Below are 121,896 nucleotides of genomic sequence, written 5' to 3'. Positions count from 1 at the left end.
TTCCTGATGAGATGAGCCACAGACCCTGTGTATTGAATCAGTCAATACATCCTTCTTCTAAAATCAATGATGGAAAATTATTTTATTTCCTCACTGTCCCTGATTGATGCTGCTAAAAGAATTTCTCATTAAGTTTCAACAGTTACATTGATAAAGGAAGAACATCAATGCTTGGCCAGGTGTGGTGACACATTCCTTTAATCCTAGCTTTTGGGAAGCAGAGGTTGATGGATCTCTGTGAGTTTGAGGCCAGACTGGTTTACATAACAAGTTCCAGGCCAGCCCAGGCTACATAGTGTGACCCTGCCAAAAATACTAAAAGAGTATCAATGCTTAGTGCTAAGGTGCTGTAAGTGTTTGAGAACAATGTCTATCTTCCTGAACAATGGGTGACCAATAAATGACAATCACAGTTACTATGATTAGTATGAAACTGAATAAATATATGTGTGCTACCATGCAATCATGAGCTTTATATAATCAACCTTCAGAGGGCAAAAGTATTTTTCCAATATATGAAAGCCTTTAATATTTAACCACTTGGGGAAGAGTCTTGTTACATTCTGATTTACATATATCTAGCAATTAGTAGCAATGAACATCTTCTTATGTGATATCAGCTCTTTGTCTTCTCTGGAGAAATATTCATTTATATATCTTGTCTGTTTTTGAACCATTTTGGATCTATTTTAGAAATTATCTACATGTTTTACATATTAATTCCTTCTGTTCAGATGTATGGGTTATAAAAATTTTTCTATTTTGTTGTTTGTCTTTTTACTTTACTGACAATGTCTTTTGGGGGCATATTTTAAAGACTTTCAAAGGGGTTGGTGAGGTGGTTCAGTGGACAGAGCACTTTCTGCACCAGCATAAACACCAGAGTTCAGATCTCCAGAATCCACACAAAAATGGAAAGGCATGAATTCAAGATGGGGTCTCTCCATCCAACTGGCAAGCAAAAGTAGCTGGAGTCAGTCAGATTCTGGCTTAGTGAGAAACCTTTCCTCTATAAATAAGCTGTAGAGTGATCAAGGGAACACTTCCTATATCAACTGCAGGTCTCAATGTGTGTGCACAGATGTACATATATATACCACACACAAAACAAAGAAGTAACTAATTAAATACGTAAATGACTATTTTTAGGAAACTCCATGATGCTCATGAGAAGGTAGGACTTTGCAGTGATGAAGCTATTTGGTGGCCACTCATATTCCTATTAGTACCTCCCCACCTGTCTCTATAAGAAGGCCCAGGAAGCTCATGGGTCTCACTACGAAACAATTCCTGCCAACCCAAACTTATCCATCTTCTTGGCTGCCTATGTTTTTCTGCTTCAGGTCTTGATCATTTGTGAGGTAATTTGTACATGGGTTTAGATGTGGTTTAAGCTCTTTCTTGTATGTATGGATATCTAATTTCTATGAGGTCGTTTGTGTAAAAGATCACACTTCTCCCATGTCATGTTCATATTGCTTTTTTATATTTTCTCTGTATTTTCTATTCCATTAGTCCATGTCTGTCTCTATGACAATAGCATACCATTATGATTATTCTAGTCTTTTTTGGTGAGGTTTTAAAACAAGAATCAGAGTTCTAGCTTTGTCTCTCCTTTCCAAGATTAGTTGTCTATTTGGGAATCTCTTCATAATGTTTTACATCCTGAAAATTGGGATTTTTTTGAGAGAGCATCTATGTCATTTTGAGGAACACAGTGACATCTTCGCAAATTAAATCTAGTGACAGAGGATGCATCTTATCTTTAACTTATTTCAAATATGCCTTCTGGTGGCCATTGTACAAAGCTTTCAGTTATTTGGATAAATATACTCTGGATTTTTTGATCACATTTTCAAAGTTTTTCATATTGTTCACTACTAGTGAATTTTGGTACCCTGATCCTCTACTGATGTCTTTTACTAGGTATTTCTTCTTTCTTTTGTGTGGCATACTGGGGCTTTCAGGCGTACAATCACATCGCCTCTTGCTAGAGAAGCAGATAATGTTACTTCTTCCTTCCCATCTTGACTGCCTTTCATTCCCCCCCCCCCCCGCCACTTGTCTAATTTATCTAGTTTCTCTGCTTAGAATGTTCTAGCACTATGTTGAGGATCAGTGACAAGCAAGAGCATCCCTGTTTTGTTCCTGAACCTACAGAATATCTCTTCAGTCTGCCATGTCACTACTTTCACTGAATCCCATACATTTTTAATATCTGTGTTTACAAACTTGTCTCTGAATTTTTAAACCTCTCTTTGTCTTTTTTCCCTTTGATTCAGTTTTTTTTTGGGGGGGGGGCGGCGGGTGATTAATATATGCAAATTTGTGTTTGTCACAGTTTTCCCTCTGTTTAAAATTTCATCTCATCATGGTTTATATGATTCTTTGTGTAAGAATTGTCTGATAATTCCTGTTGAGACTTAATTTGTGGCTTCAACAACCTGGAAAACACCCTTAGTCTTTCTTCTCAGGAATGTGTATGCAGTTGTTTCTGGATGGTGCATTCTAAATGCACATTAGAGCTGTTGGTTTATGTTATTGTTTAAATACCCTGAACTTCCCATTGTTTATCAGGTTCTGTTCAGCTTTGAGAGTGAGGTTTGAAGTTTTTCACTGTTTTAGTGGAACTCCCTTCCTTCCTTCCTTCCTTCCTTCCTTCCTTCCTTCCTTCCTTCCTTCCTTCCTTCCTCCCTCCCTCCCTCCCTCCCTCCCTCCCTCCCTCCCTCCCTCCCTCCCTCCCTCCCTCCCTCCCTCCCTCCCTCCCTCCCTTCCTTCCTTCCTTCCTTCCTTCCTTCCTTCCTTCCTTCCTTCCTTCCTTCCTTCCTTCTGTTCTTCTGTTATTTTTTCATTAATTATTATTTTTTAAATTTTCATACTTGTCTGTATTTTATGGTAACCATACTTCTTAATCCCTCCTCACATCTTGTGCTGGTTTAGTGGTATCAATGTTTATCTGTTTCATTGTTTAATTTTAAATTTTTATTTATTTCTCTCTCTCTGTCTCTCTCTCTCTCTCTGTGTGTCTCTCTCTCTGTGTAGTGTGTGTGTGTTTGCATGCTTGTGTGCACGTGCATGCTATGTTTGTGCACATGAATGCTGGTATGTCAGAAGAGTCAATAAAAGGCATCAGATCTGGAGTTACAGACAGTTGTGGATCTGCTCAGTGTAGGTGCTGGGAACTGATTTGGTGTCCTCTCAAAGAACAGCAAGTGCTCTTAAATACAGAGCCATTATTATTATTATTATTATTATTATTATTATTATTATCATTATCATTATTTTGGCCCATGAAGTGAATTGAAAAAAAAAAAAGTTGTGTGTGTGTTTCCTTTGTGACTGTGATCATATGTATGTAGAGGTTAGAGGACAACTTTGTTGAGTTGCATCTCTCCTTTCACCCTTATAGGGGGTTCCAGGATTGAATTAAATAAAATAAAATTGTCAGATAACCATTGATACCACTAGTTATATAGAAAACTCTCTAGATGCTGAGAAATCTTGCCAACCCCACAATTTTATTAATATATAATGTTTTGCTATGTATCTTATGTATGTTTTGGATATATAGTCTTCATTTTTGTCAGATAAGATCATAGCTACAATCCCTGTACTATGTTATTAATTCCATGAAAACTAGTCTTCCACTCTGTGCATTTGTTTTAAATATAACTCTAAATCTAAAGTATCTGATACCATATACTTGAGTTGTATGTTTATTTATTCTGCAGTATACTGATTGTAGAGTTTAACATAGTTAGATTTGTAATGATCTCTTGTTAGATATGGACGCCTTTCATTTCCTGTACGCCTGGATGTCTTCGTCCTCCTTTCCTGTATTCTGTCTTTTGTGTAATTGATTGAGGTTCTTATTATAGCAAAAGTTTTATATTCACCTCTCATTTCTGTTTGCACATATTCTACACATGTTCACTTTGTGGCTGCTGTGAGATCATACTTAATGTCATGAAGTTGAAATTGAAATTCATACCAACATGATATAAACTTGTGAGAATCATGATCCTGTAACAACTTTTGTTTCACTTGCATATATCTCAAAAAGGTATTTATAGACAGTGAATTCTCTAAATAATTCCTTTAAATGCCTTAGTCTCTTAAATTACATAGAAAAAAAAACCCTGTGATTTACAACTCAAAGTTTAAAAAGTGCATAAGTTTTAAAAATCAATTTCTTGAGTAAATAGTAAATGAAAATGGGCTGGCTCTTAAAATCATGTATGTACTTATGTTTATTAACCTCTTTACAAAAAGTGATATTACATGAATGTATATCTGTGCACTATACATGTGCCTGGTGCACACAGAGGCTGGTGTGTACCAGAAAGCATTGGCTACCATAAAATTAGATTTATTAAATAGTTGTGAGCCCTCATCTGTGTGCTAGGTATTTAACCTAGGTCTTCTGGAAGAGCAGACAGTGCTCTTAAATGCTGACCCATATCTTTAGCTTGATATTTTCAGCTCTCATTGATTGGAAAGCTTTGAGTGTCTGTCTATTGTCTCTTGAGCATTTCATCTAGGGAAAGGCTAAAGACAATGCACTTGTGCAGTACCTGTCTTCGAAGGAATGTTCTCATTTCTTGTATACACTTGAGGGACAGGTTTGCTGGATATAAAATTTATGGTTGACAGTTTCTTTTTTCCCCTTAGAACTTTGACTCTTTCAGTCTCTGACCTCTGCCCACCAGGTCTCTAGAAATCCATTGGTAATCTTATTGAGGGTTCCTTGGGTTTTACAAGTTGTTCCACTCCTGTTTCTAAGAAGATTCTCTCAGTCTTTGAGAAGGCTAGTTATAATGTGTCTTCAGTAGCTTGTAGTTTCTTAAGCTTCACAAATTTTTATATTCTCTCTTTGATTAGTTTCTAACAGCCTTAGTCATTACTCCCTCTGACACCCTACACCCACCTTTTCTCTTTTCCTTCTAAAGTTATATCATGCATAAATTGGAGTACCTGTTGGTGTCTCCTAAGTTCCTTAAGCCATGTTTATTTTCTAAAAATATTTTTCTCTGTTTCTTAAAAGAACATTTTTTTTCTAAGTTTAAGGTCTTTCTTGTCACTGCTTGAATCTGCCTTTGAATCATTCTCATGCATTTTTTCAACTCAGTGACTGTATTTTTCAGCTCTGTAATATTTGTTTCTTTTTATGTTTTACCCTATTATATTTCCATTTTAATAAATAAATTTTCATTTTATCCATGCCCTCCTTTTGTCCTTTAAGCATCTTTAATCTGTAAGTCTGCCATCAACTCTTTTTCAGAGACACTTCACAATGGTCTTTTGGTTTGTTTGCTTGTTTGACTGGGCCGAGATTGCCTGCTTGTGTGGTTGGGAATTCTGGTTACAAATATGACATTTATAATTGCAAATAAGAATTATGGCATCTTTAGTTTTTCTTTTTTTGCTGAGCAAATGTAACTCAGGATTTCAAGACATTCTCTTCCTTACCTTTGAGCACACACACACACATATATATATATATATATATATATATATATATATATATATATATATGTATATATATATATATACATACATATTTTTTATTACGTATTTTCCTCAATTACATTTCCAATGCTATCCAAAAAGTCCCCCATACCCTCTCCCCCACCCCCCTACCCACCCAATCCCACTTTTTGGCACTGGCGTTCCCCTGTACTGGGGCATATAAAGTTTGCGTGTCCAATGGGCCTCTCTTTCCAGTGATGGCTTACTAGGCCATCTTTTGATACATATGCAGCTAGAATCAAGAGCTCCGGGGTACTGGTTAGTTCATATTGTTGTTCCACCTATAGGGTTGCAGTTCCCTATAGCTCCTTGGGTAATTTCTCTAGCTCCTCCATTAGGAGCCGTGTGACCCATCCAATAACTGACTGTGATCATCCACTTCTGTGTTGCTAGGTCTCTGCATAGTCTCACAAGAGAGAGCTATAACTGGGTCCTTTCAGCGAAATCTTGCTAGTGTATGCAATTTCATAAATTCATTCTTTTTAATAGCTGAGTAGTACTCCATTGTGTAAATGTACCACATTTTTTCTATCCATTCCTCTGTTGAGGGGCATCTGGGTTCTTTCCAGCTTCTGGATATTATAAATAAGGCTGCTATGAATATAGTGGAGCATGTGTCCTTCTTACCGGTTGGGACATCTTCTGGATATATGCCCAGGAGAGGTATTGCTGGATCCTCCTGTAGTACTATGTCCAATTATCTGAGGAACCGCCAGACTGATTTCCAGAGTGGTTGTACAAGCTTGCAATCCCACCAACAATGAAGGAGTGTTCCTCTTTCACCACATCCTCGCCAGCATCTGCTGTCACCTGATTTATTGATCTTAGCCATTCTGAGTGGTGTGAGATGGAATCTCAGGGTTGTTTTGATTTGCATTTCTCTGATGATTAAGGATGCTGAGCATTTTTTCAGGTGCTTCTCAGCCATTCAGTATTCCTCAGATGAGAATTCTTTGTTTAGTTTTGAGCCCCATTTTTTAATGGGGTTATTTGATTTTCTGGAGTCCACCTTCTTGAGTTCTTTATATATATATTGGATATTAGTCCCCTATCTGATTTAGGATAGGTAAAGATCCTTTCCCAATCTGTTGGTAGCCTTTTTGTCTTATTGATGGTGTCTTTTGCTTTGCCGAAGCTTTGCAGTTTCATGAGGTCCCATTTGTCAATTCTCGATCTTACAGCACAAGCAATTGCTGTTCTATTCAGGAATTTTTTCCCCTATGCCCATATCTTCAAGACTTTTCCCCACTTTCTCCTCTATAAGTTTCAGTGTCTCTGGTTTTATGTGGAGTTCCTTGATCTACTTAGATTTGACCTTAGTACAAGGAGATAGGAATGGATCAATTCACATTCTTCTACATGATAACCACCAGTTGTGCCAGCACCATTTGTTGAAAATCCTGTCTTTCTTCCACTGGATGGTTTTAGCTCCCTTGTCAAAGATCAAGTGACCATAGGTGTGTGGGTTCATCTCTGGGTCTTCAATTCTATTCCATTGGTCTACTTGTCTGTCTCTATACCAGTACCATGCAGTTTTGATCACAATTGCTCTGTAGTACAGTTTTAGGTATGGCATGGTGATTCCACCACAGGTTCTTTTATCCTTGAGAAGATATTTTGCTATCCTAGGTTTTTTGTTATTCCAGATGAATCTGCCGATTGCCCTTTCTAATTCGTTGAAGAATTGAGTTGGAATTTTGATGGGGATTGCATTGAATCTGTAGATTGCTTTTGGCAAGATAGCCATTTTTACAATGTTGATCCTGCCAATCCATGAGAATGGGAGATCTTTCCATCTTCTGAGATCTTCTTTAATTTCTTTCTTTAGAGACTTGAAGTTTTTATCATACAGATCTTTCACTTCCTTAGTTAGAGTCACGCCAAGGTATTTTATATTATTTGTGACTATTGAGAAGGGTGTTGTTTCCCTAATTTCTTTCTCAGCCTGTTTATCCTTTGTATACAGAAAGGCCATTGACTTGTGTGAGATAATTTTATATCCAGCTACTTCATTGGAGCTGTTTATCAGGCTTAGGAGTTCTCTGGTTGAATTTTTAGGATCACTTATATATACTATCATATCATCTGCAAAAAGTGATATTTTGACTTCTTCCTTTCCAATTTGTATCCCCTTGATCTCCTTTTGTTGTCTAATTGCTCTGGCTAGGACTTCAAGTACAATGTTGAATAGGTAGGGCGAGAGTGGACAGCCTTGTCTAGTCCCTGATTTTAGTGGGATTGCTTCCAGCTTCTCACTCACCATTTACTTTGATGTTGGCTACTGGTTTGCTGTAGATTGCTTTTATCATGTTTAGGTATGGGCCTTGAATTCCTGACCATTCCAAGACTTTTATCATGAATGGGTGTTGGATTTTGTCAAATGCTTTCTCAGCATCTAACGAGATGAACATGTGGTTTTTGTCTTTGAGTTTGTTTATATACTGGATTTCCGTATATTAAACCATCCCTGCATCCCTGGGATGAAACCTACTTGGTCAGGATGGGTGATTGTTTTGATGTGTTCTTGGATTCGGTTAGCAAGAACTTTATTGAGGATTTTTGCTTCGATATTCATAAGGGAAATTGGTCTGAAGTTCTCTATCTTTGTTGGGTCTTTTTGTGGTTTAGGTATCAGAGTAATTGTGGCTTCATAGAATGAGTTGTGTAGAGTACCTTCCGTTTCTATTTTGTGGAATAGTTTGTGAAGAACTGGAATTAGGTCTTCTTTGAAGGTCTGATAGAACTCTGCACTAAACCCGTCTGGTCCTGGGCTTTTTTTGGCTGGGAGACTATTAATAACTGCTTCTATTTCTTTAGGGGATAAGGGACTGTTTAGATGGTCAACTTGGTCCTGATTCAACTTTGGTACCTGGTATCTGTCCAGAAATTTGTCCATTTTGTCCAGGTTTTCCAGTTTTGTTGAGTGTAGCCTTTTGTAGAAGGATCTGATGGTGTTTTGGATTTCTTCAGGATCTGTTGTTATGTCTCCCTTTTCATTTCTGATTTTGTTAATTAGGATTTTGTCCCTGTGCCCTCTAGTGAGTCTAGCTAAGGGTTTATCTATCTTGTTGATTTTCTCAAAGAACCAACTTCTCGTTTGGTTAATTCTTTGAATAGTTTTTCTTGTTTCCACTTGGTTGATTTCACCCCTGAGTTTGATTATTTCCTGCCTTCTACTCCTCTTGGGTGAATTTGCTTCCTTTTCTTCTAGACCTTTTCGGTGTGTTGTCAAGCTGCTAATGTGTGCTCTCTCTAGTTTCTTTTTGGAGGCACTCAGAGCTATGAGTTTTCCTCTTAGGAATGCTTTCATTGTGTCCCATAAGTTTGGGTATGTTGTGGCTTCATTTTCATTAAACTCCAAAAAGTCCTTAATTTCTTTCTTTATTCCTTCCTTGACCAAGGTATCATTGAGAAGAGTGTTGTTCAGTTTCCACGTGAATGTTGGCTTTCTATTATTTATTTTGTTATTGAAGATCAGCCTTAGTCCATGGTGATCTGATAGGATGCATGGGACAATTTCAATATTTTTGTATATGTTGAGGCTTGTTTTGTGACCAATTATGTGGTCAATTTTAGAGAAGGTACCATGAGGTGCTGAGAAGAAGGTATATCCTTTTGTTTTAGGATAAAATGTTCTGTAGATATCTGTCAGGTCCATTTGTTTCATAACTTCTATTAGTTTCACTGTGTCTCTGTTTAGTTTCTGTTTCCATGATCTGTCCATTGGTGAAAGTGGTGTGTTGAAGTCTCCCACTATTATTGTGTGAGGTGCAATGTGTGCTTTGAGCTTTACTAAAGTTTCTTTAATGAATGTGGCTGCCCTTGTATTTGGAGCATAGATATTCAGAATTGAGAGTTCCTCTTGGAGGATTTTACCTTTGATGAGTATGAAGTGCCCCTCCTTGTCTTTTTTGATGACTTTGGGTTGGAAGTCAATCTTATCAGATATTAGAATGGCTACTCCAGCTTGTTTCTTCATACCATTTGCTTGGAAAATTATTTTCCAGCTTTTCATTCTGAAGTAGTGTCTATCTTTTTCTCTATGATGAGTTTCCTGTAAGCAGCAAAATGTTGGGTCTTGTTTGTGTAGCCAGTTTGTTAGTCTATGTGTTTTTATTGGGGAGTTGAGACCATTGATATTAAGAGATATTAAGGAAAAGTAATTGTTGCTTCCTGTTATTTTTGTTGTTAAAGTTGGCATTCTGTTCTTGTGGCTGTTTTCTTTTAGTTTTGTTGATGGATTATCTTCTTGTTTTTTCTAGGGTGTGGTTCCCGTCCTTGTATTGGTTTTTTTCTGTTATTATCCTTTGAAGGGCTGGATTCGTGGAGAGATAATGGGTGAATTTAGTTTTGTCGTGAAATACTTTGGTTTCTCCATCTATGGTAATTGAGAGTTTGGCTGGTTATAGTAGCCTGGGCTGGAATTTGTGTTCTCTTAGTGTCTGTATAACATCTGTCCAGGCTCTTCTGGCTTTCATAGTCTCTGGTGAAAAATCTGGTGTAATTCTGCTACGCTTGCCTTTATATGTTACTTGACCTTTTTCCCTTACTCCTTTTAGTATTCTATCTTTATTTAGTGCATTTGATGTTCTGATTATCATGTGTCGAGAGGAATTTCTTTTCTGGTCCAGTCTATTTGGATTTCTGTAGGCTTCTTGTATGTTCATGGGCATCTCTTTCTTTAGATTTGGGAAGTTTTCTTCAATAATTTTGTTGAAGATGTTTGCTGGTCCTTTGAGTTGAAAATCTTCATTCTCATCCACTCCTATTATCCATAGGTTTGGTCTTCTCATTGTGTCCTGGATTTCCTGGATGTTTTGAGTTAGGATCTTTTTGCATTTTCCATTTTCTTTGATTGTTGTGCCGATGTTCTCTATGGAATCTTCTGCACCTGAGATTCTCTCTTCCATCTCTTGTATTCTGTTGCTGATGCTGGCATCTATGATTCCAGATTTCTTTCCTAGGGTTTCTATCTCCAGCGTTGCCTCACTTTGGGTTTTCTTTATTGTGTCTACTTCCCTTTTTAGGGCTAGTATGGTTTTGTTCATTTCCATCACCTGTTTGGATGTGTTTTCCTGTTTTTCTATAAGGACTTCTACCTGTTTGGTTGTGTTTTCCTGTTTTTCTTTAAGGACTTGTAACTCTTTAGCAGTGTTCTCCTGTATTTCTTTAAGTGAGTTATTTAAGTCCTTCTTGATGTCCTCTACCATCATCATGAGAAATGCTTTTAAATCCAGGTCTACCTTTTCAGCTGTGTTAGGGTGCCCTGGACTGGGCGAAGTGGGCGTTCTGGGTTCTGATGATGGTGAGTGGTCCTGGTTTCTGTTAGTAGGATTCTTACGTTTACCTTTTGCCATCTGGCAATCTCTGGAGTTAGTTGTTATAGTTGTCTTTGTTTAGAGATTGTTCCTCTGTTGATTTTGTTACTCTCTATTAGCAGATGTGGGAGACTAGCTCTCTCCTCTGAGTTTCAGTGGTCAGAGCAGTCTCTGTAGGCAAGCTCTCCTCTTTCACTGAAGATGCACAGTTATCTGGTGTTTGGACCTCCTCCTGGCTGAAGATGAAGGCCCAAAACAGGATCTTTCCCAGAAGCTGTGTTGCTTTGGCCAGGAAGGTGGCCGGTTGTCTGGAGGCGAAGATGGTGCCGCCTCAGAAGCTCTCTGGCTCTCGCCTGTCCCAGAAATGGCTGGCCTCTGTATTCCACATCGTCACCCGTGCAGCCTGCCCTCCGAGGAGTCCCGGAGCCAAGGAGGCTCCCGCCGGGGCCTGAGGCACAAACCTCTCGGGCCGGGCTGTGCTCTCCCATGTCATTCTTTAGGTTTGGGAAGTTTTCTTCTATAATTTTGTTGAAGATATTTTCTGGCCCTTTAAGTTGAAAATCTTCATTCTCATCAACTCCTATTATCCGTAGGTTTGGTCTTCTCATTGTGTCCTGGATTTCCTGGATGTTTTGAGTTAGGATCTTTTCGTGTTTTGTATTTTCTTTGATTGTTGTGTTGATGTTCTCTATGGAATCTTCTGTACCTGAGATTCTCTCTTCCATCTCTTGTATTCTGTTGCTGATGCTCGCATCTATGGTTCCAGATTTCTCTCCTAGGGTTTCTATCTCCAGCGTTGCCTCTCTTTGTTTTTTTTTTTTTTATTGTGTCTACTTCCCTTTTTATGTCTTGGATGGTTTTATTCAATTCCATCACCTGTTTGGTCGTGTTTTCCTGCAATTCTTAAAGGAATTTTTGTGTTTCCTCTTTAAGGTCTTCTACCTGTTTAGCTGTGTTCTCCTGTATTTCTTTAAGTGAGTTATTAAAGTACTTCTTGATGTCCTCTACCATCATCATCAGATATGCTTTTAAATCTGGGTGTTGCTTTTCGGGTGTGTTGGGGTGCCCAGGACTAGGTGGGGTGGGAGTGCTGTGTTATGATGATGGTGAGTGGTCTTGATTTCTGTTAGTAGGAGTCTTACTTTTGCCTTTCGCCATCTGGTAATCTCTGAAGCTAGTTGTTATAGTTGTCTCTTGTGAGAGCTTGTTCCTCAGGTGACTCTGTTAGCTTCTATCAGTAGACCTGGGAGACTAGCTCTCTCCTTAACTTCAGTGGTCAGTGTATTCTCTGCAGGCAAGCTCTCTACTTGAATGGAAGGTGCCCAGATATCTGGTGTTTGAACCTGCCTCATGGCAGAGGTTCTGTTCCACTTACCAGAGGTCTTAAGATCCCGTGGAGGGTCCTGTGAGGACCTTGGGGATATCCGGAAACTCCATGCACAAGGAACCCTGGTGATGGAGTGGACCAGAAGGCACTTGTGCCCCTGATCAGGCCGGGTTATCTGTTTCTCTAGTTAATGCAGTTTGAGGTCCCGTGCGATTGGATTGGAGCAGAAGCTGTGTTCCACTCACCAGAGGTCTTAGGATTCTGTGGGTGATCCTGTGTTGGTCCTTGTGGGTGTCCGGAGACTCCATGGGTAAGGCACCCCGGTGCTGGAGTGGACCGGAAGGGCCTTTCAGCACATTCTATTTGTATTTTTCATTCCCATTTTTTCTAAGGATTAGTTAGAGTTGTGAATATGTGTGTATTAAATATCTATTTCTGTACAGTCCATGATGTGAAGAGGAAAACTCAGTTTCTATCCCTTGTAAGAACTGTGAAATCGGCAGTAGAGTCTTAGGGTTACCAGGAGGATGCTGAGAAAGCATAAATAGATTGTTATCTCCCTTTGCTGATGGTTCTGCTTACTTTCTTACAAAGTACTTTTCTGTTTTTGGCCTCTACTAATATCATGAAAATGTTAATGGAATTGCTATTGGAAGCTGTAATGCCATGATACACAAGAGTTGAGACTATTGGGAACAGTTTGGAGCCACAACGTTCTAACTCTGTTGTGTCCGGCCAGCAGACCACAACCTGGGTTCTAGCCTGGAAAGGCATTTTGGAAACCTGGAAGAGAAGAGGGGCTAGGTGTCGAGAGAAAGAGATGTAGCCAAGACAGTTACTCTGATCAAAGCTCAAATTTTACTGTTGTGACACTCAGTTATGAAGGAAGGGGGAGGGGACCCGATTCCCGCCGAATAATCTCTGGTCCAGTAGAAAGGTGCACGTGTGTGGCTCCGCAGGTTCCAGCAGTGGGCATGGCAGAATGAATGAGCAGGAAGCTCCACCCCTGAGCAAGCAGGTTTCAGGCTGGGGGAGGGGAGACTACATAACTCCTTCAACTTGACTTTTCTTTAGATAGTGATGAGAAAGTCCGAGAATTAATAGAAGAGCAAGAGAGTTGGAGAGGCTTGGAATCTCATCATTTACTGTTTTGTCTTTGCACAAATATACTTTCAATATCTTTGTGTCTAAAAAGAATAAAGAGAGTCTCAAGTCAGAAATAGCTCTTCCCGTCAGTACTTGGTATTTTATTTCTTAGCTCTTTCAGAGTTTCTCAAGGGATTTTAACTATATTTACCCCTCCTTCCACCCCTCCCAGATCCATTCCCCACTTTTGACATTCCTAATTTTGTTGGTATTTTTTTTTAACTCCCAATACCACTTTTTGATGCCCACATTCTTGGATGTGTGGTCTTTCATTGAATCGTGGTTGACTTACCAAGAGCTATATACTCTTATAGGAAACTCTTCCCCCTTCCCAAATTATAAAATTTGGCAATATCTTGTCAGGTATAGGGAGAATTTGGTATCCATCTCCCCTGCCCATGCTGGTATTTGGTTTGGCTTGGATTTGCACATGACTCTTGCACCCTGTCACAACAGCTGTGAGTTCATGTGTACAGCTGCCCTGCTGTGTCTAGAGGGTAATCATTGCCTCTAGCTTTTACATTCTTCCTGACCATTCTTCAACAATAATTGCTGAGCCTTAGGGGGAGGTGGTAGTATATATGTATTAGGGCTGAAAATTCTTCTGTCTCTTATTTGTATCTTGGTCAATTGTGGGTCACATGTTAATTGTTACCTCTTCATTGAACTTTTCTAAGCCCCAGATCCTCTTGTGTAAAAAAGCAGTCTGCCATCTTCATATCTTTCAAACTGTTGTCTTTATAAGGTTTTGATAATGCATGCAAACTGTTGGATATATTTGACTATATCATTTTATTCATTTAATTCAAAATCTTTGAAATCTTTTCTGGTCTAAACCACTCAGACAAGGGAAGGGTTGAGGTTTTTAAATTTACTATCCATGTACATAAATATACCAGGACGGCAGAGGATTCATAATTTCCCTTAGCTTTCCATTATTAAGTTAGAGTCACCCACAGTCCTTTCTTAAAGTCATTTAAATCTGAACCCGTCAAACAATAACTTTAACATATTTCTGCCCATTTTTCTTGTATTTGGTTTGTGGGACACCATACATGAAAAGCAGCCTGGTGATGTAGTAGTTTTGCTGAATTTCTTAACTTCTTTCTTTCTTTCTTTCTTTCTTTCTTTCTTTCTTTCTTTCTTTCTTCCTTTCTTTCTTTTCTCTCTTTCCTTTCTTTCTTTTCTTTCTTTTCTTTCTTGGTTTACAGATTTATTTATGTGGATTTTTTATTAGATATTTTCTTTATTTACACTTCAAATGTTATCCACTTTTCTAGTTTCCTCGCTGAAAATCCCCATCCTCTCTCCCCTCCCCCTGCTTCCCAACTCATCCACTCCCACTTCCTAGTCCTGGCATTCCCTTATACTGGGGCATAGAATCTTCCCAAGACCAAGGGCCTCTCCTCCCATTGATGGCCAACTAGGCCATCCTCTGCTACATAATGAGCTAGAGACACGAGTCCCACCATGTGTTTTCTTTGATTGGTGGTTTAGTCCCAGGGAGCTCTGGGGGTACTTGTTAGTGCATATTGTTGTTCTTCCTATAGGGCTGCAGACCCTTTCAGCTCCTTGGATACTTTCTCTAGCCTTCATTGGAGACCCTGTGCTCTGTCCAATGGATGATTGTGAGCATCCACTTCTGTATTTGCCAGGTACTGGCTGAGCCTCACTGGAGACAGCTATATCAGTCTCCTGTCAGCAAAATCTTGTTGAAGCCCAAATGGAAATCCAGTCTGGACCTTATAAAATATACTATCTAATTTCTATTGGCTATGATTTTTCTAGACCTTTCTAGTACCTCTTGTCATGGTCTTATCCTTTAATCACATGGTCATGTTGACATTGACATATGCAAACTCAGACACAAGTCATATGGGTTTTCATTGGTTGCCACTGTTTGTGAAATCTATTTACAAAATCACAAGTAACTGTTCTAGTCAGATTTCACCAGGAGATGATCAGCTGATCAATCTGAAGCATGTGTACTGCTGTGCTCCAAGCCCCCACTTTCTGGCTTTGTCACACTGAGGTTCCTTAGGGCTGTCTTTCCAGGGAGATGACACTGAAAGACTAGACACATTTGTGAAGCACCATGGAAATTAACAATGAAAAGAATGTGCTCCCCCTTTGTGTAATTGGAAATACCCGTTAGCTATGCAAAAGTAGGGAAAAGAAAGGCAGCCTTGGCTCTAATCTTTGTTGTTACTTCAGTTGGGAGGGAAGCAGGGAGATTCACTGCCCTACCGGTTTAACAGAGAGACTGGAACTCTGTCCATCACCTGCGGGATCCTTTCTTGTCTTGGCTTGTTTTGGAGCTGGAACAAGGACTGAGAGTCTTAACCCTGTTTAATTTATGTAGCTTCAGAAAGAAAGGTTGTCAGGGCCCACTTGATGAGGAAAGGGGAAGAACGGCAAATGAGACTGGGGACATGTCTGAACTTCCTCAAGCTGCGCTGTCACCCTGTTCATCAGGTAAGAAGAAAAACAGATTAAAGCGAGGCCTTTGTTTCCAAATTCCAGCCTTGCAAAGGATGTATTATGATACTCATTTCAAAATATGGTTACATCTTGAAAGCATTTTTGTTAGAGAGGCATATTATCTTTAACAATGAAGCAAGGAAAAAAGCTTGGTTCTTTACAGTAGACTCTTAAAATACCTTTGCACACACACACAGATATATATATATATATATATATATATCTTTTTACATTAGCATTCAGAAATTCTTGGCAGGAACAATAGGCATGGTTCAAAGTTCACCTCATAATCATAAGCAGACTTTTTCGTCTCCCCCTTTAGTTTTTTTTTCTGTGTTTGGAGGGGGTGGAATGAGGGGAAAAAGGGGGTTACGTTTAAACATCATTCCCCCAGGATGAGGCCTAATTTCATAATAGGATAGTTTTATTCAGAGTTAACTACTTTGGTTTGGGCTCCGAATGATAATGGTAGAAAATATAAAGTAACATTTTAAAAGCTCAGACTGAAACGCATAGCGCAGCTTAGTGAAAGCATATGTTGCTGGTGGGACCTCACAACCGCACTCCATCGCGCTCTTGCCAAATCACGCTAGTTTCTGGAGCTCCTATTTAAATTCCCCCAACAAGGCTTACAGTACAGGCTCTAGGTTTCTGCTTCACAGTATTGAAAAGGTCCTTAGAAAGCTTGCCCCTGAAGAACCAACTTCTCCTTGTCTATGTAAAAATTCAAATTAAGGCTAGTATTCAGTTACAGAGTTCAGGACTTCATGCCACCGACAAGAACAGAAAAGAACATCTGCTCTTGGCACTGCTCTGGGTGGTGACAATGGCCATAGTTCTGTGCATGCGCACACAGGCTGCATGCCTGCCAAAAGAAGAGTTAGGCTTGATGGCAGTCAGCCTTTGCAGGACCCTGAGATGCCACATGATCAAAACCCAGTTTCACAGAAAGACATTGTTCAAATTACTTCGCCTGTGGCTCCTTTTCTCTAAAAGACTGAAAATACTGCGTTACTGTTTCAGTGCTCCATAAAACCTGGATCCAGGAAAGACACCCTGAACCCGAGTGTTGCCATTATGTGTGACAGTGGTCACTTAGGAAAATGGCTTCTTTGTAGTCTTCTAATATGTTTAGTAATGGATTGATTGTTTTGTTTTGTTTTTTTACTGTTGTTATTTTTTCTTCTTTTCAGGCTTTGTTGAAATTACTGTTTATGATTTTGATAGTTCTCTCCTGGCACCTCTGAATTCTTTACAGTTTAATTATCATATCTATCACTACACTGAATAAGGTAATTATTCTACCACACACAGGCCTTTGATACTGTTTACCTATCCACATTTAAAAGCAGACTGCACTGAATAGTAGGCTTGCAGTAAGCTTGGAACTAAAATGACTTAGAAATCTTTCTGCATCTGCAGAACTACAGAAAATAGAGATATGACCTGGATCCATGCCTCAGAGCCATGCATACACAAAGTTCCCATGTCTAAACTCCATGGATGCACACACACACACACACACACACACACACACACACACACACACCCCACACTCTTTTCCTGTCCCATACTCTGTTGCTGCATACACACTTTCATCAGCTGTTGTTCTATAGCTCTAGGGTTTGGCTAGTGGAAGTATCTATCTCTGAAAAGAATGGAATCGCAATGTAGCATTTGACTCTGAGAAATGGATTTCTATAGGGTAATAGAATCCACCCTATGACCCAGAGTGCTGCATACTGAAACACCGCTCTACATAAGCACAGTGTGTTTAGTTGTACATGATCCTGATATTTATTTCTAAGTTTTCACACCACAGCTGCCTTAAACTTTATCACCCATGAGCTTGTTTGTTTGTTTGTTTGTTTGTTTACAATTACTGGAGATAGGAGGATGGCGATTTCCCCCCATGTATACCTCCCTTCTTCATTTGGGATCTACTGATCCTGTAACCTCTTTACCTTGTTTTTGTTTTGTTTTTTTCTTTCTGCTTATGTCATCAGATCTCTCATATTTTGCTTGAATTTTCCATAAAGTCTAAACACTCTTTGGACCAGTAGGTTAACTCTGTGCTCATGGGCACAAGCTGCCTAGGGGGATGCGCCGGATCTGCGGTTTGAAGTGACCCACTTCGCTCTTCAGTTTCTGTTCTTCATCGACAAAACTGGGATAAGAGTCATGCCTGAGAACCCAGCAAGTCCCTGCACATGGGCATAGAAGGACATTCCCACGGCAACTCTTACTACTCTACTGCACACCGTGCTTCTGCTAGCTACACAGCCTGAAGCTGTGTCTCCTTAGCCAAGTGCTCTGTGCTCTATGCCTTTCAGTTCTGCCTACTAGGTTCCTGGTCCTCTGCTACAGGAATGAAAGGTGATGGGTTCTTGTTCCTCTTGCTAGGAAGAGTGCAGATTTGTTTTCAAGTTGAACTTGTCTTTTAAGAGGCAAAAAAATGGTAAGTTATCTTTTTTCCCCCTGTGGATGACAAATGTCATCTGATTCCTATTATTGGAGCCTTTCCCTACTCTGGTGAGGCACACTGTACTTAAAACAAGCCATACTTGTGAAAACATTTTTCAAATATTGAATTTCCTGAACTGTCTTTGTCATTGTAATGCAGAGATATGATGTCTATATCATTTTCACAGGAGACAGAAGGAGACCGTTTTAACATTTAATGTGTAAAAGGAAAAAAAAAAATCCTGAAAAATCCCAGGCCAGGAAGCACCACTTGCAAGGCCCTATGTACTCAGCAGTGCCTCTAAGGACCTCTGTACACTGCCCCTATAGTAAGCAGTTGTACTTAGCATGCAACTGAAGTGAATGTTGCTAGTAGCCAGAGGTGTGCAGCATACCACAGTTGCAGAAAAGACACCTAGTATCTTTGATTGGGCTGGGTGTGTATAACTTACTGAGCTGCAACAAAAGATCAATAGGTTCATCAAAAGAAAGAAAGCATGGATTCATTATCTTTACAGGGTAACATTTGTTTTCCTTCGAGTTTTGTCTTCTAAGTACTGACAAACTCCTCTTTCTCTTCTATTCCAAAATAGCGATTAAATTCTAGATTCTAGGAGAGCGGGCTCTGCAACCACAATGCTTGGGCATGCATCCTGGTGCTTCTGCCGGACCGCATTGGATGTTTGTGTAGGTTCCTAACTCCTTTAGTCTTTAGATTTCTTACTTGTGCTCTGAGTCAATAGTAATAGCTTACTGGGCAGTGTCACGGTAGTGAAACAAAACTGTATGCTGCTGTGATTCAACTAGAGATTACCAAAGCAGTCACTGTTATTAAACATGGACAACATTGATCATCATCTCTAACCGTTAGTTTACTCTTTAGTCTACAAACTACTGGCACGTGTTCCTTCAATACTGCAGGGTACTGAATGTTTGAATGGCCTCTTCCTCCCCCAAATTTACCTCTCTTCTTACCTCGGTTTATTCTGTTACCAGGTGTCTTAATATAAATAGAATTCTGGTCTCTTCAGCTGTTGAGAGCTTTTGGCTTTAAGATATGCAGGGGCCCCTTGGTGTTTCTCACGAGTTTGTTCTAGAAACATTCTATAGATAGCAACTGTGGAGTCTCTTATATAATCTGGCATACCAGTCACAAAATCCCCCCATGTCTTGCTCAAATCTTAAAATCCTGTCTACATTACTTTAATACTCCACACAGTGTAAATGCCAGTGAATGACTGTACACGAAGCAGAACAAAGTCCATGTATATTCAGTTCGAATGTTTTTTTTTTTCTTCACATATTGTCATTCCCAGCTAGTTAGAGCTGTGAACATAGTAACAGCCCACGGTGTGAAGAACTGATGCACTTTTCAAAATCCTCTCTGTGTTGAGACAACTTCAGGAAAACTTTGATTCTTCTTTTTAAATATTTTTATTAGGTATTTTCCTCATTTACATTTCCAATGCTATCCCAAAAGTCCCCCATACCCTCCCCCCAACCCCCCTGTCCACCCACTACCACTTTTTGGCCCTGGCGTTCCCCTGCACTGAGGCATATAAAGTTTGCATGACCAAGGGGCCTCTCTTTCCACTGGTGGCTGACTAGGCCATCTTTTGATACATATGCAGCTAGAGACAAGAGCTCCAGGGGGTACTGGTTTGTTCATATTGTTGTTCCACTTATAGGGTTGCAGATCCGTTTAGCTCCTTGGGTACTTTATCTAGCTCCACCATTGGGGGTCCTATGTTCCATCCAATAGCTGACTGTGAGCATCCACTTCTGTGTTTGCTAGGCCCTGGCCTAGTCTCACAAGAGACAGCTATATCAGGGTCCTTTCAGCAAAATCTTGCTAGTGTATGCAATGGTGTCAGCGTTTGGAGGCTGATTATGGGATGGATCCATGGATATGGCAGTCTCTAGATGGTCCATTCTTTTAAGAACTTTGAATTCTTATGTGTGCTGATCCGTGATTACAGTCCCACTGAAAACTCAGGTGACGTCTAGCTCCCCACGTGCAGAGCTGAAGATTGGCAAGAAAACGGGGTCAGTTTGGCCAGACCATGACTCAGTTAAAGAGCTTGGCTTGTAAGAAGGTGAACTGTCATCTGAGCTTGGATGTCGTCCGTGAGGGTGAAATGCTTACCCTTCAGAATTATGTTGCAACCACAGGTGTGCACTGCAGATATTGTGGGTAAAACTGGGTAAATGGCCATCCTGTGAGTTTGTATTACTGGTATCTCAAATGTTTCTAAAGATGTATTTATTTTATGTTATATGTATGGATGTTTTGCCTGCATGCATGTGTGTGTATCACATGTGTGCCTGGTACCCTTAGAGGCCAGAAGAGGATATTGTACCACCTGGAACTGGAGTTATGGATGGTTGTGGGTTCTGGGAATTGAACTGGAGTCCACTATAAGAGCAATATGTGCTCTTAAATGCTGAGCCAGCCCCATTTTCTGGTATTTTTAATGTAATAAATCTCCCCAAATATAGCACTAAAAATCATTTTAGTACCATTGTGCTTTTGTGAGAGTTCAAGGACAGCACATTTGTCACTAAACTTGACTCCATGGTACCTGGATCTTGGCTGGAGATAGTGGGATAACTTGACTGGGGCAACAGTTCTGGTGGTCAGCTGAGCTCATCAGTTATTTAGCAACTGACATTTGCTTTGGTTAGAATGACACATCTCTAATCATCAACACAGGGAAAAAACACTGCGGAAAATGTATACACATACACATATCAATAAAAAGTGGGAGCCAATAAGAGCAAATGTAAAAATACTAAGCCAGTAATAAAGTATGCCCCCAATCACGTGATGGTGTGAGGATAATTAAAAATTGAAAAATACTCCAATTATAAATAATGATAAAATTCCCAACACAATGCCTAAATTCCCAACACAATACTTAAAATGAGCTCCAACTGAGACATTTTCTTGACCAAAACATTACTAGTTCTGCATAGAGCTACAAAGTTAAAACTGTGAGGTAAAGAGAGGGCTAACCTTGCAGTCCCTGTATATGTCACTGTAAGAGATGTGGCCATCACAGCACCGGAGAGCTGGATTTGTAGTTAGCCTGTGAGCCTCAGGCGTCTCTGGAAGCTGAGGCTCTGGATAACAAGGAGATGAAGCATACCAGAGACACCACCAAACACTGAAGAGGAAGGACCCAGGCCTTCTCATGCCTTTAGCATGAGATATTCCATGACCTTGTCCTCGACTCTTGTTCAGACTACTTTTCTTTGTCCTCCCTTCTCTCCCCTTTTCTGTTGCCTCTCATGTCTAAAACGTTGTTTAATTTTAAAGCCCCTGAGGTATAGCTTGGCTGCTGCTCAGAAGGAAAAGCCTCTTCCATTTAACAGGAATACAGGTGTCTAACAGCAACAATCATTTTCTACAGACTGCTCTCAGAGTTAAAATGAATATTTACAACAAGGACTCAAGAGGAGGAGTGCTTGACTTTTAAGACGTTTTCTCTGTCAGGCCTGGTGGATCAAGCCTTAGTGCTAGCGCCTGGAGAGCAGAGGAGATGGAGCCCTGTGAGTTCAAGGTCAGCATGGTCTCCATAGAGTCTTTCAGATCAGCCACTAAAGTAGAATGAGAACTTACCTCAAAACAAGCAAACAAACAAGCAAATGAGAGGCAATACATGGTCTGCATGCACATGTTAACCATAAAGCTGCTTTTCTGAAAAAATGGACATTAGGAGAAAGAATCGTTTTCTTTCTTTCGTTGTTTAGTTTGTCTTTGTTCTTTTTTTGTTTGCTTGTTTTTAGACAGTCTTTGCTTCACATTTTATTTTCATGAATATTAGGAGTCTGACATGGCCTCAAGTTACATAAACTCTCTGAGCTTCAGCCTTGTCCTATGTTGCCCAATCGATACTCACTCTTTCTTCCTTAGTTGTTAAGCACATATAGGACCCACAGCAGAGGACCTCTGATGGCTTCCTGTTCAAGGACATTGGTGACCATCCCTTTCTTTCCTACTCTAATGGAGACTGAGATGGTGGGAGATTACATGTATGTATTTGCATGTTACACACAACAATTACATATATGTATGTGTATATATGTATTTACATCTGTATACTTGTATTACCATATGTAAATAATCAGATAAATCAATGTAAACTCAAAATACTGGAAATAATAAGAAAACAATCTTCCAAAATTCCTATCAAATTAGAAATAAAACCTTAGTTCTGGGAATTCAGGAATGAATCCAAACAATCAAAAACATAAGGGGAAAGCAACAAGACACATGCAATGTTTCTTGGCAGATGTGCCCCCATTTCTCCTCACAGAACCCATATGAAGACAGTGTTCTCTTTAAGAGTGTGCAAGTGTCTTGGTGACTGCAGAGGGTTTGCCCTCATGCTAGTGTTGTCAAAGGTCTTGGTCTTTTCCCTTTTCAAGTCTATCCGATAAATCTTCCCCTTTCTTTCTCTTACTTCCTCCCAAATCCTCAGTGACAGGGACAGCTGCAGTCCCTTCCTCCCCCTCTAGCACTCAGTGTGGAAGGCTGTTGCCATTGGAGACCTCCCCAGCTCCCACAAGCTCTTTCTGTCCAAGAACCTAGGTGGTGGACTTAAAGTAGTAGAAAACAGTCAATAATTAGGAAAACAGATTTTTCAGCCAAACTAAGTAACTAAAGCTTGGATTTCATATCTGAAATATTGGTTGTGCTAATTAATTAGCACAAAAATAATGGTCTGTAGGGAAACATGGCTGTACAAACTTTTGGCTGGACCTAGCAAAAATGAACAATAGGCCCAGGAAAATGTTAATAGCAAAGAGAGGCATTCTAACAAAGTTTTACAGTATGTGGTTTAGGGTCCTCGGGGCGAACATATGCATTACACATCTAACCCCATACTGAGAAAATAATCTCTAATGCTGGTTCCTCAGCTACTCCTATTAAAAATTCTCCAAAATAGAAAGCCTGCCAATTTCAGACTAAGAATAAATGGCTCATGGTTCCTTCTGAAACAGCATCCAAGATTCATGTTCTCAGCACTGCACACAAAATCACTGGGGGAGGAACTGCTCTGGTTTCTGGGGAGCCAGAAAAAGCTCACATGTCAAGGCAGCTCCATTTCTTTCAGGCAGGGCACCCGAAGGTCCCTGTTTGTTCATGAAGGTTTCGGTCTTGATTTGATATTAAAAGAGGCCAGGATCCAGCTTTGCTTTTGTTAATATGCAGCCAATATCTATTTAGAATTCATGATGGAGGGGCTATAAAATGTATTCTGAACTTGGTAGGCTGTCACTTTGCAGAATCTACATGAAGAAAGGAAGAACCCAGTCCATTTTTCCCCCAAGACAGGGTTTCTCTGTGTAGCCCCAGCTGTCCTGGAACTCATTCTGTAGACCAGGCTGGCCTCGAACTCAGAAATCTGCCTGCTCTGCCTCCCAAACCCAGGCTATGTATGTGTGACCATGGTGGGTTTTATGGAGCACCGTGATGCTCTATTAATGGACCTGAAATTTGGATGAGTGGAGAGTTTCTTTACATAAATTATTGTATAGTTAAATAGATATTGGTACATGAAATGATATTGGTGAACATATGTGAGGAAAGACATGGGAAAAATTTTAAATTGTTTCAAACCTTTGTATTGTGATGTGTGATGTGTACGTGTGAGTGTGTGTGTGTGTGTGTGTAATGACTGAAGAAAACATTTGAAATGTGAAATTATATATCAAAGTCTTCAGCTACAATCTCAGCTCCCAGCTGTGACAGTCTGATTGTTCCTCTAGCTTTCTCATGCCTGGGTGTTCCTATTAGTAATGATGAACTCTTTATCTCTGTCCATACTACAGGGAAGTGAGGACCAGGCTGAAGGGACAATAGACCACTCTCAGACCTAAATTCTTAAATACATATATCCCTTGGCTTTTAGTGGCTAAAATAGAAGGTGATGTTAAAATATTGCCATGTGTCAGTTATTTAATTTCTTAATTTGGGAGTCTGATTCTGCAAATACTTGACATTGACTGGTTCTCCAAGGCTCTGAGAGGCTCTAAGTACCATCTCTCATGGAGACACTCGTGATCTCTGATCCCAGGCTGGTGGAGCTCTGTGTTAGGAGTCCACACCTGCCTAGTGTTGAGCTGCTTGTTGTTACATCTGGGCAGGTCTCACTTGTATTTGACACTGTGAAGACAAGTAGACAGAACAAGACTCTCATTTCCCAAGTTTCTGACCTGTTCACTCAACCTGAGAAGTAGACGGCAGTCCTATACACATCAATAACTTTCAAATTATGAGTCCCACATTCAGAGTGACCTTGATTTCAAGGCTCTCTTAGGCATCCTGTTATTCCTGCTGGCTCCTGGATGTTTCTGTACATGACCTACAGCTTGTATGACCCTGTCCCTTTGAGGCAGCCTCTGTTCTCAGAAGTTAGAACATTTAGGCATGTTCCCAAAACTCCTTTGCCTTGGGATTTGGCCTACAGAGAGAAACACTTTTCTTTCTCTTTTGGCTGCTTCCAAACCTGTGTGTGACTGCATAGTGTTATGTCTGCTGAGTGTGAGCGTAGAAAGGACAGGCCTCCATTTCCAAGAATCAACAATTATGCTCACAGAGACAATCCATGAGATTTCTTTGGATGTGCTTCAAGAGGCCATGCCCGTACAAACACTATCCAGTATTTTCATTGAGTCTGAATTGGCCATTGAAAGTGTCATTTCACAAGGACCCTATTCTAAGTCAAGTTCCTTACAATATGACAGCATTCCTTTTTATTTCTAAGCCTGGCCTGTTTTATACCTTTGACCCCTTTTATGTGTGGCAAAGGGAATTACAATTCAGTTGTGTTTCACATGCTGACAATTTTGACTTCATGTCCTTGGAATTTTGCCTGGCAGATGAACGAAGGGCTGACATTAGGTTGCGTATATGCTGTGCTCTACAATTAGAAGAGGCACAGAGCTGCTCCATGGGCTGTAATGGTATTTCATCACCCCCCACCTTGTTCTAAGTAAGGATCTGATTCTCAACAATTACATATGCTGTGGTAGTCTATTCATAATAGTATTTCAAGATCAGACTAATATCTACCTACACACCTCAGTTTTTTAGCCAGCACAAGACTGAGAGAATACAATGAGTAGCCCATAGCTGTATTAGTATTATTCTTCCTTACATACTTTGTGGGTGTGTTGTCTTAAAGACTCTGACTTAAGGAGGCAAAGACATCCTTGATGAATGTCACATAGGACTCTCCAAGTACTAGCTGGTGGGCTACTGTGTGTGACCGAGATACTACTGAATCTCACTGGAACTCCTCTTGATTGGTCCTATATGCACAATTTTCTGCAAAGAGTCATCTCCTTACTCCCATTGATTATTACAATGTCCATATAAGGACAGGGAGATAGGCTAATCTATATAATAATGGAAAGCTGGAGGACCACTGTAGTAAATATGCAGTTTATGTTCATTTGCCATGCTTTAGAGAGCCCTATGAATATAAGGAAAGTCATGGCATCAGATGAGGCCGAACTAGCAAAAATAAAGTGCAATATCACTAGACAACGATCTTTATTCTCGGTCCAAGACAAAGAGAATTTAAGGCAAAGGAGACGTGGTGTGGCTTTATGGGCACATCCAATAACAAAGTGATGCAACATAACTTTGACCCAGATGCAATCTTTCCCTCTGTTCCAAATTACAAACAAGCTACTCTGCAGGGACCAGTACAGTGGGAAGCAGATAAGAGCATTTCGTCACCATCACCTGAGAAGGGTTAAGGGCACAGCAATGAAGCCACACAGTAGTCTGCCAACTTGGTGCTTATGGCCATTATGGAAACTGTAAGAAATAACAAACAGGTAGACTTTTGCTTTCTTCCTAAGGGATTTATAATCCAATGGATCTGAGATGAAGAAAGAGGAATTCTTTGAGCTTTTTGGAGTGACTATATTAATGAATGTGATTTGGAGGCCATTTGTCTAATGAAGTTGAACTGAGTGAAGTCTACTATGAGAACCAGAAAATGTCATTTCAGTCTTCTACAGTAATGCTATAGTAGGCCCCTTTCTTTTATTCTTCATACGGTATTTTGTCAATCTCTTTGTAACCTTAGTTGTGAAAAACTAGATTATGAAGAAATACAAAAATATTTTTATTCTGGGAGACTATACAAATTAAAAATACTGTCACTAAATGTTTGAAGCTTTAATACCTCTTAAAAATATTCCAACATGACAACCACAGTCCTACTAAGCTATCACTTCTATGAACCAAAACAAGGACAAGTGTGTCAAGATAAACTTTGGGGTGCAATAGTGGCACAGATACAGTGGCAGTAATCAACAATTATCTAATTTGCCTGCTTAACAAGAAGGAAGCATGCCTACTGCCAGAAACTTAGGCAACTACTTCGTGCTAGTGAATTCATCGATCTTGTAAGAGAAACTTTAACCACCACTTTACTAAACCAGTATAATCCATAACTGCATCCAAGTATTCATCCTTATATCCACATATAAGTATAGTCAAGTCAACATAGTTTTGCAAGAGCAGGTGACTATTACAGAAAAACACACAATGAAAATACAGAGTTGTGGAGTCTAGTCCTAACTGATACTTCTAGAAAACATTGGTACAACCAAGATTCAGGGAACATTAGGAAGAAGGGAGGTGAAGATTGTAAGAGACAGAGGACTGAGGAGTTTCTGTGAGATTGTGTCCCCTAGTAGATGTCAAATCTAAACCTATACAGTCTTACCAGCAAGACTGCCTAAACATTTGCTGAGCAAGGGTAACATGGACATGCCAAAGTGGAAGGAAAGAGGAGGCAAAAAGAATGCAAGATCCAGAATGTTGACTTGTGTTCCTTACCAGCACCCTTGAAGGTGGGGGTAAGAAGTTGCAGAGTCAACAACACAGACTCCGGGAGTCAGTCAAGTGGCAAAGCAGACTCAATTCATATTGCAAGGAACTGGACAAACCTTCAGACCCTAATCCCACCATCTCACTCTTTCAAGTAGCCTGAAGTTGTGCTGTCTCTTTCTCGTTGGCTCACTCCATCACCTGATTCAATGTCAGCAGTCTCTAGCCATGCCAGCAGATTCTAGGTCGGCTTTGGGAGGAAGTATCAGCTATGCATGCAACAGCATTGCAACTGAGCCTGCTTGGCTAAGTGCCTCCTACAACAGAGAGGATGAAGGACACCAAGGAAAGAAAGCCTCCATTAGTAGGATTGATGCCCATATGAACTCACAAAGGTTGAGGCAGCAAGCACAGGGGTTGCAGGCATAGAGCTGAAAGAAGCGAGGAGCTACCTCCAATGCTAACCACTTGCAAATAGAAATTTAGTTTACCTCAAGTCTCACTGGAGATACAATTTGCTCTTACCGGTCAGCTGCCTGTTCAGAGATGTTGCACAGAAAACAAACCCAATGGCATTTTTGAAGGTTCCTTGTCTCATAATGTTTTGTCAAGGTTTGTTGTTGTTGTTGTTGTTTCTTTTTAAAATTTTATTTTTAGTTTAACACATCCCTCCCTGTTCCCCCTCTTCTCTCCCCCCTCCCTCCCCCTCCTCTTCTATAGACCATTTGTGCATCTATCATGGCTTCTGGTTTGGTGTTTTCCTGGGGTTCTTGAATCTGTGAATGAATGACTTTCTGCATCTCTATGTTTCTTGTGCCTTTAGGGCCTCTTCTATCTTTTGTATTGACCTTTAATTATCTGTTAGTTTCTGTTTTATCTTATTATATTTCTTTTTTTTAAATTATCACTTAGAAGCCTATTTGTTTTCTAATGAGAGACACAGAGCGATTGGATCCAGATGGGAGGGAGGTAGGGAGAAACTAGAGGAGTAGGTGGGTGACTGTAATCAGGACTTATATTATGAGGAAAAAAATCTATTTTCAATAAAAGGAAAATGAGAAATAAAAAAGTTAAAAATGTTTCCCATATAAACTAGATAAAGCACAAGAATGTTGTTAGGGTGAAAAAGCACTCCACAGCTCTACTGGATGCAGAATAATGTTTGGTTTCAAATATGTGAAGGTAGCCGATCATGGTGACACCGTCGTGGTCCCAGGACTTGGCAGTCAAAGGCAGGCAGATCTCAGTGAGTTTGAGGCTAGCCTAGTCTACATACTGAATTTCAGAATAACTAGGGCTACACAGAAACAACTTACTACAAAAAGTAAATTGAAGCATTCTGCTCAAATATTAAGTAGACCAAAGGCATGCTCAGAGAAGCAGTATCTCAAAGGTCTCACTCCAGTGTCTCTCCCTTAGCCACTAGACTGTTCTTCCCATGAAAATAAGAGTAGTGTGAGCAAGATAATGAAGAGAGAACCAGGGTTGATACAAATCAGAAGAAAGGGGAAATTTTAAATGAAACTGCTAAGCTAACAAAAGTGACCCAGCAAGAAGCACGTGGACTGGAATAGAACTAGTAGTCATTAAAAGGAGGAGAAGAAGGTGATGAAGGAGCCAATGAACTTGGCCATGTGAAAAGTTTAATCTGAATTGGTTTTAAAATGTAGACAAGGGAAACTCAACTTGAAATTTAAATTGTATGTATGTGTATGAGTAATTTGCCTGCACATATATCACACACACGAAAAGTGCCTAAGTTTGACAGAAGAAGACATCTGAACCCCAAGGAACTGGAGTTACAGATGATCTTGAGCCACCAGGTAGATGGTAGGAGCTTAACCTGGGTCCTCCAAGAACAACAAGTGCTTCTGACTGCTGAGACATCTTCCAGCTCCCAGAAGTTTGTTTTGTTTTGTTTTTTAAATGATAGCTTTGTTATCTCCAGGAAACATAAAGAGGTGCCCAAGGGAAAAGGTATATATGCATAGTACTGAAAAATATTCATATAATCTACTAATGAAAGAAGACTGTGACAAAAGCAGATGGAAGCAGGAGCCCAGCAGAGCCAAGATCCTCTTTGAGTAAAATGGATTGGTAATGAAAGTCTAAGCACCGGACACACCATAGTATCTGGGAGATGTATGTGTTCTTAAAATGGAGAAAAGATTTTAAGGAAACAATTTTAAAAGTTAATAGTGGCTCCTTTACAGGGGAGATGGATGTTAGAAAGGAATCAGAGACACTGAGTGATGTCTCAAACTTACCGCCACATTTTCTAGAGTTTTCTTTTTCTTTTTAAAGTAACCCTATAATCTTTATTTTTATGAAACCTCATATGGTTTAAAACTTAAGTTTCAACTAGTGTTTGTAAAGAAGGGTCAAGAAATCAAAGCAGTTCCCTGAATTTTATCTTTGACCAGCATGGGGGTAAGTTAAGGGTTGGTATGTAAATTTTTTTTGTTTGCCTCGACCCTTTTAAAATACCTTCCTAGGACTGGATATTTCAGGTCTACTCTGAGGCTGCATTTCACAAAGGAAATTTACCTACTAAAGCTGACTTCCTACAGGAAGGTGTAAGTGAAAGGTGGCTTTGCATGTTTTGGAATTGTAAAATGAAGACCTTTGACTGAAGGGATCTCGGATATAACAAATTGATTTATACCACTATGTGAGATGCATTTGGTAGGAGCTAGTGAAGAATACACTCAACAGAAGCTTACGTGACTATTTAGAATTTAAAAATGTTAATATTCCCAGAAATAGGCAGCCATTCATTCGTCCTTCCAATATTTATTTAAGCATGTTTTGGTTTCAGATACATACTTGGAGTTGTTGAGGGCATGTTGTATTCATTTGTTATGGAAATAAGACAATGGTGTCTCGTATGAGTGAATCATAGCACAGTATCCCAGGGGCTATATAGAAGAGTTACGGGAGCAGAGAGCTTCTGCCTAGTAGTCTATGTGAGCCTGAAATCATCTGAACTTGGTCTGAGCATCCTTCATCCTAAGTACAAATCCCACATCTGCCCCTTGTAAGAGTTATAAACCGTATGAACTTTCCCTCTCCTAGGTGCAGCTAACAAACAACCCTGCAAGCTTACCTGTCTTCAAGCATAGAAAATGTTGACTACAGTAAGCCCTCCAAAGGGGTTCATTCCTTTTATGTTTTCCCTTGGAACAAATAATAGTTCTGTTTGTAGCTTGTCTACACAGCACCGTGGTGGTCAGAAACCTAGAATTGACTTTAAATCCCCGACTAAAATCCTCAGCCTGACTAGGGGTACAGGTGTTTGTTTCATTTGGGGATTATTTGGTATCACTACATTATATATTATTCATTCACTTTTGTTTGTGTGAGGATAGTTAATTCATTCTGAAGACTCATGGAGATGATGCATTTAAAGTACCTGCCTAATATGTCCAGATGTATTAATATGTTGAAGTAGATCATTACATATATTCTTTCACTCAGAATAAGTGTATTCTGACAGTAGTTAGGGGAGTAGATTTTTGCATGTGAGAAGAACAGTGTCAGAGAGACAAATGACATCCAGGTACATCTCTGAAATATCTAACCCTGTCAAAAAAATAAGTCAGACTATGGACTGAAGAGGGTTCCATTGTCCAAAGGATCCAAATTGAGCAGGGTCACTTTTTAAACTTTTTGCAACCAATGGCCAGTTTGTTTTCCTTCGGAGAGGTGGTTATCCATTTTTTTTATGTCTAGGGTTAGTCTCCACAGCTATGAACGAGACACTAATCCTGTCGCCTAAGTACTGTTAAGAACTTGGCCGAAAGGAGACCTTTGTAAGCCAATCACTTCATGGGAAATTAGAGCAAAGGTAACACTTACTGACTATTCCAAGCTTGGGTTAAAAGATACTAAAATAGAACATGACACTGAAATTTGTAATAAACTACCCATAACATAATAGCAGTTTGTATCGCTTCATCCCAGAGGGTGGCGAAGTGTGGCCAGTTGCAGCCATTCCACCTTCCCTGCCAGTTTCTCCAAGGAAGAAGTAGCTGCTCTAAAAACGCCTGTAAAGATGAAGGCTAGAACAGCAAGGAGACAGCCAGGCTGCTGCAGTGGCTTTGTTTCAAGCTGAGAGGATATGGGATTGTACCCTACATTTGTGCCAAAAGAGCTGGCATTTAGCCACTCCTTCCATCTTATGTCCACAAACAGAAATGCCTGAATATATGTTCCTCATGCATATGTTAAAATTCTAATTCACAGGGTCAAAATGTCGGGAAGTAGAGTCTCTGGATTTATGATCATGATTTCAGTCATGGATTCGGTGCTTAGTGTCCTTATCAAATGAGGCTTATCCCTTTGCCCACAAAGAACAGAGCTAGGAGACATCTCAGTGGACAATGAAGTGAATGCCCCTCAGTGACTAACCTGTTAGTGTCCCAACCTTGGCCTTTCCAGCCCCAGAGGATTGAGGTGTGAATTTCCATCTTTTGATAAACTCCTCAGTTTGTAGCATTTTGCTATATCACTCTGAATGGACTAAGATAGAGACAGGTGCTCCTAGCACAGCCCCATTCATGATGAAGTGGCCTACTGCTTGGGAAGTGGATTAGCTCTGGAAATTTCCCAGGAGGCCAGGATGAACTTCAGAGGAGGACCTGGAAGCCTTGGGCATCCTTTAGCTTTTACAAGAAGGCAGGTAATGACGGTGCTTCCCTCTGCTTCTTTGTCAACTTCTACTTTATAAACATGATACCAAACCAGTTTGCTCAACTTGTCTTTGAAGAAAAGAATGGAGGCAGACATTCCATTTCAAATCATAGAAAACACACACACACACACACACACACACACACACACACACACACACACGTAGCCTTACTATAGCCTGGTTAAAGGAATTTCCATCATATTGTTTCTGCTTCTTGTGACCAAGAAACATGATCTCAGTTGCCTGACCAGTACTGATTTTCCTGCTTTGAAAAAAAAAAAAGAAAAAAAAAAGGTAGTTAATGAGCCTTACTTTCAAAATTACTATGAAAAGAAAACTCAACAGAAATTAAACCGCAGTAAACCTAGCCTGAGGCTGGTATGACTGGACTGACATCTATCTACACAGAAGGTGACAATAGTCATTGGTTTATTTTAGATTTCATTGTATTTTCTTACCATTGCTACAATGGTAAATAATCTGCTGCTAACCAGAATAAGAGAAGCCAGACAGATAGGAGAGGGAGGAAGCAAAAAAGTGTCAGAAGAAAACAAGACAAATGAAACATTTCATAAACTTCTGATTTCTTAGAGGGTCATCACTTGAGTAAGTTCCTGGAAGCCAGAATTGTGTTTTTTTGAGTACTTGACACAGGATTGTCTCCTCTTAACAGAGAGTGGATATATGTTAACTGACTTAGAAATGAGTTGAATACGCAAATTTTATTTAATCTGTACTTAGTTCACATATACTGTTGGATTGTTTTCCAGAACAAAATTAATCATAGTTTGAAAATGGAAGATCTAAAAAATAAAGTTTTGAGTCATGTAGATTTAAGATTGAGGCTTGATTGCTGGGCTCAGACTCGGGGTATACATGAGCAATGAGTACTGCTCTATGTACTCAGATGCGAAAGCTATAGTGGATAGGTAAGTATAGGACTGACTTCAAAGGGATAAATGAATAGGAAGAAGTGAATTACTCTTTCTTAAATATGTAGAATGATGTCCGGCATACTTTGTACACTAAGTAAGTGTTAGCTGTTATTATTTTAAACTTTCAATTCTGACATTCCACTCAATACTCATTTTAATGAAACAGCTATGCATTTCCCCCATAAACTATTCTTTCAAATAGTAAAGTCATAGAGTAATAGGTCAAATTAATAATCTTCCCAGTAAAATTTGTGTATAAATTCATGAACTAACTTGTATGTGAATTAATGAGTAGACCTCAAGTGTCAGTTTTCTAGGTTTTACATGAAGCAAGAAGTCAGCTTGAAAATGATCCCCGATTCCTGCTAATCAGAGAAAAATACAGTTCCAAAATTTAATCATTTAATTATTGCATTTCCTCCACTGCAAAGTATGATTATAAAGCCACTTTCTACACTTTTCATTCAATTTGATTACTCTGTCTGTCTCTCTGTCTCTCTGTCTCTCTCTGTCTCTCTCTGTCTCTGTCTCTCTGTCTCTGTCTCTGTCTCTGTCTCTCTCTCTCTCTCTCTCTCTCTCTCTCTCTCTCTCTGTGTGTGTGTGTGTGTGTGAGATCTGACTCTCTTCTTGGATAGATCCTAAGTTCTAGTTCTGGGTCACATGTTCAAAACAAGTTCTTTAACCCAGCATTTGCTGTAATAAGACTGATGGTTGAGAAAATGTAGCTGTGACAGAGACAGAAGTATGCCTCGCACACAGACTTCCAAGCTGAAAGTCATGTTGGGAATTGGAGAGAAATGTATGAGAAGGCCAAGTTCATCTTGGAAAGGACTTTCCATTCCTTGTGTGACATCTGGGAAATAAAAGGGGACAAACATTCTTCAAGGTTGTTATTTTGGAATTTGCCTGGAAGGCACTCATCTAGAATAGGAAAATAGGGTGATAGACTACTGAAGCCCTAGGACCCTGAATCTATGACCACTGATTTCGTTGATTACTGAGAGAAAAAAAAAATTCTAAGGGCTGCGCAAAGGACTGTTGATCAAGCAGATAGACAGGAAAGGCTCAAGGGTCCTTAGAGAGAGTCTTTGGCATCTTCCCTGAGGAGAAGGCTGGTGTCCATTTCTTGATTATTATTAGTCACAGGCTTTGGAAAGAAATAATTTTGCAACCCAACTTGGAAAATTATAATAAAGAGGATAATAAAACCCATGTGATGTGAAGATCAGGGATGGGTGGTGAGCACTGGGGCTGATCATCTCAGTAAAGGTGATGTCAGGAAGGTAGGGAAAGGGGCAGATTAATCAAAATGATAGACACATGGAGAAACCATATGAGTGCCACAAGTTTGTAAGACAACAAATTATTTTGCAATGGAATCTGAGGCTTGAGAACTAGTTCAAGTGCTTTCTCTTCTTACAGAGGACCTGGATTAACTTCTCAGCATCCATGGTCAGGGGTGTCACAACTTCCTCAGAGTCTAGTTCTAGAGGATCTAGTGCCTTTTTTTGGTCTCCAGTAGCACCCAAACACATGAGAATGTACACACACACACACACACACACACACACACACACAGGTTTTAAAAATAAGTTTGAACAGTAGCATCTAAAAATGGGTCAAAAATGCTGTTTGGATTATTGAATCAAAATCTCAGTGACAAGCATGGGTTAGCTCCCTACTTGTTGGTCATAGAAGCTCCACAGTTACCCAAATCAATATAAGCTACTGTTATCAGTTGTCCACCATGATTAGATGGCAAGAGATTACTGCTGAAGATGCCACAAGATGTCACTTGACTTTTATACAAAATATTAGGGATATAGCTCTCTATCTTCTGTGTTCAGCTAATAAAATATTTAGACCTAGTCCTGGCTAGCCCCTTACTCAAAAGTATTAAGGGGGGATTCCTTGTTATCCTATGCCATGTGATAGTGGGATGTGCAAAATGTGGACTATACAACTTTTTGTTTTGTTTTGTTTCTTGATAAAAAAATTATTTTGCAGTTCCAAGCTCCATTCTCCTATCCTTTGTTCCAAAAAAGACTCAGTTTGTTGGCTTACATGCTGTTTAAAAGCCAGGATAAGCTGGCTATGGCATTCATCAACTCCACTAGCTGCGCCTTTGTACAGTACTTTCTGTACCTGAGACTCAGCTCCCTTCTCAGACAATGAGAATATTAACACTGATGAGTTACTTTATGAAATCTATGCAGCACCTAGTAAACTGATCAGTGGATATCATCGTTCTGTAGATATTATCAACTGGAGACTTGAGATCAGGTGACATTTTCATGCGCAACTTATGACATGATTCCGAACCTTTTGGGACCATGAAACCCTAGGCATCTACGATTTTTCTGTGAGACTACTGGACAAAACACTCTCCTGAGCTGCCCTCCAGGCTGGCACAGAGCCTTGGCCTGAAACCATTGTTTTTTTTTCTTAATAAGCACTTGGCCTCTGGGCTCAACTGTGGTAGGGCAGACAGTGATTCTATGGTTAATGTGCGTGAGGGTGACTTCTACTGCTGGCGTCTAAAGTCATATACTGGGTGAAGAGAAAATGTCAGTCTGCCCCCTTGTCACCAGCCCATGGCTGGCTGCCTACCTCACTCCCACCTTCCCTCACACCTTTATTTAAACTCCTCGCTCTTTGTCTTCTGGTTTCCAATCTTTTCTGCTTTCACTGTGTTACTGTTGATAAGAACATATGAGCCATTATTTATATGGTAATGATCCTCAGAAACCTTGGTAGCTAGTAATTAAATATTGCTAACTGCAGGGTTCCATGACACTCTCAGTGCCTGGTAGAAAGACCTGTGAACAATACTAACCTAGACATTCCAATACCTGTCTCTGGACCTAGAGTTTACTGTCTGTCTGTCCTGGTTTAGAAATTATAGGCCACCTGTCTGACTACAGAGTCATTCTACTTAGGATTGTTTTGTTTGAGAGAAAAGCTCGCCACAATCTTGGCTCTTTCTGCTAAAGAAAGTCACTGGTGAGTCGGGATAGCCCACCTGTGAGGAAGCTGCAGTAGCTGTCTCTCAGTCAGAAATCATTTTGTGTACCAAATTTCTGAAGCTCTTCTCTGTTTCCTAAAATGTCTCCAAAGATGCATGTTGAAAGCCCACCAGTTTTGGGGATATGTTATATGGATAGTTTTCATTCATGCAGTTCTGGAACCTCATGAAACTGGTTGTAGACTCTAGTTCAAATCTTTAGCTCTTCTCTGAGCAAGTCACACAAGCCTGGACACATTATCTATCATCTCTGAATTATTTTTATTGAACTTTTTAGGTTGTTGTTACCAGTACTTGGTTAAACTGATTGTTAAGTCAGCCAATATACATGTAGCATCTAAAAGCTGTTTTCTTCATTACTGAGAAAATTATTTTTATTTATTTTTGCTTTATAAAGTATACACACATGCACAGGCATGTATGTACACACACCCACACACACACCCACACACCCACCCCACAGAGAGAGAGAGAGAGAGAGAGAGAGAGAGAGAGAGAGAGAGAGAGAGAGAGAGAGAGAAAGAGAGAGAGAGAGTCATATAAGCCACAAAGATGAAACAATTTACCCAAAATATCCCAGAGAACTAAAGGGTGCTATCCCGAAGGTCACTGTTTTTCTGGAAAAGAACAAATGGCTGTATAAAGTGCTTTGCTACTGAAAGAAGGGACAGGTGTTTATTGTTTCTGGCTTATACAAATTAGTGGAGTCAGAATTGGAGCAAATGGATGCAGTGGCAATTAGGGAAAGAAATGATTCTAGTCATAACAACACCCTTTGGCCTTTTCAGACCAGATGCTGTGCCTTGGGGATATAGCCTACAGGTCAGTGAGACTCTCTTGCAAAAATTATCTCCCATGAGGTGTGAGGGCCGTCACATGTTTTCAGAAGATGACTGGGATATAGGTCATTATTAACTCAAGAGTGTGATTCTGAACCCTACATGGGACAAGAACACCTTTTATACTCAAATCTCAGAAGAAGCAGGTAGGGTGGTATTGCTTCAGTGTCCACAGAATCTCACTCATTACATTTCCTGACATATATGAAGTTATACACTGATCTTGCAGGACACTTTTAGAGATATATTATAACATACAGCAAACAAAGACAGCCAGTCTAGCCAACTCAGTTTTCTTCTCTAGCTTAAGAAGGACTCCTGGAGCCTCATGTCTTCACAAGGAGGCGGCCTTCAGTGGGACTTCTCTATATTCTCAACCTACATTCTCATCATGTTTCTTTCTTAGCAACAGTAAGTTGTCCCTAGGAAAACTGCTGCTTGGTTGATGGCACTGAGTCTTTCCTATTTCTGATCTGGTTTTACTGTTAGCACTTTGCGCTTGGGGAACTGGCAGTGAAGGATGGACTTGTGTTCCATGGGCAAGGGGATACACAGACAGCAAGCTTCCATTCAATATTTTCAACAGTGGCCTGGTGGTTCCTTTAGTAGCAAAGCAGTTAAACATTTTATAAATGATAAATACTTTCAAGGGTGAATGTTACTTTTTTTTGAAGACAAGGCCGTATAACCATGTGGTCAGAACAATGTTCTTTTCTTACTCAGGTCTAGGTCTAGAGGGGTATTTGGTTTGTTCCTCCTAACTTGGGTGGTCTAATATTATATAAGAGAGTTAGTTTACAGGCTAGTCTCAAGTTGATCGAGGTCTGAAGTTAGTTTCTTTTTTTTTTTTTTTTAAAGAATAACAGCATTATTATGCTCTTTAATATACAAAACACACAACCACTTTAAGATTACTTAGCTAGGCTTCATTGAATACCATATGTGAATCCTACAAAAATACTTCAAAATAATTCTGAAGTTCATGTGCATAGTTTCTATTAGGATATTTTGATGAATATGTGTCCTATGATATTGAATACCACCAATACTTGGTTCCAGTAAAATGTTAATGTTTGTATTTGATGTGTCATCTCTTAATTAAAATAGTGATCATCTTCTAAGATGTGAGTGTAGATAAAAATGTGATTTTTTTCAAAGGTGATAAATACAAGACAAAACCAAAATCCAACCATATTACTCACTATTATTATATATTGCATTATTCAATAAAAATGATAAGTATAGGGTGCAGTGATTTAAGAGTACCCCATTCTTGTTTTCTATAATGTAGAAAAATAGAATTGATAGTAATAAGACCTCATATTATCTTTTAATATTTTCTATGTACTCATATTCATTTACGTTCTCAGTAGCTATCTGGAGAGACAGTATGATATAGCAGATTGATACTTGGATAGGTCCAACATCATTTCATATCTTGATCTCGATATTTATAGCTTCTTTAGATAATTTACAAGACTTGATGTTTTCATTGTCAAAATGGAAATTAAAATAACAAGAAATTTGGTATACAGTATTCAGCCCAGAGAGTAGCATATGTCTGTGTTGTGGTTTGAATACTCTTGGCCCATAGGAAATGGCTCTATTAGTGGGTATGGCCTTGTTGGAGAAAGTGTGGCACTCTGGGGATAGGCTTTGAGACCCTTCTCCTAGTTGCTTGTGAGATAGTGTACTTTTGGCTTACTTTTGATGAAGTTGTAGAACTCTTGGCTCCTCCAGCACATGGTCGGCCTTCATGCTGCTGTTCTTCCTGCCATAAAGACAATGGACTGAACTTATGAAAGTATAAGCCAGCACAAATGAAATGCTGTCCTTTATAAGAGTTGCCTTGGTCATGGTGTCTCTTCACAGCAATGGAAGCCCTAACTAAGTAGTCTATGTATAATGAATGGTGCATACAAATATACTTCTTAAAAGATATAGTTCATTGCATATAAAGTCATTCAAATAAAATATACTTAATGGCTCCTTGAAATCTAGTCCTCTAGCCTCATTCCAATCTCTATAACTAACTACCTGTTGCATCCTTACCTTCCTCTATGTCCCCATCTTCAGTGGGGTCTTCTCCTACAGTCTTCCTTACCTCTGCATCCCTTTGTCTCAGCCTCCGACTCCTGCTGCCATTCCCTAGGAACCCAAGTGCCACTGCTCCCAGGAAGCATGTAGGTGATATTCAGATCTTCACTTTCCCTCCTTCTCTAAATATAACCCCTCAATCTCTGTAGCAGACTACCATCTGTGACCTCTCTTCCCTCTCTGACTACATTCCCAGGGGGCTTAACAGATCTTGGTGGCAAATCCCTTATATCCTCTGCCCTGTATACTCTCTCATCAGTCCCTTTCTAGTTAATCTCCATCTCCAAGTGTCACTGGCACAGGAAAAGCTTTCTTAACAGACCACCACTAGCACAGGCCCTGGGATTATTATTTAACAATTCCTAAATGGAACCTGAAGAAACTAACGAGGTTTAGTAAGGCAAAGAACGCCATGATTTAGACAAAGCAGCAGATACAGAATGGGAAAAGCTTTATACTAACTACATCTAGATGAACTATCCTACAACTCATGCAGGATAATATCCAAAATATATGAAGAACTAATAAAAATGTGGATATCGAGAAAATAAATGACTTAAATTAAAATGTGGAGTACAAATCCAAACAGGATTCTCAGCAGGAGAAACTCAAACTGCTGAGAAATACAGAAAAGTTCAACATCCTTAGTCATCACTACTCTGAGATTTCACCTTACACCAGTTAGAATAGCCGAGACCAAAAAAACAGATGACAGCTCATGCTATCACATCGGGGAATGATGGAAACACCCACCTCCTGCTCCTGTGAGTGCAAACTTGTTCAGCAACTATGAAACTCAGTGTGGTAGTTCCTTGGAAAGATAGGAATCAGTCTACCTCAGACATAACTATACCACTCAGGCATATACACAAAAGACACTTCACCTTACTGCAGAGACACTTGCTCAACCATATTTGCTGGTTCTCTATTCATAATAGTCAGAAGCAGAAAAACCACCAAGATATCTGTCATCAGATGAATGGATAAAGAATATGTAGTATATTTACACAATAAAATAGTATCTGGGTGGGGGGCTTTTGGGATAGCATTGGAAATGGGAATTAAATAAATACCTAATTAAAAAAATAGTATCCAACTGTTAAAAGTAATAAAATCATGAAATCCAGAAGAAATGGATCTGAAGACTAGAAAAAAAATATCATCCTCAGTGAAGTTGACTCAGCTACAGAAAGATAAATGAGGTGTGTTTATTCACTTATATAAAGGTGATAGTTGTTAAGTCATTGACCACAGTGCTATAAACCATATAATCACAGGTTAGGTAGAGAATATGGAGAAATAGAATAAATAGTTACAGATGGAAAGAGGTTGTGAGGAGGAAGAAGCACACTTGCAATAGGAGGATCAAACAGGAAGCAGAAGGGACAGGCATCAAAGAAGAGAATACAGGGAGGGACAGTAAAAATCAAGGGTTATTTGAAGTCTTGTAGTGCAACCTAATATAGTAGATATTTCATATAATACATATGTGTATGAAAGTGATCTAAATATCACCAAACAACAAAGAAGACAGAGCTCCAACTGAACTTCTCAGACCACCAAATGAAGCATCTAGTCCTGGGGATGTGCTACATCTAGTTGGTCAAATGAGTCTCATGAGCACCTCAAAACAACCCAGGATACTGCCAAAGCTACAGTGGCTCTTCTCAAATGGATGATGAAATCAACTCTACAAGAACTTATTGAGCACAGATCAGTCAAGATAGTGGCATCTAGAGACTTTACTTGTATACTAGTGTTCATAGTATTAGAAGGTACTCTGCATATTACCAAAGGAGAAAGGTAAATATCATCGTAGTCACAAATCCTTCATTCTACAAGAGTATTCTCCCTGCAAGATATGCTGGGGCCACACTAGCAGTAAGCTTGCTGGAGAAACCATCCAATATTTGATTTGAATTAAGCCCATTCTATGAAGTAGAACCTATATCCAATACTGCTTAGGTGGTCAATAACCTGATGCTAAATAGGTCAGGGATCTAGGGTAAAACCAAATACCATTGTTCTGCTAAAGGAACTTAGCAATAAAATGATGAGTAGTGACATTCTGCTATCCCTGTAGATCAGTACTTTTGCCAGTCATCACTGGAGACGCTTCCTCCCACGGGAGCTTGAAACATATACACATACACACAGCCAGACAACATGCAGGCAGTGAAAGACCTCAGAACACTCTAACAGGATCTGTCCAGTAATCCCTCCTCTCAGGGCTCAGGGAACCCCACGCAAGAGGAGGCAGAACGATTGAAGGAGGTAAAAGGGATGGAGGACACCAAGAAAAAAAAGGTCTTTGACAACAGGCCTGGAATACATGTGAATGCACAGAGAGGCAGAGTGAATGGGGCCCCCCAGGGGTCTGCACCACATGGGGTTCCTGAGCTGCAAGGGAAACTGGACACATGCCCTCACCCTCACCTAGAAGCTAAGTCCAATTGATAGCCACTTGCAAATTTAATTTTCTCAGAGGGAGTCTCACTAGGGAAACTAACCTTGAGGGCAGAATGCATGACCAGTACTGGATGGCCAACAGAAAATGAACTGTAGGGCATCTTTGGAGGTTCCTTGTCTCATGATGTCATATCAGGGCTTTTGAAAAACTTTAAGTGTATGTGTGTGTGTGTGTGTGTGTGTGTGTGTGTGTGTGTGTCTGTATGTTTCTGTTTTTTTATACCTGTTGTTTGGTTCTTTGTCATCTGTTTGTTTGTTTTGTTCTATTCTGATGTGTTAGTTTCTTGTTTTATCTTATCATATTTCCTTTTATTATTACCCCTTAGAAACGGACTTGTTTTCTAATGAAAGACAGAAAGAGGGTGAATCCAGATGGGAGAGGAGGAATGGGGAAGAAATAGGAGAAACAGTAACAAGGATTTAGCATGTAATAAAAAAAAATCTATTTTCAATAAAATGAAAACCAAACAAACAAAGAAAAAAAGAAAAAGCAAACTTGTCTTTGGAAGTTTCCTATCTCTTTATGTTAAGTCAGAACATTAAAAAATACACTTTGTCTTTTTAATTTTTTTTTGTAACAGTACAGGTTCTTTGGTATAAGCTTCCCATTTTCTGCTTTTATTGGATCCCTGTGTATGTGAGTGGGTGTGTTTCAGTGCTTATATATGATTTTTGTGCTTTTTTGGGCTCATTTTCTCGTTAGGTTGTTTTGTTATATTCTGCTTTGCTTATTTATTTATTTATTTATTTATTTATTTATCTATCTATTTATTTATTTGTTTACTTATTTATTTATTTATTTTACTGTTATCCCTTAGTTGCCTTAGTTTCCAGGGTGTGGATCTGGATGGGAGGAAAGGTTGGTTGGATCTGGGAGGATTTGGGGGAGGGGAAACTGTAATCAGGATATAGTGTATGAAAAATCTATTTTCAATAAAAGATAAAAAGGCATATAGATGTCATGTGATTTTAAAAACTGCTTTTATCCTCAAATGCTTCCTAAGTCAGACAGATCTTACTGCAATTGTAGCTCTGGGCATAACACTCTCCGCAAAAAGCATTTCTCACTGAGAAATAAACTTAGGTACACACAGGCTACTTTCTGTCATAGGGTATCTTTGGAGGTTGCCTATGTAAACAAGATCTGAAGTTTCATTAAAAAAAAAAAAAAAAGGCCGAGGGAGACAACTCATTGGCGGACTTCTGGCATCCAGAGCAATCTTTGCAATGATGTTTATAGTGTGGCAAACTTGGAAGACAGAAATCACATCTCTCTCCTGAGTGACAGGCAGGTTGTCATATAATCAGGCATGTCAAAAGTCATGTTCATTCCACAGCAAAGAGCCATTATCCCTACAGCCTATTATCATAGACATGGCTTCTCCAAGCACAGGATTCTCTTCTACAGTATAATGACTGAATGCCTGTGTGTTGGTCTTATGACAGTTTGGGACAAGAATATCTTTAACAAATATATTGCTCTGCCAAGCTCCAAATAATAAAATTGTATTCACCCACCCAGTATTCATATCTTCTGTTGACTTCCATGAAAGCATGGAAGGCTAACTGGTTACTTTGCAAGAGCATCAAAGTCTACAAACAAATGATATTACAACAACTACTACTTTCCCTTGAGTGAAACTTGAAGTACTACATCCTGCATAAGGAGACTACCATAATGTTCTTACCCATTGTAAAACCATCATGCCACAGAAATCTGTGTGAATATAACTGATGAGTGAAAGGTGTCAAAGTGGTTAGAGGCCAAATGCATAGGTTTTCCCTTTGCTTTTCCAGACTGTAGTTCAATCCAGGGCAAACAGTTAGAGGCAGTGCCCATTCGTCTAGGCTCCTCTGCTTCAGATGTACAAATTAGGATGTTAAGAATTCAGGTAGGACTGGAAAGATCTAAAAAAATTTTCTGATTTCTAGACATATATCAATTATCAACAAGATATAGATTGCACATGTATGTGACAAGATGCTGGTTAACCAAGCCAGAGCCATTCCAAGCTTCTGAAAATGAGAAAGGTGTGCCTATGGCTTAGTTTCAAGATCCATTAGGTCCTGGAACATTCCAGGGGGGCATGCCATTATGGAGTAAAGACATTCCCAAGGAAAGATAAATGGAGCACGGGGCAGCAGTAAAATCATGAGATTTAAATTAAGAGTGAAATGTAAAGCTACAGGAAATTAGCTTACATCCAGCACTGTGATACCGTCTGGCAGCATCTTTGTGCCATGCTTGAAGAACACTTAGCATCTCCCTCAGCATGAAAACTTCTTGCCATCATCTGCATAAGCAGTGGTATGTCTATGCTATACCTGTAAAGATTTGGACTGTGAATGGCATTTTTTATTTCATTGTCAGTATTTTTGTTTATTTCAGACAATGAGTGCAGCTTGACTCTTCTGATTGTTCCAGTAAATCCAAGTAGAGATGCAAGAGGCCACACAGGTTGACAGAGGAAAATGAAGGTTAGCAGAAAGGGAAATGAACTCTTAAGACTGAGGACAATTTTCCTCGAAAATGGAAGAACATTTGTTTGGGGACAGCTATATTAGATTTAGGATTATGACTGTCATTTTTACAATATTGCCAGTTAGAATCACTCTGAAGAGTTTCTCTCACAGGACAGAACAATTGAAAGATTCTCTCCTTCTCTCCAGATCTGTGATCTTCACCTCCACAGAGAAGGTTGCCTCAGTTGGAGACAAATAAAGGACTCTAATTAGGGCTCTTGGGAGGCACAGCAATTGTTTGAGACTGTTACTCAACCCCATGAACTCATTAACAAGCGTCTTTCTGTTTGCATAGGCAGAGAAAGAGCGGCAAGTTCATTTTGGCCAAGCAAGCATGGGCCTGAGAGAATTCATACTTTATAGGGGAGGATTATTATTTCAGAGAGGAATCCAGGCAACAAACAGACACGGGTAGCTGGTAAAAAACAGAAGGAACAAGAGAGGAGGAAGCAGAGAAGGGAAAGAAACTGGGATTGAAGAAGAGGCCCAACATGAAGTACAGTCTTTAGAAAGGAGGAACAAAGAAAGCCTCCCGAAGGCCTGGGCGTGGCATTAGAATGGAGCAACACTGGCTATTTCTAATCTCTGTGACACTTTGTTTCAAGATTCAAATTCAAGAAGGGAGAACTGGTCACCTAAGTGTGAAAAACGTTCTTGTTGGTCAAGAGGACATGGAGATTTGAGAGTCCCACCAGGCCTTATTCAATAAGCTACTTCCTCAATGGGATATCACAGTTACTAATGTGAGAGAGGAGTTCTGTGCTCATGAAAACAATAGCTTGCTATGTCTAAACGGGAGATACCAACCATCCCAGGAGGTTTGGATCATTTTGTATATTTGTTGCTTCCTTCATAGAGCTGAGCACTGTTAGGGTCCCTAACTTGACTTAACCTACAATATCCTTGCAATACCAAAAATGGATCCACAAAGAGCTAATATTATAGTATAAATAGTTAAATCAGCTACCATTAAAAAAAAAAAAACAACCCTCTCCATTATTGAAATTAAAGAAAAAAAAAACCTACGCATGTGCATTTGAGTGTGCGTGTGTGTATGTGTGTGCGTGTGTGTGTGTGTGTGTTTGTGTGTGTGTACTAACACCATGCTTTTCTCAGTGTAGGCTATAAATGCATGGGTTAGGTTAGACAGCTTCACATAGCTGTAGCATGAACTCTCCCAAATATTCTAAGAATGTGAGGTATGTATTTCTTAGACTGACATGTGACTCTGGACTTTTACTTGGAAAGTTTGATATATGTACACACTGAGCAATGATTGCATTAAGCTCAGTGACCATGTCCACCACTTCAGATACTGATTATTTTTTATCATGAGTACATGCAAAATCCATTCTCTCAGCATCAAAATAGGCAAGGTCCTATTGAATATGGTTCCCATGATACGCCATAGAGCATCCTGAATAATAAAATTTTGCAAGCTTTGTCTTATCTCTTTTCCCCACTGCCTCATTCCTGGCATCTGTCAACTGTCATTCTACAAGTTTGATTTCAATGCTTTTGTAAATTCAACATTTTTAGCTTTTACAAGTAGGTCTTCCTATGCCTGCTTTTGCACTTAGTACCACCCCTTGGGTTAACCCATGTTTCCACAAACATTTTTTCTTCTTTGGAAGAGAATTCTATTCTATTGTGTGAATATGCCATAATCTTTTTCTTCATTCACCCATGGAAGGCACTTAAAATTGCTTCAGAATCTTTGTTACTGTGGATAATCCTGCAGAGTGCAGCTATCTCTTCAACAGATTTAGGTTTCATTGGATAAAACTCTCCAAGGTAGGATATCTGGACCACATGGCAGTTATAATTTCAGCTTATTGATGATTCACCATTGCACGTTCTATCCTGGATACCCTTGCACTCCTATCAGCATCAGCGTTCCCTCTCTTCCATAAGCACACCAACATTTGCAAGTGTGTTGGGGCACATTATACTGTGATTGCATTTTCTTGATGATTCCTGATACTGGATAGTTTTTCATGTGCCTTTTGAGCAGCTTGACTCATGAGGCATATCTGTTCAAGTCTTTTCTTTGTTTTCCCCACTGGGCTGTTTTTCTCCTAACATTGAGTCAAGTTCTGCCTATATTCTGATGTTATTAGTCCTTTATCAAATGTATGGCTTGCAAACAATTTCTCCCATCTTGGTCTGCCAATTTGCTGTGCTCTGAGTTTCCTTTGTGAACAAGCTTTGTAGTTTGCTAGAGCCCCGTTAATTTTTTTTTCATTTTCTGCTAGTATCTGTGGTCTTATATTCACAAACTCATGCACATAGAGTATTATGGTTTCTTATATTTCCAGTATCATCATAGTTTCAGCCTTATGTTTATGTCTTTATCCATGTTTGTTGACTTGTACATGTAATGAGAAACAAGAATCCAATTTTATTTACTTTTTGTGCATACCTTTTATCAACACTGCTCATTAAAGAGGCTTTTTTTCCTTCATTGTGTGTCTTGGGCCTTTGTCAAACATCAGTAAACTATGAATGTGCAGGTTATTTCTGTGCTCTGTCACCTGCTACATTTGTCATTTTGTCTGCTGAGGGTAGTATTATGTTGTTTTGACTCCTACGGTTTTGTAATATATTCTAAAGGCAGATGACACAATGCTTACAGTTTTATATTGGTTGTTTGTATTCTTTTTAGGCTCTAAATAGAGTCTAAGATTGTTCCTATTGTTTCTGGGGGAAATATCACTGGAATTTCAATGGCATTGTACTGAATGTGCACATAACTTTGGGTAGCACAGATATTGTACAAGTATTAATTCAAATTCAAAGTGGGAATACCTACGCACTTTTGTCTTCTTCAACTTCTTTCAATAGTATCTTATAGTTTTCAGCATAAAAATCTATCAGGGCCTCCAATAACTTTATTCCTAGGTATTTTATGATTTTACTTCACTTTACTGAATTTTATTTCGTTTGTATGTGTAATATATGTATACAGTTTTGAGTGTGTGCACCTGTGCATATGCATGCTCAGGTTACACGTTAATGTCAATGTCTTCATAGGTTGCTATGAAGATTATGAAGATTATGAAGATTTAGGTTGCACTTAAATCTTCTTTTTGAGGAGTTTTACACATGATCTTGTAGCTCATCAATTTAGCTAGGCTAATTGGCCAGTTTGCTCTATGGATATTCCAGTCTCTTTCTCTGCAGTGTTGAGAGTAAAGATGTGTGTTAATGTGTGGCAGCACCCAGCTTTTCTCACTTGGGTTCTGAGAATTTGAATTGCAGTCTTTATACTTGTAGGCCATACAGTTCGCCCACTGAGTCATATCTTCACCTCTCTTGTTTAATCATTTTAATGCCATTTGAGATGGTGGCAGTGCCACTGATTGTCACATTTACTTTAGGTGCTACAAGCTTACTGAGTGAGGTTGTCAGTTCTTACCGTGTTTAGAACACTCTAGAGTTATGTTTCTGACCATGTCATCAGCGAGCAATATTATTTCTCCCTCTCCTGTTTATATGTTATTTATTTTTCTTAAATACTCTGACTAAGGCTCATAGACATTTTATTTAGCATAAGAGTTCATAAACTTCAAGCAATGACATTTAATTTTTCTTGTAACCCACATTTTATAAGCATTAGAACTCTATCATCTATCTATCTATCTATCTATCATCTATCTATCTATCTATCTATCTATCTATCTATCTATCTATCTATCTATCTATCCATTTTCATCACTGAAGCTAGGAAAAACCAGTTGGATATAGTAAAACCAATATAGCAAACAGAAATGCTTCAAATGGCCAGAGAAGCTTGTCACCACCTGTCCTGCCATGGCTGTCTGTGATAGGAAACAGGCACAATGGCACATCAATGCTTGGTTTTCTGGATATTGCCAAGACACTCATAGAGGTCACTATGCTGCTGTCAGAGTTAAAGCTGCAGGGCTAAGCAAACTTCAGCGTATTAGAAAGCAGCAACAGACGGCCTTATCTGGTATCAATGGGAGGAGAGGCCCTTGGTCCAACGAAGGCTCAATGCCCCAGTATAGAGGAATCCCAGGGCAGTGAGGTGGGAGTGGGTGGACAGGGGAGCACTCTCATAGAAGCAGGGGGAGGGGGATGGGATGGGGGATTTGTGGAGGAAAAACTGGGAAAGGGGATAACATTTGAAATGCAAATAAATAAAATATCTAATAAAAAAAGAATTGATTAAAGAGAAAGCAGCAACAGAGAAACGCTTCACTTCTTAGTCCCCTCTTGGTAGCAAGCACTCCTTCAGGATACAAGACCCTCAGCGCTCACAATAACCACTTAAGCAAATGGAGCCATGAGAAGGGATTCTGTGACCGAAGAACTGACTTTCCATGTTTATTTCATCTTAATTATTTTAAATTTAAAACACTTATACTTGATTCAGATTTTAGGAAATATTTAAGTACTTTTGGCACAACTTGTGTATGTGAATCTATTTTTTTTCAACTGCAAGTCTTGACAAAGCTAAATATAAAGTGAGTATTTCTTATGAAAGTGCACTGTCTCAGTGTGTAAAATCCACATTGGCTTTTAGAGACTTAGTAGGAAAGAAAATAAATGTAAAATATTCCATTAACATAGATTTGGTGACTAGGTCTTGAAATGATAATATTTTGGATACATCAGATTAAAGAAAATGTGTTATTATAATTAATTTCCCCAGCTTCTTCTCTGCCTTTTGGAAGTGTGGCTACTTGCAAGTCTAAATTACAGACATGGCTTGCATTACATTTCTGTTGGACAGCATGAATTGGGAGGTCTTTTGAAAATCTCGGCCATGTCACTGAATTGTTAAAATACTCCAAGACAGTAGCCCCTGCCTCCAACCCCCTTTGTAGGAAGGGTAATGGAGTGAATTTTTAAAAAAGTTTTAGCAAACTAGAGAGATGGTTCAGTGGTTAAGAGCACTGATTGCTCTTCCAGAGGTCCTGAGTTCAATTCCCAGCAACCACATGGTGACACACAACCATCTGTAATAGGATCAGATGCCCTCTTCCGGTGTGTCTGAAGACAGCTACAGTGTACTCACATACATAAAATAAATAAAATCTTAAAAAAAATAGTTTTAGCCTTTGAGGAATTATGGAGCGAATGAGGTGAAGCCAGGAAGGAGTACAGGCCAGGTTGGGAAGGCTCTCTTCCCCTCTCCTCTTGGCTGTGTAACTCTGTGCAGCTTTCTCTCAAAGAGGTGGAGAGCTGGCATGCTTTGTCTCTTGAGGCTTCATAACAAAGTTTATAATCAACGATTAAAACTCAATTTATAATCAACGATAGAGAGAACAAGAATACCTTCTCTCCAAATGGCAGCTAGTGGAGTACTGCAGTTTGTAAAAGGAATGAGCAACAAACCCATTTATGTGAACAAAGGGAGTTATAACAATGAAGGCTAAGATGTACTGGTAAAGGAGAGAGAGAGAGAGAGAGAGAGAGAGAGAGAGAGAGAGAGAGAGAGAGAGAGAGAGAGAGAGAGAGAGAGAGAGAAATTAGATCTCCCAAAGGGCTCTGAGTATGATTAGCAGAAGCAAGAGTTATCTAACAGGACTAACGCAGGCTTAGGAATTCTCAGAATTGCATCCACCCTATTAATACTATTTCATATACGGACATCACAAAGAATGAAAATCTTCCCCCTCCAAGCACATTTTTGATGTTATTAATCTCAAATCAGCCAGTTCCCCGTCTTCTCCTTATGTCCCCATCTTCTTCCTTCTCTCCCCGTCTTCTCCGCGCAGTGGGGCACAGAGTCACCAAGCCTTTCTTCATCCCTGCATCATCAAAAGCAAAGCATGGCTAGAGTAGATGCAAGTGAACCATCCGCATTGGCACGCTCTCCTGTGAGGGAAAGACTCACAGAGAGCAAGACGGGCAGTTAGCACATCATTTCGTCCACAGAGATAGGTGCCAGCTGCATGTCTTGAAAAGCTCAGCTATCTGCTCTGTGACTTGGTCTGCCTTTGCCTCTTTCAGATTCAAGCACTTGGGGTTGGCGGCGCTCAGTACTTCAGTAGTGCCTAGGACAAAAACAAAGAGAACAAAAATTGTGCCCGGAGGACAGCATACCCGCTTTTCCCAGGGGAATCCTGAAACCACTTCCTCGGATGTATTTTCTGTGTCATCGCAGGAGACAGGGGAGAAGGTATCCCTGCCAAAGCCACATGATGGGCATTCTGTGGCCCAGCTTTCTGGCTCTCCCCAAGTCCTACCTTCCCCATTCTGACCTTCCACTGTGCAGAGAACAGACCTGCCAGAGAGCCTTGCTATTTTTACTTCACTGCGAGGGGATCTCAGGTTACAAATTATATACGGATGAGGTAAGTTCCAGGTAGGCAGACTCATGTTTCCAATTTAGCTTGGCACTGATTTTGAACATTAAACAGTCCCGCCCCAGCCCTCCCTGTTTCCACTCTCCTCCCTTCTTTGGCATCTCATTTCATCCCCGCTTCTTAGGGTCACTTTCTTTTCCTGCTGTGTCCCTCAGCTTTCAGGCTGCGTGAGGGCAGGTGAGGGCTACCAGGGAGAGTTAAGTTCTGGACAGATAAGATTGACTCCTACTTCCGATTACTGAGCTGTAGCAGCAGTGCACCCACCTTCTTTTGCTATGGTGGATATTTGTAGTAAAGTTTAGAAGTTTTCCATCATTTTCCTTCGTGCAGTCACAGTTAAGCCCCGAGACAGCTTGAAGAGGTTGGGATTGCTGTAATTATCTACGGGTTGCAGAATGAAAAAAAAAAAAAAAAAAGCCAGACTCAGAGAAAGCTAGTGTTTTGACTGGAGTACATAGGCAAGATAAAGAGCAGAAATAAAAAGCAGGAATAAGACCCTTCTGGGCGGTCGACCTCCTTTAAAACCCCGGGTCTCTTGAAGAAGAACACAACTTTCCTCCTCTCTAAATTTCCCTTTCCTTCCATTATTCTTCAGTCTCAACTCGGTTGGACTTCAGTTGAAGTCTCCTTAAGTCTCCTCAAAGTTACTTGCAAGACAAACACAGTGGGTCTTTCCTGCATTCCTTCTGATGAATGTAAAATGTTGATGTGAATTTAATTAGAATGGAAGTTTTCGGAATGGGAGCCACTAAATTTAGGCTAAAATAAACAAGGGTTATTAAGAGTCAGAACTCAAATGCTTGTTAATTTTGCTCCTAATGCTAAAGGTATCCATTAAATGGTATGCTCATCTTCAGGGAGTTTATAGTATAATATGTACGGAAAATTTTAAAAATAAAACAACATTATTCCCAACCAGAATCTTGCAATGAAGGAGAAAACTTGAATTGCTCCTAGGGAAAGAAATAGCTTTAATTTAAAAAGAATACAGCTTTGAATTTTGGGACATCGTGCATACTTGTTAGAGATGTAGACATTTGCACATATCCATGAACCCAGTGTAGTGTTTAACCCTTCTCTTGGCTTATTGGGGTACCTGTTTAAGACTCCTTGACTGTAGTATTGGAGTCCCTTTAGAGGTGGGTGTAGTTTCTTGTTCATGAGCTTCTTCATTCTCTTACATGTGTAGTATAGACAGTTCACAATATAATAAAGTGAGCATGGAATGAGGCAGGGTCTGAGCAATTTTTTTCAGTGTATCTGTGTCCCTGTTTCCTCATTTATAAATTTGGAATGACAAGTAAGGCTACATTAAAAGTCTATGGACAGCATTGCATGGTTAATCTCTAAAAAGCACTTAGAATGACTTTAGTAAATAATGTTTGATAAAGACAGACAGGGAAAGCTACAAAACCTGTGACTTGGAACAGAGATCCACCTCCAAGATAGACTGATGCAGTAGTGACTCAAATGGCATGAGAGGAACCAATAACTTTTTAAATTGTGGGAGAATTGAGGGGAGGGGAAAAGAGGAAACATGATCAGATATGGGGGGCAGGAGAGAAGCCCTGAGAGTCAGCAGAATGAATGGAAATATGCAATCTCTGGAGGTGGGAAGTGGGGAGACCCTCTAGAAAGTATCAGAGACTTAGTATGTGAGACTATCAGGACTCAAAGGGAGGGACCTTAGATGAAATGCTCTACAGTGGGAGAGGGACTATATAGAGTCCATCTCCAGTAGAAAGACAGGGCATCAAGTGGAGAGATGAGGATGTCATCAGACAGTCAAAAACTCTGACCCAGAACTGTCCCTGTCTAAAAGAACTGTAGGGACAAAAATGGAGAAGAAACTGAGGGAAAGGTGGTCCAGTGACAAGCTCAATTTGGGATCTATCTCAAGGGGAAACTCTAGCTCTGACACTATTACTGATGCTATGGTGTGCTTACAGACAAGAGCCTAGCATGGCAGTCCTCTGAGAGGCCCAACAAGCAGCTGACTGAAACAGGCACAGATGCCTAAGCCAACTGAAGCCAGGGACTCCTGTGGTTGAATTAGGGAAAGGCTTGAAGAAGCTGAGGAAGATGACCCCATAGGAAGACCAGCAGTCTCAACTAACCTGGACCCCTGAGATCTCTCAGACACTGAGCCACCAGCCAGGCAGCATACACAAGCTGGTCCGAGATGCATATGCAGCAGAGGTCTGCAGTTGCAGGATTTTCCTTGTCCAATCACATCAGGGCAATGGGAGGCCTGTGATTGGACAAGAAAAAGGAAGGTGGATTTAAGAGTTGCAGAGTCAGGGAGTATCTCAGGGTAGGAGAAGAAGGAAGATGGCTGATGATGTGAACCTGCGTGGTGTTTTCGAGCCACAAGTAATTATGATTTCACAAGGTTAGAACTACTGGGATAGAGCTTTTATTATTATCAATTGCTCTGAAATTATTGTATTTACATTTTGTAAACTGTGATATTATTGATACATAAATCTGACTGGTTAATTAAGCTTTGGGAGTCTCGATTCTACCTGGTAATTGGGTATTAAGATGGCTGACAGTGGGGTGTGTGGTTGTCGTTTCACATGGATGAAGCAATGATTTCATAGACATGAGAGAGCTCCAGTGGTATTTATCATCTCTGGTCTCCTTTCTAGCATAGATCAGGCAATGTTTGGGGAAGGGAGTAGGTTCTGTGTTGGAGAACAGCAGAGAATGTGATGAAACCCCATGAGATTAGCAAGGTAAGTAGTGCCAATGGGAGAGACATTCACAAGCTACTGAATTCCTCGGACTATGTCGCCCCTCTCCTTTCCTCTGAATCACTTGCAATCCTGGAAGGGAATTTTAGGTGTGATAACCTCAGTTTGTCCTCTCGTTGTGCTGGGTCCTGGCATATATCATTGTTGATGACAGCCTCTTCCAGACTGACTCATTGATTCCTTGGAAAAAGAAGGAATGGGAGGGGTGCCTGCTAATCCATTCATTCAATTGTTTTTCCGTACGATAGAAAAGCAAAACATGTCTTCTAATCTGAGTGTTTTAGTATTGAGATCATCTTATTATCTTTTTTTTTTTTTTGGTGCATTTTCTTAATGCATTGAGGTATAACTTATGTAGAATAATTAGTCCCATTTTAAACAACAGTTTGATGATTCTGGCAATTATATATAGCCATGTAACCAATATCACTGTCAAGTTCTCTTATATTTTCAGAATGGCCTCTGTTACCCCACATCCCTGAAGTTGGTCACCTCTGTGAGGTACTATCTTTAGTCTTCCTGAGTTCAGCTGATGTCCTACAGTATGGTGCTTTGGAGAATTATCCCTGTTCATTGCTTTTTATAGCTGGATATTTTGCAGAGTTGATGACCATACAGTTTCTTTACATAGCAGACTATGTAAAGATGCCTGTATGCTTCAAGGGCTGCTATTAGTAATGCTGCCCTCATAAGCCTTCCAGCACATGAGTCATTTTGAAATACATGTTTATTTAATTTAAATCACTATCAACAAAATGGGTAATGGGGTAAGCATGTATTCACCATCATAATTGTCTGGTTGTTTTCCCAATTACTTCACCACTGGTCAGTGAAACCAGCAAGGTATGCCAGTACCACTAGCTCTGCCGTTACCTTATTTTCCTAACATTTACTGATGCTCCATACTCCACAGCTGGTCATCTGTTTGCCAGGTGCTCGTCTATCTTGTTTGATGAAAGTTGATTAAATGTTTTGCTTACAAATCACTTCTTAGAGTTGCATTCTTACTAAACTATGTATACTGTATTCTAGACACAAAGGTTCTACCTAATACAAGCTTTGCATTTTCTGCCAGTCTGTCTCTGTGTCACTCTTCTCCATTATTGTATATGCAATTCATTTATTGTATTTTTCTTTTTTCTTTTTGCTTTTGTATCTGCATTCTTTCTGATCTGCTTAGGATAACAGTTATTTCATTTACAAAGATGTTTTTGCTAACTTTGCAGCTTGAGATCTCATTTTCAACTCATATTTTCTATAGTATACTTTAGTTTTGTTTCTGTTTTGTATATATCTTATTTAATTTTTTCTCATGAGAAAAAAATTATCACCATGTTTTTTAAAAAATATTCATTTTTGGTTGAATCATCTTGGGAAATCTTTGATTTAAAAAAAATGTAGTCGATGGTGTGTTTGATCTTACTCCTGAGTCTTGCACATTGGTCTGTGGGTCTGTACTTAGTGTAGCTTTTTAATAAGTCCTAGAGAAAGATTTAGTAAGTATCCCAACTTGTTCCATTTTTTCAACAGTATTTTTCCTGTACTATTTTATTTTAATTTCTGAACACAATTCAAGACCAGCTTATCAACTTCCTTCATAAAGTTTAGGGTAATTGGTGTGTTTAGTCTATTAAAATGTAATGTGATTATCAATGTCCTTGAGTTTGAGCCTGCCTTTTTATTGTTCAGTTTCTATTAATCTATTTTATTATCTTCCCATAGTCCCTCTTTCCAGATCTTTGGAGATTTTTGAATACTTTCTTGGCATTTAATTTATTGTTTTTGGCTGTTTTGAGTGTTTGGATGTTAGTGTCCTGGTTGTGATATCTTAGTTTAGCCATTCAAGATATTTCCATTGGGCTGGAGAGATGGCTCAGCCGTTAAAGGCTAGGCTCACAACCAAAAATATAAGATATTTCCATTGGGGGAAAATCATCACAAAACAAAACCTTTAAAAGACACTATTAAAAATAAATGATAGAAAATAGATTACAGGAAAACATCTATAAAATGTGTGTCTGGCAAAGAAATTATAATATAAGATTTATATTAAAAATAAAGCATCAAAACTCCTACATTTTAGGAAAAGACAAATGACCTAATATGGAGTTGGCAAATTATTTGGACAGACAGTTCCCAAAGTGCATATGTGAATGGCCAAAAGACATGGAAATATATTGAATACCACTGTATTAGTCAGGGTTCTTTAGAGGAACAGACTTACTACAATAACACATATTAAAAGAGAGTTTATTAGGTTGGCTTATGTGATACTGTCTGGAAAGTCCAACAATGACTGCTTCACACCAGATCGACCAAGCACTCTAGTTGCTCACTCCATAAGCCGAATGCTTTAAGAGTCTCAATATGGAATTAAGGGTATTGAAGATTCCTGTAGAGCTGCTAATTTTCAATCCAGATTGGAAACCTAAAACTGAGTACAATTATCCATGGAAGAATGCAGCCATGGCAACAGCAGATTAGATGACCTTGCCAACAAAAGTGAAAGGAAGCAGGCAAAAACAAAACTTTCTTCTTCCATCTTATATCCAGACTCCCACTGGAAGGGGCTGATCACATTCAGGATGGATCTTCCCACATAAAATATTCTGGTTAAGAAAACCCCTCATAGGAGTACCCAGTGGCTTGTCTTTTTAGTTGGTTGCAGATCGAGGCCAGTTGACCAACAAGATTAATCATCAAGGAAGGAGACTAGAAAGTCAACATCACAGTAAAGCACCATCACCATTGTTTACCCAGTAAAGCTAAGCTAAAGAGATTGACAAGGTTGAAGCATGGCAAGGGTATAGAATAACCATAATTATGACCACAATTGATGAGAATGTAACATGATGCATCCACCTAAGAAAAAGCAATGGTTAGTTATTATAAACTAAAGAAACAACTAACTGGTATTCTAAAATGCCTCAATCAAGTCTTCTCAAGATAAGTAAAAATATGTATCTATAAAATGTACAAATCTTTTTGGAAGAACATGTTTCATAATGGCCAGAAACAGACATGCCTCAGTAGACCACGAAGAGAGTGGCTAAACAAACTGAGGTTATCCACTCCTCAGGATACTGATCATCAATGACAAGGAACAAGTCATACACAGCAGGGATGAATCTCAGAATCATGCCAAGCTAAAGCATTGTCATTGTAAGATTCCACTCACGATGTTCCAGAACAGCCAATACACACTTGTGGTAGAAAAATCACAATTGTGGTTGCCAATGTAGTGGGTGCAAGGTGAGAAGAAACTGGGGAATGGCATAATGAACTTTCAATAGAGATGATCTCTGTCCAGGTGGGGATTTGAACTACACAGGTGTCTAGTGGCACTTGAAGGTCTTATTGTGGTTCATGATTCCAGAAAGTTAACATCCATAAGGCAGGGAAGACTTGGCATGGTGGCTGGTCCAGGTTGTGTCTGTGCTTTCACATATAGGATTTCCAAGGAATTTGGAAGGGGAGAGATTATTATTTTATTTATGAATTGAAAGATAAAAGGATATTGAATTAGTATTAAGAGGCTGACTGATCACATTTTCACTCATGCACAGGAAGTAGAGGGAGTGAGCAAGGAGTAGGATGAGACTATAAACTCTGAAAGCCTTCCTTCAGTGGCTTATTTTCCTCCAGCAAGGCAGTACCTTCCAAAGGCTCCATAATCTTCCAAGCAGCACCACCAACTGGGAAACGAGAATTCAACTACAGGAGCCCATGGAGGACATTTCTCATTCAAACTGCCACAAAAGTTATAGGCAAAGTCTTTCCTCAAAAATATAAAGAATTGTTAACATAATTTAGTTAAATTAATATTTTATGATATAAGAAATATCTGCTAATCTCTGATTACTGTTAATAATATCCTCAATTTTTTTAATGCATTTGAAGCAACTATAAAACATTAGTGGCCTGTGGCAACAGGCATTCATTTTGTGGTCCTTAATTGACTCTAAGCTTCAGATTCAAGATGCCTCTTTTTAAAAAAATTCTTAGACGTACGCTTTTCTTAGGGATATCAGGGACATTTGAGTGTAAGGGGAGTCATGTAACTCATCCCTCAAAGCATTGTCTGTATCATGTCTTCTAACATCCCTTTGGTGACAATAATTCACACGGTAGAAGTCAGAATTAAGAGGGAGGAAAGTGCTTGATGATAAGGCAATGTGTGGGTGACTAACTACTGGGGTGACACATGAAGAACGATGTCCAGGATGGGGCTGTGGTTTCACGAGAGAGAATTGCCAAGGAATTTTGATGGGGGAGAGATTATTATTCATGGATTAAAAGATAGATTGAGCTGGGTGGTGGTGGCACACACCTTTAATCCCAGCACTTTGGAGGTAGAGGCAGGCAGATTTCTGAGTTTGAGGCCAGCCTGGTCTACAAAGTGAGTTCCAGGACAGCCAGAGCTACACAGAAAAACCCTGTCTCAAGAAAAACCAAAGGGGGGGGGGGGAAGAAAAGAAATATCCTGAATTAGTACTAAGATAATGTGAAAGAGAGAGAGAAGTGGGTCGAGGTATAGAAAAAAAATATTGGCCAGAAGTATGTAACGGTTGAAATGAGACATGGATACAAGGAGTCTGTTACACGATCATTGTTCTCTTGAATTTGCTTGAAATTTTCTATAACAAAATGTTGCAAATAAGACAGAAATCATACATTGAATTTATCACTTTTATATATGGGGAAACAGAAGTTCTGAGATGGTGTGTTGTTTGTTCTGTGATGAGATATCTATTTATTGGCCAAATAGAGCCAGGATCCAGGCCAATGTTTTCTACTTGATGTGGCTGTCAGTTGCTTATTTGGTAATTCCTCAAATATTTATTTAATGCTAGGTTCTACACAAGTTATGGATGAAAGAGAAAGAGTTTCTATTGTCTCAAGTCCTCTATTTTAGTGTGTCAATAAGAGATTGCAAAGATGAAAGCATGCTACATTATAATGGAGTTCTATGCAAGATCTATTGGGGAATAGGAAAAGAATCCCTTAACATGATTGAGGTGATTGCACAGAGCATTCGAGGAAGGAGGTAGTGGGAATGGCGTGTGAAGGACACTGATATGTAGGAAGCCAAAACATAATGTTATTTTGTGGAGATTTATGTGACCCCCTAGTGCTGAAAGATAGCTCAGTAGGTAAGAGCACTGGTTGCATGGGGAACTGAGTTCAAATCCCCAGCACCCATATAAAAGACATGCATGGCCTTAAATGCTTATAACTTTGGAAGTAGAAGCAGATCCTGGAGGCTCACTGGACAGCTGACCCATCCAAAGTCATGGGCTTGTAGATCTCAGAAGAGAAGTACGGATGCTCTACAAAACGTTGGGATTTAACACTATGAAGCAGATTGCTCAAATACAAAAACTGTCTTGCATACTCAGTAAGGCACAAGACCTTAGTTCCTAGTTCTGACCGAGTGAATCAGAGGTGAGATACGTTTGAGAAAGACCATGTGGAAGCTACAGGAAAACTCTGAGCAGAGGAATGACTCCCGTGTCAGAAGGCTACCCAGCAGAGGGATAAGATCAGTATAAAAAGTTGAGCTGGAAAGATCCCTCAAGAGGGCTGTTTGCAGAGCCATAGAATGTATAACGAGTTCCCAGACCATCATAGCAGCTACAGGACTGATGAAAAGGGGTGTGACTGGACTGAGACCCATATGCTCCTGTTAGTCTGACTGTATGGAAAGAAGGTGGTCCTTTCAGAGTGTTGGCCTTGAGTGGGTGTGGTGATATCACTGTTCTCATGCAGGCAGGGACACAGGGATTTAGAATGAGAACGCTCATGAGGGCAAACATGAGCTCACTTTAAGTTTTGGGTAGCATGGGTACTTTCTGGCACTCTGGGAGGAGTGTCCAGAAGGCAGGTCCGAAGCTCAAGAACAAGAACTTAGCTAGAGATATAGAAAGTGAAAGCTTGTATTCAATCTCTTAGGTAGACTGTATAATTTTAAAATATTAGAATTCAGGGTCCATAGAAGTGGCAGCATTGAGGACACAGTTAGAAGGGGGACCAGGAGGGAGGGAACAAGAGAAGGGAACTTGGAAGAAGAAGGTGAGCACAATCACAGCTGAGGTCAAAAATGCTTTCTAGTGACTGAACAAAACACCAGCTATGGTTGGCATTTGCTGGGATGGTGCCAGTGGGGCACTGGAGGAGAACCATGGCTTTGGATTGTAAGTTGAATGGGATCAGGGGAGATGGAAGGAATGTAGGTAACACTGGAAAGTTTTTCTGGGAACAAAGCTCGCTTTATTTTTAGGAAAGGAGAAAAGAGAACACACACACACACACACACACACACACACACACACACACACACACACAGAGGTATCCACTACATAATAATTAAGCACCCTGGCAAATGCTATGCTTTTTGATAGGTAGGAAGCTCCTCTCATCTGCATTGGCAATAACTGATATGAATTTCACATTCCTTTTGTTAGAAATGCATCGGCCAGTCTTTCCTTGTTAATTTATGGCATAGATAAATAATTTGAAGTAAGTTTATATAAGAGAATTTAGGTGCAACAGCAGTGTGTTTAAAATAATAAATATTAATTTTACTTTCTGAATATCCAAGTAACCATGGTGAGTATCCATGTTCATGTCAGAGGCATCCCTGTGGGCTTATGGGCATCAAAAGAAATCGTCTTGTGAGTATGTACACAATTTTAAGCTCACAGGATACAGTCAAGTTATCAGATCTTTCTTCCAAAGTTTTCAAAATCAAAACTTTAAGAGGATATTGACAGACTACTAAATGTGAATTTTAAGACAAGCTGTCAAGAAAACCATATGGTAATACTAATTTTTTCCATGATTAATTTTTTTCTCCAACAACTCATGGGGTTTTGAGAACAGGTTTTAGAATGCTTATATGATTATTTTAAAGTCCTGTTTTATATTTTATCTGTTTATATCATAACTCAAGTACTCCTCTTTGAACTCTACACTTGGTTCCATATTGCGTTCTATTTCAGTCTAACTGAGAGAGCATCTATTACATTTCTTCAAGCCCTTGTAACTTAGCTGACTTGAAGAAGGGTTTTTAAAAAGAGCTTGTTCTTAACTTCTATTCTGAAACTTGCTGACACCACCACCCTACCCCCTTTCTCTCCCATTTTCATCTGTGAATTTGAGAACATTTTTAGGCTGACAAGAATCATGGGAAATAAATGAAATGCAGATGAGTTTTATAGCTATGCCACAGCCAAAATTTATATTTTTCTGAGTAAAGAAAATGTTTTAGGTAAGGGCAGGAGGAATGTCTCCAGACAGAATGTGGGACCCTTTAGAGGGGAAATGAAGGACTGGCCTACTCCAGCAATGTGTTCCACCTTGGGAACTTTCTTCCCTATATCCATGACTTCTGTGTGTGTGTCGGACTCCTAACTCCTAAGGAGATGATATGGTGGGGACTTTGACACTGGTGGCTTGGCTCTTCCATCATGAATAGGATTAGTACACTCACAGAAGGAACCCCTTTGAGTAATCTTTCCAGGGCCCAACAACAAGGTGCCGAGATGAACAAGGAAGTTATCTTTCACTGGGCACTCTATCTTTTTCTCTCCTCACTATTGAATACTTCAGTCTCCAGGATTATGGGAAATAAATTTCTGATGTTTGAAAGTTCAACTGTATATGCTGTTTGTAGCAAACCAACTCCAGTGAACTGTGATGCTTAAACTTTGGCAAGAGAGTTTGCCTTGCTCTGATGCTGAATGCTAAATTCATGGCTTGCCTGTGGAAATCCTGCGAAGCTAAGGCTGTGTTTCCATATCTAGCCTAGGTCACTTCTGTTTCAGATCATATACTGAGATTCCAAGACCCCAGAGTTTCAAAACTTGGTCTTCATCACACTTCCTGGGCAACTGTGGTTCTTATCTCTGAATGTACCCTTGTGAGTGTACACTCCATGACTGGAGATAGATGGAGGGGTGGTAGAAGCATGGCTCTTTACCAGGGACTGTGATTGGCATGTCAATGTCTTGGACTAGGTTTTAGCACATCATCACATAAATCCCACTGCTAGGCCTGGCAGAGCTGTAGGGAGAAGGGTTGGACCAGAACCATATGCCCCATGTCCCACTAGGAGGAGTCTGAGGGTTCTTTATGGATACTAAAGCTCATGGGTCATCCTGAATGTGTTTCCTCAAAAAAAAAAATATGAACTATATTCTATGAAACAGCTCTTAGCTTTATTTTTAAGGCTTCATCATTTTGTAAGGGGCTTCAGTTTACATTTCTTCCTGGAACTGTGTGTCAGATATGACACCAGGCAATGTCCTGTTCATGGAGGCACCACTCTACACTTAATTTCAAGAGGTGAAAGCCCATGTAAGTAACCACATTGGAGACCATTTCTGTGCTGCACTAACCTGCTTTGGATACTAGACTGGCAACCTTGGAAATCTGACCAAGTCTGATTGTCCCCTCCCCTAACACCTACCTCCTACCTCCACTTTCCTGAGCTTTTGCTGACTGTTATTTAATTGTATATGTAATATTTATTATATATTATATAATTTTATTATATAGGAATTTATAATATATTCAAGATGTTGAGACCTTCCTAACTAAGCAATAGTGGTGCCTTGATTTTTTTTTTTCAGTGCCGTATATGGGCCAGTTATATCTCCAAGTCCTCTGTGAATATTAATTATAGTCCTTTATGATATTAGACAGAGCATTTACTGTTTGGGCATAAGGAAACAGAGTCTCCGGTGAGTTCACTTACCTAAGGATAGACAGTATATGAGGAGCTAGGATTTGGAGCCCAGACATATCCGGCTCAGATTCCTAGCTCCACCACTTGGGTCCATTGTCTCACATGCTGCGCATGGAAGTAGGCAGCTGTGCTGAGAATTGGTGGGCTGTGGTCCACCTTGAGACACAGCCTTGTTCTTGCACTAATCCTCCCACTCTGTTATATTCTAGGGTTGGTCTTACTGTCCATTGGCTCAGAGATGAGCTCTGCATTGTCTTGTGGCTTAGGTTAAGATAATGTTTTCTGGCTGAAATGGAAAGTTATCAGTCTCAGCCAGAAAATTTACCACAAAGTACAATAGTTTCCTATAGGTTATTTTTTTTTTTTTTGGATGGACAACCAGACACAGTTAATATATCAGCACAGAAAAAAAAAATCGTGGCATATTTCTAAAAATCTGTGAATGTAACTCTTATCTTATTTTTTTATTAAAAAATTAGAAATGGATCACTACTATTTCACAATCTTTACTGAGCCAGTCACTGTCATGAGATTCAGCATCAGTCTGAAAGCAATGGAGCTCAGTTTCCGACTGACTGATCTCTGACTACCACTCAGAATTGCTTACTCCTCTGCCTAACTTAGCTCAGCTGATTAGGAAATTGTGTCCATTAAAGAAATGCCAGAGATTGATAACTGTGATGGCAAGCTAATTTTCCCTCTCATTTTCTTTTTTTTTCCTTTACACAAATGCAAAGCTTTATCCATCCTTGGGGCTGGGGTGAGGCTCACTGGTGCCTCCCTCTACCATGCTGTCATCCCCGGCTTCTTGATTTTTTTTCCAGTTATGATAGCTTACCCACTCTCCTTTTTCCTCCATTGCTTCCCATCCTTTCCCCCTCTATGTTTTAGGTAAGTGTAGCACTTTCCTGGATAGGTCATGCCAAGCATGAGGGCAGAGTATCACAGTACCTACTGGTCTTGATGAGCATCCAAAGCACCCTTTTGTCTATGACGTTTGCGCCAGGAGTTACAAGTTAATTTTTTTTTTCACCCAGAATCTTTATAGGAAGACAGAACCAGCCAGCTGGGCTGGTTTTACTTTACAGTTATGTACTGTCTATGGCAAGTGAAAAGGAAAATAAGGAACCTGGACTGGGGCGTCAAACTCAGACCTACCTGATGCAGATTAGAATTTTATTCATTTCTTCAGTGGGTCATCATCTAATTTAATCAGTAAACACGTAGACTGGCCCTTCTGACTGGCTGAGTAGGGTTTTGTATATGGTATTACATAATTCTCATGACAATTTCAGTTACCTCTTTCAGCCTCAGTGACTGAAAAAAATCCTAAGACTATTGTTCTGAAAAAAGTTGAAGCAGAATTCAAGGGCAGGTTCTATCTTTAAGAACTTTTTTTTTTCTTATACTGTGAGACTGTCTTTGTGATGGCTATCCCCCCACCAAGTAATTTATTTATTTATGATTGGATATTTTCTTTGTTTACATTTCAAATGTTTTCCCCTTTCCAGGTCTCCCCTTCGGAAGCTCCCTATTTCATCTCCCTTCCGTCTGCCTCTATGGGGGTACTCCCCAACCCACCCACTCCCATTCTCCAGCCCTGGCATTTCTTGCTTGTCTACTGACTACATCTGGATTGAGCTTCAATGCAGAAATGGAGGGCACATCTGAAAGTGATTGCTCGCTTGGTTTTAAGTGGGTAAATTCACTTCTAGTCCAGATCTTTGAGGTAATATAATATATATACCTTTGACTCAGATCTTGATGCTGGAAGACACAGCTTCAATCTAGGCCACATCTTCTACTGTAAGTCCATATAAGGACATAGAAGAAGGAAGGTTTTGTTCTTTGCTTGCTTGCTGGCACCTTGGTAACAGATCCATTCTTTCACTGGCATTGAAACCCACTTCTTCAGGATTCCCAAGTCCTAGGAAATTTGGCTGGAAAGACACACGCAAAGTCATCGAGTGCTCTTTCTGTTGTCATGCATGACATTTTTTTTTGCATTTTATCTGTACCCAATTTAGCATTATAGGTCTAAATTCATCATCAATAGTTATCTTCCTTATGAAAAAAATTTAAAGTATAGAAATGTATGTGTATAGATAGACTCTTTGTAAAAATCTATATACGCTGATTTTAAAGTTTCTGAAAGAATGACAAGCATAAAAATGCTGAAAATTACAATAACCAGAGGCTACTATATGGAACAGGTATTAAATCTATTATAAATCTACAATAGTTACAATGCCATCGTCCTAGAATATGATATAGATAAATCAATAAAGAAATAGTAAAAGCTATAAAGGCAGATACATAAAATAATTTACTGTATAATAAATGTGGCATTGGGCACTCTGGCTTAGCTGATAAATGGTACTGAGGCAACTAGGTAGCCAGGTCACATAAAGGAAATTTGTGTGGTTCTTCATCCTATGAAAAAGTGACCAACTTCACACATAAATGAAGTGCAAAGGAAAACTGTAGTAAAATATTATTCCTTCACCCATCAACATATATATATGTATATATATATATATATACACACACACACACATATATATGTTTATGTTTACCTGTGTATATGTGTATCTGTAGGTCTGTAGGTATACCACATGTATGTAGGTGCCCTTCCAAGTTGAAAGAGGGTATGAGGGTCTCTGGACCTGGAATTGCAGGCAGTTGTGAGTCTACCACTATAGGTAGTGGATGGGCACTGATCTCAGGTTCTCTGCAAGAGCAGCAAGTCCCCTTAAAGACTGAGCCATCTCTCCAGCTCCTTGGACAAGGCTTTGAAGAACCAGCTTTTCCAAGTACTGATGGAAGTAATATGGATGAGTGCAGCTTCTGTGCAAAGCTTATTCAAAATGTCCAAGTTCATCCCTATATCTGGGCGAGTAGACTATTTACCCAGGAAGTTCATAAAACTGACAGAAAGTGGGTGAGATTACTACTTAATTCCATATGTACCCTTTTATGCCTTCTGAATTTTGCATGTAGTCATATGCCTAAAATTCAATTTAAAAAGAAAAATGGTAGTGCCCATAACTTATTTTTTCCACTCATTTAATTTTTAGTCAGATACAAATTCAGCACATAAAATTTCAGTTCTCTACTTTATTTCTTATTTCTTTTTTTAATGTAGGTAATTATTAATTGATTACAGGATTGTTATAAATTGGCATACAAAATAGTCAAGTTTAAGCATCTTTGCAGAAACCACAGATTCCATTTTTCTTGTAGTAACTTCTAAAGATTTGGTTCTATGCTTTTAGTTGTGTGAAGTCATGTCTGAGCTTTTACTGATTCCCAATAGCAAGATGAGTAGCAACAGCCATGGTGTGGTGAAGATGATGTGTTTTACGTGGTAAAGGTTCTCGGTTCTTTCTATGTGCTACTCTTTTTTTTTTTGTTGTTCAATTTTTTATTAGATATTTTCTTCATTTACACTTGAAATGCTATCCCAAAAGTCCCCTATACCCTCTCCCCGCCCTGATCTAATGATTTTAGGTCAGGCTTTCAAATTTCCAACAAACTTTTTCAAGTGTTGTTTAGGTTGTTGCCATTTTCATTTCTTTTTTTTTTAATAAAAATTTTTTATTTACTTAGAAGCATTCAGATTGTCAACAAAACAGCTGAATTTTGTTGTTGTTGTTGCAATTACAGAGTGGTATTCAGTTATCAGAGCAACAATTATCTTCATATAAGCTGCAACAGAGACAACTGAAGACAAAAAAAAAAAAATAAAACCCAAAAATAAAACCAAAAGAAAAACAAAACAAAAAAACAAAAACTACTGTCCCCATATAACTAATTTGTGCTGTGTACCAACTAGAACCTGCTTTAAATTTCCATGCCAATTTACAACCCCCAGACTGTACCAGGCAAGGTTAGTGGCTATTGAAAATACCACCAGGACAGGGCTATCTAAAGACACATTCAGTAGCGTGTTAACTATACAAAAAAGACACTGTGCAGTTTAAAAGCAAACCCATTTTCATTTCTTATGGGTTACTATTACTTCTGACTCTCGATTTACTTTGGGAGCCAATCCATGAAGAAACTGCAAGACATTCCCGTGTGGTAGATACAGACCTACATCACTGGCAAAGCAAGATCGAAAATTACAGAATGGCCTCAGCTTCAGAATGGCCAAGTCACATGACAATGCCTCTATAAGATAGCATGACTTATTAGGAAAGTCATATAATAACGTGTTCTTTCTTCCCAGAAGCCTTCCCATAACTCCTTTCCTTTATGATCTGTGAGCAAAGAGATGCTTTGGAGTAGATGAAGATGGTGATAAGATACTAGATACCAAATACGTACAACTTACAGAATCCTGGCAGCATCCAACATGTTTCAGCAAACCAGATCCTGCATAAAGGCCAGGCAGGAGATTAGTGTGAAGCCTAATCTTCAACCTCTAAGGTGAGAGAGGATCTTGTTTACAGTTGGGATAAAAAACCCAGTGATTTGAGAGGTTGTCTTTATCTTTATGTTGCTTTGATAGTACACTTTTCTTAGGGTTTCTATTGCTGTGAAGAGACACACCATGATCACAGCAACTCTTAAAAAGGAAAGATTTAATTGTGGCTGATTTACAGTTCAGAGGTTTAGTCCATTATTTTTCATGGCAAGAAGCATGGCGGGCAGGCAGACATGGTGCTGGAGAGGGAGCTGAGAGTTCTACATCTGGATCCTGAGGCGGCAGGAAGAAATTCTGAGCCACTAGCCTAGCTAATGTCTCAAAGCCTGCCCCCAGTGACATACTTTCTTGAATAACACTACACCTACTCCACCAAGGCCATAAGTCGTAATATAGTCCCTCCCTAATGACCAAGCATTTAAACGCATGAGTCTCTGGGGGCCATTCCTATTTAAGCCACCACAAGACAACTCAGGGGAGGGTTTGTTTGGCTTACTTCTTATTGCCTGTAATCAAGGGAAGCCAGGATAGGAACTCAAGGCAGGAACTGGAGCAGAGACCATAGAGGAATGTTGCTCACTGACTTTTTTCGTTACTTTTCATATACAACTCTGGCTAACCTGATCAGGAGTAGTGCCACTCACAATGCACTGAGTTCTCCCATATCAATCAGAAATCAAGAAAATGCCCCCAGGACATCCTCACATGCCAATCTCCACAATTTCACAGTGGAGAGAGTCTCTTTCTCTCAGGTTTGTGTAAGTCCATGTCAAGTTGACAATGACTAACTATGATAGTTTCTATAAATAGAAGAAACATTATCAGAGTTTGATAAAACAACATTTCTTTAAGGTTTTATAATTTGGATAACTCAGAGTAAGGGTGTTAGAGTTATTTACGGCCCTGGAAAATTAAGAAAATAGAACAGCTTAAAGAATTAACTGTTTCATTCAGCAAGCACTAACAGAATGTCTGCTTCTCACTAGGCTTCAGGCTATGTCAGCATTCACTCCAGGAAGACATGTCCCTGCCTATCAAAGAGCACTGGCATTTGTTTAATCCTTGTACTTTCTCAGTGCATTGCCAGGTAGGTGGATAGAATGACTACGGGTATTTGTGAGGACTTTCACACAGAGCCCTGGGACCTTCAAAGACTTCAGCTTTGGAGAAGAGCTTAAGGAAAGTTTTTGTTTTGTTTTGTTTTTGTTTTTAACCAGCAAATGGTGAAGTTTATTCTTACAGCTCCCTCTGTATCCTGTGCCATTAAGATGCCAATTGATTGCTAATTGCTCTGCATTATCCATAAGCCAGCTACAAACATGTTTAATGGCATGCTCTTTGTTGTAATTTAGGAGCAGGGACTGCTGTCTGTCTCTTTGTTCTTCAGAACTTTTTTTTTTTTCCCTGAGCCTACAAAGTGTTTGGCATGCAAGGGCCTGAGGAAGCTTAAGCAGAAACCAGGTCCCAGGAGGCATAATCCTGCCACACCCTAAAGTGGATAGAAGGCTGTGCCTTGCATGTGGAAGATGTGTCAGCCAGATTTGTGAGAAGTGCCACCACACTGCAAGCTAGCTCTGCCAGAGGAGAACGCCACTTGCTGAGGACGAACCTGGAAATGGCCAAGAAAATCATGTTTTCCCTGGGTCTACTCTGGTTGCAAGCATGAAGTGAAGCTGACAGGTCATTTAGGACATCCTTTCCTGCTGCTTAGTGGGGCATTTTAACTTCAGGATTTCCCTCCCCCCACCCCCCACATCGGGCACTAGTATCTGATAATTGAGTCTAAAGCAAAATCTTTTTTTTTTTTTTTTTTTTTTTTTTTTTTTTTTTTCCATTTTTTATTAGGTATTTAGCTCATTTACATTTCCAATGCTATACCAAAAGTCCCCCTTACCCACCCACCCCCACTCCCCTACCCACCCACTCCCCCCCTTTGGCCCTGGCGTTCCCCTGTACCGGGGCACACAAAGTCTGCGTGTCCAATGGGCCTCTCTTTCCAGTGATGGCCGACTAGGCCATCTTTTGATACATATGCAGCTAGAGTCAAGAGCTCAGGGGTACTGGTTAGTTCATAATGTTGTTCCACCTATAGGGTTGAAGATCCCTTTAGCTCCTTGGATACTTTCTCTAGCTCCTCCATTGGGAGCCCTGTGATCCATCCATTAGCTGACTGTGAGCATCCACTTCTGTGTTTGCTAGGCCCCGGCATAGTCTCACAAGCAACAGCTACATCTGGGTCCTTTCGATAAAATCTTGCTAGTATATGCAATGGTGTCAGCGTTTGGATGCTGATTATGGGGTGGATCCCTGGATATGGCAGTCTCTACATGGTCCATCCTTTCATCTCAGCTCCAAACTTTGTTTCTGTAACTCCTTCCATGGGTGTTTTGTTCCCACTTCTAAGGAGGGGCATAGTGTCCACACTTCAGTCTTCATTTTTCTTGAGTTTCATGTGTTTAGGAAATTGTATCTTATATCGTGGGTATCCTAGGTTTTGGGCTAGTATCCACTTATCAGTGAGTACATATTGTGTGAGTTCCTTTGTGATTGTGTTACCTCACTCAGGATGATGCTCTCCAGGTCCATCCATTTGGCTAGGAATTTCATAAATTCATTCTTTTTAATAGCTGAGTAGTACTCCATTGTGTAGATGTACCACATTTTCTGTATCCATTCCTCTGTTGAGGGGCATCTGGGTTCTTTCCAGTTTCTGGCTATTATAAATAAGGCTGCTATGAACATAGTGGAGCATGTGTCCTTCTTACCAGTTGGGGCTTCTTCTGGATATATGCCTAGGAGAGGTATTGCTGGATCCTCCGGTAGTACTATGTCCAATTTTCTGAGGAACCGCCAGACTGATTTCCAGAGTGGTTGTACAAGCCTGCAATCCCACCAACAATGGAGGAGTGTTCCTCTTTCTCCACATCCTCGCCAGCATCTGCTGTCACCTGAATTTTTGATCTTAGCCATTCTCACTGGTGTGAGGTGGAATCTCAGGGTTGTTTTGATTTGCATTTCCCTGATGATTAAGGATGTTGAACATTTTTTCAGGTGCTTCTCTGCCATTCGGTATTCCTCAGGTGAGAATTCTTTGTTCAGTTCTGAGCCCCATTTTTTAAGGGGGTTATTTGATTTTCTGAGGTCCACCTTCTTGAGTTCTTTATATATGTTGGATATTAGTCCCCTATCTGATTTAGGATAGGTAAAGATCCTTTCCCAGTCTGTTGGTGGTCTTTTTGTCTTATAGACAGTGTCTTTTGCCTTGCAGAAACTTTGGAGTTTCATTAGGTCCCATTTGTCAATTCTCGATCTTACAGCACAAGCCATTGCTGTTCTGTTCAGGAATTTTTCCCCTGTGCCCATATCTTCAAGGCTTTTCCCCACTTTCTCCTCTATAAGTTTCAGTGTCTCTGGTTTTATGTGAAGTTCCTTGATCCACTTAGATTTGACCTTAGTACAAGGAGATAAGTATGGATCGATTCGCATTCTTCTACATGATAACAACCAGTTGTGCCAGCACCAATTGTTGAAAATGCTGTCTTTCTTCCACTGGATGGTTTTGGCTCCCTTGTCGAAGATCAAGTGACCATAGGTGTGTGGGTTCATTTCTGGGTCTTCAATTCTATTCCATTGGTCCACTTGTCTGTCTCTATACCAGTACCATGCAGTTTTTATCACAATTGCTCTGTAGTAAAGCTTTAGGTCAGGCATGGTGATTCCACCAGAGGTTCTTTTATCCTTGAGAAGAGTTTTTGCTATCCTCGGTTTTTTGTTATTCCAGATGAATTTGCAAATTGCTCCTTCTAATTCGTTGAAGAATTGAGTTGGAATTTTAATGGGGATTGCATTGAATCTGTAGATTGCTTTTGGCAAGATAGCCATTTTTACAATGTTGGTCCTGCCAATCCATGAGCATGGGAGATCTTTCCATCTTCTGAGATCTTCTTTAATTTCTTTCTTCAGGGACTTGAAGTTTTTATCATACAGATCTTTCACTTCCTTCGTTAGAGTCACGCCGAGATATTTTATATTATTTGTGGCTATTGAGAAGGGTGTTGTTTCCCTAATTTCTTTCTCAGCCTGTTTATTCTTTGTGTAGAGAAAGGCCATTGACTTGTTTGAGTTAATTTTATATCCAGCTACTTCACCGAAGCTGTTTATCAGGTTTAGGAGTTCTCTGTTGGAATTTTTAGGGTCACTTATATATACTATCATATCATCTGCAAAAAGTGATATTTTGACTTCCTCTTTTCCAATTTGTATCCCCTTGATCTCCTTTTGTTGTCGAATTGCTCTGGCTAATACTTCAAGTACTATGTTGAAAAGGTAGGGAGAAAGTGGGCAGCCTTGTCTAGTCCCTGATTTTAGTGGGATTGCTTCCAGCTTCTCTCCATTTACTTTGATGTTGGCTACTGGTTTGCTGTAGATTGCTTTTATCATGTTTAGGTATTGGCCTTGAATTCCTGATCTTTCCAGAACTTTTATCATGAATGGGTGTTGGATCTTGTCAAATGCTTTTTCTGCATCTAACGAGATGATCATGTGGTTTTTGTCTTTGAGTTTGTTTATATAATGGATTACATTGATGGATTTTCGTATATTAAACCATCCCTGCATCCCTGGAATAAAACCTACTTGGTCAGGATGGATGATTGCTTTAATGTGTTCTTGGATTCGGTTAGCGAGAATTTTATTAAGGATTTTTGCATCGATGTTCATAAGAGAAATTGGTCTGAAGTTCTCTATCTTTGTTGGATCTTTCTGTGGTTTAGGTATCAGAGTAATAGTGGCTTCATAAAATGAGTTGGGTAGAATACCTTCTACTTCTATCTTGTGAAAAAGTTTGTGCAGAACTGGAGTTAGATCTTCTTTGAAGGTCTGATAGAACTCTGCACTAAACCCGTCTGGTCCTGGGCTTTTTTTGGCTGGGAGACTATTAATAACTGCTTCTATTTCTTTAGGGGATATGGGACTGTTTAGAAGGTCAACTTGATCCTGATTCAACTTTGGTACCTGGTATCTGTCCAGAAATTTGTCCATTTCGTCCAGGTTTTCCAGTTTTGTTGAGTATAGCCTTTTGTAGAAGGATCTGATGGTGTTTTGGATTTCTTCAGGATCTGTTGTTATGTCTCCCTTTTCATTTCTGATTTTGTTAATTAGGATTTTGTCCCTGTGCCCTTTAGTGAGTCTAGCTAAGGGTTTATCTATCTTGTTGATTTTCTCAAAGAACCAACTCCTCGTTTGGTTAATTCTTTGAATAGTTCTTCTTGTTTCCACTTGGTTGATTTCACCCCTGAGTTTGATTATTTCCTGCCGTCTACTCCTCTTGGGTGAATTTGCTTCCTTTTTTTCTAGAGCTTTTAGATGTGTTGTCAAGCTGCTAGTATGTGCTCTCTCCCGTTTTTTCTTGAAGGCACTCATAGCTATGAGTTTCCCTCTTAGAAATGCTTTCATTGTGTCCCAAAGGTTTGGGTACGTTGTGGCTTCATTTTCATTAAACTCTAAAAAGTCTTTAATTTCTTTCTTTATTCCTTCCTTGACCAAGGTATCATTGAGAAGAGTGTTGTTCAGTTTCCATGTGAATGTTGGCTTTCTGTTATTTATTTTGTTATTGAAGATCAGCCTTAGTGCATGGTGATCTGATAGGATACATGGGACAATTTCAATATTTTTGAATCTGTTGAGGCCTGATTTGTGACCTATTATGTGGTCAATTTTGGAGAAGGTACCATGAGGTGCTGAGAAGAAGGTATATCCTTTTGTTTTAGGGTAAAATGTTCTGTAGATATCTGTCAGATCCATTTGTTTCATCACTTCTGTTAGTTTCAGTGTGTCCCTGTTTAGTTTCTGTTTCCATGATCTGTCCATTGGTGAAAGTGGTGTGTTGAAGTCTCCCACTATTATTGTGTGAGGCGCAATGTGTGCTTTGAGCTTTACTAAAGTTTCTTTAGTGAATGTGGCTGCTCTTGTATTTGGAGCATAGATATTCAGAATTGAGAGTTCCTCTTGGAGGATTTTACCTTTGATGAGAATGAAGTGTCCCTCCTTGTCTTTTTTGATGACTTTGGGTTGGAAGTCAATCTTATCAGATATTAGGATGGCTACTCCTGCTTGTTTCTTCATACCATTTGCTTGGAAAATTGTTTTCCAGCCTTTCATTCTGAGGTAGTGTCTATCTTTTTCTCTGAGATGAGTTTCCTGTAAGCAGCAAAATGTTGGGTCTTGTTTGTGTAGCCAGTTTGTTAGTCTATGTCTTTTTATTGGCGAGTTGAGACCATTGATGTTAAGAGATATTAAGGAAAAGTAATTGTTGCTTCCTGTTATTTTAGTTGTTAAGGGTGGCATTCTGTTCTTGTGGCTGTCTTCTTTTAGGTTTGTTGAGGGATTACCTTCTTGTTTTTTCTAGGGCGTTGTTCCCGTTCTTGTATTGGTTTTTTTCTGTTATTATCCTTTGAAGGGCTGGATTCGTGGAGAGATAATGCGTGAATTTGGTTTTGTCGTGGAATACTTTGGTTTCTCCCTCTATGATAATTGAGAGTTTGGCTGGGTATAGTAGCCTGGGCTGCAGTTTGTGTTCTCTTAGTGTCTGTATAACATCTGTCCAGGCTCTTCTGGCTTTCATAGTCTCTGGTGAAAAATCTGGTGTAATTCTGATAGGCTTGCCTTTATATGTTACTTGACCTTTTTCCCTTACTGCTTTTAGTATTCTATCTTTATTTAGTGCATTTGATGTTCTGATTATTATGTGTCGGGAGGAATTTCTTTTCTGGTCCAGTCTATTTGGAGTTCTGTAGGCTTCTTGTATGTTCATATGCATCTCATTCTTTAGATTTGGGAAGTTTTCTTCAATAATTTTGTTGAAGATGTTTGCTGGACCTTTGAGTTGAAAATCTTCATTCTCATCCACTCCTATTATCCGTACGTTTGGTCTTCTTATTGTGTCCTGGATTTCCTGGATATTTTGAGTTAGGATCTTTTTGCATTTTCCATTTTCTTTGATTGTTGTGCCGATGTTCTCTATGGAATCTTCTGCACCTGAGATTCTCTCTTCCATCTCTTGTATTCTGTTGCTGATGCTCAAATCTATGGTTCCAGATTTCTTTCCTAGGGTTTCTATCTCTAGTGTTGCCTCGCTTTGAGTTTTCTTTATTGTGTCTACTTCCCTTTTTAGGTCTAGTATGGTTTTGTTCATTTCCATCACCTGTTTGTATGTTTTTTCCTCTTTTTCTGTAAGGACTTCTACCTGTTTGATTGTGTTTTCCTGTTTTTCTTTAAGGACTTGTAACTCTTTAGCAGTGTTCTCCTGTATTTCTTTAAGTGATTTATTAAAGTCCTTCTTGATGTCCTCTACCATCATCATGAGATATGCTTTTAAATCTAGGTCTAGGTTCTCAGGTGTGTTGGGGTTCCCTGGACTGGGCGAAGTGGGTGTGCTGGGTTCTGGTGATGGTGAGTGGTCTTGGTTCCTGTTAGTAAGATTCCTCCGTTTACCTTTCGCCATCTGGTAATCTCTGGAGTTAGTAGTTATAGTTGACTCTGTTTAGAGATTGTTCTTCTGGTGATTCTGTTACCGTCTATCAGCAGACCTGGGAGACAGATTCTCTCCTCTGAGTTTCAGTGCTCAGAGCACTCTCTGCTGGCAAGCTCTCTTACAGGGAAGGTGCGCAGATATCTTGTATTTGGACCTCCTCCTGGCCGAAGAAGAAGGCCCAAAACAGGACCTTTCTCAGACACTGTGTTGCTTTGGCAGTTCCCAGGTGGTACAGACTCTCACCTAAGCAGACTAAATTCCTAAGTTCCTTGGAGTCCCGGGACCAAGATGGCGACCGCTGCTGCTGTGGCTTAGGCCGCCTCCCCAGCCGGGTGGGCACCTGTCCTCTGGTCCGGAAGGTGGCCGGCTGTCCCCGGCCCACACAGGGTGCTGCCTCAGCGCCTCTGTGCTTCCGCCTGTTCCAGAAGCTGTCAGGTTCTCTGGCGCACCCTCTCACCTGTTCAGACTAATTTCCTAAGTTCGGCGGGTCCCGGACCAAGATGGCGACCGCTGCTGCTGTGGCTTAGGTCGCCTCCCCAGCCGGGCGGGCACCTGTCCTCCGGTCCGGAAGGTGGCCGGCTGTCCCCGGCCCACACAGGGTGCTGCCTCAGCCCCTCTGTGCTTCTGCCTGTTCCAGAGGCTGTCAGGTTCTCTGGCGCACCCTCTCACCTGTTCAGACTAATTTCCTAAGTTCGGCGGGTCCCGGACCAAGATGGCGACCGCTGCTGCTGTGGCTTAGGTCGCCTCCCCAGCCGGGCGGGCACCTGTCCTCCGGTCCGGAAGGTGGCCGGCTGTCCCCGGCCCACACAGGGTGCTGCCTCAGCCCCTCTGTGCTTCTGCCTGTTCCAGAGGCTGTCAGGTTCTCTGGCGCACCCTCTCACCTGTTCAGACTAATTTCCTAAGTTCGGCGGGTCCCGGACCAAGATGGCGACCGCTGCTGCTGTGGCTTAGGTCGCCTCCCCAGCCGGGCGGGCACCTGTCCTCTGGTCCGGAAGGTGGCCGGCTGTCCCCGGACCACACAGGGTGCTGCCTCAGTGCCTCTGTGCTTCCGCCTGTTCCAGAAGCTGTCAGGTTCTCTGGCGCACCCTCTCACCTGTTCAGACTAATTTCCTAAGTTCGGCGGGTCTCGGACCAAGATCCTAAAGCAAAATCTTAAAGATGTTATTAAAAAGTAATAATTGTGATGCCTGGTAACTAGAATGCTGAGACGGATAGAAAGGTAGAAAATTGTTCAGCATTGAAGGAAAGGAAGCCCCAGCTCCTTGCCCTTCCCCCATGGCCCCTTGTTGAGCCTTAAGGAGGTTGAGGTAACTGAGTTTCACTGAAGTAAAGGGCCAGCTTATTTACAAGTCTGGAGATCTTAGTATCAATGACATCATTAGTCACCTCTTTAAATCTTTTCTGTTTCTCACCATTTGATTGTGGCAGTGTCTTCTGTAGCACAAGAGGACCTTGACTATCCTCTTTAGCTGGGGATGCCTTCCAAGTCCTGATCCTACTGCATCTAGCTAGCTAGGATCTTCCCACAATTTTCTTTTGCCTAATTTCTTCAAGATTTTGGTTGGAAGACATGTCCCATCTATATTGTGCTTTCTTCAGAGTACTGTAAGAACTAGCCAGTCCCCTACTGTCTTGTTACCATAAGCCCCCCAAGTAATGTCATCCTAAAGCCAGGTTTCTCCTTTGCTCCAGGTTGAAGCCTATTCTTTATTTCCTAGATTTAAGGGGTGAGACATCTTCTTTATTAAAAGTAGATCCATCCCATTTGTTGTGATGCCCTGGATACCCCATGGGACTGCCTTCTCTGACTAGTGCATGTATGCTCTATCTTCTTGGAGTGTTCACTGTTAGCTTGTAGCTTCCCCTTCCCTGGAGAATTGCTATTGCTAAATGAGAGCCTTTGTGCCTTGTGAGATACATTACCAGCCTATAGGCAATACTCGAGGACACAGAAAAGTCAGCCCTTTGTCTCAGGGCCAAATCTGAAGAGAAATTCATGCTCCATGGCTCCTTGTCGGTACAGGCTGCAGTTAGATTTAACGGGGACCACATCATGCTCTACTTTCCTCTGCCTTACCTTGGTGCCTTCATTCCACTTCCCTTGGGAACATAAACACAAGAATGCCTGTCTCAGGCTCTGCATCAGGGGAACCTGACAATCACCCTCATTATGAATGTTTATGGCAGGTGGGTAAGACTCTGGGAGTGGTAATGTGATTGGAGAGGGCTTAGCACATAATTTACCCTAATAAGTGTTTGCTAAATGAATGGATTTTCCAGGCTTGCTGTTTGGATTAAAGGTACCACAGCTATTATCAGAAAATCTATTTCCCAAGAAGGGCCCAGCTCACTGACTCACTCCTAGACTTAAAATGGAATGACTAGGAAAATTTCATAAGGCTTATTGCTGAACAGAAAGAAATTGATGACTGTTAATGATGTTAATTAATCAACAGGGATTATTCCATGCCAACTCTTCCCAGTATGTCACTGAGTCCTCTGTCTGTGGTGAGTCTGGTGAGAAAACAACAGCAACAAACAACGAAACCCAAAGAACCTTTCATCTTTTTTTTTCCTTTTTCTTTTAGTAGATATTTTCTTTACTTACATTTCAAATGTTATCCCTTTTCCTGGTTTCCCCTCCAAAGAACCCCCCCTTTTTTTGGTTTGGTTGGTTTATTTGGGCGGGGGGGGGGGGTTCCGAGACAGGGTTTCTCTGTCCTGGAACTCACTCTGTAGACCAGGCTGGCCTCGAACCCAGAAATCCGCCTGCCTCTGCCTCCCAAGTGCTGGGATTAAAGGCGTCCAAAGAACTTTTTATCTTTTAAGGCACATGTTATCTCAACAAGAGGAAAAGAGTTAGTCTAAGGAAACAATTGGGGAAATTATAAGATACCACATAATCCCATGGGAAAACATAAGTGACAGACTCTGAAGAGGCTCAGAGAAGTCAGTGTGGGTGTTCACCAGTTAGGCAGGTCTGGGGATAGGAGCAGGAGAAAGAAGCCATTCCAAGCCGGTGAAGCAGTAGGAAAAAGGAGTGGAGATAATTGTGAGGTTGCCAGTGTTTGCCGGAAAATAGAAACCTAGAAATGTTCCTTCCATCTTTGTATTGTCATGAACATTTGAATTTCTGCTTACTTACTCATGCATTTGTTCAACCAGTTCCCAAACACTTTCTTGAACACCTGCTCTATCCAGGCACTCCCATGTCTTGGGAATACAGCAGTAAAGATTCCTATCCTGGCTTTCAAGGAACTGGCAGGTCAGCAATAGGGCATTGTAATACACAGTGGCCCTGATTCTATAGGGTAACAGGGTGCTGAGAGAACTGGGGAGAGGCAAGCAATATATACTTGCAGGAAATCACAGCTATTTTGTTCCCTGATGGGTAGATAGAATTCAGCTAGCTAACAGGGTGCAAGGAAAAAGTTCTGGAGTTGCACAGGACATTGAGAGAACTGCAGTGTGAATGGTGTGTGTGGAGGGTAGAGAGACAAAGGAAGGACAATAACGAGGGGCCAGGTAAGGAACAGCCACAGACCAAGCAAAAGAGAACAGGCTTTCAGAGTCCATGACCACCACTCATGAAGTACTAAAATTATATAGTAAGAGTCACGTGAGGCACCAGCTTGAGGAGCTTGGAGAATAAAACCCTGACCTGGATGCTAACAGATGCTCCATAGCGTTATCATCTCATACTAATTGATGGTGAGTGAGAAGAAAGACAGGGCCAATGGAGGTAGGTATTTTGTTAGGTTCCAGAAAGCGGAAGCATGACCACTGGAAACATGGGGACCTCAGAACAGGAATCAAGACTTTTCGTATTTCTATAGATTCTCATGAAGTTAGGGAACTTAGGAGGAAAAATACAATTGTGGGGGAAGACTAGAATTCAATTTTCAACCCGTTGAGTTTGTACTCAAAGGAACCTCTTAAATGGATGGATCTGGAAGTTTTGACGTGCTAAGAATAGATTTGGAGTTTCTACTAAGAAACACACTTTCTTACACTACTGTGCTTAGTCATCAATACTCTTCCCATCCCACTACATTACACCATTGCACTACATCCTCCTCTTCATCTTATTGGAAAGTTTTACTTTGTTTAGAGAAAATAGGATCCTCAGAAGTTTTATACAAAGTTTTGCAAATGGGCAAAATGTGTATTTTCCTGGTGCTGTGAGTCACGGGCTTTTGTGAGGTTTTCACTGGTTTTCTTGAATCTCCTCTGAAGTAGAAAACCAGAGAGACTAAAGATGAATATCTCTTCTATCTCACTTTCTCTTTGTATATTTACTCTGAATTAGTTTTCATAGTTTGAGCCATGAAGTCCTTACTTCCCCCTTTCTCGTTGCTAGTTTTATAACAGATCGTTACCTACTTGTGATTTAAATTCTTCTTACTGGGATTTCCCAACACATATAGCTCTACATTGGCCCTAAATTGATATCACTTTGTTTATTTTTGCAATGCAGTTATATAAATCTCCGACTCAATTCAAAGCTACTTATTCTTTACTAAGTTAAACCTTGTCTGTTTCTGGAAGCTGGACCCAAAGAAGTAGAGTATGGCCCATTCTCTCTGTCTCTTTCCTGTTTCAGGTAGTTGTGCTGTGGGTAGCAGCATTGGGAGGGTGAGAATGAGTGGAAAAAATTAGGTCATGCAACTGCAGCATGTTTAAGGTGGCAAGCTTAAAGTGCCCACTTCTACTTCATTGGATAGGATACTTTTCCTGGCTCAATCTTCAAGTGTAGTAAAAAGTCCCTGGTTAGATACTGTAGGTGATGTTTAAAGTTTGTGTATGTCATGGAGAACTGTGATATCTACCTGTTGTTTCTGGTAGAAAACCCTCTGTATCCTTCTTGTAGCAGCCCCTTATTGCTGTTTATTCTGGATTGGAGACCTGAGCTAAGTCTAAGGGGAAACTTGGAATCTTTCCTCTTTTCTCAGGATACATGAAAAGCAGAAATGAGGCAACCTTCCTAATTTGTGACTCACCTATTTACTTCGTCTTAGAATCCTATCTCTAAGATACATTGATCATTTTCCTGGGATGTGGTGCCACCAGATATAGTGAAGTCTCATCCCAATTTCTTCTTTCTAAATTTGCTTTCAGATTTGAGGAGCGAGTCATTGTGGGTAGACCTGGTTTGGTTGGACAGGAGAAATGAGCCCATTTACTTCCCACCAAGAACATGAAGAGGGTAAATACTGATAATCTCAGATCTTTTTTTTTTTTTTTTTTTTTAATGCCTTCCAACAGATGGTCTATGATTCTTCTGAAAAGTCCTTTTGGGAACAAATCCTGTGTCAGGGATGGCCACACCATAGTTTCCAGCTTTGAGTGGTCTCTTTTTGCTGACTGGCAGGGAGGGGTCTCAGCATCTATCACTCTTTATTTGTACGGTCTTTTAATTGGTACACAAGATATAATTTCTTCTCCTTCCTGACTATCTTCACTTCAGTGAATTTACAAGGTCAAGTCAGATTAAATCTTAGAAGCATGGCCTCGATGAATAATGTAGCTATTCGCTGAGTCTTGTTCTAACACATATTCATGCTATAACACATTACCTGTTATATCCTCTATTCATTTTAATAAAATCTCTCTTATTAGTTCTTTATGTCAACCTCATATTTTATCTTCTCTGTAGTCTCAAAAAAATCTCCTCATCTCCTCTGTGTGCAACACAACATTATTTAATCCACCTGGTTATGAGAATTTATGAAAACCCTTCTGTTTAACCCATGGTCATTATAAATCTAGCAAAGCACTTTGAATACAGCAAATGCTCTGCTGAATTGGTAGGTAGGTGGAGTTAGATCATGGCAAGAGCTTAAAACAAACTTAAACAATAACATAGTTGGGATCTATTTAATAATTAATATTTGGACAAGGAGGCACACAAATTTCTCAAGGTCATTCAGATTTGCAATTTATAAGATGCTCCCAGTGTGGTGTTTCAAAAACATATTTACAACCAGCAAAGCACACTGCTGGAACAAAGCTGCCCAGATGGGCACTGCCTGATAACAAGTTAGGACATGGGCGGGGGGCGTCTAAAAGAAGATCCAAGTACGAGTGTCCCCAGAAATGGCCATATGCCTTACGTAGTGTTCTAATCAGGTAGATGAGGTTGTATGGCCAGGTACTGGGCTAGTTTTAGCTGTATAAGGTGAAGCAGAAAACAAGGTAACCTGAGCCAAATCCTGCAGGGCCAATGGGGTCCATATGGACACGATCAGGCACTCGAGCATCCTATATTGCATAGCCATGTGGCCTGAGCCACCAGGCTTCTGAGCATCTGGGCTTCAACAAAGCAGACCTCTGAACAAACTTCATCTTCAAAGGTGGCTGTAGACAGAGGGCTTCAAAAAGGGCTCAGGGATCTCTGGGTAACACTCAAATCTGGCTACACTAAAAAGTCCCTGTGTACATGAACAGAGGCTTAGCTGTTCTTTAAACAGCTCATTAGTCATGCCTGAACCTTATAAACAATGCAATGCCCATAGATACATGTCATTCCAAAAAATGTTTGAAAGATCATCTAGACACATCTAAATTTAATTTGATTTGCTAATTTGCAAGAACCAAGTCTAATAATACCAGCTGCATGGGCCTCAACTTCCCCTCAATCAACTCCTCGTCAAACAGTGCAGACACTTGCCTATTCAGATGATCACACTCATGAAAATCATTACTACAAGGTTACATGCACAGGCAGATCATACATCTTCACCAAGCCTAGGGTCCTATACACTCTCCTGCCCATGCTCTACAGCCTATGCTGGACCATGCAGCTGCTTGGGGTCACTCTTTGACCACCACTGTAGGTAGAACAGCTGTGGTCACAACTTAGCCAGAGAGTTGCTGCCAAGAGAGGGATGAGAGCTAACCTAGGGAACAGCTTTTTCTGTTCTGAGTAGGTTAGGAATGTGGGTGGAGCCAGGGATAATGGGCACAGCTGATGTCACTTTTTCAAGAAGGCAGGAACCCCTTTCCTCCACGGAGAGATGAGTGAAGGCAGCTGCATGCTGCTGATGCAGCAGCGAAAATGAGCTGGTAGAGCCCAGCTTCAGGAGGAGCAGTTGCTGTGGTCTGGAGGGCAGCACCAGGTCACTGGGCCCTGCTCCAGGGCTCATACATCATAGGGAGAGGAGGATGCTGGTCCTAAGGAATTGGCAAAGGTTTCTGATTCATTGTATTTGTGAACCACTGTGCTATCATGTGTGTGTGTGTGTGTGTGTGTGTGTGTGTCTCGGGGGACACAGTCTCACCTTTTCCAGTATGTGTGAACATTATCCTTAGGGATTTTTTTTTTCTTTTGCAGCTTCTGACCAGCAGAAAAAGCTGAGGATTGGTGGCACTGAATGAACACATGTAATGCCCCCGTCCTTGCTTTGAGAGCTTATGCTCTCACTGTCTTGAATAACGAGTACCTCGAGTAACCACAGAGTCTCATCTAGACCCCTTTACCCCATGCCTGATGCAGTCCCCTTTTTTTCTGTCCAGTCCAAAGGAGCTCAGTGGGGCCCTGAACCCTAACTCTTATGGAATACATTTGATATTTGAGAATCAATGAATAAGGGCTACAGTAAGATTCAATCCTGGCCAATAAATTACCAACTGAAGATACAGGAGTGTGTCTTTAATATGGGAGTTTATGTTCAGCAAATTATTAAAGAAAGGACTCCACTGGTCATTAGATTCTACTATATTGAGTATTCAGGCTTTTCACTATATTTTAAAACATTTTAGATATATTAATTGTATAAACGATGAATTTCAGTGGCACAGTCTTATACATTCATAAGGTGCACTTTGAACATTGACTGTCAGGCCCTCCTCTTTCTCTTGTCTTTACACTCCTATATATGACCAATGCCCTTCAGTAGTTCTGACTCTCAGCCAGGCCTACATTAAGAACTTCTGTACAGGCAGCCTGCTATCACTAGCAGTGACTCTGTGAGTGGGCCTGTGGCTCCTGGATGACCAGGTTTCCTGATAAAACCAACAGATGCTGAGTGCCTTTATCTTTGACAAACATCACGAAACTTTGAACCCCTGTGCCTTTTCCTTCTTCCCGTCTTGGACCTCAGCAGACATATTTGCTGTCCTTGGCTCAGCGATGGGATTGGCCATTCTTTGAATTTACTCCTTCTTGGCCATCTTCTCAGCAACAGCTGCCTTCCCAGCTTGACTTCGGTCTCCATGAATCCTATGGATAAATCCATAAGCTGAACGCACCTGTGCCTGGCAGCTGGAAATTATAATCTCTCACTATGTGATGTACCTCCCTTCTTGAGAAGGGAGTAGGCAACAGAGCTTTAAAATTAATATTTGAATTGAACCATTACTCTTTTTGTTCTCTTGAAAAAAATCACGCCCATCAAAATTCTTCTCTCAGCATGATATTTGGATATCACCATCTAAAATAAGTTTTTATACTAAAGTATAAAGGTCCACTAAGATATCAGTCAAATATGTGGCTCTTATGATTTTGGAGAAAGAGGCCTTATTTACTTTGGTTTCCATCTTCTGAAGATTCTGTACTGGCAGGTCTGCAATATTCTGATATGGGTATTTTTATTCTTTTCTTCTTATGGATGAAACTAACTTGTCCAAAGTCTAAGGTTACAAGACGCCTCTGTAGAAACTCCACTTTTCTTTGACAGTTAAATTTAGTAACTGGGTCTCCTCCCTCCTAGCCACAGGTATGGAAGCTGACTCCTCCCCTTCACGTACTCTGCAGGAGCCCTGTATTTAGCTTTGTTTAGACTCATTACAGTCTCCAGATAACACGGGAAATATTTCCCAATGGAAATTTTCCTTTTTGTGCAAACTTCATAAGCAAAGAATATAAGGAGCTGTTGTTTATAGTCTTTTTAATTAATGCATTATAACTAGGACCAATTTGGTATCTTATATACATCTAATTTTCCATCTCAATGTCCCAAAATGATGGTCATTTGCAATGTATTGATTAAAGATACTGATATTAGACCTTGTGTTACTTTTCTCATTGCTGTGACAGAATGCCTGACAAAGGTGGCTAAGGAGAGGAAGGGTTCATGGTTTGAGGGCACAGCTTGTTATGCTAATTATGGTGGCAAAAGTCTGAGGTGACCGGTCACATTGCCCCTCCAGTCAGGGAGCAGAGAGAGATGAGCTCATTTTCCCCTTGTGTTCAGTCTGGGATTCCAACACGTGGGATGGTGCTACCCAAATTTAGGGTGCATGTTCCCACCTCAGGTCATGAACTCTAGAAATACACTCACAGATGTGCCAACAGGCTTAGAAGCACTTTTAGATCCCTGAAGATGACAATTAATATTAAGCACAAGTCCACCATTTGTTAACCTGGCAAATGCAAATATTAACTATAAGCCAATATCGTCTGCCTCTTGTGCCCATAGGCTCAAACCCATGTTGTGATAAAAAAAAAAAAAAAAAAAAAAAAAAGGAATTCAATCCAGCTTCAAAAGAGTCAGTGGAACATTTCCAGCACTATTCTAAAGTGTGGTCTCACCTGAGACTCACGGGGTCCCTTAACTGTGAGCCCCTAGAACATTAAAAACCCAAGTTACCCAGTTCTGGAATACAGTGTTGTATAGAACCATTGCCATTCCAAAAAATGAAATGATAGGGCCCAGCAGGAAAAGATTGGGCCAAAACAAGACTAAAACCCAGCAGGAAAAACATTCATTCCCGAAGGTCTGCATTTGGCATCTGGAACTTATGATGGAATATTCTCAGTTCCAAAAGCTTAGGTACTCCATCCTCCCCCATCTCTGCTGCTTGCAATGCATGCAGCCTCTTTGGGGCGGATTCTACTCCATGTATGAACCTTTTCTTGGATGTGCCATAGTTCTGGCATTTCTAACATCACGGGCTCTTCACTGAAATTCAGGCTTCACTGTCACAGATTTATGCAATAGCTCCTTAGCGTTTGCTTGCATTGAATCGGTTTTAGTTTACTTTCTATCACTGTGATAAACATCATCACCAAAAGAAATGTATGAAAGAATGGATTTATTTTATCTTGTGCTTCTACAGCATAGTCAACCACTGCACAACATCATAGCAGGAACTCCAGGCAGGCACCTGGAGTCAGAGTCTGAAGCAGACAGAGATCATGAATAAAATGTCTCTTAATGGATTGTTCCTCATGGTTTTGCTAGCCTGCTTTCTTGTATAATCCAGAAACTACCTTCTCATGGGTGGCATTGACCACAGTAGCCTGGGTCCTCCCACATGAACTATTAAGCAAGAAAAATTTTCATAGGCTTGCTTACAGGCAAATACTATGGAGGCATTTTCCCAATGCTTCCCTCTTCCTAGACTTAGGGGGTCTAGGAAGGTGTCGTGGCAGGCAGAGAATAGATCCACAAAAGGGTGAGAATGAAAACTCAGTTGAGATCAATGTCATTAACCTGGATCAAACTTAGGGAAGTCTGATGCCAGGTGGCTTATTTTCTAATATAGTTTTGGGGGAAATTTTTCTGGTGTCAATCCCCAGTACACAAGGAAGCAAAAATCACATTGAAACTCGACTTAAGAATACATGGCATTTCTTCCACCAAGATGGGTTCTGGAGATAGGCTACCTGTATTAGTTTAAGGTCCTAAGGAAGGATGTGGTGGCCTGGCCTTGGTTATACAGATAGTGGAGAGGTCATTTGGGTTATTAGTCACCACTTGGTTCTGGTTATAGGAGCTTGTGGGAGCCTTTGGCTATACAGATAATGTAAAGGCCATTTATACTACTAGATATATCCAATCCTGGTTGTGGGAGCTTGGAAGACCCTGGATCTCCAGGTAATGAAAATGCCCTTTAGATTACTTTCCATCTCCAGTCCTGACCCAGCAGATACTACACAGATCACCAGATTGTTTGTCACCTCCAAACAGCAGCCTTCTAGAAAAACACGTCAACCTTCCCTTTGAAAGGAAAATCCTGGGCATTTAACATTTGTGCTTTCCCTGGCGATCCCATGGGCCAAAGGACCTTGCTGCTCCCAACACTAGATGACCCTAGATTGTGTCGATTTGACAAAAAATCTTACCAGCACAAAATCTAACTCTAGCACACATTGCTTGGTCTCGGTAGCCTTCTGGGTTCTTGGCACAAGCCTCTATGATCTTGTCACTCTTCCATCTATCATAACTGTAAAAACAGTACTATGTGGATGTCACTGACAACTTCTGCTGACAGCTCAATATGTATCCTGCCCCTTTGGACTACACATGCTGCCTCAGCCAATGTGTGCCATCTGGGCTGACCCTAAGTGTCTGTTTTTGAGCAGGGAACCCCTTCAGAGGCAATTTAATTTTAAGTAAATGCATTTTCACAAGGTGGATCCCTTGATAAATAGGGTCTTGCCCTTTGGGGTCCCTTTCCTGTTGTCCTAATGCAGAAAAAGTCTTTTTGTCACTTGTGCTAATTTCTTTACTAGATACAGTTGCCTAGCATCCATGTTGTCTTTTACATGACCATTCCTCAATTTCCCTGCCAGACAGCACAGTGTTCATATTTCCTTGGCCCACTCTTGCCCTGTTTCTCTGTAGACTTGGGTGAGAGTAGTAAGCAGTAGCCTTGCCACAGCCTGAATAATGGTTATTTTGTCTCGGGATTTTGTTAGGCAAAGCAAATCAGTCCATTATGTTCGAATTCCACATCATCAAGGACACAGGCAGAATGTAGCTCTAGTCCCATAATATAACATAAATGGCTTCTAGCTCTGAATCCGTGTTCGCTGAAGTTTCATGAGCCAGACTCACACTTTCTGTATTCCTCTCAAAAGTCTGCGCTTCTGGACTCCTACCAGAATGACCCATTAAGCTGTGCTTACATCATTCTAGCAGTTTTTCTAGCCTGAAGTTCTAAACTCTTCAATGTTTTTCTGTAAACCACTTCCAGTGGCCTGAAAAACACATGGCCAACTTTATCATAGCAACAATGCCACTCTCAGAACTCATTTTCTATGTCAGTTCCTTTTCTCATTACTGCACCAAAATAAAATACCTAGTAATAGCAACTTAGAGAGTACGGCCTTATTTTGGCTTACAGTTTGAGGGTCCATCCCTTATGGTGGGGATGCCATGGCAACCAGAGAACATCTGTATATACATATGTGCATATGGGTGGATTTTCTTTATATACAACTTTGGCATCTTAAAATCCCTTTCACACTGGAGAAGTCTGTCTTAGACCTAGGACTGAGGCTAGTTAATTCTTCAAGATAATCTGGGTTCAGAAGCGCCTTTGATATGCATATGAACCCTATGCATACCTAGTGCCATCCCCAGTGCTTCATGGAGCCTTGGCTTTCTTGGAGGCAATGATCCCAGGGCCAGGGGCCAGCCAGCCAGGAAGCACTGCTATAGTTTAAAGCCAGTACAGATAATGCAAAATCACTCATCCTAAACTGTTGACAACCTCAGTCCCCCTTTCCATGGAAACTCTAGTGTAGGCTCAGTTGGAGACTCTTCCCCCCAACCCCCGTGCTAGTCTTCTGCCTCCTGTCCATTCTGTGTCTTCCCCAAATGGTGCTACGTGGTCTGTTATGTTCTTTCCAGCAGCTGTGAGAGCAGTGAGATTCCCCCCCCCCCCCCCCCGAGCCTCTCCTCTGTGCTCTCCATGTCTGTACCTGACTGCACATCCCACCCAAGAGTGCAGCACAGTTTCCCCCAGAACTGAACTTATAATGTGTGCGTGTCTTTGTGGCAGCGGAGCTGACTGCTTGGCAGGCAGTGTGCGAGCTGAGCCTGAGAAGTTAAGAGTCAATGTACCCGTTGCTCCTCACCGGTGGGCAGAACACAAACTCGGGACACGCAGCTGGGGGAAACTCTAAACTTCAGACTCCCAATTTGTGAATTTGTGAGGCTTTAGAATAACCGCTGTGACGGCTGGTACTTAGTAGCAGCTGATATCATCTGCCAGTTCTGCATATATTCCTCTTCATTTGTGAAGCCTCCCCACAGATGTTGTATCCCTTGTGATCACACCTGCAAACCTAAAACCAGCTTTTTTTTTTTAATGGAATAGCAGATGTTTAGAAATTGGAACAGTTATACAATTGGACAGGAAAAAGAAGGAACCAAATCTGTTCCGCCTACTACTTTATCTGCACAAATGCCAAAAAAGCAACTCCCCCCCCCCCCGCCTTTTTACCAGGGAACAAAAGATGAGCAACCCTACAGAAATGGAAATAGAGAGGGAGGCTTTGACATTGCACTTCTATAAGTGATGATGGTTTGAATTCCAGCCCCAAGGGTCAAATCACCTTCGATAGTCCCACCTCACCAGCAGGAAGTAAAGAAATGCTTTTTAGTCATATGAAGGCACCACATTTGCTGATGCAAAAAATGTGTCACTGTGATAGGAAAGCTAATTAAGCAATGAGACAAAACATGGCATGAATTATTGTGTAATAACTCACTCCTTTCATGCATCGAGACACAAACTTGAAGGCCAAGTAGCTCTCCAGAATTGGAGCTTGAGTTATGTTACAATAACTCAAGCCCTGAAGTTTTCAAGTGAAGTGGGGTTGAGGTGGAAGTGGGAGTTTGGGTGAGACAGGAATGAAAACTAAGGACAAAAATTGATGCTTTGCAAGTAAGAGAGAAGGAAAAGGAAGTCTATTCATATTTGCATCCACTGCTCTTCAAGCATTATGGCAAGCATTTGGGGAAGAAAGACCGTAGTGAAACTTAATCACTATTTATAGCTTTGACTTCCATTCTGGAGCTGGCTAAAGAGCAAGTTTTGTCAGAAGGAAGGACGGGTATTGGGAAGTCCAGCAGCTCAGCGGGGTCTCTCTGACATGAAGGGAAAACTGTTCACTTATTTATGTCTTTGGATATTTCATGTATTGCCTCCCATTTTGGGAAAACATGTAAGAAACAGTGGTCCAGCGGGGTGTGGTGGCACACACCTTTAATCCCAGCACCAGGGAGGAAGAGGCAGGAGAATTTCTGAATTCGAGGCCAGGCTGGTCTACAGAGTAAGTTCCAGGACAACCAGGACTACACAGAGAAACCCTGTCTCAAAAAAAAAAGAAAAAGAAAACAACAACAAACAAACAAACAACAACAACAACAACAAAAACCAGTGGTCTCAGAACGATATCTCCCCTCCGTGCAATCGTGCTTCTTTTGCTGGATCACTCACTAAATGGAGTTGAGTAGAAAGCTTCAGAATTGATCCAACAAAGAAGGCCTGACTCCTCAAACTTGATTTTGACCCAAAGAACCAAAGGCTGTATAAACTGTCTAGAAAGCACAGCTTAAAGAGTTAAATAGAATGAGCCCATTTACAATCCTACTCCAAAAGAGGGAGAAAAATGAGGTCTTCTGAGAGATTTCCTTGCTTGCTGGTGTTCTCTTTCATGGGCATATTGATTTAATGAAGGATGATGTACCTAACAAGTCCCAATTAGTGGATACGGTCCTGTTAATCTCACAGCTGGATAGCTTGACAGCCAATCAGATTGCTCTTTGTTAAAATCCAATTTAACAAAAGCGTATCTATGAAGGCGGCAGCAGGACTTCCCGCTATCCCAATGTGGGCATGTGGGGCTGATTGAGACTGACAGAAAGTGCCCTGTCCAGCCCCACCCCTCCTAAGCTGCAGGCACAGCAGCCTCTTTGCTTCCCTCTCAGCTCTCCCCGAGAACCTTCAGCCACAGCCTGCACGGAGAAGAGAAGTTCAGTAAATATGCCACTTCAGACTGTCAAGTTTGCTGGTAATATTCCAAAATTCAGAGTCAGACCATGCCTCCCTGCATACGACAAACATATGGTATTAGCGAATTTTACCCACGCTCTATGAAGGGAACCACTCCAGAATGTGTTTGCTATTCCTAGAGTTACTCCGTTGCCTTCCACCGTGGCACTGATATTACTCCTCTTTGGTCCTATCTGAAATGCATATTTTAACATTAATTTCTCTTCCTAAGTGGAGCATAGAATTCCTACATTTGTGATAGAACTCTTACTTGATTCGATGTGTTGCTGTCTGCTGTCTTCATTGGACGGGTGGGGGATCTCATCCTTTCCCCCAATCAGCTCATAAATATGCATTCTGTGCTTGACTAACAAGTGTTCCAGAGGGACAATGTATGGATCAACAAAGATAGTCTATAATGGAGACCATCAAGCTTTCTGTCAAGACCAAGTGATAAATGACTTGAGTTTTAAGCCCTATTGTGACTGTGATGTTTTGGTGTAAAAACAGCTGTATACAACATGGGAAAGGGTGAGTTGGGCTGTTAGGATAAAACTAAGCAAGTAGGTAGCAGGCTGGCTTTGACTCAAAGGTGGTTGTCTTATAATCTGCGGTATCAGGAGTCCAAGGAAGACAGATACAGTTTTGGTCCCCTCTTTGGAGTCTCCAGAGCTGACAGGCCGTGAGGTCAGGACCATAGAAGATCAGCAGAGCAGGAAGTGGATCAAGAACCTAGGGTTAGCTAGATAGGGGATTGGGGCTGCTTTCAGCTACCTTCTTTAATGTCACTTTGGGAAAGTTATTTGCTGTCTCAGAGATGTACTTTCCCCATGTTTGGAAGGGCAATTGCACTGGCCTGGGCAGCGTATGGTAGCCACTCATGTGTGTTTCTGCTCTTCTATCCCCACTGGGCTCAGAGCTACACATATTGCCCTGCTTTCCTTGCTGGGGTGTGTCTCCATGTGATTAAGATCTCTTCAGTAGACAGCATGGGAAGGACAGGTTCGGCTCTACCACCGTGAAATCCGTGGGCCCATTTTCACCATCACGTGGTAGTGAGGCACAGGAGCAAGACTAAAAGGAAGCACAGAGTTTGGAGAAACAGCAGGGAGAGGCCCTGAGCTCTGGACTGCTGTGTGGAGTTGTTGCTCCCTGCTGAGCTGAAACCCTGGCAGGGCTGTGTTGCAGCAGAGAAATGCACGTTGTTCCTGGCGATGCTTATGCTAGTGTTTTACTTCATTAGCTTAGTCACTGCACTAGACACTACAGTGTCTAACCCACAAGCTTCTTATGGAGATATGCAATCATTCATGTGAGGTGCTTGGCACTTAACGGGTACTGGGCCATGGCAAAATTGGCCTTTCCCTATCCATTTGCTCATCTGTAGTAAGAATGATCGTCAAAAAAACAAGAGTGTGATTAGGTCACTCTCTGTTTATTTTCCACACATCATCATTATACTTATTACTATGAGCATGTGTGTGTGTGTGTGTGTGTGTGTGTGTGTGTGTGTGTGTATGTGTGCATTTGCAAAGTATATCTGTGTTGAGGCACACACATGCCACAGCATATGCATGCAGACGAAAGAACAGTTCTGTAGAGTCAGTTCTCTCTTCCTACCTTTACAAGAGTTATGGGAATTGAACTAATGTTGTCAGGCTTGCTTGGCAAGCAGCTTGGGTTGCTTAGCCATCTCGTCAGCCCAGTCATCCTCCATTTCAAATTGATTAGCAAGCCAATTCTTAACTCTTTAGATACAAATTGGAGTTCTCCCGTTAACCTTGAAGGCCCTTGCAGTTGGATCATTGCTGACATTCCAGCTGTATCTCGTGGCTGCTTCTCTTTCTTCTCCACTAGTACATGTGTTCTTGCTGTTATCCAGACATCCTCTCATTGCTGGAAAACCCCAGCAGCACTTCATTGTTACATAGTTTATAAAAAACAACTATAAACCAATAAGTGATAATTAGGAACAGGAAGAAGCAATTCACAGAAATATATAGTTAACAATATAAAAAGATATTCAACCTGACTTTAAATAAATGAAAATTAAAATAAAATGTTTAATTTTGTGGATAATATTAAAAATGATAAAAATGACCATCCATTCATTGTGAGCTACTAAGTTGTATAAATCTGTTAAATATAGGTATCATTTGACCAAGTCATTTACTTAGGTACTCTGAAATGTTTTGTAATGATGGTTTGCTGAGTTCTCTTCAGTCTCAGGGACTTACTAGACTGGGAACTGTAAGGAAATGAAGAAAAGACAAATAAACAGGCTCACAGAGAATCTAGGACTCTGGTGGACTGGGCTCTCTGATGGAGAAACCACAGTATTCAAGAACTCAGTGTGTTTATTCTACAGAGTTGAACAGAGAGGCAGGGTCATTGCATACAGCTGAGCAAGGAGTCAATAATTGTGGTACACAACTGGATAAGGAAGCAGGTTAGCTAATCTCAGTAGGAGCAGTCTCTGGAGGGGTAAGGACTGAAAACCATAAATACCCGAGGGGAGAAAGCTATGATGGATATCTGTCATGGCTTTGTAGTCTTCTTAGTTTTAAGGATACAATATGAATTGATTTTCATTTGGGAATATTAATGTTTTTCCACTGTATTTGTTCTAAGTGACTTTTCATGACTATCAGGAGCTCAGCTGCCTTTGTCACTGTTCTCTGTGACTTTTAGTCAGTTTCTGATTAGTTTGTGCAGTTTTCAGTTGACTCTTTTTGAGTTTTCTATGCAGAAAACATCAGCCTCTATAACGCTTCTTTTTATAGTTACAAGCCATACCTCCCCCTTCCTTTCTTCTATATGGCATACTCCTGGGTATGCATGTGTGCAAACACACACACCCATGTGTGTCAGCATGGAGGCTGGAGGCTACTATCAGGTGTCTGGTTTTGCTCTCCACCTTTTGAGACAGGTCTCGCACTGAATCTGGAGCTCCATGTCTAGGCTACTCTGGCTGCTCAGTGAGCCTTAGAGATTCCCCCATCCCAGCCTTCCACACTAGCTCTCAGTGCACATGGGCATAGCCCCATCCAGAATTTACATCGATGCTGGGGATCCAAATTCAGGTCTACATGTCGTCAAGCTACTTTACTCAGTGAATCATATATCCAACCCTTCTATTATTTCTTCTTCTTCCTCTTCTCCTTCTCTTTCTCCTTCTCCTTCTCCTTCTCTTCCTCCTCCTCTTCCTTTTTCTCCTCTATTCTCCTCTTCCTCCTCCTCCCCTTCTTCTTCATCTTCTCCATTCATCTTCTTCTTCTCCCTTCTTCTTCTCCCTTCTTCTTCTCCCTTCTTCTTCTCCCTTCTTCTTCTGCATTTTTCTTCTCCCTTCTTCTTCTTCTCCATTCTTCTTCTCCATTCTTCTCCTCATTCCCCCTCCTCTTCCTCCTCCTCCCCCTTCTTCTCCTCATCCCCCCTCCTCTTCCTCCTCCTCTGCCTTCTCAGGCTGCCTAAATTAGTGCTTCTGATTCACTCTTATGGAATGCTTTTATCTCTTTTGGGGAAACTCTCCTATTCTTAGCCAATCTTTGGTTACAGTTGATAAACATATTCGTGTGGCTACTTGTTGACATTTGACATTTTTGTTTGTCTGCACTGAGTAAAAGACATAGTTAAACAAAGCAGTGAAGACAGATGTTTAAACTTAACTGGCTTTCCACTGAGGGACTTCCTTTCTTGATCAGATAAGTCTCTAATTCTGAAAAAAAAAAAAAGGTCACAAGTGTTTTTGTGCTTCTCACTATGTAACAAGAACTTTCACAACACGTATAACACCTTGCCCGTTGCTTTTGAAAGCCTAAGTCAGGAGTCAGTCAGCAAATTATGGCTGACAGACCAATCTGAGCCAACGTTTCTCTCTGTAAATAAAGTTTCACAGGAACACAGTGACACCTGTTTATTTACATATTGTGAATAGTAGCCTTCATACTACAGATGCAGCTGTGCCATAAAGAGGGCCTTAAAATATTTACTATGTGGTCCTTCTTAGAATAAATGGCAATCTACATATAGACAGTCATCTATATAATAAACCATACCATATATTTTAGCATTTTTTTCAGTACTACATATCATCTCATCATCGGCTGTTGACAATGAAGACCGAGTGTGAAAGACATGCACAACATACCATCGTGAAGTGCTATCACCTTCAGACTTTAATGTGGTTAGCTCAAAAGCAACAATGACATGAAGCAAAAACAATTCACTCACAGGCACTATATACATTAATGGGAAGTTCATGGATTTTATTTTAAATAATAACTGCATTTCATAATGCTATAACAGAAAAATCCCTAAAATTTTGACAAATATCTCTCAGTAATTTATACGTGCTAATTCTAGCTCACCACTATTTGAAGACTCATTTTATTCTTTGAGAATTCCATTCATGACTCTATGTATCTTGATCATATCCACTCTTCATGTCCACCTCCAGTTTCTCCCAATTTTCTTCCATACCCTTCTCAAATTAATGAGTTCTTACATTTTAAAAAATATGTAATCTAGTGAGTTCAATTAGTTCTGTTCATATCACAGGGGAATAAGAATGACCACCAATCGTTCTATCAAGGGTTCCTGTTACTGAAGAAAACGGATTCTTCCTTCCAGAGCATCTGTTGACTGCCCATAGATTCTCAGCTAGAAGTGGAGCCTTGTGAATATTTACCCATCTAACCTGGAATATGTGGACAGGCTTGATCTTATGCAGCTCTTATAGAGGCAACCATAGCTGTTAGAGTGTGTGGGTGTAACATCCCTGTTATATCAAAGAGACATTACTTCATAGCAGTCCTCTTAGTCCTCTGGTTCTTAATAATCTTTCTACCCACCCTTCTATGAAGTGGTGTTCTGTAGATGTCCTATCTATGCATTGGCATTCCATGTCTTTGTAGCTAACCTATTGAAGTTTTCTATAATAACCTCTGCAACAAAAGAGGCTTTTTTGGTGAGGGCTGAGATCTAGGGGTATAAAGATAGGCTTTAGAAGACAATTGGATGTTATATAAATGTAAAATGTAAAATGGTAATAGTATTTCCCCTCTGGGGTCTATGACCTCTCCAGCATCAGGTTCCTGTCTAGGTTCTTGTCTAGGCATAAGTTTCCTCTTATTAAGTGGACCTTAAATCCAATCAGACAGTGGTTGGTTGTCCCCAAGGCATTTGTGCCACTACTGCACTAGTGGGCATATTTTGTCAGGCCAACTCTTATTAAAGTTCATAGGGTTACAGATATGTAGGTCTGTTGATAAATTTTCTCCCCTGACAACCTATATAACATCTCCTGACACTATAAAAAGTAGCTTTCAGGTCATTAAGGCATAATTTCTCCATCTCATAGGACTGGTCTGCAACGTTTTCAGCTGTAGGGTTTTGCCTCAAGGTCTGTCAAGGCAACCAAGAGCAATGCTAATAGCCTGTATTGTTCTGGGGGGTCTCTTGGATCTATCTCACTAACAACTCATAGGGAGATAGCCCACACCTGGGCTTGTTGTTTGATAATTTATGTTTTCTGGGAGGAACATTATTTCCCAGAATGGGATAAACCCAATTAAATTTTGTTCCATATATGTGTATGTGTGTGTGTGTCATGCACACAAAAACATGTATGTGTGTGTATATATATATATATAATATTTGTGTGATATTTTTGAGAATTTTATACAATATATTTTGATCATTTTCATTTCCTCCAAGCTTCCAGGATCTATCCTGGTATCCTTATTCATCTGACACTCTCTCTCTCTCTCTCTCTCTCTCTCTCTCTCTCTCTCTCTCTCTCTCTGCCTCCCTTCCTCTCTCTCTCACTCCCTCTCTTCCTCTTTCCTTCCTTCTCTCCAACTCCAAGGAGCCCAGTTCTTTATATTGGCCAACTCCTCTGGGATATGGAGACTACACCGAAGAGTGGTAAATATACCAGAGGTCATACCAGTAAAGACAACTAATTTCTCTATTCCCCTAAGATACTAATCGCCAAAAATTCCTCAGCTAAGGGTGGGGCTGTGAACTCTCCTCCCTCCTCTCTGTGCTGGGATTATGTCTGGCTTGAGCTCGCATAGAGTTTGTGTTTTTTGTTACAATCTATAGGAGTTTACTTGTGCATCTTCCCTGTTGTTTAAGAAAACACTGTAAAGTCATCTACTACCTCTGGTTCTTATAATCATTTCACTTCCCTTTTCACTGAAATCCTGTCCTTGAGGGAACTCACGTGAGACAGACATCCCATTTAGGGCTGAGTGCTCCACAGTATTATTTTTTGTTTGCCTGTTGACCAGTGTGGATCTCTTTATTAATTATCATCTACGCAAGAGGCTTCTCTGATGAGGGTTGAGAGACATGTTGGTCAATGATTATAGCAATAATTCTTAGGAGTCATTTTAATACTGTACTCATTTAGTGGAATAATAGAAGTTGCTTTTCCATAGGGCCTAGGATCTATGTAGCCACAAGTTCTTGGGTTTATTAACAGTGTCAAGTATGGGTTCTATCTCATGGAGTAGGACTTAAATCCAGACAGAAACTGGTTGGTTACCCCTATTAACATTCATGCCATGATGGGCATATTTTGCCAGGTAGACTGTTATTATTATAGCTTGGAGGGTTCACAGCTGGATGAAAACAATATTTACTTTTCCTCCTCCAGTGTCATGTCTAGAATCTCCTAGAACTAGGAAAGTTAGCCACTAAGGATGAATCTTACCCACTTAAGTCAGTACCCAACTAATTGTTAAGTTCTGAATGTTAACTGTGCTGGCTAGATTTTTGTCAGCTTGACACAAGCTAGAGTTGTTTGAGACTCTCAGTAGAGCAAGCTCCTCCACCAGATTGGTGACTGCTGTGGGTAGGCCCAGCTCTGAGTACAGTACCATGCCTGGTCTGATGCTCATGAGTTCGATAAGAAGGCAGACTGGGCCAGTCATGAGGAGCAAGCATCGTCTCTGAATCAGTTCCTGCCTCCATGTTTCTGCCTTGAGTTCTTGACCTGATTTCTTGGAATGATGGAGTGTTACTTCAGAGATGTAAGCTGAAGTAGATCTGTTCCTTCACAAGTTGCTTTTGGTCACAATGTTTTCCAACATCATTAGAAGAGTAACTAAAGCAATAACCAAGAAGAATGGCAACGGCTTTAATTTGAGGGGGTCCATGGGACCCCATTGGCCAACAACTCTAAAAAGTATAATGGAACAACTAAATCAATTTAGCTAATTTCCCTCTGACTTTTTCAAACAGCTCTAGTGATATTTATTCCCTGTCTTCGCACTGCTCTGAGGCTTTGCCCTCCCATCCTTATCCCCTTCTAAATCCCACGCCCCGCCATTTCCCCTTAGCATCTTCATACAACCTGTATTCTACTACCCTGCCCTGCTTACGCTTTTTCACATACTGCAGAGCCCTTTCTCCAGCTTCTGATTTATTGGGACATGAGTGATTCACAGTGTTGGCATGACTTTCATGTTTCCAGGTGGTGCTAATGCTTTGAGTTGGGTATCCAAAGTCTTGAGACCCAACAGTATTAAGACATAGGTGATCTGCCTTTGAAGAATATCCAAGTCATGTTAAGATGTTGTTACAGTTATAGTTCACTAGGGATTTTTTTATTGTTACTGCTATAAATTTTATCACTGCATGTTGCTTATCTTTTAAGTTGATGACTCATTTTCCTTTGATCGATCCAGCTATGTTTATATTAGAAAATTTCCCAATAAGAAACCATTTTTGTATTCCTGGTGTTGCATGTGATCATAATAGGTTATATTCTCTGTCATTGTACTCAATTTCCTTATTTATTTATGATTTTACTTCAACATTCGTAATCAAAAAGAATATTCATATTATGCATGCTATACTTTGTGTTTTTCTTATAATATTTTTAGAGGTAAGATTATGTCAACATTACAAAATTAAGTTTAAGGCCTTCCATCTGTTTCTATGAGTTAAAGTGGAGTTTACTCTGTATGAAAATTATCTGTTCTTTGAAAATGTGACAAATCTCATTGGGAGACACATTTAGTTTAAAAACATTTTAAGAAAAGTGCTTTGAGGTATTTTGATTTTTTTTCTAGGCAAATTTATTTTATATTCACTGTAGTTTTAGGCCTTAGTCTGAGTAAATTGTATTTTCTCACTTCTTTATCATGATTTTTCAATGTTTTTAAGTCTCTTAAATCTGCTCTTACCTTCTCTTTATTCGTCTTAATTTGGTATAGTGATATTATTTCTCTTTTTTTTTTTTCCATTTTTTATTAGGTATTTAACTCATTTACATTTCCAATGCTATACCAAAAGTCCCCCATATCCACCCACCCCCACTCCCCTGCCCACCCACTCCCCCTTTTTGGCCCTGGTATTCCCCTGTACTGGGGCATATAAAGTTTGCAAGTCCAATGGGCCTCTCTTTCCAGTGATGGCCGACTAGGCCATCTTTTGATATATATGCAGCTAGAGTCAAGAGCTCCGGGGTACTGGTTAGCTCATAATGTTGTTCCACCTATAGGGTTGCAGATCCCTTTAGCTCCTTAGCTACTTTCTCTAGCTCCTCCATTGGGAGCCCTATGATCCATCCATTAGCTGACTGTGAGCATCCACTTCTGTGTTTGCTGGGCCCCGGCATAGTCTCACAAGAGACAGCTACATCTGCGTCCTTTCAATAAAATCTTGCTAGTGTATGCAATGGTGTCAGCGTTTGGATGCTGATTATGGGGTGGATCCCTGGCTATGGCAGTCTCTACATGGTCCATCCTTTCATCTCAGCTCCAAACTCCGTCTCTGTAACTCCTTCCATGGGTGTTTTGTTCCCAAATCTAAGGAGGGGCATAGTGTCCACACTTCAGTCTTCATTCTCCTTGAGTTTCATGTGTTTAGCAAATTATATCTTATATCTTGGGTATCCTAGGTTTGGGGCTAATATCCACTTATCAGTGAATACATATTGTGTGAGTTTCTTTGTGAATGTGTTACCTCACTCAGGATGATGCCCTCCAGGTCCATCCATTTGGCTAGGAATTTCATAAATTCATTCTTTTTAATAGCTGAGTAGTACTCCATTGTGTAGATGTACCACATTTTCTGTATCCATTCCTCTGTTGAGGGGCATCTAGGTTCTTTCCAGCTTCTGGCTATTATAAATAAGGCTGCTATGAACATAGTGGAGCATGTGTCCTTCTTACCTGTTGGGGCATCTTCTGGATATATGCCCAGGAGAGGTATTGCTGGATCCTCCGGTAGTACTATGTCCAGTTTTCTGAGGAACCGCCAGACTGATTTCCAGAGTGGTTGTACAAGCCTGCACTCCCACCAACAATGGAGGAGTGTTCCTCTTTCTCCACATCCTCGCCAGCATCTGCTGTCACCTGAATTTTTGATCTTAGCCATTCTGACTGGTGTGAGGTGGAATCTCAGGGTTGTTTTGATTTGCATTTCCCTGATGATTAAGGATGTTGAACATTTTTTCAGGTGCTTCTCTGCCATTCGGTATTCCTCAGGTGAGAATTCTTTGTTCAGTTCTGAGCCCCGTTTTTTAATGGGGTTATTTGATTTTCTGAAGTCCACCTTCTTGAGTTCTTTATATATGTTGGATATTAGTCCCCTATCTGATTTAGGATAGGTAAAGATCCTTTCACAATCTGTTGGTGGTCTTTTTGTCTTATTGACGGTGTCTTTTGCCTTGCAGAAACTTTGGAGTTTCATTAGGTCCCATTTGTCGATTCTCGATCTTACAGCACAAGCCATTGCTGTTCTGTTCAGGAATTTTTCCCCTGTGCCCATATCTTCAAGGCTTTTCCCCACTTTCTCCTCTATAAGTTTCAGTGTCTCTGGTTTTATGTGAAGTTCCTTGATCCACTTAGATTTGACCTTAGTACAAGGAGATAAGTATGGATCGATTCGCATTCTTCTACACGATAACAACCAGTTGTGCCAGCACCAATTGTTGAAAATGCTGTCTTTCTTCCACTGGATGGTTTTAGCTCCCTTGTCGAAGATCAAGTGACCATAGGTGTGTGGGTTCATTTCTGGGTCTTCAATTCTATTCCATTGGTCTACTTGTCTGTCTCTATACCATTACCATGCAGTTTTTATCACAATTGCTCTGTAGTAAAGCTTTAGGTCTGGCATGGTGATTCCGCCAGAAGTTCTTTTATCCTTGAGAAGACTTTTTGCTATCCTAGGTTTTTTGTTATTCCAGACAAATTTGCAAATTGCTCCTTCCATTCGTTGAAGAATTGAGTTGGAATTTTGATGGGGATTGCATTGAATCTGTAGATTGCTTTTGGCAAGATAGCCATTTTTACAATGTTGATCCTGCCAATCCATGAGCATGGGAGATCTTTCCATCTTCTGAGATCTTCTTTAATTTCTTTCTTCAGAGATTTGAAGTTTTTATCATACAGATCTTTCACCTCCTTAGTTAGAGTCACGCCAAGATATTTTATATTATTTGTGACTATTGAGAAGGGTGTTGTTTCCCTAATTTCTTTCTCAGCCTGTTTATTCTTTGTATAGAGAAAGGCCATTGACTTGTTTGAGTTTATTTTATATCCAGCTACTTCACCGAAGCTGTTTATCAGGTTTAGGAGTTCTCTGGTAGAATTTTTAGGGTCACTTATATATACTATCATATCATCTGCAAAAATTGATATTTTGACTTCCTCTTTTCCAATTTGTATCCCCTTGATCTCCTTTTGTTGTCGAATTGCTCTGGCTAATACTTCAAGTACTATGTTGAAAAGGTAGGGAGAAAGTGGGCAGCCTTGTCTAGTCCCTGATTTTAGTGGGATTGCTTCCAGCTTCTCTCCATTTACTTTGATGTTGGCTACTGGTTTGCTGTAGATTGCTTTTATCATGTTTAGGTATGGGCCTTGAATTCCTGATCTTTCCAAAACTTTTATCATGAATGGGTGTTGGATCTTGTCAAATGCTTTTTCTGCATCTAACGAGATGATCATGTGGTTTTTGTCTTTGAGTTTGTTTATATAATGGATTACATTGATGGATTTTCGTATATTAAACCATCCCTGCATCCCTGGAATAAAACCTACTTGGTCAGGATGGATGATTGCTTTAATGTGTTCTTGGATTCGGTTAGCGAGAATTTTATTGAGGATTTTTGCATCGATATTCATAAGAGAAATTGGTCTGAAGTTCTCTATCTTTGTTGGATCTTTCTGTGGTTTAGGTATCAGAGTAATAGTGGCTTCATAAAATGAGTTGGGTAGAGTACCTTCTACTTCTATTTTGTGAAATAGTTTGTGCAGAATTGGAATTAGATCTTCTTTGAAGGTCTGATAGAACTCTGCACTAAACCCATCTGGTCCTGGGCTTTTTTTGGTTGGGAGACTATTAATAACTGCTTCTATTTCTTTAGGTGATATGGGACTGTTTAGATGGTCAACTTGATCCTGATTCAACTTTGGTACCTGGTATCTGTCCAGAAATTTGTCCATTTCGTCCAGGTTTTCCAGTTTTGTTGAGTATAGCCTTTTGTAGAAGGATCTGATGGTGTTTTGGATTTCTTCAGGATCTGTTGTTATGTCTCCCTTTTCATTTCTGATTTTGTTAATTAGGATTTTGTCCCTGTGCCCTTTAGTGAGTCTAGCTAAGGGTTTATCTATCTTGTTGATTTTCTCAAAGAACCAACTCCTCGTTTGGTTAATTCTTTGAATAGTTCTTCTTGTTTCCACTTGGTTGATTTCACCCCTGAGTTTGATTATTTCCTGCCGTCTACTCCTCTTGGGTGAATTTGCTTCCTTTTTTTCTAGGGCTTTTAGATGTGTTGTCAAGCTGCTAGTATGTGCTGTCTCCCGTTTCTTCTTGGAGGCACTCAGCGCTATGAGTTTCCCTCTTAGAAATGCTTTCATTGTGTCCCATAGGTTTGGGTACGTTGTGGCTTCATTTTCATTAAACTCTAAAAAGTCTTTAATTTCTTTCTTTATTCCTTCCTTGACCAAGGTATCATTGAGAAGAGTGTTATTCAGTTTCCACGTGAATGTTGGCTTTCCATTATTTATGTTGTTATTGAAGATCAGTCTTAGGCCATGGTGGTCTGATAGGATACATGGGACAATTTCAATATTTTTGTATCTATTGAGGCCTGTTTTGTGACCAATTATATGGTCAATTTTGGAGAAGGTCCCGTGAGGTGCTGAGAAGAAGGTATATCCTTTTGTTTTAGGATAAAATGTTCTGTAGATATCTGTCAGGTCCATTTGTTTCATAACTTCTGTTAGTTTCACTGTGTCCCTGTTTAGTTTCTGTTTCCACGATCTGTCCTTTGAAGAAAGTGGTGTGTTGAAGTCTCCCACTATTATTGTGTGAGGTGCAATGTATGCTTTGAGCTTTACTAAAGTGTCTCTAATGAATGTGGCTGCCCTTGCATTTGGTGCGTAGATATTCAGAATTGAGAGTTCCTCTTGGAGGATTTTACCTTTGATGAGTATGAAGTGTCCCTCCTTGTCTTTTTTGATAACTTTGGGTTGGAAGTCGATTTTATCCGATATTAAAATGGCTACTCCAGCTTGTTTCTTCAGTCCATTTGCTTGGAAAATTGTTTTCCAGCCTTTCACTCTGAGGTAGTGTCTGTCTTTTTCCCTGAGATGGTTTCCTGTAAGCAGCAGAATGTTGGGTCCTGTTTGTGTAGCCAGTCTGTTAGTCTATGTCTTTTTATTGGGGAATTGAGTCCATTGATATTAAGAGATATTAAGGAAAAGTAATTGTTGCTCCCTTTTATTTTTGTTGTTAGAGTTGGCATTCTGTTCTTGTGGCTGTCTTCTTTTTGGTTTGTTGAATGATTACTTTCTTGGTTGTTCTAGGGCGTGATTTCCGTCCTTGTATTGCTTCTTTTCTGTTATTATCCTTTGAAGGGCTGGATTTGTGGAAAGATATTGTGTGAATTTGTTTTTGTCGTGGAATACTTTGGTTTCTCCATCTATGGTAATTGAGAGTTTGACCGGGTATAGTAGCCTGGGTTGTCATTTGTGTTCTCTTAGTGTCTGTATAACATCTGTCCAGGCTCTTCTGGCTTTCATAGTCTCTGGTGAAAAGTCTGGTGTAATTCTGATAGGCCTTCCTTTATATGTTACTTGACCTTTCTCCCTTACTGCTTTTAATATTCTATCTTTATTTAGTGCATTTGTTGTTCTGATTATTATGTGTCGGGAGGAATTTCTTTTCTGGTCCAGTCTATTTGGAGTTCTGTTGGCTTCTTGTATGATTATGGGCATCTCTTTTTTTATGTTTGGGAAGTTTTCTTCTATTATTTTGTTGAAGATATTAGCTGGCCCTTTAAGTTGAAAATCTTCATTCTCATCAATTCCTATTATCCGTAGGTTTGGTCTTCTCATTGTGTCCTGGATTACCTGGATGTTTTGAGTTAGGATCCTTTTGCATTTTGTATTTTCTTTGACTGTTGTGTCGATGTTCTCTATGGAATCTTCTGCACCTGAGATTCTCTCTTCCATTTCTTGTATTCTGTTGCTGATGCTCGCATCTATGGTTCCAGATCTCTTTCCTAGGGTTTCTATCTCCAGCGTTGCCTCGCTTTGGGTTTTCTTTATTGTGTCTACTTCCCCTTTTAGTTCTAGTATGGTTTTGTTCATTTCCATCACCTGTTTGGATGTGTTTTCCTGTTTTTCTTTAATGATTTCTACCTGTTTGGCTGTGTTTTCCTGCTTTTCTTTAAGGGCCTGTAACTCTTTAGCAGTGCTCTCTTGTAATTCTTTAAGTGACTTATGAAAGTCCTTCTTGATGTCCTCTATCATCATCATGAGAAATGTTTTTAAATCTGGGTCTAGATTTTTGGTTGTGTTGGGGTGCCCAGGACTAGGTGGGGTGGGAGTGCTGCGTTCTGATGATGGTGAGTGGTCTTGATTTCTGTTAGTAGGATTCTTACGTTTGCCTTTCGCCATCTGGTAATCTCTGAAGCTAGCTGTTTTAGTTGTCACTGTTAAGAACTTGTTCTTCAGGTGACTCTGTTAGCCTCTATAAGCAGACCTGGAGGGTAGCACTCTCCTTAGTTTCAGTGGGCAGAGTATTCTCTGCAGGCAAGCTCTCTTCTTGCAGGGCAGGTACCCAGATATCTGGTGTTCGAACCAGACTCCTGGCAGAAGTTGTGTTCCACTCACCAGAGGTCTTAGGATCCCGTGGGGAGTCCCGTGTGGGCCCTTGCGGGTGTTGGGCAAGACTCTGCTGGCAAGGTAGCCCGGGGCTCGAGTGGAGTTGAAGGGGCTTGTGCCCCAGGTCAGGCCCGGGTAGCCTGCTTCCCTATGTACTGCAGTCTCAGGTTCCGCGCGATTGGATTGGGGCAGGCGCTGTGTTCCACTCACCAGAGGTCTTAGTATCCCGTGGGGAGTCCCGTGTGGGCCCTTGCGGGTGTTGGGCAAGACTCTGCTGGCAAGCAACTCCACAGTTTCTTAAGTACTTACCTTTTAATGGGCATCTAACAATTTTCTACATGATGGCCTATTTTTAAAAGGTATAATAAATATTATATCAAAAAGGGATACAAATTTTCTAGATGGAATTATATATTCCTGAAGCATTAAAATAATGATAAAAATTAGAAGTGGTTCATATAAAGAAAGTTGTTATGCTTATTACTTTATCCTTCAACTGTTATTTTTTTAAAATATTCAGGTATGTTTAATTCAAACTATTTAAACTAAACCAAAGATACACTGTAGTTTTAAAATATACACATTTTTCAGAGAAGCACCTGAAAAAATGCTCAACATCCTTAATCATCAGGGAAATGCAAATCAAAACAACCCTGAGATTCCACCTCACACCAGTCAGAATGGCTAAGATCAAAAATTCAGGTGACAGCAGATGCTGGCGTGGATGTGGAGAAAGAGGAACACTCCTCCATTGTTGGTGGGATTGCAGGCTTGTACAACCACTCTGGAGATCAGTCTGGCGGTTCCTCAGAAAACTGGATATAGTACTACCGGAGGATCCAGCAATACCTCTCCTGGGCATATATCCAGAAGATGCCCCAACTGGTAAGAAGGACACATGCTCCACTATGTTCATAGCAGCCTTATTTATAATAGCCAGAAGCTGGAAGGAACCCAGATGCCCCTCAACAGAGGAATGGATACAGAAGATGTGGTACATCTACACAATGGAGTACTACTCAGCTATTAAAAAGAATGAATTTATGAAATTCCTGGCCAAATGGATGGACCTGGAGGGCATCATCCTGAGTGAGGTAACACATTCACAAAGGAACTCACACAATATGTACTCACTGATAAGTGGATATTAGCCCAAAACCTAAGATACCCAAGATATAAGATACAATTTCCTAAACACATGAAACTCAAGAAAAATGAAGACTGAAGTGTGAACACTATGCCCCTCCTTAGAAGTGGGAGCAAAACACCCTTGGAAGGAGTTACAGAGACAAAGTTTGGAGCTGAGATAAAAGGATGGACCATGTAGACACTACCATATCCGGGGATCCATCCCATAATCAGCTTCCAAATGCTGACACCATTGCATACACTAGCAAGATTATGCTGAAAGGACCCTGATATAGCTGTCTCTTGTCAGAGTATGCCTGGGCCTAGCAAGCATAGAAGTGGATGCTCACAGTCGGCTATTGGATGGATCACATGGCCCCCAATGAAGGAGCTAGAGAAAGTACCAAAGAAGCTAAAGGGATCTGCAACACTATAGGTGGAACAACATTATGAACTAACCAGTACCCCGGAGCTCTTGACTCTAGCTGCATATGCATCAAAAGATGGCCTAGTCGGCCATCACTGGAAAGAGAGGCCCATTGGACACGCAAACTTTATATGCCCAAGTACAGGGGAACGCCAGGGCCATAAAAGGGGAGTGGGTGGGTAGGGGAGAGGGGGTGGGTGGCTATGGGGGACTTTTGGTATAGCATTGCAAATGTAAATGAGCGAAATACCTAATAAAAAATGGAAAAAAAAAAAAAAAAAAAAAATATACACATTTTTTTACTCTTTCAGGTGCCTACACATTAGTAGTACTAATATGCTTAATAACTGATTTTCATATATATATTATATATTATAAATTTATTAATTTAGAGATTGCACAACAGTTTGTATGCTATAACACAAATATGTGAAATATGCTATTTTTTTGAAAATTCCATATGACCAGCTGATTCTCAAAGACTCATTGAGATTTTCCTGATTTTCAGCTATGTCCAGGTTTTGGTTATAGTCAAGCAAATGGGCATGAATGAATGAATCCATTGGACATTTTTTCTGTGCTATTTACAAGTATACTCTATATAACAAAGAATTTCCACCTTCTAGACCAAAAGGTGTAAATATATTCTTAAGATCCTAAATAAGAGTAAAATGTGAAATGATTTATAAATAATTTGGGGGAAATTATGTCTTGCATATCATATATATCTTTAAGTTTAAAGAATATAATTTTAATGACTAAAGCTATCATTTTCAAACTAAAGTGGCAATTTAGATACCAAAATTATTTGTGGGAAAAAAAAAAAGGATTTTTTTTAAAAGTGGAAACAAATTAGAAAACATATATAATGGTTTAGATTAATAAAAGTAAAATCAAGTTTTTGAAGTGATAAAATATGAGCAAATCCAGTTTTAAAAAGAGAAATAGCCCTTCCGCTCGACTCGTGACTCGAGCCCCGGGCTACCTTGCCAGCAGAGTCTTGCCCAACACCCGCAAGGGTCCACACAGGACTCCCCACGGGACCCTAAGACCTCTGGTGAGTGGATCACAGTGCCTGCCCCAATCCAATCGCGCGGAACTCGAGACTGCGGTACATAGGGAAGCAGGCTACCCGGGCCTGATCTGGGGCACAAGTCCCTTCCGCTCGACTCGAGACTCGAGCCCCGGGCTACCTTGCCAGCAGAGTCTTGCCCAACACCCGCAAGGGTCCACACGGGACTCCCCACAGGACCCTAAAACCTCTGGTGAGTGGATCACAGTGCCTGCCCCAATCCAATCGCGCGGAACTTGAGACTGCGGTACATAGGGAAGCAGGCTACCCGGGCCTGATCTGGGGCACAAGTCCCTTCCGCTCGACTCGAGACTCGAGCCCCGGGCTACCTTGACAGCAGAGTCTTGCCCAACACCCGCAAGGGCCCACACGGGACTCCCCACGGGACCCTAAGACCTCTGGTGAGTGGAACACAGCGCCTACCCCAATCCAATCGCGTGGAACTTGAGACTGCGGTACATAGGGAAGCAGGCTACCCGGGCTTGATCTGGGGCACAAACCCCTTCCACTCCACTCGAGCCCCGGCTACCTTGCCAGCTGAGTCGCCTGACACCCGCAAGGGCCCACACAGGATTCCACACGTGATCCTAAGACCTCTAGTGAGTGGAACACAACTTCTGCCAGGAGTCTGGTTCGAACACCAGATATCTGGGTACCTGCCTTGCAAGAAGAGAGCTTGCCTGCAGAGAATACTCTGCCCACTGAAACTAAGGAGAGTGCTACCCTCCAGGTCTGCTCATAGAGGCTAACAGAGTCACCTGAAGAACAAGCTCTTAACAGTGACAACTAAAACAGCTAGCTTCAGAGATTACCAGATGGCGAAAGGCAAACGTAAGAATCCTACTAACAGAAATCAAGACCACTCACCATCATCAGAACGCAGCACTCCCACCCCACCTAGTCCTGGGCACCCCAACACAACCGAAAATCTAGACCCAGATTTAAAAACATTTCTCATGATGATGATAGAGGACATCAAGAAGGACTTTCATAAGTCACTTAAAGATTTACAGGAGAGCACTGCTAAAGAGTTACAGGCTCTTAAAGAAAAGCAGGAAAACACAGCCAAACAGGTGATGGAAATGAACAAAACCATACTAGAACTAAAAGGGGAAGTAGACACAATAAAGAAAACCCAAAGCGAGGCAACGCTGGAGATAGAAACCCTAGGAAAGAGATCTGGAACCATAGATGCGAGCATCAGCAACAGAATACAAGAAATGGAAGAGAGAATCTCAGGTGCAGAAGATTCCATAGATAACATCCACACAACAGTCAAAGAAAATACAAAATGCAAAAGGATCCTAACTCAAAACATCCAGGTAATCCAGGACACAATGAGAAGACCAAACCTACGGATAATAGGAATTGATGAGAATGAAGATTTTCAACTTAAAGGGCCAGCTAATATCTTCAACAAAATAATAGAAGAAAACTTCCCAAACATAAAAAAAGAGATGCCCATGATCATACAAGAAGCATACAGAACTCCAAATAGACTGGACCAGAAAAGAAATTCCTCCCGACACATAATAATCAGAACAACAAATGCACTAAATAAAGATAGAATATTAAAAGCAGTAAGGGAGAAAGGTCAAGTAACATATAAAGGAAGGCCTATCAGAATTACACCAGACTTTTCACCAGAGACTATGAAAGCCAGAAGAGCCTGGACAGATGTTATACAGACACTAAGAGAACACAAATGCCAGCCCAGGCTACTATACCCGGCCAAACTCTCAATTACCATAGATGGAGAAACCAAAGTATTCCACGACAAAACCAAGTTCACACAATATCTTTCCACGAATCCAGCCCTTCAAAGGATAATAACAGAAAAGAAGCAATACAAGGACGGAAATCACGCCCTAGAACAACCAAGAAAGTAATCATTCAACAAACCAAAAAGAAGACAGCCACAAGAACAGAATGCCAACTCTAACAACAAAAATAAAAGGGAGCAACAATTACTTTTCCTTAATATCTCTTAATATCAATGGACTCAATTCCCCAATAAAAAGACATAGACTAACAGACTGGCTACACAAACAGGACCCAACATTCTGCTGCTTACAGGAAACCCATCTCAGGGAAAAAGACAGACACTACCTCAGAGTGAAAGGCTGGAAAACAATTTTCCAAGCAAATGGACTGAAGAAACAAGCTGGAGTAGCCATTTTAATATCGGATAAAATCGACTTCCAACCCAAAGTTATCAAAAAAGACAAGGAGGGACACTTCATACTCATCAAAGGTAAAATCCTCCAAGAGGAACTCTCAATTCTGAATATCTACGCACCAAATGCAAGGGTAGACACATTCATTAGAGACACTTTAGTGAAGCTCAAAGCATACATTGCACCTCACACAATAATAGTGGGAGACTTCAACACACCACTTTCTTCAAAGGACAGATCGTGGAAACAGAAACTAAACAGGGACACAGTGAAACTAACAGAAGTTATGAAACAAATGGACCTGACAGATATCTACAGAACATTTTATCCTAAAACAAAAGGATATACCTTCTTCTCAGCACCTCACGGGACCTTCTCCAAAATTGACCATATAATTGGTCACAAAACAGGCCTCAATAGATACAAAAATATTGAAATTGTCCCATGTATCCTATCAGACCACCATGGCCTAAGACTGATCTTCAATAACAACATAAATAATGGAAAGCCAACATTCACGTGGAAACTGAATAACACTCTTCTCAATGATACCTTGGTCAAGGAAGGAATAAAGAAAGAAATTAAAGACTTTTTAGAGTTTAATGAAAATGAAGCCACAACGTACCCAAACCTATGGGACACAATGAAAGCATTTCTAAGAGGGAAACTCATAGCGCTGAGTGCCTCCAAGAAGAAACGGGAGACAGCACATACTAGCAGCTTGACAACACATCTAAAAGCCCTAAAAAAAAAGGAAGCAAATTCACCCAAGAGGAGTAGACGGCAGGAAATAATCAAACTCAGGGGTGAAATCAACCAAGTGGAAACAAAAAGAACTATTCAAAGAATTAACCAAACGAGGAGTTGATTCTTTGAGAAAATCAACAAAATAGATAAACCCTTAGCTAGACTCACTAAAGGGCACAGGGACAAAATCCTAATTAACAAAATCAGAAATGAAAAGGGAGACATAACAACAGATCCTGAAGAAATCCAAAACACCATCAGATCCTTCTACAAAAGGCTATACTCAACAAAACTGGAAAACCTGGACGAAATGGACAAATTTCTGGACAGATACCAGGTCCCAAAGTTGAATCAGGATCAAGTTGATCATCTAAACAGTCCCATATCACCTAAAGAAATAGAAGCAGTTATTAATAGTCTCCCAACCAAAAAAAGCCCAGGACCAGATGGGTTTAGTGCAGAGTTCGATCAGACCTTCAAAGAAGATCTAATTCCAGTTCTGCACAAACTATTTCACAAAATAGAAGTAGAAGGTACTCTACCCAACTCATTTTATGAAGCCACTATTACTCTGATACCTAAACTACAGAAAGACCCAACAAAGATAGAGAACTTCAGACCAATTTCTCTTATGAATATCGATGCAAAAATCCTCAATAAAATTCTCGCTAACCGAATCCAAGAACACATTAAAGCAATCATCCATCCTGACCAAGTAGGTTTTATTCCAGGGATGCAGGGATGGTTTAATATACGAAAATCCATCAATGTAATCCATTATATAAACAAACTCAAAGACAAAAACCACATGATCATCTCGTTAGATGCAGAAAAAGCATTTGACAAGACCCAACACCCATTCATGATAAAAGTTTTGGAAAGATCAGGAATTCAAGGGCCATACCTAAACATGATAAAAGCAATCTACAGCAAACCAGTAGTCAACATCAAAGTAAATGGAGAGAAGCTGGAAGCAATCCCACTAAAATCAGGGACTAGACAAGGCTGCCCACTTTCTCCCTACCTTTTCAACATAGTACTTGAAGTATTAGCCAGAGCAATTAGACAACAAAAGGAGATCAAGGGGATACAAATTGGAAAAGAGGAAGTCAAAATATCAATTTTTGCAGATGATATGATAGTATATATAAGTGACCCTAAAAATTCTACCAGAGAACTCCTAAACCTGATAAACAGCTTCGGTGAAGTAGCTGGATATAAAATAAACTCAAACAAGTCAATGGCCTTTCTCTATACAAAGAATAAACAGGCTGAGAAAGAAATTAGGGAAATAACACCCTTCTCAATAGTCACAAATAATATAAAATATCTTGGCGTGACTCTAACTAAGGAAGTGAAAGATCTGTATGATAAAAACTTCAAATCTCTGAAGAAAGAAATTAAGGAAGATCTCAGAAGATGGAAAGATCTCCCATGCTCATGGATTGGCAGGATCAACATTGTAAAAATGGCTATCTTGCCAAAAGCAATCTACAGATTCAATGCAATCCCCATCAAAATTCCAACTCAATTCTTCAACGAATTGGAAGGAGCAATTTGCAAATTTGTCTGGAATAACAAAAAACCTAGGATAGCAAAAAGTCTTCTCAAGGATAAAAGAACTTCTGGCGGAATCACCATGCCAGACCTAAAGCTTTACTACAGAGCAATTGTGATAAAAACTGCATGGTACTGGTATATAGACAGACCAGTAGACCAATGGAATAGAATTGAAGATCCAGAAATGAACCCACACACCTATGGTCACTTGATCTTCGACAAGGGAGCTAAAACCATCCAGTGGAAGAAAGACAGCATTTTCAACAATTGGTGCTGGCACAACTGGTTGTTATCGTGTAGAAGAATGCGAATCGATCCATACTTATCTCCTTGTACTAAGGTCAAATCTAAGTGGATCAAGGAACTTCACATAAAACCAGAGACACTGAAACTTATAGAGGAGAAAGTGGGGAAAAGCCTTGAAGATATGGGCACAGGGGAAAAATTCCTGAACAGAACAGCAATGGCTTGTGCTGTAAGATCGAGAATTGACAAATGGGACCTAATGAAACTCCAAAGATTCTGCAAGGCAAAAGACACCGTCAATAAGACAAAAAGACCACCAACAGATTGGGAAAGGATCTTTACCTATCCTAAATCAGATAGGGGACTAATATCCAACATATATAAAGAACTCAAGAAGGTGGACTTCAGAAAATCAAATAACCCCATTAAAAAATGGGGCTCAGAACTGAACAAAGAATTCTCACCTGAGGAATACCGAATGGCAGAGAAGCACCTGAAAAAATGTTCAACATCCTTAATCATCAGGGAAATGCAAATCAAAACAACCCTGAGATTCCACCTCACACCAGTCAGAATGGCTAAGATCAAAAATTCAGGTGACAGCAGATGCTGGCGTGGATGTGGAGAAAGAGGAACACTCCTCCATTGTTGGTGGGAGTGCAGGCTTGTACAACCACTCTGGAAATCAGTCTGGCGGTTCCTCAGAAAACTGGACATAGTACTACCGGAGGATCCAGCAATACCTCTCCTGGGCATATATCCAGAAGATGCCCCAACAGGTAAGAAGGACACATGCTCCACTATGTTCATAGCAGCCTTATTTATAATAGCCAGAAGCTGGAAAGAACCTAGATGCCCCTCAACAGAGGAATGGATACAGAAAATGTGGTACATCTACACAATGGAGTACTACTCAGCTATTAAAAAGAATGAATTTATGAAATTCCTAGCCAAATGGATGGACCTGGAGGGCATCATCCTGAGTGAGGTAACACATTCACAAAGAAACTCACACAATATGTACTCACTGATAAGTGGATATTAGCCCCAAACCTAGGATACCCAAGATATAAGATATAATTTGCTAAACACATGAAACTCAAGAAGAATGAAGAGTGAAGTGTGGATACTATGCCCCTCCTTAGATTTGGGAACAAAACACCCATGGAAGGAGTTACAGAGACAAAGTTTGGAGCTGAGATGAAAGGATGGACCATGTAGAGACTGCCATATCCAGGGATCCACCCCATAATCAGCATCCAAACGCTGACACCATTGCATACACTAGCAAGATTTTATCGAAAGGACCCAGATGTAGCTGTCTCTTGTGAGACTATGCCGGGGCCTAGCAAACACAGAAGTGGATGCTCACAGTCAGCTAATGGATGGATCATAGGGCTCCCAATGGAGGAGCTAGAGAAAGTAGCCAAGGAGCTAAAGGGATCTGCAACCCTATAGGTGGAACAACATTATGAACTAACCAGTACCCCGGAGCTCTTGACTCTAGCTGCATATATATCAAAAAATGGCCTAGTCGGCCATCTCTGGAAAGAGAGGCCCATTGGACTTGCAAACTTTATATGTCCCAGTACAGGGGAACACCAGGGCCAAAAAGGGGGAGTGGGTGGGCAGGGGAGTGGGGGTGGGTGGATATGGGGGACTTTTTGTATAGCATTTGAAATGTAAATGAGCTAAATACCTAATAAAAATGGGAAAAAAAAAAGAATATAACAGAAAAAAAAAAGAAACTGTGGAGTTCAATAAGCATTTACAATATCGTGGAATGTTATCTTTAGTAAAGGAGAAAATGTTGTCAGAATTAATATGGATACACTTTGAGGATATGGTGGTAAATGCACTAAAACCAAGTCAGAAGGACAACTACTTCATAATGCTACTTTTAGCCTGCTTTGTCTGTTTTGTTTAGTTTGGGTTTCCTTTCTTTTATTCAGAAAAAGAGGATTTGGAAAGATGGGCATCAGAGTGAGGCATAGGCACACATTAGGTCAGTGGACTTATATTTGCCCTACTGTGTGAGAAGGTTAATAGTACAAGGCTGAACTGAGCGCTAAACATTAGCTGCTTTGAGATAACGCAGCAGCAATGTGCTACCCACCTTGTGGAAATTATCTGAATAATCTCACAAGACTAGAATGTTCTAATATAATGTTTACTATCTCTACACATGAGTTGGAAGTCACTCTACTTTGGAGAGAGAACAAACATCCTTTCCCAACTCTTCCATATCCCAAAAGATTCATCCCTCAAGCCTAGAAAATTTCTAATGAAGATATATTTTGAGAGGAGCATACTGGGTATGCTAATGACTGAGACATATCCTCTGTTCACCCTTAAGGTATCTATTTAGCCCACTAAGGTCTCAGATAATCTTATCTGACTTAGTTAGGCAATGAAGCAGGCTAGGCAAAATGTATAGCAGTACTGTAAACTCATTGATGAAAAAAAATTTTTTTAAACTGGTAATGGTTACAGTATCTAAATAAACATCTTATAGTTAGTGTCTATTGCTCTGATAAAACACCAAGACCAAAGCAACTTATAAAAAAGAAAGCATTTAACTGGGTTTATGGTTTCATAGGGTTGGAGTCCATGAAGGCAGGACAAAGGCACAAGGCACGGCGGCAGGAACAGTGGACCATGCATACAGATCTGTAAGGCGGAGGAAGAGAACACACTGGTGTGAACCCTTTAAAGCCTCAAAGCCCTCTCCTAGTGATAAACCTCCTTGAACAAGGCCAGACCTTCTAATGCTTCTACCAGCTGACAAGCAAGAATTTCAATGGATGAGCCAATGAGGGCCGTTCTCATTCAAACCAACACAGGAAGGGCCCAGTAGAATTTATTAAGCATATAGTTGGGTCTTGAAAAGCCAAAGACACAGGGGGCATAAGCTCTGAACTCAAAGAACTCAAAGGGAATTTAAGGAGGCAGAGAAGTGGGCAGATCCTAGTAACACTGTAATATTAAGGTAAATTCACCTTTTAGCCGTTCACAGTGGACACTTCAAGTGTGCTTAGCATACTCATGATAATCAGCACCTACCCAGTTCTGGAACATTCTCATTATTTTGTAAAAGAAGCTTTGTCCCTCTCAGAGTTCAGTCCTCTTCCTACCTGGGAAAATGACAAATCTGCTTTCTATTCTTATGGGTTTAAGGAGGTTGACCCTTTTTTTTTTCCCACCCAGACAATTGTGCTTGGAGAAGAAAACAGAGGTTGAATCTCCTTAACGAGAAGGTGAAAGAAGATGGAGCAAGGCAGTTGGCCTTTTTGAAATTCAGGCGTTTTATCTACCTGAATTCTCTGAAGGCAGGGACCAGGCCGTAGGAACCTAAAGGTTTGCTCTGAGCCCATGGGTTACAATTACGAAATGTCATGCTCCTTTTGAACGCCATGAATCAGTGCTTTGCAATAAATTAACTAAAGGCGTATGTGTAACCTTAGTAACTAAACTCCAGTGTGCCACAATTGGCCTATTTTTGGAAAAAGATACATAGTACTTGCATAGATTCTCAAATAGTAGTGGAAAGAGTGAAACTCTGAGGTGACCAGAAATGTTCTAGAAGAATACTGTTTGTGCTGTTAGGATTTACACTCTTCGTACTATGATACCAAGAAAAGGTGCAATTTGTCTTTTTTTTTTTTTTTTTTTTTTTATGTTTGTCTGTCGATCCTGTAGAGATTCTCAACTGCTGACCACTGCTTTGATCTTTTTGACAGCTCCTAAAAGACAATGACTATTAGTATAGCCAGAGAGAACTATTTGAAACAAAAGGAGCACGGGATATGCCCTTGTAAGATTCAGTCCAGCCCAAATGCGCCTGGAAACATGTAAACAATGAGCGGACTTCTCAGCACAGAGGTGGGAAACCACTGTCTCATCCTTACCCTTTTAAAATGCTGACTTCCTGGCCAGTGTGAGGGCAGTGGTGGCACACGGTGCCAGCTCTCCCTCCATAAACATTTAGCGTTCCGTTTATCACTTTTCGCACTGCCATAGCGTTATGGCTTGGAAAGGCGGCAGACAGAAACCTTCGCAAGCCGCGTCTCAGATGTGCGCCGAGCAGCAGGGGTTCTTTAGGCTAGACTTGGCTTAATGCTGACCCTTTGAATTATACATATTTTTAAGTTTTCTTAAATATGAGAAACATTAGTTAAACATGAAAGACCTTCTCCGGAGTCCTGCTGCCGGCTATTTTAAAGAAAAATAGTTGCTTACAAATAGAAGAGGTTATTCTTAGCCAGCATGAAGGTCATCCGTCTTGAGGACTTTTCCTTTCTCCTTCTCTGCCTTCTCTAGATTTTATTCCTTTTTCCTGCCATCTGCATATCATCAAAGCAAGTCAGTTATGTCACAGTAGAGAAGCCTACCACCATCCTGAGAGAACTCCCCCCAACCCCGGGTCAAAACGCTCTCCTGAATCATCATGTTCAAGGACCCTGGAATTTGGTTCTCTCTTCTGAGATGGTTAAGACCTATATAGTTTCAAGTTATTTGGAGCTTTTCATGAAAATAACCTAGCATGAAGCCCTCGGGTCATTAGTTCTGCCTGACAGAGTACTGCAGAGAGCAGAAACTTTCATTTGAAAAGAAAATTCATGGCGAGAAAGCTGTTGTAAAGTTCTGAGTATTCATTAAGGTATTCGTGGCGAGGCAAAGAGACCCTCAATTTAAACTAAGCTGAGTAATTTTGGAAAATGGAGCCGCAGCACCAGGCTCCAGGTATGGGCTGTCCTTACTCACTAGCAGCTGTGTGGGATTTGCAGTTTCTCCGTGTTTTATGTGATGATGGCGCAGGCCGGCTCAGCCTCCAGCACTGATTGCTATTCGGGGACCAGGTTCTGGATTTGCTCCAATCATGTGGAATCTATTTTGGACCCGTCATGTCATACTTGAACTCTAAAATATGTCTATCGGTGAAAGGTTCTGTTTATCTTTCTCTACTCAGACTCACACAGAAAATGGAGTTCAGTCCACACACCAGTGGGCTTTTGTTCCACTCCGAAAGCCTCCCTGATCCTCTGCAACAGTAACAGAAACAGCAGCCTCAGATCCTGTCATGGCGGCTAGTTTTTCTTTGGTATCTATCACGTGCTTGCTCTTCAATTCTGCCTTCTTTGCAAATGTCCCACTGGGGCAATGGGGACTTCAGTTTACACAGATTTGCTTCTGCTTCGCAGGTAGCAAGCAGCAAGCTCAGTCTTTTGCAGGGCACAGCTGAGACCGCCTCCACGGTGGAGCGGTTCTTGCAAAGCCTGCGTGTTCTGCCAAGGGCAACGCTTCACGGTCAGGGAAGCAAGCAAGCAAGATGGAAAGAAAGACAGCTAGGCTTGGGCCTCAGCGTGAAGAACTAATCCAATCTGCTAAAAGCAGATAGTGAAGACTGGCCCAGGAGGCCACCCCACCCACTAGCAGAGGACTGATTCTCCGTTTCACTAGGAAGATGGCCATACAGCTGTGCTCTGGCCTCTGATGTGTTTTCTTTTTGCCTACTGAACCTACAAAGAGGACAGCCATGTGCATTTAGTTTCTTGAAGTTGTAAAGAAAGCTTTCTGATCGGCTGCTTCTTTTGGGTCAATCTCTGTTTCTGTCTCTGTCTCTCTCTGTCTGTCTCTGTCCCTCTCTCTCTGTGTCTCTTTCTCTCCCCACCTTTCCCTCTCTCTCCCTCTCACCACCACACACACACACCACTAAAAAGTCAAGACTTCAGTGCAGACTTACGGGCTGCTCCAATTTGTGATTTGAGTTTGACAGTATCTTCCCTTTCTGGCCTCGGTGTTTTCTTCTTGGTGGAGCAAAAAAGAAAAGGAGATGGATTCATAAAATAACTGGGGAGGAGGCATTGCTTTGGCCATGGAAGGAAGGCCTCTGAATCTTTTAACTGTGATGCATTTGAAAGAAGACCCTGTAGGCCACGTGGTCTGAATGACATGAAATGTGTTGGAAATGACTGAGCATCAGCATTAGCTAGAGACTCCTGAGCACATGAGCTTACACTTCCATAATGGGGACAGGCTCTCTCTGGGTCCATGTGTTGAAGAGGTGGCTGTAATTTGTTAGTGACTGTGGCTAAAATGCAAACATTTTCCAGTCACATTCGCAGGAATCTGAAGCTAACCACAGTCTCGGGCACAGCCGTGAGGAAACGCGTCCCAGCTGCACTGCTGCACTTGGCGACCCTGCTGGGAAGCCATTCACAAAGCTGCCAGTCTCCCTCGCTGGACCAGTGCCACTGGAAACAGAAGTGCAACTTTATCACTTGACTTCAAGGCGTGGGTTTCCAGCGGCATATGGAGGCAAGGCAGGCACAGACCAGCTGTGGAAGAAGCTCCCCTTTCAGGGTGTGGCAGTGGATATGGGGTGCCCCCTCCATGCCTGAGGGAGAAGGCTCAAAAGTCTGAACAGTGGAATTCTTTTCTTAAGGAAGAGCAGGAGGAGCAGGGAGGGGAGCAGGAGGAGAAGGAGAAAGAAGGAGAAGAAGAAGAAGGAGAAGATGAAGAAGGAGAAGATGAAGAAGGAGAAGAAGAAAGGAGAAGAAGAAAGAAGGAGAAGGAAGAAGATGAGGAGGAGGAAGAGGAGGAAGGAAAACAGCAGCTAATTTCTCCACGAACTGTAAAACAGATGAGAACTCAAGGCTTCTTGTGTGCCCCTGAGAAACAAAGTTCAAATAACCATTGTACAGCCCAGCATCGCCAAGCCATCTGCACCACAGCAGTAACCCATCTCAGGATGTTCTGAATTGTTCTTGCAACTGCACACAGAAGCACTCCAGACTACTGTGGTTAATGGTGCCGAAAGCAGCACTGGAGTGAAATCAGAGGTGTGCTATGAACAGTGATTTCCACTTGAGCTGTTTAGTTGGGAAGAAATTGCAGCCTTGGGTGGTCATGACTAAGTATTGTGCTTGGCCCAACTCACAGAGAGTCTGGAGGCCCAAGACCCTTGGGTACTCAACATTAACAAAGGTCCAAGAAGGAAGTTTCTTAAAAGCTGTTAACGAATTATAATAGAAAAACAAGACTACAGCAGCCATTGGGCTATGTGTAAGAACTAATCCCTGTTGGGGATAGACTCCTTTAGAAACCCCAACCAATCAGAGAAACGTGGCCAGATGACTGCCACTTTTCGCCTAGGACAGCTGCTGAAATTCTTACACATACGCATAGATTTTCATATGACTTTTGTTTATAAATATAAGAAATGGTTCAATAAAATAATTTAAAAGCATTAAGGCTACACAGGTGCATACACACACACACACAAATACAGTGTACACACAAGTATACATACATATTTATATAGGAAATGCAGTCCTCTTAATTCTTTAAGTGTGTCTAGGAGAGTGGAAAGAAAAATCAAATTTGGTCATTGTGATACTCTTAATATGGGATATAGAGAGAGGTGATTGGATAAAGCACTTGCTTTGCGAGTATAAAGACAGAGTTTGAATTCCTAGAACCTATTGAAATTCTGACTAGTCCCTGAAGTTTGTCTGTAATTCCAGGATACGGAAGGTAGAAGCAGGGGATCTTGGGGCAAACTGCTAGTTTTACACTGGTCATGTTGGTGAGTTCTGGCTTCAATGAGAAACTCTGTCTAAAGATATAAAATTGAGATAAACTCAATATAAGCTTCCAAAAAATAATTAACAATTATATCTCCAACAAAGGGAAAGAAGCCAGCTTTGGAGGCCCAGGTCTATAGTCCACATCTGTAAGAAGCTGAGGCAGGAAGATTACCAGGAGTTCAGGGACAGCCTGGGCTTATAGTGAGTTTAAAGATCGGCTTGGCTACAAAGTGTGAAACTGTCTCAAAACAAACAAACAAACAAACAAACAAACTACAACAACCAAAGCAAAACATGAACATGGACATCATACAATTTTATAGTGCTGTGTTGAAAGAGTAGGATCACCAACCGTGAATTCCCTGATCCTGGATTACTGATATACTCAAATTCTCCCTTTTTAACAATCTGTGCTAACTTGCCTTCTCTTTTAATGCCCTTCATATAGTCTATACTCTTTAATATCTTCATAGTGATCACGTATTATTTATGTAATGTGTATGTTAAGTGATGTGCTTTTATGTTGAAAAGTTATTAAAGGTCCTCTGAGATGGCTTAGAAAGTGAAGGGCATTGCTGCTAAGCCTGACCACGTGAGTTCTAGTCCTGGGACCTGATAGACAAAGAGGACCAACTTCTAAAAGTCATGTGACCTCCACTTGTGAGCCATAGCATGAGTGCATGTGCACACACACATAAATAAACACATGTAATGAAATTATATTTAAAAGCGTGAGCCCTTGTCTCTTCATGAGTTTTCAATCCTATCCTAAAATTTCAACAGGAGAAAATGAAAACAATTCTGTGACTTTAAAAGATGAAACTTAAAATATTTGACCAAAGGAATAATGGAAGTAAATAATAATATGCTATAAACATATATGCTATGAAATCTGAGATGGAATAATGGAAGTAAATAATAATATGCTATAAACATATATGCTATAAAATTTGAGATGATTAAATTAAATTATTATAGACATTCCTGTGAAATTCTAGAAAATAATATAAGCATGTCAAACATTGTCTGACTATGAATCAGAGGTACATTCAGCAATCAAGAAAAGAAGACAGTCATGGAAGAAGAGAGGTTTTTTTCTTTTTACAGTACAGAGAGAAGGGAATCCAGCTTCATGGGTCCTTCCTATGATCCATCTATCACAGAACTTCTCTGATGATGGGACTGCCAGGGGAAGGGCTCCAGAGGACAGTGTCTGCTGCAGTGTCTGTGCAAAGATGCCCCAGGCACTCTGCTACCAAACTTTTGTGCACTTATTGATAGGGTTTTATTGTGGTCCAATAAAGTTTGGAGCAATGATTCTAAAGAGACCCAGCACTGTTGAAATCTTCATGAGTTGGATCCATCCATCCAGACTTAAGATCATGTATTAGGAAATTATCTTGTGTTTCTGGTGACTGGATTTTTAGAAGTACTGGAAAGATCTGTTTATAGTTTACCAATCAGCACAGTGAAGTGGGATTAAAGAGCTCTCCTATACTCACTATGTCCCATTTTATGCTGGAGATTAAGACAATATGGTGATGGTTATAGAATATATTCCATATATACATGGGTCATGTTGTATTAGATGATAACACAATGTCAGGAAGCTTCATAAAGGAAAAGATTTCTCTATCTACCTGATAACTTTGTGTTGAACTAATTGAATATACAGATAACCCAGTAGAAAATTATTGTTAGCAACAAAACACCAAAAGCATGTTTCAAAACATGAAGCTCCTAGTTCAATTTGGCTTTCAGATTAGATTGAACCTCCCCGGCCTCTGAGGATGGCATAATTCCCATGGTTCTTTGGGAGTCTCATCTGAAATAGAATTTGGAGAAAAAGACAACATGATTGACAAGGGCAGGTGATAGGAGCTCAGAATCCCGCTGAGGGAGCTCACTTAGGATTCTAAATTAAAGTTAGCCTCAGCCCCATGCTGGCTTGGTCTGCCCTGGTGCAGACACTAAGTCTATTCTCTGCTAAAGACATACCATGTACGAATTAACTAGTACAAGGGTTGAAGGTCTCACTACATATTCTGTCTTTCATAAGTAAGCAAATATAGCTGTAATAATGACGAAGTTAACTGAAATGGCAAAAAGCTTTAACAAACACTTCCTAGGCTTTGTCTGTTTCCCCAAATATTTGTCTTACACAGAACACATTTGACATCTCTCGACTGTCCTTCAAAGCAAAGAGTAAAATAATTTTGGACTGAGAGAAAAATCTTGATAATCTTGAAGTGATTGTTTAGCTTCTATACTTTAGATCATCTAATTTTAGAGTGGTTATTGTTGTATTAATTCTATGTAACTAAAGGCTCTAAGATGTGAATTCACTATAACAACACAGTACATGATAAGCTTGTAGTTTCTATGAGAGATTTGTATGTAGACAAGTCAAGATCCACTTTCCCAAAGCCAAATCTCTAAGATAAATCAAGCCTCCTTTTCTAGACCTTTGCACACAGCAAGCATTTTATAAAGCTTACTGTTTAATGAGTAGAAATATGCACGGGTAATACAAGAATGAATATAACACTGTTCTGTGCATATGGATTCTGAAAAATAGGTAGTCTACTAAGCAATAAATCTATAGAATGAATGACAGAGTTCTTCAGAAAGTTTAATCTTCTATTTTCAGAAGAACTCTTTCAGTAACAGATGGAGGTTGACTAGCTTGCAAAATTTCTCTTTGTCAATCTGTCTAATATACCTCTTTCACAAGGAAAGATAGTATTACAAAGAGTCAGGTCATCATGGGCCACATTTTTGTCATCCTTTCCCTTGCTCACCTCTCTCCAACAGAATGTAACTCTTAAGTGTGTTCTGCCCTGTGCGGGGTGCTAGCTGAGCCAGAACTGAGACTTACTCATTTTTCAGATAAATGCAGTTGAGAGATGCTTGTTGCCACTTGTTGTCTCACCATCCTGAGCACCCGTTTCAACTATGATTGTATAGCAAAGGCAAAGACAAGACTACAAGGAAATAATATAGAGCTGGCCCTTTACTGGAAGCAGTTCAATTTATGACTTTATTAACTTTATGATAGTACAGAAGTTACACTGTACACGGTAGAAACAGTACTGTGAATTTGGACTTTGATGTCTTTCCATGACCCTTCCTGCTGCAGTAGTTTTTTTTTTTTTTTTTTTTTTTTTTTTGATACCTACTGCTGGCAGCATATAGTGGCTGCCATTTAACCATGAGCGGAAGCAATCAGCACTGTACAGTACAATGTGTAGCTAAGTAAGCTGTGATACCTCATGGGTTGGGTGATAAAACAAACTTCTTATTTTTTTTATTAGATATTTTCTTCATTTACATTTTAAATGTTATCCTTTTACCTAGTTTCCTCTCCGAAAATCCCCTATACCCTCCTCCCTCCTCCTGCTCCCCAACCCACCCACTCCTGCTTCCTGGACCTGGCATTCCCCTATACTGGGGCATAGATCATCACAAGACCAAGTGTCTCTCCTCCCATTGGTGGCCGACTAGACCATCCTCTGCTACATATGCAGCTAGAGACACAAGTCCCACCATTTTCTTTGATTGATGTAAAACAAACTTCTTATTTAGAATACTGACGATTTACAATGGTTAATCGTGATGTAGCCAGTTATACAGTGAGGGACATATATACATCATACAATGAGGGACACATGACTGAAGGGATGAGAGGAAAAGGTACAAAGCACCTATTTCCAGAAAAATAGAATGTTATGTATGAAAGAAGAAAAAGAAAGGCTCATTCAGAAATCCAACAGAGGGCTGTACAATGAAGTACCCTCAATAAGGTGCAACTTCATTTTGGAACCTGCTCTTGCAAAATTATGTTATTTGTGTGATGGACAGGAGAGAAGAATGACAGCAATTGCATATGGAAACTAAAAAAATCTCATGTAAATATTTGAAACATATGAAATATCCAAATGCTGGTCTCTTCAGAGGGAGAGGCTGGTGGGATCCTTTCTGCTTCTAGCAAACTGCTGACTTGCTGGAGATCATGACTAATAATGACATTGATGGCAGCAGATGTTGCGTAGGGTCTACCTGTCAAGAGCAGGGGCTGAAGGCAGAACAGTTGCTTGTTGAGCCTTGGCATGAGAGCAGATCTAGCAGACTAGATGTCATCAATGTATCAAGTCAACAGCTGGGAAGATGGGACATGAGGAAAGGAAAGGGGTGCAGTAGTGGATAAATAGCCCGACAACTCACTGTAGTGCTGAGATAAAGACACCAGGAGCCCAAGGGTGTGTATCTCACACTGTATGAACATCTCCATAACACAATAAGTTCTGTGTGAACTTTCTAAGATTTCCTCAGCAAGCTAGGGTGTTTTCACTTTCTGAAATCATGTTTAACATTCTCTCTACATCAACATGGATAATTCTCAAAAACAAAATGTTGAGTGAAAAAGGCAGATTGCAAAAGGATAAGTACAATATGCTACCACTTATATATATATTTTAAAACACATGAAACATTGGAATACATTTTTGGATGCATATACATATATATGGCGACACTGGGAAAGATGGGTATGGAGGAAGAGGAATTGAAATATATTGGGGATGGTCCTT

At 40.5% G+C, this 121,896-nt stretch overlaps 2 long non-coding RNA genes across 2 annotated transcripts; one reads left to right on the top strand and one right to left on the bottom strand.

Moving 5' to 3' along the window:
* Window positions 1-13,010: 13,010 nt before the first annotated feature.
* Gm5860 (predicted gene 5860) lies at window positions 13,011-50,438 on the bottom strand. The gene is made up of 3 exons (NR_040659.1): window positions 49,778-50,438; window positions 38,319-38,384; window positions 13,011-13,361 (listed from the first exon to the last, which is right to left on the bottom strand). It is a non-coding gene; the product is annotated as a predicted gene 5860 (long non-coding RNA).
* On the top strand, window positions 49,928-82,506 carry Gm11264 (predicted gene 11264). Its single transcript, NR_151604.1, has 6 exons — window positions 49,928-50,028; window positions 63,057-63,274; window positions 65,777-65,976; window positions 66,961-67,654; window positions 78,624-78,711; window positions 80,839-82,506. It is a non-coding gene; the product is annotated as a predicted gene 11264 (long non-coding RNA).
* The last annotated feature ends 39,390 nt before the right edge of the window (window positions 82,507-121,896 follow it).

The sequence above is a fragment of the Mus musculus genome, chromosome 4 (assembly GCF_000001635.26).
Source record: "Mus musculus strain C57BL/6J chromosome 4, GRCm38.p6 C57BL/6J".
Lineage (NCBI taxonomy): Eukaryota > Metazoa > Chordata > Mammalia > Rodentia > Muridae > Mus > Mus musculus.
The sequence above is the reverse complement of the archived record's forward strand: the minus strand, read 5'-3'. Positions and strand labels throughout refer to the sequence as shown.